Genomic DNA, 122,403 nt, shown 5'->3' on the forward strand with positions numbered 1-122,403 from the left:
TTAATATTTATTACTCATATAATAAAGAGAAATAGACTTTTAATTTAGGGACAGAGGAAGTACAAGCATTATAAACTACAGTATGAAGTAAGCAAATGTACATCGTAAAGGAGAGATTCACTCCGTATTTGAGCATACAAATGTACAATAATGCAAATGATAAGCCAAAACATCTTCTTTTTTTAAAAAAAAAAAAAAAAAAAGCCACAAAATATCTTCTTAATAGGTTTCGTACACAAAATTATTTTAGTTTTGTTATTATCACAACTTATTGGAATAATACAAAACATTAAAACTATACCGGAATTTTTTAAAAAAATCTAACATATATCAAGCTAAACTTTTAGTCAGGCCACGAGATAGCGACACTTGACCTTCCAACTTTCGCCAAGTGTCGCGCCACGTTGAATATAATTAGATAGACTTCATAGGATAAAAAAAAATTAGTTTAGAATTTTATTTTCAATCAAATTTGGATAGAATTTTAGGATAAAATTGTTAGTTGAAAGTTTTATTTTCGATAAAATACCAATATTTCATATGTATAAACTGAATTATAATTTTATTCAAAAAAAATTAGATTATACTCCCTCCTTTTCAGAATGATGTTCTTGTTTCGTAAATCGATGCAAATTTTTACTTATCTTTGACCGCAAATATCTTTAATCTCACACTAGCAAAAATTATAAAAGTTAGATATTAATAATCTACTCACCAAGACGAATCAAAATAGATCCCATATGACTATATTTGTTCTTATAAATTAAGAGAAATTTAGAAGATTCTCCTTTTTTTTTTTAAAAGTCAAATATTCCAAACAAGAACATCATTGTGGAACGGAGGGAATAACTCTAAAAAAATTATTAATATTATTATTAGTCATTTACATGCCTACCACATAGTTTAAGTTGTCACAAAATCACACAAAACTTTAGAGAGCCACGTAGGATTTAATTTTTTCAGTGCGCCATGTACGATAATAAACTTTAGTGGTAACCAATTAAATAAGAGATTGTTAATTTCTTTTAGAATTAAATAATTTAAATGACACGTGAGCAAAATTGGCGAATGAGATTTCACAATTTAAATTAATTAAATATAAAATATTATCTTTTTATACCAGGAATTTTATCTAAATATATAACAAATTTTAGCGCATATATATATATATAATTATTTTTAAAAATTCAAACAAACCGTGCATCGCACGGATTTCATCTAGTGTGTAAATATATATATATATATATATATATATATATATATATATATAGAGAGAGAGAGAGAGAGAGAGAGAGAGAGAGAGAGAGAGAGAGAGAGAGAGAGAGAGAGAGCCACAAAGGACAATGATGTATGCAAAACTCGATCCCTAAAAAAAGACATAGTTTTGTTTTTCTGTCCAAAATTAGTTATCACTTAGTTTCAGCATCTCATAACTAAGAATAAGACATCTTTTTTTTCACCTGTATAAATAAATACAATTCATATTCCGTAATTCATCCACAGTTGTAGTACAGGATAACTTAGAGCTTGTTCGCTATCATCTTTTCATTCTTCATATTTCAGATTTTTAAAAATATAATACAACATTTTAAAAGCAAGAACGAGTAGTTATCAATCTTATCACTAGTTTATTGTTATCAAAATTAACATGAATAGTTTATGCATGATTCATTTCAAGTTCATTTTACAAATAATAGCATAACTCGAACAATCTACAAACCAAACACTGAAAGTTGACTGCGTTACCGAACGAGCAATTCACTTGCTATTTTCATTAGGCTCTGTCAATCTTTGCATTTTCACAAAAATATAAGACTAATTGGCGAACATCATGCAAAATTATAAGCCTCACGCTCGAGTTGTGAGTATGAGCTGCCTATATTTTCGCAGTGTAAATTCACACACTGTAATGCAGGAAACAAGAAAATACATAACAGAAATAACAGATTTCCTGCATTTTCAGCAATATAGATTGAAAAAGCAGATAATATGCTAATTAAAATCAAGAGAAAATCTTATTAATTCAGAAAAGCTTATCATAAGCCTGAAATAAAAAGAAGTGATGCACAAATTTAAGTTATAGTGGCGGAACCACTTAGCAAGTTAACAAGCATACACAAATCCATTGCGTTTATCTTATTTAGATGAAATGATAGTAAATTCCCGAAATTAATGGTGTCTTAATCTGGAATAAGCTGAAAATTCTACAAAGCAAGTTAGAATATGACAGTTCCAAAGCTTGTATATATATATATATGAGCAACAGAATGTCACGGCAATATGCACACCCAAATCCTTATACATATGGAGAACGAATGAAGTAAAGAAAAACATAGTACCTAGTTATGGCACTGTGATTTCAGGTTAACTTGACACTAGCTATTTTTGGTAGAACCTTGAATAGCTTAAGTATTGTGACTTCTGGGTGGCAGACCCACGGAGTAATTATGACAAGCTAAAGCCAGAGCTCGTAAAAGTTATCTCTTTAGCAGCCTCAAAACATCTCCTACTAGATGCAATGATCCTGTCACAAGGACCTGCCAAAGCATATTGAGAGGCAAATAAGATCATCTTTAAAAAAGATAATCAACTATGGGCATGCATTTATGCAAACAAAAAGGAGGAATTTCTAACGCGTGACTTAAGAAAGCTTAGAATTAGAAGATCCTGGCTAGTTTTTAAGCTAGAGCCAATGGCCTTCCAGATCCCAGGTTTTGGCAGGTTTTGGGATCGGATCTTCTTTGCTGGAGTAGTCAGTGCTAACTGCTAAGGGTTCTACTTAAAAAAAAATAGGGTAACATCCCAGCATTATATTCTCTCTAAGGACAGCACTCTTTGTTTATACCTCCAGTGACCAGCCACATTTATGGTCTCACAGCATATTCGACTATTCCTGTCTATGACAGATTCCAATTATTCGATTAAACTATCTCTATCTTCATTGAAGCAAAATTCAGGCTCTCTACTAGTGAGTAACATCCCAGCATCCTCTCTAAAGAAAGCTATCATGTTCACATTGTCTATATAGCCTTCATAAACTAAATTACTGCAAGATTTAACTAGTAAAACTAATCTTTTCATATTTCAAAACCAATTAGATGACTTGTCACTCAATTATGACCACAAGCGAGGAGTAACAGGGAAAAAGACTACTAGCCAACTTAGTTTGAGTTGCAAAGGCGTATGCCTTCAACCACCAATTGCAGATTTTAGATACTAGCATGTAAAATAGACTGTATACAGAATTGGGATCAGGGCCTGAACCAAAAAAGTATTTTTGGGGGACCAAAAGTTTCATTTAAGTTTATTTACAGCGACCAAATAAAAGCTATAACCTATTTTTTTAAAATGGGAAGGAAAAAAAAAATTAGCCTTCATTTTTGTAAGAAATTTGGAAATGTGGGGTGCTGACTGTCGAGGCTCCTGGCAATCCCCCTATGTTCCACCTATGACTGGAGTAATGTTAAGCCGCCTCATAGCTTCAATGGGTCCACCCACCCAATGAACCCATATGAAAAAACTATGTAAAATTACAATTTCTTATTATAAAGTCAGAGACTAATTTACTCTGACTTGATTACTCAGTTAACCCAGAAGCACATACAAGGTTAAACTTGAGTAATTCACGAGAATTCCCATAAATTTGGTTGGAAATGAAGAGCAACTGTCCAAACCCATGTACAAGTGTCGGAGCTATGACATAGGTACTTGAGGTGAAATGAAGATTCTGAGTTACATAGTCAAGAAAACAAAAAAACACCCAGCTAAATGAGTAGGTTGGAATAGATACATAGGCCATGATGAGGCTATCAAGTAACAATAAGAAAAAGATGACACCACAAGAGTGAGATGCAATTTGAGTGAGTTCTCCAGTAATACCATTGATAAAATCAATTCCTCTCAAGCAACATGAAAGAATGGTCACGTATAAGTGCAGCATACAGCCAGACACAAGTTTATTAGCACTAATATTAACCTGCACTCCATTCTTATGTTAGATTCAGTATGGTCCTTAATTCTCAGGGGTTTTAGACTCATCAAAGCAAAGCAAACGTGTATACAATACCACTCATTCCAGGTGTTCTAAAATCCTCATAAGTAGATCTTACCTGCAATCTGACAGAAGGGTTTTCCCTTGCACAATCCCTCAACAATTTAATTGCTGATGACAATGAAGGAACAACCGCACTGGTACGAGGAGAATCACCAGGAAAGGCTCGATGATAATCACCATGAAGAAATTCAGGTGGTGACAAGGCATCACTACTCTCATTCTTTAAGCACTCTGTGAAATTATTTCTATCCGGATCAAAATCTGTTTGCATACAAAAAAGCCACAGTTAGGGAAAAGAAGAAACTAATATTGTAATAGCATCAAAGATTGTCCAGCTCCTCACAAAATGTAAAACTGTGTGAGGCTGTAGTAGTTTATATTAAGTACAGAACAAAAGCAATAACAAATCTAACAAAACATATGTGAATAGTTATATCGAATACTGATGAAATTGAAAGGAATGCATGGCAAAGAACCTCTTTTGTAATAACAAAGAATACCTTTCCCGTTAATTGTCTTCTCCCATATTCTCTGCAGATTAAATTGCCAAGACAAGTTTCTAGGTGTATTTGAAGAAGTAGTTGAAGAACCAGAAACAACTTTGTTGTATGTGGATATGGCAGGAACAAATAAGGCTCCAGAGAAATGAACACCTGAATGATTGGAGGATTCCTCAGTAAAGCCAGAATTAACTGCATCTAGTTAGACAGAATATACAGAACAGAATCATTCATTCACCAAGCAACTTGAGAGACATAACCATGAAGGTGCAACATGGCTAAAAGCTACCCCAGAAGCATCTTTGCAATCGTATGCCATGTAGTTTGAAGTGTGTGCAAGGTAATTTTGGAGATGCTGACTGAAAGTTTTCCATAAATGAAAGTTTATAAAATAATTTTATATGACCTACCCTTTGGATCTGATTTGAGAAGCCATGCACAATAGTATTATAGAAGATAGAAACAATAGTCACTCAGGGAGCTATGGGAGACAAATAACAGAATACATGTGACCCATTTGTATCCAAAACTTTAAAAGTTACAACAAGATAAATATAGAGTCCAAGAGGATGAAAAATTACAACAAGTAGATTATGAGTTCAAAACAAAACAAAACAAAACAAAATAAATAAATAAATAAATAAAATAAAAATAAAAAAAACTGCGCCTTTTTTTAAAAACACCAACAATAGCAGTACCTGAGGAAGCACAGGTCCTAACAAGGTTTGGGAGCAGGATTTGTGGATTTCTCACCTCCATGCAATTGAACAAAAGAATCTACAGAGCCATGAATGAACAGCAGAGCCAACAAGTTAAAACAATGCCCAGTAATAAAAAAACAGAGAGAATTCCCTTCACAGGAGTCCCGAAAAATAGATAAAAACTTTAAAGCATTTTCACACCTGCTTGGAATTTTTGTCACTATTTCCCTTTTCACAATTGGTGAAACCATATTTGCTAAATGCCTCTCCAAAATGATTCTCGGAAGATGACTTTAAGGAGGGTAATGATGTTGACTTATGGTCGCCAATCACAACCTTTGAGAACCATTTAGCACAGGCATCCATGCTTTCAGGACTGTGTGCTCCATCCAAATAATACACCAGGTCTCCTGTAGGTGTATTAGAGGACCTAGATATGTCATCATGAACTATCTGAGCCCTCCCAGGAAGACGTGCTGATGAAAGACCTCTCAAGAAAGCATCTGGCAGATCAGCTTCACAACTATCCTGGTTACATCTTACATATATAAGAAACCAAAAATATAATAGGTGAAAGATCAAACACTAAAAACTAAACAAAAATATAAACTTTGCACTTTTGCAGTATAAAAACCATTTATTAAAGTTTCACAAAGATATTAACAAACATAGGCCTTCTTTAGTAAGTGGCTTCTGCTAGTTTTTTAGAAGGTTTTGGCTTTTTCATGTGTTCAAACAGCCAAATAAATATATTTAATAAATGACTTTCCAGTCAATACAAAAAAAAAAAAAAAAAAAAAACTACCCAGAGTAGCTTTTTCTCATAGGAATTTGGCTCTTTTGCACAAGTGTTGCACAAAAACAGCTACAGCTAAAATCTGCTTTACCAATCATCTTTGCAAATTGCTAATGCTAAATTGCTAACATCTGACCGATAAGAACAGCTAATACTATCGGCAAATCAAACAAGCCCATTGAACCAGCCAACAAAAGATTGCCAAACAAGGTCATAACCAATAGTAATCACTCAAAAAGTCAAAAGGTTCATCTTTAATGTAACAAAGAAAATTACCTTGGAGATAGAAAAGATTACAGAGATTTGCAGGCAGTTTATGTAGTATACTTAAGTCAGCAACAAATACAGAGTACAAGGTCAATTACTCATATCACAGCCAAGGTTACATAATATATTTCTCTGTTAAAGTGAGAAACTGAGGACAGAAGTCAAAAATATATTGACACTATAGTTTATTCAAGTGAAGCAGTAGTACAGTACAAGAAAAAAAGAGGAAAAAGTTGCCAACCTACATTGGTAAACACCTTTTTTAAGTTCCCTTTTTGTTGAAGCCAAGATTTACAGAGGGAAACAGCCAGGCTTGCATTAACATATTGATGATCACCAGCCAAACTGAGTTGTAATCCATTTAACTGTCCACAGCTAAGAGGTTGCACAACTTCCAAGGGAGTCTGCCATTATAAAGAACAGAAAAGACAGATCAAATGGCAATCAAATATGGCATTTCACTGAAAACCTTTCATATAATCCACTCGATACTGAAACTTGAGGTTTCAAGGTCAAAATATGACAAGCTAATAATAAGATCAAGCCAGATTTGGTGTAGTGCTTGTGGCTAATTTAAGGTAATGGAAAACAACCTTACCCTCAATTGGTGAGCTCTTTCAGTGATAACATCCATCGCTTCAGGAAGCTGGGGTACCGTAAATGCTGGTACACTGGGCTTTAAGAGCAGGGATGACATAAGGCCAATTCAGGTAACAATCGAAAAAAACAAAACAACAGGCAATCAAATGCATCAAAATTTGAATAGATACTTTATTAATATGAAAAGGTATTACAATGATAAAGTCCCCCTTAGCAAGGTTCTATACCTTTAAGATACCAGCCTTGTGGAAGGCAATCTTTCCCAAAGTATCACCTGAAAATTAAATTATTCAACACTTTTAAGGTCATGCATTATCTAAGATATATGCCATATTCAATAACTACATCTAAATATTATCAAATAATGAAAAGGAGGCACAAAAAATCCACAGATGCCACAAAGAAGATATCTTTGCTAATACAGGGGAAGAAGTAGTTAAGACTTAGTATTACATGGGTACCCGTGTCCATTTAACATAAATTGTAGGTTACTGGAAAAGGTTCATGCCACTGTAACTTGTCATATAATACTTTTAGAGATTGTAAATTATACTTGATTGAATATTATAAGCCCAAGAATTTGGAAGATAAGGTTAGATCTCTCATGAGAATTAATGTCACTGCCAGATCATTCATAGACAAGGGGTATATGCAATATAGACAAAAAACACTAGCATATGATGTATGAAGGTAAATCTGGCATGTCCAGGAAAATCAGTTTCTAGTTAATTAGTAATTTAACACAGTATTGCATTCTTTACAACAATATCTCTTTGACAAATCAATAACAAAGAATACTCTGTGAGTGAGTGAATCTCACAAAAGCCACTAGAAATAACTAAACCTATGCTTAACAGGTTTATCAAAGCAAAAGGCACCTGCAAAGCCTGGAATCTCGATGCAGCCTTGTTAGAAATGCAACAGATTTTTTTTTTTTAAAAATCCTCATTTTGGGACCAAGGCTTGTTGTTGTTGTTGTTATAATCCTCATAAGGGATTGCAACAGAAAATAAGGAGTGATTGTGTCCAATACATGACGGTGGCATATGAATGAATTGGGTAATTATACAATAGTGACAACGAGCAGATATAGACTTATACAACAACAAAGACTTAGTCCCAAAATAATTTGGGGTTAGCTAACATGAATTATCATAAGGAAATAGATGGAAAAGGAACAGAGAACTAAACCAAGCCACAAATCCATATCCCAACCACATAGTATAGGGTTTTGAGCTTACCGCGACCACGATATTAGACCATGACAGCTGCAAACCATTCACATTACCATGCAAACTGGTTTTGCAATTGTGACTACAACCGATATTTGACACCCTAGTCATTGAATGAAAAGAAGTACCTAAGGTTTCCATGTGGTCCATCCCCAATGAAGAGATTCCGCAAACAACAGGTTCTTTAATCTGCATAACCATGTTACATAAGATTAGCAAATAAAGACATCAATATCCACTTTAAATTATCAACTATAAGGAACATCCATTAAAAAACTTTGATGCTGAGTAGGTTTACTTCATATTCTCAACTATTTATACACACACACACACACACACAGAGAGAGAGAGAGGTGGTAGTTTAAAAATGCTTATAGGGTTAGATGACTTAGATCACTACCAAAGATACATACCACATTTGTGGAATCCTTTTCCCCTCCAAGACCAACTTCAATAATTCCAACATCAACCTGTCAACAAAAATCATTAAATATCTCAATTTATGATATATTAAGGAGGCTCTCTTTTAGAAGTCTCGTATAATACGGAGCAAATGAATATAAGACAATATGAGCTATAATGAGCAGTAAACAACAGTCAGCCATCTTTAAGAGAACTATTGTATTCAATTAAGCCATGAGTAGTTGCAGTTACATTTTTTAGAAAGGAGATCTTATGAAGAACTCCATCTACTAATCTTTATCCAGTATTAATAGAGCAAGAGCACGGTCTACCAAGAGGTCCCCATCCTCTAATTTGTATTCTAGATTCCTCTTGCTGAAACCTTTCAAGTGTTGTTTCTCAGAGTCACAAAGGTTTGCTTTGATGCTGTGAGTCTCCTCACACCTATAGCTGGTAGACTTCAAGTGCTGTTTCTAAGTCGCAGGTTTTTTTTTTTGGTCCTGTGAATTTCCTCACGTAGTCATGCTTACATCTAATGATGCAGGACAAAGCTATACCTTTACATATGGTTCTAGTATGCTGTGAATTGTAAAAAAGAAAGTGTCGAGGTTCATGGAACTTGCTAAGACACAGTAATACACTACACTAAAAGAATATGAAATGCTAAAGGTAGCTAAACTTTTACAATAAGAATGAGTTTCACCCATTAGACTAAATCATAGTGTAAAGACTAGATCCCATACAAATTTCATAGCACAGGGGTAGTTAACAAGGCAACAGATGTCAGGAACTTACTTTTTCACCAATGAATATCTTGAAAGCCAGAAGAGTGAGAAACTGAAATAGTGGAGGCATAGGCAAATCATCGGTTACTTTAATCTGCAGCACAAATTTCACAGACAAGTTACGAAAACTGGCTCAAAATGGAAGAGAATCACCATCTACAATTTAGATGTGAACTTTGACAAAATAAGATCAAGAAACCCAGGAAAGCATAATATGTACAGGATCCAGACTCGCTACAATCTCCGCACAATTGCTACACGTTACTCATAGTCTATAGTACCTCTGTAAAATCCTCACATTCCAACACGGGTAGAACCCTTGACACTTCATCTTGGATCCTAAAATTAAAGGAGAATTTTCCATAAAACAGCCTAGGCCAACGCTTGGACACATATCAGTGACAGACAGGAGTAACCAAGTTCCGTCATAGACAAGTGCGTATGCTGCCAAGTGCAAACAGCCAAACTCGGAGTATACTAATGTTAGTCAATGAAACACTTCACATACACACTAAATCACTAATAGAATTAGCAATAACAATTAGGAAGAAACAGCTACAGGAAGCATTCTAGAGCAGTACAGGCTAATGATATCAGGCGCCAGTATAAAAATAGGATGTATAGCCTCTTAATTAGACAGAAAACTTGAACATAACCAATGGTTCAAACTCTGAGCATTTGATGGAATGTAGATTTCATGTCCACCATCCCACAAATGTCTACACATCAGAAATTCATGAGGCCAAAGCTTTATAACTTTGATCATAATTATATTTACGGATATGCTGATGATTACCATGTAAATATATTCTTGTTAGGTCAACTTTATAAAATGTTTAATAAATAATGACATATAAATCAAAATAATAGCGAAATACGGCATTGGTTACCAATCGTAACTTACAAACAATTTCAAACATAGGTAGATACTATTTTACTTTTATCTGGGGATCTTAAATCAGAAACAATGCTTTATTAAAGATGCAAAAGTAAATAAAACGTTTCTACCGGTAGGATTACACCTGAAAACAGTGTCCAAAATTATCTATACAGAACTTAACAAATTGGGCCTACAATCATTAAGCATATACTAAAATTTGACCCATCTTACTACAGTAATAAAATTTAAAAAATAAAAAAAAATACAGCCTAAAAGTAGTGTGAAAAGCAAAGTGGAGTTGGGGTTAAAAATTCATGGTTAAGAGAAGAGAACAGGATGAATCATTCTACAATTAGAAAGTAGAGATCTTGTACCCTTAATTGATCCCAACAGTCCCAAAAGTATTGCAGAAACTTCTCTTCAGCAATGTCAACCCTACACATGCAAACCCATAGTAAACATTTCAGCAGTTTATGAAGTAACCAACACTAATTAAGCTAAGAAACATGAAATTGCATCAAGGTGAATTGATTGAAGACAAAGCAAAAAATATCTTTAAAAACCACTTCCAAACATACAAAGACTATATGCAACATTCAAAAAATAAGAGCAGTAGATATTGCAGTTGTGATACATCACTCCTTTGGATCCTTTACTTAGGGCTTGTTTACTTCACCCTATTTTTGCTTATCTAAATCTATCTGATCTGGTTTGATCTGAATTAATCTGATGTGATCTGATTGTCTGATTTGACCAAATTTTGACCTTAAGTGTACGATAATCTAGAAGGAAAAAATATATATCAAGTGGGGTCTTATTAAATTCGTAATAATGTGCATTTTATTAATATGTAATTTTCATAATTTTTTTCATTACGAAATTAAAGATATTTAGCGATCAAAAACTACACAGAAAACGATGTCTTGATTTGAACTTATTTTTTCAGATGTGATCTAAGTGAACTTATTTTTTCTGAAATAAGTGAAAATAAGTTGAACTAAATAGGGTCTTAGTAGAGAAATAAAGATAACACTCAGTTTGAGCAACACTACTTAAGTTGATAGCCGAGGCTTGGAAAACTTTGTTACTTTACTTGTTAAAAGGCCATACTGCACATCATTTGTCAAATAGTTGATATGCAGTAAGCTATTGAACAACACAACTTGTAAAGTCACACCCCAACTCCATGAAAGGCTGTTATCCGCCATTAAAATTCTTTACTAAAACAATTCCACATATAAGAGAACCTGCCAACTAATATCATATTCACAAAAACAGACAAAAGTACAGAACCTCTCATTTCTTCTATCTTCAAGTATAAAATAGAAAGTACTTCTGAAGTGTTAAACTAACTTTTTCCTACTTGTCAATTCTAAGCATGACGAGTGGATAGCTAATGACAACTGTAACTATCAACATTCTAGAGTTCGAGCTAGTTGTAGAATGTTTCATTTAAAATGCCAAGCTTTCTACGGCTTTTTTTTTTCCAGGAGAGATATTGCCTCCTGGAATACAATAAGCAGGAAAAAATAAATAAAAGATAAAAATCATGTACAGCAATGAGATATATGGAAGAGCATGCTGACCCATCAAGTCGAAACCTCTCTCTCACGTCAATTAAATGAGGTGATGTAAAAAGGCCAGTCCGGAAACCACATTCGCGTAAAATTGCCTCGGAGAAAGCACATGTCGACCCCTGGACAAAGAACATCATGTACATGTTAAGGGCAAAGGGAAAGAAAAGAAAGATACTCATTTAAAAAATAAAAAAAAAAAACAAAAAAAAACAAAACAAAACAAAACAAAACAAAACACATTGTCTAAATAGACCTAGGGTCTGCAATGAGCACATAGTTGATAACTTGTTATTTGTTATGATTTTAGGGTGATTTTGAACCTTGTTTACTCGATAAATTGGTGTTTTGGTTCACTTTTACTCTATTATTATGCAATTTTTGTGTATCCCATGCTTCACGGGTTATTAGTGTTTTTGTTGAGATTTTAGGTCCAAAGACGACCAATTGAAGCCTATGGATGATAAACCGAGGTTAGAAGCAAGAAGATGATGGAAAGAAGCCGAGACAAAGGAGAAAAACCGAAGAAACGGTGAAGAAAAGAGCTTAGGAGACCTTGCACGGCCGTGGAGGAGTGCTCCAGCAAAACCAGAACCGTCTGCCTAAGAGTTTCAAAGCATGCACGGCCGTGCAGAATTAAATTTGCTAAGCCCAAATCAGTAGCAAACTGATCCCGCAATGCCACGCCTGCACGGCCGTGCTTAAATTCCAACCCAAATCAGAGGCAAACTCATTCCACTTCTTAGGCTGACCGTGCATAAGGTGGCACATCCGTGCAGGCTGCACGTCTATACCAAACCTGGCATGTCCGTGCAGACCTTCAGTCGAGCCCGATTCTTGCTTTTTCCGTCCTTTTTATTTGGGGGTCTTATAAATACCCCCCTTCAGCTCATTTGTACGGCATACAAGTTTTTAGAGCTTTTCTCTTAGTGTGTAATCTTAGAACATCAAAACTCTCAAATCATTAGTTAGATTTTAATTATTAGCTTGGAAATTTCAATTAAATCATTGTAGAAGACGAGTTCCACCATTCTTGTTCAAAGTTTGAAGCTTCTAGTAATTACTTCTCACTCTTTTCTTCTATCCTCTTTACTTTAATTGCTAATTACTTGCTTAATTCTTGTATGTTTAGATTATTAATTCTGTATGTTTAGATTGTTAATTAGCTTAATCCTTAGTTTGAATCTATTCATGAACTGCTTGAAATCTTTAATTGCTTTAACTTCCATGGATTGTGAGTAGTCTAATTTTCTAGGGTTTGGGTATCACCCTCGATGTAGTCACTAATAACTTGTTGCATGTAATAATTTGGTGTTTGTTGGGCATTAATTAGTTGAGCTTAAGTGGTTTCATTGCTTATTCCTTGTATATGGCCATTGCTAGAACTATTTATTTAACCTTTCTCGACGAAGGATCGAGAGATGAACTTGAGTTAGCTCCCATATGCTTGATTGACCTGAAATGTCATGAGAATAGGAATTTACAGTGAAGAGAATATTTATGTCATCGTGATTATACTTTAACACTTGGTTTATGCTTGTAACCACGAGAGTAGGTTGTATTCATGATTCATAATCCCTATTTTACATCTTAATTGACCTTTGTGATGAAGTTGAGCGGTATAACCCGAGCCCTAGATTCCTCTTAATTTTGCTAAGCTCCCTATAGCTTTAGTTGAATTGAACTAGTAGAAGTTACTTAAGACCAACCTAATTTCGAGTTCATTTAGCTTATTTAAACGGCAGTAACTCGGTGGTTGATTCAACGCCTCTCTTGGGTTCGACCCTTTCTTACCCTTGCTATTAGTTAGTGAGACCAAGATAGGATTTATCTTTGTTAGGCTCGACGACGACCTACCAATAGCCCACACAACTTATTTAATTAACTGCTTGACTAGTTGAGACTTGAAAATTCCAATCCTCCAAGGGCAAGTCATAAATTCTTTTACCTCCATCATCATACTTCATACCTGACCACCACTACCCCACCCCCAAGGCCCCCACCCCCACCCCCTCCCCTCCCCCTTTCTTCCCATAAACTAAAATTAAGAGCAACTCCTCTGCTGGGTAGCCAGGGTTCAATCTACTAATTTTAATTGACTCCCCTGTGGTATGAGTCATATGACCTTGGGTTAAACTCCAATCAACCTTCAGTGTTTCCTACAGATGCTTCCTACAGATGCTGGTTTGACTTACCCTTCACAGGCAAATCAAAAGGAGAGAAAAGGAAGCTTTCCGAATGGCTGACATGGCAGTAATATATTTACCCACATTAACATGAAAGAACAAAAAGCACTTTCACATTTCATATGCATGACTGCAAGCTACCTTTAGAATAGGGAGAACAAGATGTAAGATGCAAAGAAACTCTGACCCAAAGTATTGATTTGTATAAACACCAATGACATGCCAAGCCTTGTTCTCAAGATAGAAAGGAAAAAAATAAAAAGTGTAAAAGGAAGACCAAAAATGATCCTACACATAGCCACCAGTTTTTTCTCCCTCTTCTCTTTCAAACCCTAGCCTCCAGTAGTGAATTCTAGTTCCATAGGTTTTTCCAGTAGAAAGCCTCTATCTTTATTACTTTTTTCACGTTTTAATAATTCCTCCTTTTGCGAGGATATTTTCTCCTCAAAAGACAGGTTCATCTCTCCTTGTGAGAGACCTTTCTTTTTATTTGTTTTTCTGGGATTTTAGATCCTTTTTTTATGTAGTTATTCATGGGGAAGAAGATTTGGATTCAAAAGAGTTTAGGGTGTTTCATCAATTTTCCAATCCGAACAATTATGCACAAAATCATAATGTGAAGACCTCCACTTGGAAAGATGCAAAAACATCGAAGTATAGTGCTCGCATTAAGCTTGAAGCGGTGAGGTCGGAGTTGTGCTCGAGTATGAAAATTTTGCTAATTCTCTAAACTTGTGCTTGATAATCATTATAGATGTTGTATGACTTATTATTATGATATTACTAATTTCATCAAAAAAAAATATGGAGAAAAAAAATTACCTTCCCCTTTGTTCCAGCAACATGGATGATGTTAAGTTCAGCTATATTATCCTCCAATCCTAATATCTGGTTGAGAGAAAACAGAATATACAGGAATATGCTCATGTTCAGATGATTCCTGAGAAAACTGTCAAGTGCATAGGAAATAAAATTTGTGCATCAAAACATTATTAAAACAGTGGCATACATGCTAAGGTCGTTGTATAGTTTAAGTACTAAACTCCAATAAATCTAGAAGAATTATTAGCTCAGCATACTAGAGAATCTATATGTCACCTCTTTAAGCACTATAAACATAAAGTTAACTGTGACAAACTACCTTTTGTATACTTTTAATATTTTTAAGCAAGTCAAAACTCTTAACACAGAAGATTCATGAGAACTTGATATTCATCCTGATATTTCCTCTAATAGTAGACAAAGGTTAGAACAAGAACCCAACACGGTATCCACTTATAGGATTCAGATTTCATATAAACCCATGGACAAAAGCAAAAGAGTTTGCAATTCGCTGGGGGATACCACCTATGACATTATCATGCTAATATAAGATCACTAAAGACAAAGAAAAAGATGGGTAAAAGCATAGGGAAATCTCTTTCAATAGAAAGCAGCAGTTTAGCAAGGAGATCACACTGCTCTCATCTCAATACTAGCTTTAGTATGCTTATAGGAATTTTCAAAACTTTAACCTCTTTTAACCTATGACATCACAAATAGTTTTTTCCCCGGACAAGAACAAACCACTCTTACCTCCTTGTAAAATACAGACTAGAGTCTTTTCTGGCTTTAGAACACTCCTCGAGATGGCTAAGCAAAATACCAAAGAAATTTAAAACACCATGCATTCTTAAATACTCCACACAATTAAAATACTTTGTCAGAGTAATCACTCAAACCATGCCTGTATGGTAATATGGACATAAACCGGAGATTTTTCTAATTAGGTCAAGAGGGAAGTGATGGCATTATAAATTCATAATCAATCACAAGAATACATAACTCATATTACCTGCAAATACATAGTCATGCGTTCCAGCTTACTGTATTTTCCACTGATAGAAAGCCTTTCCCCACGTTTTCGACCTGTAATGAGTGAAGAAAGTGCTTCCATGGCAGTCTCATAAGAACGTGAATGGGAAAATTCCCAAGAGCATTCCTCAATTACTTCATTCTTTGTTAGGTCTTCTACAACATCCGTTGATATTGTTCCAGATATGAGACCTGAGACAGAAGCTACATTAAGTTAGAAACCAGAGAGAATCACAAGTCACAACACACATATGGACCTAACAAAGCGCCCCTCCTCCCCCACCCCGCCCCCGCCCCAATGTATATATGAACTCATGGCAATAGAAAACAGCATTTCTCATGCCAAATCAAGAAGCAAAACTACCTAGCATGTAGGTCAAACTGTAGTACAAGCACCAAGGTGTATAACTATGATATATTGGAAATGCTTCAGTCTATTAAACCACTGGCATCAGATAGTTTAAGCCAAATGTATGTCTATTGGTTGAGAAAAATGTTGAAAGGAGAAACATCAATATAGTAAGGTGTGTGTAATCCTGTGCATGATCAGCAAAATAAAAATGATCCAGCCAATAAGCAATGGGGTTACATCATTCAATTAACCATGCTTCAGATTGTAGTTCCTTCATGGATGGGTAGGTTAGTAAATTAGGTAACACTACGAGTCTAAGGGTCAACTAAAATTTCCCATGTTTTTGGTCCAAATTTCCAACTTGAAGTCAAGAATACATACCCATATCAGAGTATAACTTGAGGTTAAATGAAGTGTCCGATAATACATGGCTTTTACTACACTCAAACTACGAAAACACTTTCTCATAATTTTCAATCAGAAATAGAGGGGGAAAAGCAATAAGTAAATAAATAAGCACTTCATTCATGAAATCTCCCTCACTTAAGTATCCTTGTTAGATATCAGACTTTCAGCCATGACTATGATGAGTGGACACAAACATGTTCTATACAATTGCAATTGATAGAAACACCCCTTTGATCTATACTATTTGCAACCACGCAATAAACAAAAAGGTAAGTATAGGCAACCAATGATATTAGCACTACAAGTTAACCCTATAACTCACTTGAAGCAAGAGGATCATGTCTGTTCAAACAAGGAGGTAAACATGAAACCCCACGAGCCGTAACACCACTTAACCACCATCGCCTCCGGCAGAAGCATGAAATGCAGAACCATTGATGCCTTAGGAAATTATTTGATTGAATGTGCAACATAAGTTATAAATCCTGCAACATCATCAACCATTAACCGATTATTCAATACTCACCCTAATTGTCAGCAGGAAATTAAACCTAAATCGATTTCTCACATAAACTATCACTCTACTGAACCAATTACAACTCCATAATCAATTCTAATTACAACCCAATTCAAATTCTCTCAATAACCATCATAAATTCAATTTTTGAATAAAACCCATTTTAATTTCTGCCCAAAATCATCCTAATTCAGAGGCAATATAACTCTATAAACACATTTAACATAACCCTTTTCGATAAACAACACCAATATTAAGCAATTAACCATTTGCAACACTATAATCTCAATTATTCTCCAAGCTATCAACATTACAGAAGCAAAAGATCACACCTTTTTCTACAAAAGTAAATGAGTAGTGAGATTACCAGTTCAGAGGAGAAGATGCAAGAATTTATTCTTCAAGCTCAGTAGTTCACCACGGAAGACGCAAAGTGATAAAAACGGCTAGTTCGGTGCCACTGCTTTTTAGCCGGGTTAGAATATCACTGGTTCACTACATTTTTTTTTTTTTTTTTTTTTTACGTAAAAGTACGTTCTTTTCACCAAGTCTTCTGTCTTTAAATACTCCGTTTTTTTTTTTCTCCTCTATTATACTCCGTTTTTAAATATTTGTTCCATTTTTTCATTGGCGGAGTTTTATGGAAAATAGTATAATAAAATATAGAGATGATGGGGTAAGTGAAAGGTAAATTATTGAAGGAGATAAATCTAAAAGTAATAAAGTTGAGTTTCACTAGTTGAAAAAAAATGAATTAAATATTAGAAAAGTTTTCCAAATAAGGAAATGGAGAAGTATTTTAAAACAGCTGTAAAAGGAAAGTGGAGCAAGTATTTAAAAATGGAAGAAGTACGTATTAGAGTGTATCCGTACTAACCCACGGTATATACGTAACATGTATATTGAACATAATTATCAAATTAAAGAAGTACAAACTAGCAATTTAGGGCATCGCCCGGGACACACACTAGTGTATATCTAGAAAGAAGAACAATAGAAGATGTGGATGTAAAAAAGCAAAATGAGAAATAGAAGTTATTTTATTGGAGTTTATAGAAAGAAAAAAAAAATGCATGAGATTTGAAAATTGAGCTTTTAAAGGACCATGGTTAAATGACTTTACAATTATATACGAAGTACAAGGTTACAAAATGTTTTACAGTATTATTTTGTTTTTCTTACTTTTTGTTTTACAAGATTATTGTAAAACAATAAGTCTTTACATTAAGAATTCATGAACTTTAAGTATTTATTGTTTGCCATTTATAAGAATTCGTAGCTAGGTGAAAGTGTGAAACGTTAAGCAAATTATTTTTTTTTTTATTTTTTTATCTTCATACAATCTCACCAAATTAGTTCAACAATTTTTTTTTTTTTTTAATGGGATAGCTCAACATTTAAACATTAATGGGATGACTTGTAAAAATAAATACTTCCTCCATTTTTTTATTTGACCCGCTTTGAATTTTACATTATTCACCACTCCATTTTTAAAGGTTTTTTGTGAATAACATGCAAGGAAAACATATTCATGCGGAATCTTTTTGAATTCGTTTCAATAAGTACTATCATACTACCTCCGTTTTTTATTAGTTGACACGTTTTGACTTTAGCATTATTCACACACTCCCTTTGACCATATTTTGTGATTTTTATACGTAATGAAAAATATAATCATGTGGGGTCTTATTAGATTCGTCACGGTATATATTTTCAAAATATCAACTTTTTATAATTTTTACTTATCGATAATTAAAGATATTAACGGGGCCATTGGCAAACGTAACTAAAGAAACGTGTCAACTAAAAAGAAACGGAGGAAGTAATATATAACTTGTATAATTTTTAATTATAACAAATTAAAGTTATTGATCGTTAAAGTTTTGCATTAGCAAGCTTGATAAAAGAAACAGGTCAAGTAAAGTAAAGTAAAAAAAAAAAAAAAAAACAGAGGTAGTATATCTATAGTGTATAGCTAACTCCATTAATAAAGTCAATCATATTGGTAGAAAAATACTTGTATATAGTGCATCCAGTTGCTTGTTAAATTTTCCAATTGCATACCGCCAGACCCAAGTCTACTACGGAGTACCAGTTACCGGTCTACAACATGTGTTTACAACTTATTGATTTGTCCAATTACCCACTTTCATTCAATATCCTAATCCAATCTTACAAAGATTACTTTATGTTTCATATTCGACCATCAAAATACCAAATTATTTTCATAGTATAACTTTAAAAATATCAACACCAAGTGGAACGCATCAGCTGTTCGCTCCCAGATTGGGCAAGGCGATAATACATAATAGGCTGAGCAATACATGATCTATACACTCGGGTGTACCATGCACATGGTACACCCAGTCACAAAAGATTATCAAGATATGTTGGAATGAACATGTATACATAGTACATCAAGATATGTTGCAATGAATGAAAATTACATAGTACATCAGAGTGTACCATAAACGTTGCATGATGTCAGCTTTTCAAATATTTTTAAAAAAAATGTCAAAAAAAGAAAAGAAAAAAAAATCAATCCTTTCCACAATTTATGGGACTCATGCGTGATATTCTCCGTATTACATAACTTCCAAAATTAAATTTAACTATTTTTTCATTTTTGAATTTAGAGAAAAGTTTATGGAGAATTTTATAGAAAAAGAAATACAGAGCAAAATAATGTCAAACTTTTCAAAATTTCGCCATGATATACGAGATTTATTAATGATGCTAAAGATAGTGATGATATCCACAATAGTGATGAATTTGAGGACATTATTGTAACCTAAAAGGTAATTTAATTTTTTTTATATGATTTTCATTTTAGAATTTTGCTTATTAAGTTAACTTAATTTCGTTATTGTTATTTTAAGATCTGAATTGAATCAGACTATGTTTATGTTTATTGTATGTATGTATTAATTCCTTATATTTAAGTATTTATGTTGTAGATTTTTATTTACATTGGATTGAAGGTTGACGATGAAGTTCTTTTTATGTGACCCTTATGTTCGTTGCTTTTTTTTTGTTGGCTTTGAAATGAATGTTGTGTTTTTTATATAGTATGTTCTTGATTGTATTAGTCATGTTCTTTTTAATGTAATTTTGAGGTAATCACCTTTTTGTGGTGAAACACTGATGTAGTCACTTTATAAGAAACATTTTGTAATTTATTGAAATTTTAATTGTTTGTTGATTTATTTATTCATTAACGGACATAAAAATATAAATTTTTTTATTTGAAGGGAAATATATTTTTTGAATATGACAATATGTTCTTTGAATATGAACTATATGTTCTTTACGTTACAACTCATGTTCTTTGAATTTTGCTAATTAAAATTGTTCTTTGGATCTCAATAATAATACGAATTATGTTCTTTTTACTAGAATATTATGTTCTTTTATGTTCATTTTTGTTTATTTTAACTCGTATGTTATTTGATTTCTTGTTCTTTTTGTTAATTTTGTATGTTTTTTAGGATTGATCATTATGTTCTTCGATTTTGATCCTTATGTTTTTCGAGGTATTGAGTGATGCAGATTTTTGTTATAAACATGTCATATTAAAATTAGTTATAAACTTCATTTTTAAATATTATGATATTCATATTAAATATTATTTATTATTCATGTATTTTTTTATATTAATTATCATCTAATAATTGTTTTTTTTTTTTTTTAAATCAGGATCATGAAGGTTGATGACCATATTCTTTTGGGAGCTCCCTATTGATGTTTGATTTTTAGATCCAACAAAAATCCATGATATTAATAAGGAACAAGATAATATTATGTAATGAACATCACTTAAATTTAACGGAATTTCACCATATACCACTGAGTTTTAACTTAATTCACCATATACCACTAAAAACTTTCTAATTCACTATGTACCACTGAGTTCCTGTGCAAATACCACAAAATACATTTTTTGATAACTGTCGTTAGTCTGCCGTTTGGGTATTTTAATAATTCACCATATACCCATGTTTATAAAGTTATTTCACCAGATACCATTAAATTAAAAGATATTTCACCATATACCTAGAATTTGCATCTACTATTTTTTGCTGCTTCACTACTCTTCTCTTGAGTTCCTTCAACATGCTCTCATCTCCATGACATTGTGTGTTTATGCTTCCCCTACTTTGAAATTCATAACTCGAAAGGACATTTTGCTCGGCGTTACCCTTGCACAATAGAAATTCCTCTCATATATCACACTTATAGTACAACTTTTATGGATATTTTGCCGAATCACAACTCCTTATTGCAAATTTCTTCCCACATGTAAAAGCTTTGTTTAACATTCTTATGTATGCATATTCGTAAGATGACGATGATGATTTTGAGTGTGTTAACATCTTTGCAAATGCTTTTAGAAGGGTGAAGTGCTGCTTCAATCCCTCAAGTATTATGTTTATATACATAAACTATCCGTTATAACAGTCAACGACTATTTTTTTTTTTTTTTTAAAATAACCGTTTTAATTTCTAGGTATATAGTGAAATATCTTTGAATTTAATGGTATATGGTGAAATAACTTTATAAACATGGGTATATGGTGAATTAGTAAAATACCCCAAACAGCAAGCTAACGGCAGATTAACGGTAGTTACCAAAAAAGGTATTTTGTGGTATTGCACGGGAACTCAATGGTATATGGTGAATTAGAAAGTTTTTGGTGGTATAAGGTGAATTAAGTTAAAATTCAGTGGTATATGGTGAAAAAAACCGTAAATTTAACTAGCATGGTTCAAAGATAAAATTCAAAGGACATTACACAATAAGCAATGAACATTATATGACAACAAAAGTACATTATTATTACGATTAAAAAACATGATGGCATTTAAAATATAGTTTATCAAAAGATATACTCCATAATAATTATCATTGTATTATATAATACTGAACATATAGAATAAAAATAGTACTAATAATTAATTATACATTATAAACAAATACGGAGTATAAAGTATATTATGTATTCAAATAAAGAACATTGTTAATCATATAAAGAACATCACAAGAAATACATATGACTATCTTTAAAATGAATATTATACGTAAATATAAAGATATTTTTTTGTTAAAAGAATATGCAATACATGATCTGTACAATTTTGAATCAAATTCAACCTAACATGATACCTTAATAGCTCACCACCAATGTTTTTTTTTTTTTTTTTTTTTTAACTAAAATCCAAATTCAACTCAACTCGACAACTCAGATTAATACATTCCCATTTGAGTCTAGTGAGTTAGAGATTACACATTCAAACCCCCAATACTAAAGACTAAAGAGCAATATCCCCAAAATCAGATCAGTCCCACATGGACCAGAAGTAAGAACGAAGCTACGAAACTGATATAAATAAGTTCACCTCATTTCTAGAATCTTCACGCAGCCATGCAGTGAGCACAGAGCGAACTATTCTTTCGCCTTTTACTAAAGAATACCGTGTGCTCGCTGCTTTTAGTGGCATACGTTTATTTTTGAAGGGAGTTCTTCTGTAGATCTCCCAGCAAACCTAGTACTAATCTTTTGAAAGAATACTTAACTGATTAATCTAGGTGTGTTCTCTAAATTATACACCATTAAAATCAACAATCGTGTGTTATTGTAGATTGTTTAGAGAGGCTATCCCCTAGCTACTGTAGTACGCACGTGTTAATAATTTGATTTCGGGGAATATTGATACTATATTAGTACACTAGGTTAGAACCTGTGGATGCACGGTTTATATAAAACCTATTTTTAATTTGTACATTTAAAAAATAAATCGTTATTATACATGAATATAAATAAGAATTACATACATTTTGTAATTTTAAAATTTTTCATTTTCATTAAAATTATAATATAATATATGTTCAACAATGTCTAATTTATAGTTTAATGTAGGAAGTCACTTATTAGTGTGCTATTTAAAATTGTTTCAATTTCCTAGGATAAATTGATAGGTTTTAGTTATAATATAGAACCTTCTAATATTTTAAATTTCAAAAATGTTAAATACAAGTATGATAGCCCTACAAAAAAAAAAAAATGACATCATCATTGCATTTATGCGGGAATTTTTTTTATTAAAAGAGCGACACGTGGGTAGTAGTGAAGTCAGCATCTTCTGTTTTAGTAATAGTACGTTAATAGATGTAAAATAATTTGTTGGAGTTTTGGATGTAACAAGATTACAAGATAGACAACTATTCTAGCCACGGTCACGGGGCGCCCAAGGTGATACAAAACATTATGTTAGTACGTCTAGCATTTTCTACCTGGGGAGAGTGAGGGGATAGCTCAAGTAGTTAAAGCTTCCCTTCCGGTTTCAGGAGATCCTGAGATCGATTCTCACCCTGCCCTTGTGGCTCTCTAAACACTTAAAAAAAAGAAAATCATTTTCTACTTGGGGCAGTACATTCCATGGGTTAAATTAGACCACCATGATCATCGCTTACACCTGATGCTCCTCATAAAAAGATGTTACGACTCGTGTGGATGTGCCATGCGACCGAGTATGACCATCATGATTCATGAGCATGGAGCATGCTATCATAAAAATGTTAATATAATGCATGCATGCTATCATAAAATTGATGTCCTTGTTGAAGGCATTACAAGGTCAAGCGTGAAGAGAGCAACTATATATACAGTACTGTTTAGTGAAGAGATATATAATATCCCAGTTCTAGTATCACTAATGGGAGAAATATAAAATATCTTGTAGATTAAGATATAGTAGTAATTCTTCAAAGCCATATCAAAGAGTTTCTAGTGTAGTGGGTAGTATTGAGGCTCTTATTCTTGTCCCATATCATATAATTTAAGACAAACAACAAATGACACTAGTATATAAGAGAAAACTCTGGAATACATTACTTATCTTTGCGCTTGGGGCAATGACGCAGCTAGTGAGGTAATAACCGAGGCGCGTCAATTGCTGGTTGAAAACTATTTCCAAACCCCCTCTTCGGCCTCGGCTTTGACCGTGGCCGTTGAGAATTTCTGAAAGGGCTCCCTTTTCCTAGGGAAAAGCCCTACAATTCATAGTAACAATTTTTTTTGGAGAATAGTTCTAGAAGTTAATCTAGCCGTTAACGATATATTTGTTTATCCAAGTAATTTTCTCACAAATATTATTTATATTAATACATCATGCATTGGCACAAGGCACGCACACTCTAGTGGATTACAAAAATTTGGACAAGAGAGATAGTTATAAATTGATACAAAAATTATGTATCAATCAAATTATATTAACACTTGTAAATAAAATGAAGGGATTGGTTATTTAATGAGTTAATACTACTTGAGAGTATTAAAGTTTGTAAAAAGTTTCACTGAAGGTACAAAAATACGCTGACACACCTCTTGTCTTTCTATATTTTTTGACACGTGCACCTCTTCTCTTTCTCTTCTCCCTCTTCTTTTGTCCAAATACCTACCCATTTTCCTTCACAAAATTCAACACCCATTTCCAATGTCAATGCCTAGATTAACCATGAATTGACCATGAATCCCAAGCTTGAACCTGCAACTCTACGACGTCATCTTCTTCCCCAAACGAGAATAAGAAGGAGCGGAAACGTGATTAATATATCAATATGGGTCATGCCGTCGTACAATTCGTGTCTAAGAGAGGAATTTCCTGAATTGTATTGAAGGGAGCCCAATACCCATTAGTACCCTTGAATGTGATTGCTAATTTGATGGAAATTTGGTTTAACTGCAATTTTGGTGATATTTATTTTTCACTACTTGTTTTGAATTGGTTGTCTTCTATTGATATGATTTTTGTTAAAGACGTGAACTCGATTGTGTATAGTGATTAGTGATTGGATTACATTTATATGGATTGAATTGGATGTGAAATATGGTGATCAATTTTGCTTGGGAAATTTCATCTACTTGCTGAATTTTAATATTTTTTTACTTTTGGTGAGTAATCGAAGCTCACAAAGAGCTGCGATTCGGGTTTGATCTGATACTAAACTTAGCTTTGAAATTAGGGATTTTGTTGTTCTTCGTTTTACTTCTAGTTCCATCTTTGTTCTCCCCTTCAAAAGGGTTGATACTGGAAAATTTGTTGGTGTAGATTGATACAGCCAACATCATTGAAAAACACCAAACATTATTAGTACCTTCTGTCATTACGTCAGCATTTTTATTTTCCTTTATTTTTTTTTCCACATGTTTAACTACTGTAGTAGGTTACTTAAGGTTGAGTACTCTATTTGAAACTTATATAACTTGAGTACCTTCAGTGAAACTTTTTACAAAGTTTAGTACTCTCAAGAAGTATTAACTAGAATTTAATTGTTGATCAATGCATATTAAATTATGATTGATACAAAATTCATTTAACTTGCCAAAAACAAAGTGATATAAATAATTAAATAGCAATTAGAAAATGAGGTTAGGTATACCTGAAAAATATAGCAAATACAGGTCTAAATTAAAATGTCCTGTAAAAAAAAAAAAAAAAAATTAAAATTAAAATGTCATCATGTATTCATGATTATAAACGAATAAGATTATATAATTATATCACTAAATTTTATCAATGCAGTGGACTTGCCGGAGTGGTTATCGGGCATGACTAGAAATCATGTGGGCTTTGCCCGCGCCGGTTCGAATCCTGCCGTCCACGCTTTTTATTACTTTTATCTAGTTTTCCTATGGGCAAAATCATTAGTTCATTACTATCTAAACTTTCATTTTTTTCTTATACTTTTCCCATAGGCAAAATCATTACGATATAAACTTTTCAACAATATATATGACACAAAGTACGGCTTAGCAAAAATAACAATGTTTAGTGAGTTCGTGACACATATCGTTCTCCATTTCTAAAATATGTGTCATATAACTCATATTATACTTGACCATCATTTTTTTGCTACTTACAATTTTATACTCTAACTCGTAAGTATTTCAAGATTAGTCCCACGTAAAAGAAAGAACCAAGCTAAGAAACTGGTATACATAAGTTTGCCTCATTTCTGTAGTAGTCACGCAGCCATGTAGTGAGCACAGAGCGAACTATTCTTTCGCCTCTTACTAAAGAATACCGTGTGTTTGCAGAGCTCCCAACAAATCTAGTTTAAAGATCTGGCAACAGTGTAATGTATGTGAGTGAAATTTGTAAGCTTACTCACCACACACCTTAATCTCAAAAAAAAATTCCAATCAATCCAATGCAATAGATTTGCGATATTACATCAAAGATTGGTCTCTCATTCCAGATGTCCACCTTGCGGGGTATGTAAAGTATATCACTATTAATGACTGTTTATAGTGTGTAATTTCTTGATTTATTCATTTAGATTGATAGTCAAAGTATATCCCTTACTCTTAGCTATTAATTTATTCATTTAGATTGATAGTCAAAGTATATCCCTCACTCATAGAATCACGTTAATATAATTAAGCTTTCTCATAATTCTCATAAACGGAGTGAAATGTTTGTGTCATATTTTACTGGTCAGATTGCCTCAAATGAAATAGATGATAACTATACTTGTTCTTGACCGCAATTTAGAGATCTTTGGTACAGGGTAACTAGGTAAAATCATAACCTCTCCATTCAAATCTGGTATGATTCATGGAAATGCCGAATTAGGTATCAAGCATAACTAAAAGTAATGAAGTTGTTCAAATAATTCTCACATAGATGTTTTTAGGAAATTTTGACTTTTGCTACCTCTAAAACACATGCATTTCACTTTTGCTACTTGGGAAAATTTTTATTTTATTTTACTACCATACAAATGCCACTTTGTTAAAAATTGCTACCAGTACTTAACTTCTGTTACTGTTGACGTTAGGGGGCCCCACTGCAACGGCTCTTTCCCATTCCCCTTCTATTTAAATGAATTGTTTGGACCTAATTACTCCAAACCTTCAATTTTTTGCACAAAGATTTTTCAATCGATTAAAAATCGAAATCTGAAGCAAATTTTTCACACAAACAGTAAATTGGGAAGGGTTGTTGGTCATTAGGGGTAGATTTCGTCTGAAATTGAAGGTGAGCAGCTTTAATGTTGCCAATTAATTTGTTTATGCGAAACCTAGGGGAAGTTCGAATTGCACATTATATTAAAATTTGTGCTTATTAATTGTATTTGTTAGTGTTTGGGAATAATATATACTGAATCTAAATTTGATTTGGAATTGGTTTGATTGGTTGTTAATTACAGTCAAACGAATTAGGGTTTATGGTTGTTGAAATTAGGGGTTTTTAATTGGGATATGTATGGTTAAAATTGATGCTTAATTCTGGATAATAACTTATGTATGAATGTAGTTATTGATAAATTTGGTGTAATTGCAGGGTATAATGTCAATGATTAGGTTTTCTCCCTCAAAACAGAGGAGGTATGACTATGGGATTCCTATGGGCAAGCTGACATCATGGACAAGAAAGAACCCTGGCAGGAAGTTCAAAGCTTGCAAATTTTATGATCCTAAGACACAAACTAGGGGATGCAAGTATTTTGAGTGGGTGGATGAAGAAGAAGGCACTGAGTGGCAACGCGATGTAATCAATCAACTTCTTTTGAACAAAAAATTGATGAAGGGAGAGATCAACACACCACAATCAGAACTTGAAGATTTAATTTAAAATGCCAAAGAAGGTGTTTGCTAACTGAGAATGACAACCTCCTAGTCAAGTGCAAAGCTCTAAGTTGTGACAGAAGGAAGTACAACAAGGAAGGGCAACATATCTGTCTTAGTGGATGCACAGTTGTAGTAGCAAGTGTCATGTGTTGTGTTTTACTGATTGTTGTTGTTTTAGTTGTATGCAAATGAGATTAGGGTAGTCAAGTGTTTTAGTGATTAGGAATTGGTATGTACAACTTATGAACATAATATTATGAATTTTAATGAATGAAAGTTGCAATGTTGTTCCTTAGCAATAAAATAGTGCTCATTTATCATAGCAATTTCAACAGCAAAGAGTATGCAAAAGATCATAGTTTATCATAGCATAATAAGCACAACAGTGCATGCAAAAGACCAAGTTTAAGTACTGGTTATAAACATGGCACATATGTCACATCAAAGTTTACCTAACTACTTGTTCCTTAGTTACAAATTACATTATACATCAAAGAGATAGAAGTCTTGGTACTTAAAAAAAAACTGCATCCTAAGTCTTCTTTTTCTTCCCCTTTCCTTGCTTATTTGTTGAATGCTGTGGTGCTGCTGCTGTTGTTGATGCCTGGAATGTTTAGGTGCAGGCTGCAGGGTCTTGAGAGGGTGTCTGCAGGGTCTTGGGTGCAAGATGCTTGGGATTCTTGGTTGCAATGCTGTTTGGACCAGGAGTTCCATCAGCCTGTATTACACCCAAAAAAAACAAAAATTAGAAAGAAAACTCAATGCAATCTAACACTTTATGCAATTTAACTGTCTATGCTTCATGTACACACCTTACTAGCAGCCCTTTGCTCCTTTCTCCTTCTTTGTTCCTTGTTCCAATCATCTTGCAAAATAGGCTTGCCTAGTGGTGCTTTAAGTGTTTGCACTGGTGCATTGCCACAAGTCTTGGCATAATGACCAGGCTGTCCACAATTCTGGCACCTCTTCTGGTTTTTCTAGGTCTTAGCAGGTCTCAGGTGCTCCCTCACCTCTTTCCAGCTTTCTTTTTTTGGACTTTGGCCTACCAGACATGACTCTTATTGCTGGAGGCAGTGACTCTCTGAATTGATGCTTCTCCCAATGTTTAGGCCCTGGCATAGGCTTCACAGGTTCCTAATATGCATACACATAAGTCTGCCTAGTGTCAATACAACAAAATAAAGCATAGGTAACAGTGAAAAACTATTGCCTAATATAAAAAAAGTGTTGCCTTATAGCTAAGGCAACACATATGAGGTGTAGTTTATGCCCCCGTTAACACATTTTTATTCAAAGGCAACAATTTTAAAATCCAAGGTAAAATGATACCTAAGGCAACACTTTTACAAAGGTAACAAGTGATAATTGTTGCCTCCTTAAACAATAATTCAAAATCGTCACATTATGTTATAATATGCAACAACCTTTTCACTTGTTATATTTGCTAATAATAATATTAGAGTGTTGCCAAATTTCATAAAGGCAACAGCTTAACATTGTTACTTATAAATTGAATAAGCTAACTATGAATCGACTACTTTTTATTATTTACTGTAAGTAATAATAAATATATTGCTTACAAATAAAATATTGAAATTGAAATACATACACACTAATACAAATAAAATATTGAAATTGAATTTAAATTTATTAAATGATTAATGTTTACATCACAACCATAACAAAATTAGTAGCATCTGTTTTTTTTTTTAAAAAAAAAATAAAAATTCACATTGCAACAACGACAAGGTAATGAGCAGTGAGCATAGAAGGAACTGAAACAACGAGCAGTAGCACCAGTAACGAGCAGCAATTATACGATTGTGTATTTGTGCAACCAAATATTTGTCACAATGAGCCCAAATAAGATATTCTTGAGGATCTCAGTTTATGCTCCCCAAAAGCAATTCAAAAAACGGTAATCTATTGACAATGACAAACAGGTTAACGCAACTCATGGAGTCATGGGACATCAACAGTGCTTCTTGCTCATAATACAACGCTTAGGTAGCAGCAAGAGCTTTAGGTTTTCAGGTAGTTTGATCTATTTTGCTAATTGCACCAACTGTTCTTATTCCTACAACTTAAAAAAAAAAATAAGAACCATATAACAAAGCAAATACCAACACAAAAGGTAAGTGTCTAATGCAACATGTCTTAATTTTCTCATCATTATGTAAAAATACTTTTTTTCCCATAAGCAAACTTTAACCAAGAGGAGCTAAATTAGACAGCCGAACATTATTAAGAGAAGTATACCCTCAGACGGACGAACATTATTTAATTAATTAGCAACAAAAAAAAATTTCTCGATCAACAACTTATAATTAAACCACAACATAAAAAATGAACCAAATTATCACCAGCAAATCAACTCCCATGTACACGCTGCTTTCCCTCGATCATATAATCAAAGAAAAGGAGACAAGGTGATCAAGGGACTTCACTTTCCCTCTAGTTAGAATTATAACATCAACTTTCAAAACTTGAGTTGCACCTCCAATTATAATCATACCTGAAAAAATTAAAAGAAGGGAAATTCTCAATGGCGACCCTCAATTTATGTAACACTGAAATGGTGACCCTTTTTTTTTTAAAATTCACAAAATGACCTCAATTATAAAATTAATCCTACTTATAACATTAATGATGGTTTTAGGGTTAATATGATTAACTATGGTTAAGTATCAAAAGAAAAAGGGTCAGACCCCCCCTCTTATAAAACATCGAGTCCTCTGTTCTTCCCTTTTCTCCCAAATTCTCCCCTGTTCATCACGATTTCACCATGGGAGCACCTCAAGCAATCAAGCTGCGCTTCTGTAGATGCTCTCCTCGCAGGTTTCTTGATGTCAGGTTCTCATATTCAAGGTCCAATCCAGATAGGGCGTATTACAAGTGCAGCATTTGTCATTATTTTTGTTGGGTTCCAGACGAAAACATCTTGATGAATGTCGAAGGGGTTGCAAATGGCGTCTGTGATGATTTTTGCAAGAAGATTCTTAAAATTGCGTTTGGTTTGGCGTTGTTTTGGCTGCTAATTGCCCTGGTTTACTGAATTTAGTTAAAGTAATTAGGAGGTGGAATTAATGTAATTTGGGAGGTCTGAAATTATGTAATCGTTAGGTTGATTGAGATGGTGTTCAGCTTGGGGTTTACCACTTTCTGTAGCCTTTTCCCAATACTCAATTACTAAGTCAACTAAGTTCACTTTGTCAATGTCCTCAACAACCAAATCAACATCAACCCCATTATATTGAAACCTTAAAACCACAGCATCACTCATTCTGTGTAAATCCCCCCAAAAAAAACAACAAAATCAATTTCAGGATCATTTCACATTATCAGCAACATCAACAAACACAATCATAAATAAAGCAACCAAAATCGCAATACCCCGAGCAAAAAAATCGCAAAAATCAGCGCATGCATAACAGGGTACGTAATACGCATACATAAAAAAAGGGGAATCAAGATTAAAGCTCAAAAACCATACCTGATTGTATTAAAGAATCACAATTGCAGAAAAATTGAATCTTTCGCCGATTTCGCAATCAATTCACCACCAACAGCACCGATTTCGCAATCAATTTCACCACCAACAACAACGCACAAAATTTTCTCTACCCTTTCTGAGTCCTCACACTCAATTACTCTCAATTTAGTGCCCTCCAACCGTCGAATATTGGGGAAAAATTTAACACTTCTGCGCTTTTGTGTGTCTCGATGTTTGAGGATGGGACTGGTAATGGTGATCAGAGGGAAGAAGATGAAAGGAAATAAAGAGGGAAGGGAAGGGAAGGAATTCAATGCTGGTGGTTGAATTAAAAAGGGGTATTATTGTCTTTTTCTTTTGATACTTAACCATAGTTAATCATATTAACCCTAAAACCATCATTAATGTTATAAGTAGGATTAATTTTATAATTGAGGTCATTTTGTGAATTTTTTTAAAAAAAGGGTCACCATTTCAGTGTTACATAAATTGAGGGTCGCCATTGAGAATTTCCCTTAAAAGAAAATAAGGAAAGGCACAAGGGATATCAACATCAGCTTGTCTAGAGTTCTAGACAGCGAAAACAGTATCAACAACCGTGTTTAGAACTAGGAGTTGATCTGCCACCTTCATCTCAAGAATAAAGTGGAGATTTGTCGTAGATTTACAACTTTTAACTAAACTTCAAGTTATGAAACTGACTACAACACTAACATGACTAAAACAACCCATATAACCTAGACAAAGACGCAGGAAGAACTATTTTAATATTAACACCAAGTGAATGAACTAATTAGTACCATTTAAATTAGGACATACATGGACGTTGTTACTTCACCCTAGGATGACTCAAGTATAATATCAATTGTGGCCTACTATTAGCTTATCTTTGAATCCAACATGTTAAATATCCTATATACACCACAAGGGAGATATACAAAACAACAAGAAACTCCAACAAAACATAGTTCTAATCAAAAGGGTACACATGATTCGACAAGTTTAGCAAAATGGCAAACCAAAGATCAGCAAACCTTCCGCAACCAAACTCACCCAAAACATACCTGTACATCGAATGACATCGAATGACAGGATGAAAAATATTTGTGCATCAAAAGTGTCACCATAGCTATACATCAAAATATAGATATGTCAATTAAATAGATAATTATACATTAATCCTTCTCACTTTGGAAAATTATCAATGAGTCATTATTCAAACATTCATTATTCATATTTAACTACATATTTATGTAGGAACTAATTTGTAATTAATTTGAGGGAATGTATAATAAAATAACTTAGAAAATCCAAATCATTCGATTTAGCGACCCAAACCAACGTAATGCAAAAACACCACATATGGATCAAGTGAACAAAAACATCCCCGCTGCGATAGAAACAAGACAGCAGAATACAGAAATTTCAAGAAGGCATAACTCCTAGCACACAATTCCAAATTCAGAAATTCTTGAGCCTAGATTGGATAATTTTTCGAGATCTACAGCTTTCATGAAAGGACTAGGGGCTAGAAACAACTACAGGTCTATGATTTTGGGACGAACAGAACTACAATTACGAGAAGCTGCAAAATAACAACAGTAGCAATACAACATGGCAGCATCAACATTATAACAAGCAACAACAATTTCAGCAGCAGGTAAACAGAATATAGCAGCATTTAGGGCCATATATATGATGCACCATTCCTTTTGTTATACAGTTTACTTTCTAAGTTGTTCACTATATATCCGTCTAAAACCAATGACATGAAATTGTGATTAGCATTTCACAAGTCCTTTAGATTCCCTTATTAGGCTCTCTTATTTTCTAATATTGCTGTTCATTTTAATTAAATGTCTTACATTACATTACCTATTGCTCTTAGGATTTAAAGGATTCAATATCTCTACACAAAGAGAGAAGCTTTATAAGGATTACTATAACAATATAGGAATTGATGAATATAAATAGGAAAACTTTTGCATGCTGCAATTGCACAGGTAATTTAAAAAGCTCAAGGCACACTAAGGTAATCAGGGGCCCGAAGCCTAGGTGTACAATGCATGAGTGAGACGCATTTCCCAGTATCAAAGATGATCAGCGTCAAAATTTTTTGCAGAGAAGAGATAAGAGCAGCCAGTTTACTTCATCGAAAGTGCCTTGTCCAATGTGCAAGCCTAGTTAAACACTTGGGCAGTAACGCCTAGAAGACAATGTGGCCTCAAGCACAGTTTATAAACACTATTTTGCACCAAGCTTATAATGTGAGTTTGATATAAAAATAAAAAATATATATATAAAAAGAAACCGACTTTATTAAGGAACTTGTCTTCCTTTGTAAGGTATGTTAAGTGCCCAAAATATCCTGATACTCAACACTTCACTTCAAGTTTTAGACTACCATAGTTTCTCTAGATTTCATTTATTTATTACTTTTCGACTTAGCAGCACCAATGTAAAGAAAAGACAAAGGATGAAAACAAAAGGCAAAGGCGATAAGATTATGTGACTTTCTTTCTAATTTTTTATACTTCAACTCTACTTCCTACTCTCTTTGTGCGGTGTTTGGTATATAAGAATGGGAAATTTATAGATAATGTAGCTCCAATCAGAACCCATTAGTATTTCACATGTAACATAAAGCTTGAATCTTTAACCCCCATATTAACAATTTTCTAGGTTTCTTGCTGGAGCAACATCAAATTCACCCAACCGTAAACCATAAAAAACCAAATATAGAAAAACAGTTCAATTTAATAGGCAATTACAGTACATACATTTGAAACAATGTAAACAATTCAATCACCATCAGCAAACTTTTGCCGCCACAAACTAACAACAATCAGACCATACAATTCAAAATCGATTAACAAAAAATAAATACAACAAAATTCAGTAAATGATCGAGATGGGTTGACAAAATCGATTGAAATTAGCAATCAGAATTGAGACATTGAAAAATAAAGCAATTTAACTGGGTAGATATCAAAATACAAATTAAATTGAGAAAAATTTGCCCGAGGATGTGAAATTTCGCGAATTCAGAAACAAATTCAATGTTTAGGGTTTGTAAATTCAGCAACAGATTCAACAAATACTTTAGCAACAGTTTTAGGGATTGATACATCGGAGGTTTGAGTGATAGGACGCACAATTTGGGGAAATTTGATGAGTGAGAGGTTAGGGTTCGCATTAGTAGAGTAGACAGTAGTGCGCGAATAATTTTGGGAGTTTGAAACAATTTGTTAAATAAAAATTTCTAAGTGGCGCCTTCAATTATTTTTTTCCAACTTTATTTGACCTGGCATTTGTGTTTGGCAATCTTGGCATTGCAATATTGAATAGGCTAATCAATAACTTAATACTAAAAGCAAAATCAAAAATGACACATGTCATTTACTGGTTAAAAATTTTCCCTCCATTTTTCCTTTTTTTTTTTTTTTTTTTTTTTTTCCTTTCTCCAAAAACTTCAAGAAAACTATTTATAACCCATAATATATTGTTTCCTGATTGACAACAATATTCTTTCCATTATCAAAATAATACCACTATCGAAGATTCATATAATATTATCATTTTTTTTTTTCACTTTACTATTTTTGAACTTTATTTCAATTTAAAAGAGAAAATTTATTTTAGAACCTTATATATGCATATACTATATATATTCGTATTAATATATATAATAGCACAAATATTAATCAAAATTTTCATTTTTTTTAATAAAAAATATTTACAGACCTTAAACTTTATTTAAAAAAAAAAAAAATTGTATACCTTTATTTACGTAAAGTATCAATCAATAACTTTATACTAAAAGCAAAATCAGAAATGACACATGTCATTTACTGGTTAAAAATTTTCCCTCCATTTTTCCTTTCTCCAAAAACTTCAAGAAAACTATTTATAACCCATGACATATTCTTTCCTGATTGACAACATTATTCTTTCCATTATTTAAATAATACCACTATCGAAGATTCATATAATATTATCTTTTTTTATTTTTTTTTGTTTCACTTTACTATTTTGTGAACTTTATTTCAATTTAAAAGAGAAAATTCATTTGAGAACCTTATATATGCATATACTATATATATTCGTATTAATATATAATAGCACAAATATTAATCAAAATTTTCATTTTTTTTAATAAAAAAAATTTATAGACCTTAAACTTTATTTAAAAAAAAAAATTGTATACCTTTATTTACGTAAAGTATTATTAAATTAGCATTGCAATTTGTTACAATATGAAGTTAGTAACAACCGTGCGTTGCACGGGACTTAAGCTAGTTGCTAATAAAATCCGAATTGTATTTTTTTTTCCATGGTTTATTTAAAAATTGATAAAATTCTTTGTCAATTATGTTGAATTTTTTAATTTTGTTATCTTTTCAAGCAAGAATATTTATGAATGTTGCCATTGATTATAGAAAGGCAACACTTTAAACAATTGTTGTCTTATATAGTCTACAACAACACTTTATTAAATGTTGCATTGCAATCTAGTATTAATTTTTTATTTTAAAGTAACATATATGAATTATTGTTGCCTTACATTATCGAGGGTAACAATTTTAATAGTGTTGTAAATTTAAGTGTTGTCTATTCTCAATTTTTTTGTAGTGTGTAATACAAATCTACATAGTCTTCAGGGTTCACTCTCTTGTACAATATGCATGCAAAGCCATATACACATGGAAGCCCAGTCAATTGCCAATGGTAACATGTGCAAGTCCTCTTACCTAAGTCAACTAGCACTGTATCACCATTCAACTCAACCTCATATGAGTCTCCTCTTGAGACTTGCACTATACAGTGCCTTGTAGCCCTCTCAATCCTCTCAAAAATCTTTGTCACATAGGGCATTAGTTTCCCATCCATTTTCTGTACAGCCTCCCATTTATCATTGTGTCTCTTCATCATATACCTTCTCAACCACACCATCTGAGTGAGTATTGGCTTGTCCCTTGCATCTTTTATGACAGCATTGAATGTCTCACATACATGTTTAGCAGCATAGTTGATTTGCAGTCAATGAGAAATGCATGTCTAGACCAATGCTTAGCAGGAATGTTATCTAAGTACACATAGGCATTTTAAGACAAGAACCTAGTTGATTCCATTGCTACTTCAAAGTCAATCTACCAAAACAAACACAAAAACAAGTAGGCTTAAATGATTAACCTAACCACCCCATAACAAGAACATTAAAGTATAACCAAAATAGCAACATGAAACTGACTCACAACAATCACTGTACCAAAACAAACCACAATAACAAGCAGGCCAAAATTGATTCAACTAACTACTTTTCAACAAGAACATCAACCTGTAATAAAAAAGTAAACATGAAAGTGACTCACAACTGTTGTAGCCCTTGCAGCACTCCAGAATAGCTCTTTGAAGGTGGATCCTGTGAATTAAAGCCTGAAGTTGGCCTAGATATTCCTAACACAGTACCTCTTCTCAGCCAATGGTACTGCCAATTCAAAGGCTTCCAGGAGATCATGTTGCACAATAAAAATAAGTACACAAATTAGATCAAACATAGTCAAACTGCATTAGTTAAAAACTTAAAACAAAATGAAGTATACATGAGTTAGAAAAGCACCTTTTGTCTGTCAGACATGAATGTCCAACCACCACCTTCACACACATCACCAAGCTCCTTTTTAAGACATTCCAAGAACCAACACCAAGTCTCTTTATTCTCCACTTCTACTGTAGCCCAAGCTAATGGATAGATGTTATTATTTCCATCTTTGCCCACTGCCATAAAAATTTGTCCTGGATAGGCTCCCTTCAGATGACAGCCATCAACACCTATCAGAGGTCTGCAACCTTTAATAAAATCACTTCTTAATGGCTGAAGACAAATCTATATCCTCATAAATAATGGTGGTTCAGGACTGCTGTCATCACCTTTCACCACTATGCACACCCCAAACCCAGGACTGTACTTGATTACAGCTTTGCCATAATCCCATGCTCTGGGATATTACTCTGCAGCTGACCTATAAATCTTCAGCTTAGCCCTAGCTCTAGCAAGCCACCCTTTTGAATAAGTTATGCTAATGCCTAAGTCACTCAAAACCCTAGCCTATAAAGTTTTTTATTTTCCAGCTAGGATTGTGCCTCTATTCCTCGAGATACTTCTCAGCAATATACTCATCATTCACCTTGGAGTTCATCTTACTCCTCATACACCTATGCTTAAGGGTCAAATCTTTGATTTGCCAAGCACTACTGTTGTGCAGTCTTCTAGCAAGCACCTTAAAGTTGCACTTTTTTACCTTGTCACTACACTTGCAGCTCCCTGGCAGACTGCTTCTCTTGGAATTCCACTGACATTAACACCTTTTTTTTTACAGTATGTTATTATCCTATCACCCCCATTGTGCTGATAGTAATACTCATATATGTTCTCTATTACATGTGTCCTCAAGGCTTTCCTTAGAATGGTGCTGTTACTAAATTGCAGCTTGTTCACAAGCACAACTGGTTTCTTGAAATCAGTGTCTTCATGAAACCAGGGACTATGATCTTCATCCTTATCTGATCCATGTAAACTTCTAAGCTCATCTGATTTCAGAGCCCTCATCTTTCAAATCAGGTTCCTTATAACCAACGTCCTTAACCAATTGCTTTAATTTCTCCTCGCTCTGCGCAACTAACTCCTTTGAAGCTTCATCCCCATGTTTCACAATCTCCAAACTCCTATCTACTTCACCTAAAAGCCTTGTGAAGTTTCCCTATCACCCTCATCACTGTATGCCTCTTCTTCTCCAGGCTCCCAGTCAATCTCTAGATCAGACTCATCTAAGCTGGATGACCCAGACCCTGATTCATCCTTTTCATCCAACTGTAGAGCCCTCTTTGCTTTAAATTTCTTACTTCCCTTCCCAATTTCTTTCCCTTTACCCCTAACAAGCCTCACACTAGCAAGACTGTCTTCTTTAATCACCTTATCCTTCCCCTTATCAAAAGATCTAGAAACCTAGGGCTTCTCTCACCTTGTTCTCATTACAGATCTATTTTGTTTCAGGTATTTTAGATAGTCTTGGGCTCCTTCTCACTATAAGTTCTGTATTTGTTTGTGATTTTTTCTGGGTTTGAGGTGGGCTGGTAGTCACATTTGACTTTTGTTGTCTTTGTAGAGGTTTTGTTTGGGTTGGGTTGGATATAGATTCAGTATGGCCAGAAACATGTGGAGTTGAGTGGGAAGTATTTCATTCAAGTTGGATTGCAACTGGTTTGAGGTTGGGTTATTATCTACACAGTGTTGTGGGGGTCCTCACTAGGGGCAGGGTCATCAGAAACTGTGCAAAATACCTCTACATATCAATCCCTATGCTTAGCTTCTATTAACCCTTGTACAGCCTCAACAATTTCTATCTTCCTTTTACCAGTCATCCAAGTCTTACCCTTCTCTTTGTACCACAGTACATATATGTTAGGTACAGCTCGTCCCCTGTCCCTAAACCATTCAGCACATAAATACCTCAAATACCCTACTGTTAACCAATTCAAAGGGACATCCCTTCTCCAATGAATGAACCCATCTTCATACACTTGGTATCAGACTCCCCTACAACTCTTATACACAAAACCCCCAAATATTCTAAGCTTAATATCAATAACATCAACATTACCATCATCATCAACCATGTCTTTAATCTACAATACAGTAGCAATAAACAAATCAAACACTATTTAATTCCTAAAACAGTACCTAAATCAATTCAATTAATTAAAAAATGTCAATTGCAAACACCCATACCCTACCACATGACTGTGATTGTATCAATTTTTAGTTAGTCAAACAACATTGCATAAAATAATCAAAGCTCACTAATCTAGGGTTTACTGCAGATTATCCCAAAAATACCCCAAATTACATATAAAATTGCAAAATTACCACCATTTTTGGACCACTATAAGTAGATAGGGTTTCGTACCTTGTAATCAAGTGTTGTCAATCGAATCTAAATCTTCCAACAATGGAGATGACGATTCCTTCCACCTGGTCGTCCTCCCCTGCTTCGTTGTACCAGTCAAAAGCTTCCACACAAGCTCGTTCAACCTCCAAATTGCATAAAAGATGTGAAAAAGAAAGATGGGGATGCTGACAGATGAAAAAGAAAGATTCGTGGTTTAAAAAAAAAAGCTTCAATGGAGTTAATTTTGAGCGTTGAGGGAATTCAATGGAGTGAGAAAGAAAGTAATTAGGTTGGCAGGGGGTAGATTCGTGGAGAGAGAAGAAGATAAGGGAGAGTAGTTAACTAACTGGGGCCCCCTAACGTCAATAGTAACAGAAAACGTTAACTGGTAGCAATTTTTAACAAAGTGGTATTTGTATGGTGGTAAAATAAAATAAAATTTTTTCCAGGTAGCAAAAGTGAAACTCATGTTTTTCACATGTAGCAACAAAGGATCCTTTGTTGCAAGTAAAGAACCAGAGGTAGTAATTACAATTCTAACTGAAGAACTTTGCGAAGTGGGGGATATACGTAAATAGCAAATTACCCACCTATGTTCTCAAATCTCTTCCATATTACTTCCATATTTTGATAGTTAGGCTCCAGTATCTCTCTCCCTCAATAGTTGCAAAACATTCCTGATAGATGCATTTAAGAAAAGTTTATATCTAACTAATATAATCCACTAAAGAAAAGTTTTTATGGTCAAAGACATTTCTAATAAATTTTTCAGCAAAATCTTATTTTTGTTTGAAAAAAAAGAAAAACTAAGAGCCCTAATTTTAAGAATAGAAATAGATAGAGGCCACGCGAACGCAGGCCTCCACTGTCACAAATTATGACGTAGACTCTCCCACTCGGGGAGATCTTAAGCTGATGCGCTTCCGAAGTGCAATGAAAGCCATCACCCTAGGCCATGAGCCTTCTTGATCGCCCATTGACCCCGTCCAGGTAAGTAAGTTTTCCAATGTCATTCAATTCCTTCTTATACTGGATTCTTCTCATTACTTTTGTACCTTCTCAATGTGGGACGAATCATGAAATTCTTTCTATATATTGATATAATCATTGCGAATCAAAGTAATAATGATTCGTTTATTATGCTTTTCATTTTATAAATAATGGAAATGTTAGTGTGGAGTTTAGACCGCTTGTTTTCATAATAATGGATTTCGGGTTTTCCAGAATAAGGGGGAATGATGAGTATATGTAAGGAGTTAATTAAGTGTACGAGTCAATGACTGATTCACAACTATTGATTCTAATTAGTCGGTTTATCGAATAAAATGATGCTATACTACATGATAAGATTGAATACTATGCGATTATGAGATCCGCAAAATTCAACTCTAAAGCACAATTCTCATTTATAAAGGACGTTCCTGAAAAAAGCTTCTAAGTGAACTCGGCTTGATTGATAAAAAAAAAGGTCGTTAATGCTGAACCATACGCGTCTAAATCAACACGACATTTGGTTTCAATTTGGTGGGCTGCGCCAGGCCTTTGCTATAGTGCAACGCAAAGGCGACGCTTAAGGAACCCAATAGCAAGCTACCGTGATGGATCCTCCCGCTTAAAAAATAAATTTAATATCGTTGTGTCATTGACTCACGTATCAGATATTAAACTGATAAGAACAGATACTACACTTGATCTTAGCCAAAAGGCCGAGAAAGGTATGCTTTGATCCATTGCTCAACCCTAGTTTTATACTTTAACTTGAGTGACATCTCCATCGTTTCTTATTACTGGTCAATGTGGGAGAAATGCTTTGTATTTGTAATTCATGCATAATTGGATATCTAGTGCTCTTAAGTGACAATTAGACTAGCTACTTTAATTTTATTGGATTAAAATAATTTTTATAAAACTGAAATTATATATATATATATATTTTTTATTGAAATTACATCATTACTATCTAGCTCGAAAAAGGCTTTAATTTTAAATTAAGCTTAGGCCCTGTTCTTTAGAGATGTTTTGCCCTGCTCTGCTCTGCTGAAATCTGCTCAGCTCTGCCCTGCTTTGCTCTGCTCTGTTGTGCCCTGCTTTGCTCTGCTATGCAAAAATTTGCTCTACTCTGTTCTGTAGTGTGTGAAAGCCCTGCTCTACTCTGCACTGCTTTGTTGAAATCTGATATGTTTTGTTCTGTCCTGCTCTGCTCTGCCCATTAGCTCAAAAGAAGAGGACCTTAGTTAATTTCACCCTTTCGGTTCATGTCGTCTTGGCTTGTGGACTTTATGGTGATTGGTGAGCCAAAATAAACGTGGTACAAAATTTAGTAGTGATTGTTTGGTCCATACAAAAATTTGGACTTGTGGTGAGCCAAAATTCACGTAGTACACAATTAGTTGTTATAGTTTGGTCCATACAAAAATTTATGTGAACAATATTCAACACGTTGTGTAGACATGATCCACAAAAAAAACTTCTCAATTTCTTTGATTATTTTAGCTAATAATCTCACCTACCTTTATAGTACATTCTCTTCTACCGGTCTTGTGTAGCCAGTAACCTATACACTTGGCACCTTTTTTTTTTTACTAGGGCAGCCGACGCGCGCGATGCACGCGGAGTGGCTTGTCCTTTTTTGATGTTTATATTGGGTTGTGTTTAAACTCTTCACGACATTGAGTTTTTAGAGAAAATAGTTTGATAAATTAATGGAATGTGTATATTGAGTTGTGTTTAAACTTTTCGTTTTTCCTTTTCCACTTGTTTACAACTTTTCCTTAGGAAACATCTATGCAATTATTTAACAGTGCAATATAGCAATAACATCTACAAACTTAATAGTAATAGATTAAATATAATTAAAAAAAATCATAGAGCACATATTATATACTAATATAAGTAATTTAACATTGATTATGCATAAAATAAGGGAAAAGTTTTCCAGAACATTTACTATTTGTAAGTGTATACTCTCACCCAATCTAGTAATTACTCTTATAAATTATCTGGGATTAACTATATGAAACTAAAAAAAAGAAACAGTTACACCCAACTCGCATAAACATTAAAATTTAGGCAATCAGAGAAAATGTTAGAGGACCAACTCAACCAAAAGCTTAAGCTGATGGTTGAGGCCCAGGAATATGTTTTATACTCTATCACTCCCCCTCACATGAAAGGGCATTTGGGCTTGAAATGTGGATGCAACACAGGCCTATCCATACCTGGCGCAAATTAATTCCACTTTGAAGGAGGGGTGGATGAGATTCGAATCCGTGACCTCTATGTCACGTTGGCTCTGATACCATGTGAGGGGAAGTGGTAGAGTATAAAACATATTCCTGGGCCTCAACCATCAGCTTAAGCTTTTGGTTGAGGCCAAGGAATATGTTTTATACTCTATAAGAAAATACAATATCAGCTTGCATTTGCAACTTTCTTCCAAAAACATGGATTTGGTTATGCAGTAAATTAAAAAAGCTTTATGCAGTCCCAATTGTAGCCTTTAAACCCTTGATAATTCCCTTGACTTCCTTCTTGCTTGTTTTCCCTTTTCACCGTAGTCAGTTTGGTTTACTTTCTTCTTAGTACATCTACTTCGGCAAAATCATCAGATTCATTTCATTGGTCTCAATGTCATTTATACAAAATTATGTGTAAGTCATTAATTTTGACTTTTATAAAGAAGAAACAACTTTTTGCTTGTCCAGTTGATAAAGTTGTCATGCAATTAAACTATAACCTCCATTAAATATCAACTTTTTAAAGTTTAAATTATTATTTCATTTTCCATTTAATTTAATTAATTAAGTAGAAAGATCTTTCAAACTCATCCATCTAATAGAGTCATCTTATTAATTTCAATCATGAGAGGTGAACTTTAAATTTACCTATAATATAAATAAATAATATAAAAGTGCATAAATGTAAGGAGAGAGAAAACTCAACACTTATTACATTTTGAAGGGCATATAGGTCCATGCACTATTCATAAGCGCAATCTTCCACTTTTTATAAGGTATTTTTATAAGGTAGGGATATATTATTTAAGTGACACATGTCAATACGTGATTAGTAAAAAAAAATTAAAAAAAAACCCCAGCCCAACCCCACCGCCACCTCCCCTCTAGTAGCCCTGTCTCCCTATCTCCCACTACCGGATTGGAACCCCCCTCCCCACCCACCCACCCACCCAACGAAAATCGCCCCCACATGCCACAACCACCTCCATCGTCGGACCCCCTGTCGTGACCATCCACCTCCCTCTAAATCCTAACACTCGAAAAACCCACCCCCTCCCTTCCCCACCACGAAACAACCCCCTTTCTCTTCCCCAAACCCCGAAACAGTAAAGGGGGTTGTTTCGATTTTTTTAATGACTAAAAAATCAATATTATTAGTGATGAGTGAAAGGAAATATATTACTCTTATCTTTCAATTTACACTAAAAATTATATAATTTTTTTTTTAAACATATTAGATTTAAAGTTACTCAAACAAGGCTAAAAGTTTATCAAAGTTAGCTATAAGTTACGAGTATATGGTAATAGTTTAATTTGATCAAGTGATCAACACGAATATTATTATTGTTATACCAAGTTTGAGGCTCTAATTTCAAGTATGAGGCCTATTAATTAAAGGGTTGTATATATATGACTATTCAAAAAATAAATTAAAGGGTTATGATGAATAGAAATGACAAATGAGCGAGGTTATTTAGTTGAAATGAATATATCTATCTATACTATCTACTCCCTCTGTCCCTTTATTCGAACACCCAACTTCTTATAACAAGGATGATTATTTAACCGTCTAAGTCAATTACCAACCACGTTATTAATATGTACAAAAAATTATATAAATTAAAGCACAAGGTCCAATTAATAAAAAAATAATAAAAAAAAAAACTCAATAAGTATTCAATATAACTATTACCTCATATGTCATGGGGACGAAAGACCCGACAAATTCATCTATATAAGTATAATACATGTAAACTATAATACAATAATATATTACGTATGAAACGGGGCATCGCCCGGGCTAAACACTAGTTATAAATTAAAGAGAAAATTGTGAAAAAGGATCTTTTAAGTGGTCGACTTTTTGAAAAATGACCTTTTAAGTGAAAACTTGTGAAAAAGGACTTTTTAAATTGCATTTTGTTTGTATGGGATACTTGGGTGAACTTGCATAGTGGTCAACGCCGGAGCTCTGGCGTTGACTATCACGTGTTAGTCACATGACTTATTTGAAAAAAAAAAAAAAAAATTCCCAAATTTCCTCGGAAAATAAGGGAAATTTGGGGATTTTTTTTTTAAAGAAAAAGACAAGTCACGTGACTAACACGTGATAGTCAACGTCGGAGCTCCGGCGTTGACCACCACACAAGCTCACCCAAATACTCCATACAAACAAAATGCAACTTAAAAGGTCCTTTTTTACAAGTTTTTACTTAAAAAGTCATTTTTCAAAAACTCGACCGCTTAACATGTCCTTTTCACAATTTTCTCTAAATTAAATATCGCAAATTCGCAAGAGTTACAAAAAAACGTGACAATAAATTTGAAACACACAAGAAGTCCTACCAAAGATTTCTTTTATCCCCTTCAATTATTGTTATGTCAAACATGCACACCATCACTTCTATATAAAGGATCATCAAATCAAATATTAAACAGTAAACACACATATTTAAACACCGCACATAATACAAAAATTAGTGAAAAATATAATGGAGATGAAGAAAGCAGTAAGTTTGGTAATTCTGGTGGTAGCCATTTTGGTGGTTGCCACAGAAGCTGCCGCCTCCGAGGAACCCATCATCTTGAGTGTCCGCAATGAACAGCTCCCGGATTCCGTCCTCTCGGCTATCATACGCCGAGAGGTAGAGAATAAATATAAAAACAATGATAATGGCCTTACTTTTTGCCACACAGTTGGGGAACGTTGCACACCATATACTGATGGGTGTTGCTCTGGATATCACTGTATTGGTATTTGCATATAGAGTCTCTTTAGATAGAGTCTCTAGCAATTAAATAAAGGAAGGTACAACATATTATATGGCATCTTCCCCAACCACGTATGGTGTTATGTATATGCATGGCGGACACTGCTGCATCTATCTATAAGGTGCTAGCAAACTCTACCTAAGCTAAGTTGTACTTTTGTTGTTGCCTTCAATCTGTGTATGTATGTTGTCGTTCTATAATTATATTATCACTACTTATTATCATATGTCGGATCAGATTTATTTTCAGTATTGCATGCATGCCATCACTATCTTCAAACCGTGAATATTGCGCGTTTTGAATATGCGCGTTTACTAATATAATACTTTGACCATAGATATATATAGTTAGTTTCACATTAGTTTAAAAATATACCATTTAAAGATAAAAGTGATCATGATCGAGTTGTTGTGAACTATTGTATGTAAAGATGGGCACGGGCCGTGCCGGCACGATTCCGGCACGGCGGCCCACCGGTGGGCCGCCGTGCCGTGAACAAAAATTTGGGAATCGGCATGGGCACGGCACGAGGCACGGCGGGTGGCACGGTGGCCGGCCCGTGAGTCGACACGTCGGCACGACACATGGCATGAGGGCACGGCCGGGCACGGCACTCATATTTTTTTTTTATTATTATATGTATTATTGTTTTTTTGCTAAATTAATAGAATTATTTATATAAACTTAAACATAATTAGATAAATAATTTATATAACCTTAATTAAAATAAAGTTGTTCAAAACAAAATACATTAACATTAACATTAACATAAATTAATAACATTATTTATATAAAATTTAGTTGTACTAATATATATATATATATATATATATATATATCGTTTTTTATTTACATTATATATATATATATAAGTGGCACGGTCTGGCCTGTGGCCTGGCACGGCACGGCCGCCAGGCACGTGGGCTGTGCCGTGCCGTGGGCTGGGGTGTGCCAAATTTAGGCACAGCACGGCCCGCGGCGGCACGGCATGGTCCGTTGCCCATCTTTAATTGTATGTGACATTTTGATGAAAATTAACTTACTAATCACGTAAAAAGTGTAAAGATGGATTGGATTATTGACATTGATGACATACATAGGTTAGGGTTAGGGGATATTAGTCTTGTGCTATTTTTAAGGCCATGCTTAATGGATGTGTTTAGATATTAATATTACTTGAACCTTATTTTTGAACTTAATTAGATGTAAATTAAGATAATTTGGGAAAATGGGAAGAATGGTTAAAAAAAATTCCCTCACCTAAATTGCCCTTAGTGAGGATTGAATCGTTGGAATGAGTTTCCTTTCAACTAGGCCAAGCTTAGCTTGGTGTGCATAAATAGAATAGTTGGTTTTAAAACTTTGATTCGCAACACTACAAACTCTCAATCTTCAAAATTTGTACACTTTTTTTTATAAATAATTTGGTACTAATGAGGTTCTTATTCTTGTCCCATATCATATAGTTTATGACATACACAACCAATGACACTAGTATATAAGAGAAAACTCTGGAATATAATACTCATCTTTGCGCTTGGGGCAATGACGCAGCTAGTGAGGTAATAACCGAGGCGCGTCAATTGCTGGTTGAAAACTATTTCCAGACCCCCTCTTCAGCCTCGGCTTTGACCGTGGCCGTTGAGAATTTCTGGAAGGGCTCCCTTTTACTAGGGAAAAGCCCTACAATTCATAGTAACAAATATTTTTGGAGAATAGTTTTAGAAGTTAATCAAGCCGTTAACAATTTTTATCTAAATATAAGCTCAAATGAATTTGCCAATGAGCCTTTAACTACATAGTAGATTGTTAATGATAGTCATTATAACGAGAACTATGTGAATATAGAAGAATTTTCGAATTTCGTACTTCACAATTGTCTACTGCTTATTATAGACAATTTTCGGTAATTGACTGAAAAGCAATAGAAAAAGGTAGTCAAATGTGTGTCCCTCTGCTATGGGGTTTTGTATGGTTGTTGATTAAGAGCTGAAAAACTACTACTACTCTTGTAGCTACAAAATAAATTAATAAATAAATAGAAAAAAAAAATTGATTAAAATAAAACTAAGTAGATTCCTTAAGAAAGAAAGAAAAAAAAAATACTAAGCAGATTAGTCCCACATGGACTAGATTGATGATTGAAGCTACAAAACTGGTATAAATAATTTCGCCTCATGAATGTAATCTTCACGCAGCTACGCAGTGAGCACAGAGCGAACTATTCTTTCGCCTTTTACTAAAGAATACCGTGTGCTCGCTGCATTTTGTGGCATACGTTTATTTTTGGAGGGAGTTCATCTATAGAGCTCCCAGCAAATCTAGTTTTGAAAATGCGGCAACAACGTAATCTCTGAGTGAAATTCATGTGTTAATTTCCTCGTGCTCAAGTGAATAATGATCAATACTTGTCCTTGGTTGTGATTTAGAGATTTTGGTAGTAAATCTGGTATGACTCGTATAAATGCCGAATTAGGTAGCTTTTCAAATCTATTAGAAGATTGATACATATTTGACATTGTCTAAAACTTTAAAAATAAAAATAATAAAAAAAAATAATAATAAAAAATAAAAAGTTTTTATGGTCAAAGACATCTAATAAAATTTTAAGCAAAATCTTATTTTTGTTCGACAATAAGAAAAACGTAGCTACAATTTTAAGAATAGAAATAGATAGAGGCCGCGCGAACGCAGGCCTCCACTGTCACAAATTATGACGTAGACTCTCCCACTCGGGGAGATCTTAAGCTGATGCGCTTCCGAAGTGCAATGAAAGCCATCACCCTAGGCCATGAGCCTTCTTGATCGCCCATTGACCCCGTCCAGGTAAGTAAGTTTTCCAATGTCATTCAATTCCTTCTTATACTGGATTCTTCTCATTACTTTTGTACCTTCTCAATGTGGGATGAATCATGAAATTCTTTCTACATTAATATACATATACTACGTATCAAAGTAATGATTCAATTCGTTCTTTACGATCATATCATAAGTGTACGAGGCAACGATGCTAAAAGACGTATCGAGAAAAAGATTTACCCATTTAAGCTTATAGCAAAGATTCTTTTGTAAAGGTTGATCGAGACAAGGTTCAAAGTGATCACCAAATTTTTATCAATTGTCGAACAAGTTCAAAAAGTTTAAAAAAAAAACTGCCTTTTCCCCCTAATTCTGCATAGGAGTATGTTTATAGAATTTTTTCTGGCAGTTTTCAAGAACATAATGGTGTAATTGAATCTTGTTTAATAAACATCATTGACTAATTCACAACAATTGATTTAAATTAGACGCTTTATCAAATAGAATGATGCTAGACTATATTAAGAGTGAATATGATGCTAGACTATATGATAAGAGTGAATATGATGATAAACTATATGATATTATGTACATGATATCTACAAATATGAAAACCGCAAATCTCATTTATGAAGGTCATTCATGAAACACACTAATTTATGAACTCAGCTAGCTTGATTGGAAAAAAAAAAAAAAAAAAGGTTGTTCATAAACTATATAGCCTCCTTAAGTCCTTAACGAATCAATTTTGAATTGATCTCACCTTGAAGAAAACTTCATTCTTATTATTGCCATATAAAATGAAGGATCAAACAATGTAAAAAGGGAAGAAATTGGTTTTCCCTGAAAACAACTTAGTCCCACCAAACAGGACAAATTTAAAGATATTAAGAACTTCAATCATATTCAGTTATTCACCATAAATACATGTTATCACTCTTTATAACAGACTAAATCAGCACGACATTTGGTTTCAATTTGGTGGGCTGCGCCAGGCCTTTGCTATAGTGCAACGCAAAGGCGACGCTTAAGGAACCCAATAGCAAGCTACCGTGATGGACCCTCCATCGTTTCTTATTACTGGTCAATGTGGGAGAAATGCTTTGTATTTGTAATTCATGCATAATTGGATATCTAGTGCTCTTAAGTGACAATTAGACTAGCTACTTTAATTTTATTGGATTAAAATAATTTTTATAAAACTGAAATTATATATATATATATATATATAGAAATGGGATCATATGAGACCACATCCCTTATGTGAGGACAATATTATATGTGAGGACTCATTATAACCGTTGGATCAATTACATCCAACGGCCACAATTAATCCCAATCAAACATAATTTCAAAATCAATTTTTCAGCGTTTTCTCTCTCCTCCTTCATTCGATGCGCCATTTTCTCTCTCCTCCTTCAATTTCTCTACTCCCTTTCTTACTGGTATTTGCTTTAATTCTTCATCAATTCTTCTTCAAACTTCATTGATTCTTTGTCAAGGTGATTTTCGTTGATTTTAGTTTGATTACTTAAGGTTTTCGTCAATTGAAATCTTCATTATATTGATTAAGGTTTTCGTCAATTTTTTTGCCGATTTTCGGTTCAATTTCTGTTCTATTTTTTTCCTGGTGATTTCTATTCGATTTATATTTGAGTAATTATTAGTTGCTTTTAGTTTTAATTTTGCTTCATTTGAATAATTATCTTACATTTTCTTTGTTTTTTTTTGGAAACCTAGAAGTAATTGCTATGGATTCTGCAAATGCAAATGTTCTTCAAGAAAATACAATGTATGTGTTTCTGCTCATTTTATTTTTATTTTTTCATTTTATATTTACTTGCTCATTTTCTGTTTGTTGCTTAGTAAAATACTTTGTGTTTAGCTTTATTTGAGTAATTTCACATACTTTTTGCTACTAGAAGTATGATATTCAGTTTTGTTGGCTGTGATAACTTGGCTAGACAGTAGGAATGAAATGAGTGTTTGGTTTTACTCACTGCTGTTATAAGGTTTGTATTTTTTAATATTCGGTTCCCATTAGTACATGATTCCGAGACCAAGCAATTAGATGAGGCTAATGAATTGCAGTTGATACTAATTAGATGAGGCTAAGATAATAAGCTAGAACCCGAGCATATCACTAAGTCTAGAGCAGGAGCAGTAATATGGATTCATGAGTAGCTTTGTGAGGGTAGGCAGTAAAAGAGTGTCTGCTAGCTTGTTACTGAAGCATGTTTTGTATCCCAAGATTTGAGCACCATGAGATGTTTTCATCCAATAAAGTTAAGTTTATTATCCACTTGGCTGTCAAAATTGATAAGAAAGCTTATTGGACCAATATAGCCCTTGTAACTGTTGTTATGCCCTTGGTAGTTTGTGCTTGGATATGAAGTTGTTTTGGTTGGAGTTGAAAAATGTTATGCGTAAGATTGTGAGGTCTAATGAACCACATTGAAAGTAAATTTGTACTCGTAACTTGTAGGGATGACATTGATGATAATAGAGAGAAATTGCTAGTCGATTGATAATCGATGAATATTTGTGATGTTTTATATTGGACTACAAACTTCGTCTTTATATATTGCTTTTCATTTTAGTATGGCAACTTATGTTCTTATGGATTTCAGAATGGAAGAAGGAAAATCCAATCTTGATGATGAAATTAGGGGGATCCTGGCAGAATTTATGGTGGGAGTTATCAAGTTTGAAGAGTTAGTGGAAGTTGGCCAGCCGTTTCTTGTTAGATTTCAGCAGCCAGTTGAGTTTCTTCGACGCCCTTCAATATTTGAATCATCAGAGCTGGTCAAGAGCATTGTTAAAGCAAATGAAACTAAGAGGGTTGGTGCATATGTAGAAGCTAGTTGCATTGATGCTTATGATAGCACAGTGAGTGTTAGTTAGCTGAACACAAGTTTGGGTAACCTTCGGGATTATTCACTTAAAGCCAAAGGCATAGTTGATGAACTTCAAAGTCTTATGGATAAGGCAGGCAATGCTTTGAATAAGAACCTAGATGACCAATTAGATATGGATTCCCTGGGTTCAGAACAAGAAGTAATTGCTTCTCGAAAGCTTGATGCTGCTGGTTGTGCCTCCTCTATGGCAGTAATATACAGCATGGTGAAACAAGATTATACAATGTAGGAAAAGATTGTTTCTTCATTGAATCTAAAATCATCCACCAATGAATTGGATAGCTACTGCAAAATGTGGATTCTAAGGCCGTTTATAATTGATGATATTATACATCAAGCTTTAAGACAGGTTAGATGATTTTACTAGCTATAGATATTCTTTTTTTTTCTTTTTTTTTCTTTTTTTTATTACCTATGATGTTTGCTGATCGAACACCTCATTAATTATATGTCATGCTTAAGAAAGCTTATTGGACCAATATAGCCCTTGTAACTGTTGTTATGCCCTTGTTCCGTTTTACTTCGTACATAATTAGAATATGGGTATAGAAGAGTGTATTGTTCATGTTCAGGTCATCTTCCATTTTAGGGTAGCTTGGAGTTGTTACAATGACTCTAGGAGGAATTGACAATCATCATTTTCTATCACCATTACTTAAGATTTGAAGTCATAGCCTTCTACGAGTTCTATCAATTTAATCGGATTAACGTTTTTGGATTTTTGTCTATGTCATCACTAACTTGTAACTCAGCTAAGCTTGGGCAAGATTGAATTGCACTTTGTGGCCAAACAGACTTATAGACAGCAAATGATTAAAGAATTACTTGATCATTTCATAAATGAACAAAGAAATGTTTGCTCATTTCACAAATGAGCAAGTAATTCTTTGCTCATTTAAGAAATGAGCAATTAACTTTTTGATTATTTGCTAAATGAGCAAGAAATTACTTGCTCATTTGATAAATGAGATAGAAATTACTTGCTATCATCATTTTCCAATCCCCAGCAATTACATACTACACCTTACCTACTATGCTTGCATGGTAACTGGTCAATTAGGACTAAATTTTGGGGATGCTTGCATATAGTGCTAACCTGTTCTCTAGCATGATTTGGTAATGCTGCTCTATGCATATTTGTGTTTCATTAGTGATAGAAGTGGCTGAAATCATAATTGATCTTTCATCTGTATGAGTGTTGCAGACACAGAACATGTAACATCTTCATAAATGAGTAAAGAAATATTTGCTCATTTATCAAGTGAGCAAATAATTGATTGCTCATTTCACATATGAGCAAAGAAATACTTGTTGATTTAATGAATGATTAAAGAAATGTTTGCTCATTTGACAAATGAGCAACTAACTATTTGCTCATTTGACAAATGAGCAACTAAGTTTTTGCTCATTTGTTAAATTAGCAACTAATTTGCTCATTTGACAAATGAGCAACTAATTATTTGCTCACTTGTTAAATGAGTAAAATATTGATTGCTCATTTCCCAAATGATCAAAAAATTGATTGCTCATTTCCCAAATGATCAAAGAAACGTTTGCTTATTTTACAAATGAGTAACTAATTATTTGCTTATTTGACAAATGAGCAAACTAATGGTTACTCATTTCACAAATGAGCAAAGAAATGCTTGTTGATTAAAGAAATGTTTGCTCATTTGACAAATGAGCAACTAATTATTTGCTCATTTTACAAATGAGCAACTAACTATTTGCTCATTTAACAAATGAGCAACTAAGTGCTTGCTCATTTGTTAAATTAGCAATTAAGTATTGGCTCATTTGACAAATGAGCAACTAACTATTTGCTCATTCTTATTTTAATTTGATGTGTTAATTTTCAGAAAAGCGCATTTTCATGTGTTTATGGTTGGTGAAGGAAGTATTCAAAGTGTCATTTTGTCGAAAGAGATAAAGTATATGGAGTATGTTGTGCTTAATATTCCCTGGAAGTCTTCAGATGATGATCATTTGCATCGTGGAGTTGCAATGATGAGGCATGGGTTTGCAAAAGTGGGATTTAGGTTTGAAGAAAATATAATGTAAGTCTTTAACATTTCATTTTTAAATAATTTTTGTTGTTGTTGGTGTTTTGAATACATTAGCCTACTAGCTCAACGGGTAGAGCATTGTGTAAATGCACAAAAGATGTGGGTTCGAATCCCACGTAGGTTCATTTATTTAATGTACTGTTGAGACACAAGTTTGTATGAGAGTTTAGTTGTAACAAAGTTTATATGATTATAAATCATTTCAAACCAATTTTTTGCTCGTATAATTTAGTGCGAATTTGATTTTTTTTTTATTTTTTATTTTTTAATTAATTTTTTTTTATAGAGATAACCTATGTAGGAATTGAACCTACATCCCCTATGCATTTGCATAGTGCTCTACCAATTGAGCTAATAGGTTTTATCACATGTTTTAAATTATTTTTCTATGTTATAAATTTTTAACCATATGTTGATCATTTGATAAATGAACAAGAATTGTTTGCTCATTTGAAAAAATGAACAAAGAATTGTTGCTCATTTGATAAATGAACAAAGATTTGTTTGCTCATCTCATAAATGAGCAAAGAATTGTTTGCTCATTTGATAAATGAACAAGGAATTTTCGCTCATTTGACAAAATGAACAAAGAATTATTGCTCATTTGATAAATGAGCAAAGTATTTCCCGCTCTTCTAATATTAATGCAATCGAAAGAAATAAAAGCATTTGACATCCTTACAATATCATCAAACAGCAAAAAAATAGGATCAGCACCAATGACCTTCTTCTTGACAGCACGCACTACATCAATAGCACCACATTCCAACACCACTCAATTGTAGCCCATCCGCATAGCCAACTCCACACCAAATCTAGCAGCAGCAGCTTCTGCCTGATTCGGCTGCCAGCAATTGGCGGTCTTCTTTACAGCAACAAGCAGTAAAGCCCCCTCTGCATACCTTATAACCACCCCCAAACTCACCCCTACACCACTCATCATATGAGCATCAACATTCACCTTGACTACATTACTAGGCGGAGGTACCCATCTAGCTGCTGACCGAACATCAAGCTGAGGTTTTGCTCCAGAAACTCTTGCATTGTAAATACCATATTCCTCACACAACTTGACAAAGCCTGAGGCAATCAACACACCATTCACATCACCATTGTGATCGCTGAATGTTCAAATTGCTCATTTTAATTATGTTTGCTCATTATTTTTTTTTCTATATTATAACACATATTTAGGTTTGCTCATTTTAAATTTATTTCCTCATTTTAAATGTGAGGCATAATTGTCTATCCCTAGTGGTGTTTTGCACTCAAGATATTTGTGCTTTGAATCATTATCATTCTGACCTTGAGTGTGTCTCTGGGCATCAATTGCAGCTTCATATCTCAAGTAAAACTCAACAAGTGACACATGAGGATTGATAAAGGAGCAGAAAAAGTTGTTTTCACTTTCGGATCTTGATGTTGTACGCATTATTCCTCCAAGGAACACATCTCTGAAATAGGCCGGAATCCACTTGTCTCTTATCTTGTACATATAACCTAACCACTCATGTTGTTCCAAGTGGTATTCAATTATCACCTTGAAGGATTGATAGGTTTGTGTAGGGAAGTAGAAGAAGGGAGTGTGGTTGGTGTGCAGGAAACAGACCAAGAAGAAGGGGGTGGAGCTTGTGCGTAGAAGCAAATAACTCAATGCTCATTTGTGAAATAAGCATACAATTCTTTGCTCATTTGTCAAATGAGCAAATAATTCAATGCTCATTTGTCAAATGAACATGCAATTCAATGCCCACATACATAAACTCTTACACTCATTCACACTCACACTCACACTCACACACAAACACACTGTTACACTCACTCACACTCACACACACACACACACACACACACACACACACACATACATACACAATAATTTTAGAATCTAAAATTAGAAGGGGGGATTGGTTTGTTCAGGGAAGTGGGAGAAAATTGTAGTGTGCAGGGGGGATAGGTTTGTTCAGGGAAGTGGAAGAAGGGTGTGTAGTGTGCAGGAAACAGACCAAGAAGAAAGGGGTGGGGCTTGTACGCAGGCAAGTAGACCAAGGAACTCATAATATGTTTGCTCATTTTGATTATATTTGCTCATTTTAATTATTTTTGCTCCTATATTTGGAAAAGAAAAATGTATTGTTGTGCATATTCTGTATACTGAGTACTTATAGATCCTTGAATTACTTGTGAATGTCATTAATATTTGCTCATTTTAATTGTAGTTACCTCATTTTAAATGTTCTATTATACATATTTAGGTTTGCTCATTTTAATTTATTTGCTCATTTTAAATTTGATTGAAAATAAGAACATAATAACAGCATTCAATTGAAAATAAAAACCTACTAACAACATAATAAGAGCATTCAATTGGAAATTTCAGAACATTTTTTATCATAAGTTTAATCTGACATCATTACAATCACTAAAATCTCTATCAAATTAATCAAACCTAAATAATTCATTCAATTCAATCAAAGAATTGATGCAATTAAACATTCAATTCGATTAATGCAATTCGAAAATTAACATGTAATTCAATTCGAAAATTAACATGCAATTCCAAAATTTTCAGAGATGTAAAATCAAAATATTTTGAACATTCAGATTAACATGCAATTCAAAGTTAAAAGTACGAATAAACCTCAATTATTGATAATTTGATAATGAAAATCCTAAATTAAGAACTCTCAACTCAAAAAATCTAGCAATAATCATAATGTCAAACTCAAATAACCAAAATAAGAGCATTCAAATTCGAAATTTTCCAGAACACTAAAATTTGATAATTAGAACATCAAATTCGAAAATTTTGATGAAAATACTAAATTGAGATAATTCTATTCGAAAATTATAATGAAAAACCAGAACTAAGGGCAAGATATTCAAAAATTACTTACCAAAATTATGTATAAGTGAACAAGAGGAGAGAGAAAGTATTGATCCTTAAAGCTTCAAGCCATTGATGTTCCACCTTCAACTTGGGAGAGAGAGAAATAAGCTGGGTAATTTTTTCTGGAGAGAGAAAGAGGTTATGGTTGATGTTGGGTTTGGGTTTGGGTGGGTTTTGTATTTTAATCTCAGCTGTTGAATTTCATATAATCTAATGGTTGGTATTGGTTCTCACATTGGTGGTGGTTCTCACATAAAGGGTGGTTCTCACCGGATCCCGACCCTATATATATATATATATATATATATATATATATATATATATATTATTGAAATTACATCATTACTATCTAGCTCGAAAAAGGCTTTAATTTTAAATTAAGCTTAGGCCCTGTTCTTTAGAGTTGTTCTTCTCTGCTTTGCCCTGTTCTTCTCTGCCTCTGCTAAATCTACTTTGCTCTACTCTGCAAAAATCTGCTTTGCTCTGCCCTACTCTGCTTTGTTCTGCTCTACAAAAATTTATTCTACTCTGCTCTGTAGTGTGTGGAAGCCTGCTCTGTTCTGCTGAAATCTACCCTACTCTGCTGTGTCCAAAAGTTCAAAAGAACAGGGTCTTAGTTAATTTCGCCCTTTCGGTTCATTTCGTCTTGGCTTGTGGACTTTATGCTGATTGATGAGCCAAAATAAACGTAGTAGTACAAAATTTAGTAGTAATTGTTTGGTCCATACAAAAATTTGGACTTGTGGTGAGCCAAAATTAACGTAGTACAAAATTAGTAGTTATAGTTTGGTCAGTATTCAACGCGTTGTGTAGACATGATCCACAAATAATTTGACGGTCGTCTCCTATGAATTTATTCATAGCTCTCACCAATCAATCATTTCACTTGTGAAATTTATCACATGTTGTACAAGTCATGTCATAGTGTTTTTTTTTTTTTTTTTTTTGGGGAGTGTGATTAAAAAAACAGGAGTGTTAGAGTGTGTATAATTGGGATTAATTTCTTCTACACTCCACTCAAAGTAAACGATTAAGGATCATAAAGATTAAGCAGTGTGTAAACAGTTTAAAATTTTGAATGGTGTAATTTTATTTTTATTTTTTCATTCAAAAGAGGCTAAAAGCCAAGGAACAAGATTAAGGGTTTGTTTGGCCAATCTTTTGGAAAACAGCTTCTGTTTCCTAGAAGTAGTTTTCCATAAACTATTTCTAGAGAAACACTTGCAAGAAACAAAATTGTTTAGCCCATCAAAAATCAGAAGTGATTCTTAGATTGAGAAACTATTTTACCCTGTTTGGCCTATATAAGTGTTTTTTTTTTGTTTTTTAATTTGTGAGAATGAATTAGTATTAATTTCTTATACATTGTTGTTCATACTAGCTGTTTTTTTTTTTTTTAGCAAATTGTTTATAATAGTTTGTAAGATAAAATTTTAATTTAAAATTTTTAACAATTTATAAGTGTAAATACTTAGATTATATTGTCAAAATATATAAAAAAAAAAATCATATCCAAAAGTTTCATATGCTCATAATAACTCATTATTGAAATAGAATGTCTAATATTATTATTCCTAATAAAAGATCCAATAATGTTAAGATCCACGACTCATTAGAGAAGTTGCAATATTGTAGCGAATAGACTCTATACTAAGAGTAAATCATCCATCGATCCATCATGTTCTTCAAGAGTAATTACCGAGTTGCCTATACAAATAAATAATGTAATTAGTTAAAACTAACTACTTGAAAAAGGCAGCATACAATTCAGATTATTGTAATGCTCACCTGTTCTTGGAGTGCCCACCATTGATCAGATGCAATAATTGTATTTTTCTCATGATCCCATCCTAAGTCTGTCTCCTTTTTTTATGAGATTCTTCTATGTAGTGTACTCCGTTTTTAACTTCTCCCACTTATTTTTTAATTGTTTCTGGTCATACTTTTTACCAGACCTTTGTTGGAACTTAATAACCACATTATTCCAACCAATTTTGCTAAAATGGGTGTGTGGTCTATTCCCTGCATGGACCTCTTCAGCACAAACCTCACAAAAAATCTTAGTTGTTTCATCAGACCAAGTTGCTTTTGACCTCTTTACTTGTTTGTCAATCAAAAGACAAACAAAGCCATGAAACATAGTGCATAACGTATAAGCTTCACAAATAATCACACAACTTAATTGATGTAAAGTGCCTCCCAAGGTCATGCTTAGTAAATGGTAACAGAAAATAATAACAACCTTACAAGACAGGAGTAGTCTAGTACAAATATAATTTGAACCTTCGAGTTCTTTATGGTGTCAAACTCTTTCAGTCTTAAATTAATAAATATCACTATTAATTTATCCTTCAGCTTCATGTTAAACATAAGAGTACTCATATGGTTTTAATTATAATATCTCGGTTTTATATATTTAGAAACATAACAATATAAGAGTACCTATAGGGGACAATAAACTTGACAGGGGAAGAGGACAAGTGAGATTATACTTCACTGAAGGAAGGGGAGAATTACTTGTAGAGATGATGTAACACCCCAATAATTCTCCCTTTTCCAAACCACTTAATTTAAATAAAATAGTGGAGAACCATTGGCATGTTACCGCCACGTGTTAAAACGTTAAGGCTTTATCAAAATATCGCAGCGGAAAACCAACCATAAGTCTTTTAAATAACATAGTTTAGAAAACTAATAAGTCAAAGCTTACAAATTGGAACCATATAAGGCCATTATTTAAAACCAAACCAATAAATCAAATCCAAAACATAAACGAATAACAAAGCATAAATAAGTTCAACACAAAGAACGAATACTCTCAATCACACCATCCCTTGACAATGCGTTTGTCAAATCCCAGAACTTCATATCATCAAGCTAACCTGTGCAATACTGCTCCCCAATAATACAAGTGTAATAATTGGATCATCACATGGTCATTAATTATATCATTATCTCAACTTATCAAACTCTAGCTAAGCTAAGTCACTATCTTCAAATAGGGAAAATTGCTCGGTTAAAGTTAAATTAGATCCTTAAACGACCAAAATGACCTTCAAAATGTTAATTGAGCAATTTTTTTCTGTTTGAAAATAGCAGCATGCAAAATGAGATATTTTTTGGCATGTAAAACGAGGTATTTCGATAATTATTTGTTAGTTTAGTCGGACCCTTAAGGGCCAAAAGACTCAAAATGACATCAAAACAAGCAAAGTTTCAATATAAAATGAAGGAAACTTTTTTTTTAAGCCTGGAATATGGCACTTAATGATTTCCTTACGAAGTATGTAATGGGTGGTGAAATCAATTTTTCTTTTGTCTTTTTTAGATAGATTTTCATAATTAAAATTTAAAGGGGTGTTAAATAAAAAAAATTAAAAATTTAACCTTGACTTTTTAGGGTGGTAAAATATTTTATTTATTTAATAAGTGGATAAATACCGGCCATTTAGACTTCGATAATCATTTACCGACCGTTTATCATGGCTTTTTGTGACCAATTTTGTTGGTCCATAAAAAGACTAATTCTTGTTGTGCGCAGTGTTGCTAACATTAGAATGTTTTTGTTAAAAAAAAAAAAAAAAAAAAAAAAAAATCCGTTTAGATTAGGTTATCATAATGTGTGTCTTGACTCTTGAACGATGCCTCATGCTATTACTTTGAACACTTATAAAGAAAGCCATATAATTAGATTAGCGGGTTCTTCATTGTTAATTTTTTCTTATGCGTTGTTACTTAATTTTATCTGTTTATTTATTTTTAATAGTTTTCCAATAAAAAACCTCATAACACATTAGCTTGGCTTATGACTGGTATGGTTTTGAGTAATTTTTCTCCATATTCTTTTAGGGATTTTTTTTGCCTGTGTATTGGAGATAGGACCATATAAACCATGATCTTGTATATTTATAATACAACTATGATCATTGAATAATTATTTGTTAATAACTGAATATGATGACATAATTTTCAAAATAATTAAACAATCAACTTAGGCCCTGTTCTTCTGAGCTTTTGGGCAAAGCAGATCAGATTGAAGCAGAGCAGAGCAGATTGAAGCAGAACATATTTCATTATTATTATTATTATTATTATTATTATTATTATTATTATTATTATTATTATTATTATTATTATTATTATTATTATTATTATTATTATTATTATTATTACTATTACTATTATTACTATTATTATTATTATTGCATTATTATTATAATCATTAAATATTATTATAATCACTAGTAGAAAAAGGCTCATTTGTGTCGCTCATTTATAGTGTACTTGCGTCGCTTCTATGAGCGACGCAACTGCTCGCGACGCAAATGATTTAATTTTAAATCATTTGCGTCGCTCCTAGGCGCGACGCAAATAAGAGTCATTTGCGTCACTCCTTTATAAACAAGTGACGCAAATAAGAGTTATTTGCGTCGCTCCTTTATAAACAAATGACGCAAATGACTCTTCTGAGCAACTTCTTGTTTGTTATTTGCGTCACTTGTTTATATAGGAGTGACGCAAATGACTTACTAGACAATACAAAATTGCTTTATTTGCGTCACTTGTTTGTTTAATGAGTGACGCAAATGATGTGAAATTTTTTTTTTTAAATTATAATAATTGTTTGTATATGTTTGTAGTACCTGTTTTCCTTGGTAGTGGTATAAAGTAATATACTAACGCCAATAATTGAAATTAAAATGCAATATTAATGAATGCAAATGTAAATTTCGGCAGAGTCTCCTTTGTATTTTGGCCTACCCATAAAATTGGGAATGACGGCATTATATTAACAACCTGTCCAATAATTTACATCTCAATATCATTGACATTATACTCATCATCCCAACACCAATTAACTAAAATCATTCATGTCAAGCCTATAATCCAAAACAAGAGTCCAACATCCGCTAAGTGTAAATCTAAAGTTCAACATTACATATAAAATACTCTGCCCAAATATCTCGAATCTCATTTATCTCCTCCTCGGTATACGGTGTAGTTCTTGAAAAATCCTATCAACACAACAAATATACAAGAGGAAAGTTTTAATTCAAGATTGTAGCTAACATCAAATTGTATTTATCAAACAAAAATGAAATATTTGACAACTCATACCTTAATAAGATCCTCACTGCTACGGTGATGTTCAAGTATTTCGTACATATAACGCATGACGTAGTAGCCACACTCACGTCCACCCAATTGTTGAGGACACTACATGTAATATATTTATAAGTTGAATTAAATTGCTATACTTAAATTATTAAGAAACTTAAAGTTTGAGCAAGAAATTAAGGTAACCTGTCCCAAATGCCATGTCAATTTACTTCCCCTAGATTGTCCACTTAATGCCTTGTAACTTCGAAAAGCACTACACATTTGAAACAAATAACATATTTATACATAATATGTAAACCCATCTATTATCCTTACACACACATAAAATCATGACATTAATAACAAACTAGACTTACTTTGTCATTGCAAACTTAATTGCTAAATTTCGCTTCTGCCTCAAAGAATCAAAGATGATGACTTCACGCTCAGCCATGCATAAGACCAAAAGAACCCAATGATTCCTACATAATAAATTAGACACACATTTGTAAATGAGTAAATAATATCAACAATTTGCAAAGTTCAAATAAATACAAGTTCAAAGTTTATACTTTTCATGGTATGGGCATAAGTTGAACTGCTTAGATTTTTGTTTTTCCATCACATGTGTCATGTATAGTAGGATACGATCTGCATCACTATGCAAATAGGTTTCTGAAATCATTTCGGGACACATGAATCCAATGGAATATTTTCTAATTAATTCTATCTACAAATAAAATTACATATATTAAACCAACAATAATCAATCATACTATAAAATATTTTCTAATTAATTCTATCTACAAATAAAATTACATATATTAAACCAACAATATTCAATCATACTATAAAATATTTTCTAATTAATTCTATCTACAAATAAAATTACATATATTAAACCAACAATATTCAATCATACTATAAAATATTTTCTAATTAATTCTATCTACAAATAAAATTACATATATTAAACCAACAATATTCAATCATACTATAAAATATTTTCTAATTAATTCTATCTACAAATAAAATTACATATATTAACCCAATTTTCTGTGAACATTTTTTTTTTTTTTTTTTGAGAAAATGAAAATATTGAACATAAATAGAAGCAATCTTACCTTAGGTGAAATTGACTTCACAAATTCAACAATGTCAAGCCTAAATGCAGTTGATTTGGGCGAACAATGGTCGAACTGCTACACTAATCAAACTTCAATTATAAGACTGTAATTTGCTCGTCCATCCTCGGATTTTTGGGGGGCGAAATTAATCAAGTAATTCACTCAAAAATTCAATTATAAAGGCAGTAATTCACTCAACGAATACCTGGGGTTTTAATTTGATTTTTATGCTCGAAATTACTCAAATTAATGCTCGAATTTGCTCAATTTTTTTGCTCGCATTTGCCCATAATTGAATTTCTGGGTTTTTTTTTGTTGTTTTGCTCGAATTCTTGGGGTTTCTTGGGGTTTTTTTTTGTTGTTTTGTCGAAATTGGGGGTTTCTAAACCTGAATTTTTCCAGATTATGGGTGTTGTCAACATTGCGGTTTGGTTGTTGAATTTGTGGGGGTTTTTTTGGTCGAATGTATGGGGGTTTTTGGATCGAATTTCTGGGGTTTTTGGGTCGATTTTCTGGGGGTTTTTGGGTCGAAATTCCTTGAATTTCAGGGTGATTTTTGCTCGAATTTCTTGGGGTGTATGGGTCGAATTTCTGGGGTTTTTTTTCTCGAATTTCTGGGGTTTTTTTGCTCGAAATTCTGGGTGTTTAGCTGTAGGAAATCGCTGTTCTTGGAAGATAGGAGTAGCAACTATGTTTTTTGTTTTAGTAAAAGGAAGGCAGCTAGCAACTGGAATCCGAAATAAACGTAAATGCAACAGAGTCATTTGCGTCACTCAACTAATAAAATGTGACGCAAATAATTCAAAGTTTAATGCTGCCATTACTTATTTGCGTCGCTTATTAATTAAAGGAGTGACACATTAAATTCTATTACTCATTTGCGTCACTTGTGATAGGCGTGTCGCGTACCTAACAAGACCGCTACTATGTAGACGGGCAAGTAAGGGTCGGATCCCAAGAGACTGTAGTTCAACTAATTAATTAGACTCAAGTAACTACTAAGCAAGTAACCAAACAAAATTGAGGAATCTATACTAGAGCAATATTAACTAATAAGCAATGAATAATAATACTATGGAATTAATCAATAACTAAAAACATCTAAGATTAAGTATCCCCACTATTGTGAATCAATGTAATAGAACAATCCCTTTTCCTCAATTAAATCAATAAACATTCCATAGGACAGATGCTCCCTAAAACAATACTAAGAGTTTCTTTCGATCAACTAATAGCTTCCCTAACATGCAATCATACCTATTTTCATGGAATCATACATATTAAAGACATTGAGAACGACATCCTATAAAACCTAGCAAGAACAATTAGCTATTTTCATGCATAAAAGCTCTTACTTTTAATTAGGGTTCTAAAATCAATTAAGAATCAACTTTCGTTGTAAACCTAATCACATTCAATAATACTATTTCTAGTTAATCATTGATAATAAAACCAACCCTAACAAAGAGGAAATATAAGTTAATTAAATTGGGAATTGGGAATCAAATAACACATCAATCCATAATAGGGTTCAACCTAACCCTAGATTATGAAACTACTCACACATGATAATAGAAATAAAAAGACAAATAATTAAAGAAAACATAATAACAATAATAAATTAAAGAGATTAAGGTTGAAAGAGAAATACTTGAAATTGAATTAAGATGAATGCTTCAATGGAGTTCTATGTGTTCTCTCCAAAACAACGTAGAATGAAAAAAGCTACTACCTCCGTTACATATTAGTTGCAACTTTGGAATATTTTATCTCTCACAAATATTACCCAAAGTTGCAACTAATATGTAACGGAGGTAGTATATTAAAAAAATTAGATGTTTTAAAATAGGGTTAAAACCCCTATTTATACTTTCCTAAAAATAAACATAAAATAATAAAGAAAATAAATCTCCTGCACACACGTACACTACCGTGTGCTGATGGGTACACGACCGTGTAGCTGACCTATACTTGATCTTTAAATTTCATCATATACGTACACGGTCGTGTAGCTGAGAGGTACATGAGCGTGTAGGCGGACTTCATACGGAGATGGAATCACACGACCGTGTAGCTCGTGGTACACGACCGTGTAGCAAACACTCGAACTTGGAACCTTCGCATGACCGTGTAGTTAAAGGTACACGGCCATGTAGCATGTAAGCGTGGATGGAAGAATCACACGACCATGTAGCTTATGGTACACAGCCATGTAGCATTATCATCAATCATCATCTAACACTCCAATACACTTCTCATGACTTGCAAATCTCTTTATGAAGCTCGCTCTCCAATCCACCTCAAAATGTCGTGGCATGCTCATCATCACTCCAAATGCTCCATTTCATCCTGAAATCACAACATAGCAACCAAACAACCAGAATAGAAGAAATCGAGTCCAATTTGGATAAAACATACAGAAACACGAACTATATGTTGAATTTCTAGAGTAAAAACGTCCCAAATAACCCAAGAATTACGGTATAATATCCACTTATCAAATTCTCCCAAGCTAGAATATTGCTTGTCCTCAAGCAATACAATATAAGATACAAGGGAAGAATAAGATAAGACCCCTCAGGAGATACACATGCTTGATTTTAGAAAATACATTTGTAAAAGTCGTTCAAACATAGAATTCAAACTATGATAAGTCAATGAAAAACCACCATAGACCTCTTGGAGATGACAACCAATCTTCCACACATCTCCCCTAACCAACTCAGTCATATATGAATAGCTTCTCACTTTAGTTGTGCAAAATAAAACAAACAAGCTACTCATGTGTTTACAAGGGTTAGAATAAGAAATCACTCATCCTAATCGCAATTATGCACGTCGACTTCATGCAATTGTCCTCTTTAGATTTGCTAATAGATTTTCTCCACTTGTAAAGCGATGATGCAAGTATGGAAGTCATGAGATCCTAAATAAAGGTAGGCTTGGTTATATGGGGTTAGACGATGTCATTTGGGAATGTGGTGCTCAAAAATAACAAAAATCCTAATCCCACTACATAGTCAAATGTCGGGTCCAAACCAATCTTATATCCTCCGCACAACACACAAGCATGCCCTTATTCTCACTTTTCTTCACAAGACAACATAGAATTCCATGACAAATATTGTCTTTCTTTCTTCTTCATGGATTTCAATCTCGAATTCTAATTTTCTCATTTTTTTTTCTTTTTTCTTTTCTTTTTTTTTTTTTTTCTTTCTTCTTTTTTTTCAACTCTTTTTTTTTCTTTGAAACTTAGAGCATACACAAACCTTTTTTCTTTCTCTTTTATTTTCCAAACACAACTCAATAGGGCATAAATAATACATTGATTCTCCATCAAATGAACCTACAAAAAGGCTCTAAGGCATAAAATGTAAGGCGTCAAAGAAGGGAAATCATGGCTCAAATTGTTTCATCCTAAGAGTTAATGTAAAATAAAAAGAAAATAGAATAAGCATCAAACACCTAAGAAGTTTTGGCTCTACTTATCTAAGAGGAACTTCAATCACTCTTCCACATTGCATCATAAGTCTCAAATAATCGCAAAGCAAATCCAAGAATCAAATTACAGGAAGGAAAATCTAACACACATGAAAAGAATGACTGAAATAAGATGTACCAGTCAATAATGGCTCAAAAGTCTCACATAGGTACTTAAGCTATCCATATTGGTCGAGCGGGGAGACCATTCTAACCACAAACAAGTTCAAATCCAAACCAATTAGTGCTATGGGTTTTAAAACGATTTTTTCAAAGTTCTATTTCAAAAACACATGCATATTTAGTTATCATCATCGGGGGTGTCTAGTATTATACCATAAGAGATGTTTATATCCCCCCCAAGCTAAAATACACATTGTCCTCAAGGTGTACAATAATGCATAAAATAAGAGAGGGAAAAATACAACTCACTGAGGTGGAGGAATGTCGGGAGCAATTTTAGGATATTCACCAGTGGCAACTCCTCGATGGTACATGGCATGAATCATTCGTCTCATCTCCTCTTGAGATCGATGAAAGGCATCAAGAGACTCTGCAACATGCATCTGGAATGTAGCAAAAGAGGTCTCTAGAGTACGAAGTCTGCTTGATAAATCACCGCCATTATGCTCACTTGAATCAACTCTAGGGCCCATAGCATTCTCAATTGCATTGTCAGGGGGAGGCATATTATCATTGAGTTGAGGTGGTGGAGATGCTGGAACAGGAAATTCTGAGGGAAACATCCAGCAATCTTCATCTTCTATAGAGGTGAGAGCAGCATTAGGGAGGGTGGCATAGTCTTTCTCACGCACCCGCCAAATGTATTTGCCTTTCGCTTCTCGAATATGGTCCATGTTTTTAAGGGATTGGAGATCAATAGTAACATTTGGAGAAACAGCCACGAGATTAGTACAATCATGCCCTAAGTGCTCAGCTAAGAGAGTGACAATTCCCCCAATACAAATATTTCCAGCAATCCCATCCCCATCACGAATTTGAATCAATCTTTTCAATAACCATTCACCACAATTGAGCATCCCAACCTCATCTGCATCTTGAGTCAGCATCCACAACATTCTCAGCTCAGTACTATTAACTATTCCTGCATCCTTTCTTGAGAAAAAGATAGACGATAACATTCGGTGTGCATATCGTAAAACAGGGCTAACAATGGAGGTGGCTCGCGCACAACTTGACACATATTTCTTTTCACCAGTTATATTGAAGTTGAAGTTATCAAAATTGAAGTTGTCAGGGGTGATTGTGCCATAGGGGTCCCAATTAAAGGCTTGATTAAGCTCTTCCAGTGTGAGAGTATGGGAAGTATTAAAAATTTGGAAAGAAAGCTTAATATTCTCTTCTCCATCATCATCAGTGGTGACATACTTCTCAAGAGAGGATAAAAACTCCAAGGTAAGACTCTCATATGTCAAGGGGTGCTTGTCAAGAAACTCAATCCGACTTATGGTTTCAAATAAGGTTTTCACATCCTCAGTAATTCCTAGGGCATCAGTAGCTTCCTTGCAGAAAAATTTTATAGGTTGAACACGCCTAGTATGCAATTTCTCATAGCGGTCCATGTGAGATGGTTCAGAAAATTCAATGCCCATGGTTGGAATGGTCGGTGGTTTCACAGGGACACGAGTGCGAGAAGCGGAGGGTGCATCTCGTCTCTTACGTTTCTTGGTGGCCATGGCAATGGAGTAGTAAAAGAGAAGCAGAACAAATTCACAAATTGCAATTGTACTAGAAACTAGCAATTAACAAGCAATCACCAACAAATTACCAATTTCCAGTATTATTATCGCAATTCAGACCACAAGATAAGAAATTTCATATCAATAATAATGGGGGTTCATGAATTCCAGTGAAATCTACCAAAACCGATCAACCAAAATTGATAATATCAAGTCTAAGGCGATTAAGAGGTGGAAAGACAGAGTATACCCAGATTACCGGACTTGAAATTCCGCGTTTGAAATTATCACGACCCTTAAAATTGGCGAAACTTGTTTTGATTTCACACCAAAATTGCTTCGAATCAATCTAGCAACAAAAATCAAATAATATAAGTTAGGATAATGGTTAAAAAAGTGTAGAATTATGGTGGATGATGATAGTGGAATTAGCAGGAGGAATAAAGGGGAAGAAACGAATAAGGGGTTTTATTAAAAAAAAAAAAAGGGTTCTGACTTTTTTTTTTTTTTTTTTATTCAATATAAATCAGCTAGAGAAGAAGCATACACTACACATGGTCGTGTATCAAAACTTCAAAAGACACACGATCGTGTACATTGTTGAGTAGAATTAAGGCACATGGTCGTGTAGTATTATGTACACGGTCGTGTATGATATCAAAGTATTATAATACACGATCGTGTAGCTTCTGCCTGCTAAGTGATTTATACCACCTACACTAACACACAAGAAGACGAAAGGGAAAAATAAAATAAAATAAAATAAATAAAAAGTAAAAAATTTGGGTTGCCTCCCAAAAGGCGCTAGTTTAAGGTCATCTAGCTTGACCACCTTTTGTTCAGTTTGAGTGAGGAGCGGAAAGGGTAAAGACCGCCTTCCCTTCAATGGGTTCGCCTTCTCGATAGTGCTTAAGACGTTGTCCATTCACCTTAAAAGAACCAGTAGCCTCACTCCAAATTTCGACTGATCCATAAGGAGAAACCTTTCGTACTTGAAATGGACCAGACCACCTTGATCGTAGTTTCCCAGGGAATAATTTCAACCGAGAATTATACAACAAGACTAACTCTCCTTCGTGAAACTCTCGCCTCAAAATATGCTTATCATGCCATTTCTTAGTTCTCTCCTTGTACAACCTTGAGTTTTCATAAGCTTCCATCCGAAGTTCATCTAACTCGTTAAGTTGTAGCAACCTCTTCTCGCCTGCTGCTTTAGCATCAAAATTTAGGCTCTTGATAGCCCAATATGCTCGGTGCTCTAGCTCAACAGGAAGATGGCAAGCCTTACCGTACACCAATCGATATGGGGTTGTACCAATTGGCGTTTTGAATGCCGTTCGGTACGCCCATAATGCATCATCAATTTTCATCGACCAATCTTTTCTTGTCCTTGCAACAGTTTTTTCTAAGATAGATTTTATTTCACGGTTTGACACCTCGACTTGTCCACTAGTCTGTGGGTGATAACCAATACCGATCCTATGTTGCACTCCATACTTTTTCAACATTGCTTCAAATCGATGCTCCAAGAAGTGTGTTCCCCTGCCACTAATCAACACACGTGGTAAACCAAAACGAGGGAAAATAACTTTTCTGAAAAACTTGCTTACCACACGAGCATCATTGGTTGGAGTAGCAATTGCTTCAACCCACTTTGAGACATAGTCAACGGCCACTAAAATGTATCGATTTCCATTAGAAGAAGGGAATGGTCCCATGAAATCTATCCCCCACACATCAAATAACTCGACCTCGAGTATGTTGTTGAGTGGCATCTCGTTCTTCCTTGAAATGTTGCCGGTCCGTTGACAACGATCACAAGCCTTGACATATGAGTACACGTCCTTGAACAAAGTTGGCCAATAGAATCCACATTGTAAAATCTTCGCGGCCGTTTTTGTAGGACCTGCATGTCCACCACAAGGTAAGTCATGGCAATGTGAAATAATGTTGCTTACCTCAACTTCTGGGACACATCGTCTAATCATAGCATCTGCACATAGCCTATAAAGGAATGGATCGTCCCAAAAATGTCGCTTGGCCTCATAAAAGAATTTCTTCTTTTGTTGAGACGAGTAGCCGTGAGGCAATACACCTGTAGACAAGAAATTAGCTAAATCAGCGTACCAAGGTGATTCAATTTTAGAAAGGGCTAATAAATGTTCATCAGGGAAATAATCATCAAAAGGGAGGTCGTCTCCATCCCTCTTGTCAAGGAGGAGACGAGAAAGATGATCAGCAACGACATTATCTGTCCCTTTTGTGTCCTTTATCTCGACGTCATAGTCTTGCAACTGAAGGATCCAACGAATCAACCGCGGCTTGGCGTGACTTTTACTCATTAAATATCTCAATGCCGCATGATCTGTATGAATTATTACCTTTGAACCAACAAGGTAAGAATGAAACTTGTCTATTGCATAAATTACTGCTAACATCTCTTTTTCAATTGTGGCATAATTCATTTGATCAGAGCTAAGAGTTTTACTAGAGTAATAAATAGCATGAAGTATGCCATCCTTTCGTTGCCCCAAAACGGCCCCTACTGCATAGTCACTAGCATCGCACATAATCTCAAATGGTAGGGTCCAATCTGGGGGTTGCATAACAAGAGCGGAGATCAAAGCTTCCTTCAACCTGTTAAAAGCCTCAAGACAAGCATCAGTAAATACAAATGGGGCATCCTTGGCCAAAAGCTCAGTTAGAGGTCGAGCGATTTTCGAAAAATCTTTAATAAATCATTTATAAAATCTTGCATGACCAAGAAAGCTCCGAACTCCTTTTACAGAATTAGGAGGGGGTAATCGCTGAATGACCTCTATCTTTGCTTTATCAACCTCAATACCCTTATGAGATACCACATGGCCTAGAACGACTCCTTGTTGTACCATAAAATGGCATTTTTCCCATTTCAAAATTAAATTGACTTCTTTACATCTATGGAGCACCTTTTCCAAATTTTCAAGACATACATCAAAAGATGTTCCATAGACGGAGAAGTCATCCATAAAAACTTCCATTGAATTTTCAATAAGACTTGAGAAAATTGCCATCATACAACGTTGAAACGTGGCTGGAGCATTACATAATCCAAATGGCATTCTTCGATAGGCGAAGGTGCCATAGGGACATGTGAAAGTAGTCTTATCCTGATCGCGTGGACGGATGGGAATTGAAAGAAACCAGAATATCCGTCCAAGTAGCAGAAAAAGGAATGCTTAGCCAAACGTTCAAGCATCTGATCAATAAAAGGAAGGGGAAAATGATCTTTCTGGGTGGCCTTATTCAATCTCCTGTAATCAATACACATTCGCCAACCTGTAACAGTTCTAGTGGCGATTGGCTCACCTTTGTCATTCTTGACAACGGTCATACCTCCTTTCTTCGGAACAACATGTACATGGCTAACCCACTTACTATCTGAGATAGGGTAAATTATTCCTACAGCAAGCAATTTAAGAACCTCTTTTTTAGCTACCTCCATCATATTTGGATTAAGTCGTCTTTGAGGTTCTACGGAAGAGGCATGATCGTCCTCAAGAATTATCTTATGCTCACAAAAAGATGGGTTAATACCCTTAATATCATCAATGGTGTACCCAATAACACTTTTATATTTTCTCAAAACAGTGAGCAATTGCTCCAACTTTGTGTCGTTAAGCGCAGCATTAACAATAACAGGATATGTATGATTAGAACCAAGGTATGCATATTTAAGAGTAGAGGGAAGGGGTTTCAAATCTACCTCGGGAGGCGTAGTACTCTCCCCAACACTCGATACACTTAGGATTTCCTTCACCGAAGCTGTGATTGGTTTAGCTTTTGCTTCCTCAAGTAGCCTCGTGTACTCCCTTGTTTCCCAATCTTCATCATTGACACTCCCCACCAACACTGTTTCAAGTGCATCATCCGTTTTAATCAAGGGAAGTTGCTCACATTCTAAATCATCAAGGACATCCACTTGACAAATAGTCTCTCCCATGGAAGGATTTCCCATAGCATTCAAAAGTGAATACTCCATTTTTTCGTCGCCCACCTCAAAAGTGATTTTACCATTCTTCATATCAATGATTGCACCTGCAATGGCTAAGAATGGTCTACCAAGAATAATGGGGACATGTGCATCCTCTTCCATTTCCATCACAACAAAGTCACATGGGATAAAGAATTTTCCCACGCGAAGAGGAACATCTTCAAGTATACCCAAAGGAAACTTCACCGACCTATCCGCAAGTTGTAGAGACATGCGCGTAGGCTTTAATTCACCCATTTGAAGTTTCTTGCAAATAGAAAGTGGCATGAGACTCACACTTGCACCAAGATCACATAATGTCTTGTTGATCTCTATATCCTCGAGCTTCACTGGAATTGAATAGCTACCCGGATCACCTAATTTCTTAGGAAGTGTATTTTGCAAAATAGCACTACACTCTGCATTCAATGCAACAGTAGCATTCTCCTCTAGCTTCTTCTTGTTAGAGAGCATATCCTTCAAAAATTTTGCATAAGATGGCATCTCGGATATTGCATCTAAGAATGGAATGTTGATGTGAAGCTTCTTCAAAATATCAAGAAATTTTCCATACTTCTTCTCTAACTTAGCTTGAGCCAACCTTTGTGGGAAAGGAACTTGTGGCACATATGGAGCAAGTGGTGGTGGATTCGATGTCCTTGGTTCCTCCTCAACCGCACTACAATCAATCACCTTCTCATTTGTGACTACCTCTTCGACAACCTTCTTTGATGGCTCCCTTACGGGAGGATCTTCCAACTGCTTTCCACTCCTCAAAGTTATGGCATGCATGTGCCCTTTTTGTGGTTGCTCTGTTTGACCTGGAAAGGTGTTTGGAGTCTTCATAGTTTGGCCAACTTGGTGAGCAAGTTGACTTACTTGATTTTCCATGAGCTTACCTGGAGCTTGCAACTGTTGGATGGAACTTTTGGTGGTAGAGATAAACTCCTCCATCATAAGCTCAAAGTTGGATTTTTGTGGGGGTGGTTGCATAGGTTGTATAGGTTGTTGGACTAGAGGTGGCCTTGCTTGGAAACCAAGTGGTGGTGCATTATAGTTGTTATTTCGAGGTGGTGGTGGAGGTGGATTTTGTTGAGCTTGGGTATTCTTGTAAGAAAAGTTTGGATGATGTTTCCAACCTTCATTATATGTGTTTGAATGTGGGTCATATGGCCTTTTGGGATTCGAAGTGTAAAATGCATTGGCTTCCTCGATCGACATCTCAATAGTGTTTTGCGGACACTCAGGTGCAATGTGACCTTGTACATTACACATTTGACAAGTTTCAGATGAGCCAGAAGAAGATCCTGCTTGAAGCTTGTCGACCTTAATTGTCAACGCCTGCACAGAACTAGTTAAAAGGGTTAGAGCATCAACATCATGCATACCTCCCTTTTTAGCATTGCGTCGTCCTCCTGGATGGTAGTTGTCATTTGCCGCCATCTTCTCAATCAACTCCTTCGCCTCAGTAGGATTCTTTGTCATGATAGAACCTCCAGACGCAGCATCAATATATATGCAAAATTTATGGGTCAAACCATTATAGAATGTCTGGATTAGCATCCACTCAGGAATACCATGGTGAGGACACTGTCTCTGTAGTCGCTTAAATCTTCTCCAAGCTTCATATAGAGACTCATCATCAGATTGATGAAAGGTAGCAAGCTCGTTCCTTAGTCTCGCAGTTTTCTCTTGCCCCAAGAATTTAACTAGAAAGGCTTTGGCAAGCTTATCCCATGTATCGAAGGAACCAATACCTTCATCTCGTAACCATTCCTTCGCCCTATCCCGTAGTGAGAAAGGAAAAAGGCGAAGTCTAATAGCATCATCAGTAACACCGTTGAGCTTCATAGTATCACATTTCTCCAAGAAACTATCAATGTGACTCACAGGGCAATCATTAGGTAAGCCCGCAAAAGAATCATTGGAGATGAACTGTATGAATTGGGGCTTCAACTCGAAACTCTGAGCAGTGACATGTGGTCTAACAACACTGGAGAGGAATCTGGTTGTTGTATCAGGAATTCCATACTATAAAAGAGATTTATTTCCTGGATCGCCCATGTCTCTTTTGTTTTGATTCTTCTTTCTTCTTCTACCTCCTCGTCCCCTAGCAGTTGCTTCGATTTCGGAATAAAGTGGTATTAGATCGTCTGACCCTGAACGTCGAGTTTGCATGCAACAAAGAACTAAAAGCAAAGAAATCAAAAACACAAGAGAAAATAGCCGAAGCAACAGATAGAGCTCAGTAAAAACGAATCACAATTAACTAAAATGAAACCGTTAGTCCCCGGCAACGGCGCCAAAATTTGATAGGCGTGTGGCGTACCTAACAAAAATAACCTAACAAGACCACTACTATGTAGACGGGCAAGTAAGGGTCGGATCCCAAGAGACTATAGTTCAACTAATTAATTAGACTCAAGTAACTACTAAGCAAGTAACCAAACAAAATTGAGGAATCTATACTAGAGCAATATTAACTAATAAGCAATGAATAATAATACTATGGAATTAATCAAGAACTAAAAACATCTAAGATTAAGTATCCCCACTATTGTGAATCAATGTAATAGAACAATCCCTTTTCCTCAATTAAATCAATAAACATTCCATAGGACAGATGCTCCCTAAAACAATACTAAGAGTTTCTTTCGATCAACTAATAGCTTCCCTAACATGCAATCATACCTATTTTCATGGAATCATACATATTAAAGACATTGAGAACGACATCCTATAAAACCTAGCAAGAACAATTAGCTATTTTCATGCATAAAAGCTCTTACTTTTAATTAGGGTTCTAAAATCAATTAAGAATCAACTTTCGTTGTAAACCTAATCACATTCAATAATACTATTTCTAGTTAATCATTGATAATAAAACCAACCCTAACAAAGAGGAAATATAAGTTAATTAAATTGGGAATTGGGAATCAAATAACACATCAATCCATAATAGGGTTCAACCTAACCCTAGATTATGAAACTACTCACACATGATAATAGAAATAAAAAGACAAATAATTAAAGAAAACATAATAACAATAATAAATTAAAGAGATTAAGGTTGAAAAAGAAATACTTGAAATTGAATTAAGATGAATGCTTCAATGGAGTTCTATGTGTTCTCTCCAAAACAACGTAGAATGAAAAAAGCTACTACCTCCGTTACATATTAGTTGCAACTTTGGAATATTTTATCTCTCACAAATATTACCCAAAGTTGCAACTAATATGTAACGGAGGTAGTATATTAAAAAAATTAGATGTTTTAAAATAGGGTTAAAACCCCTATTTATACTTTCCTAAAAATAAACATAAAATAATAAAGAAAATAAATCTCCTGCACACACGTACACGGCCGTGTGCTGATGGGTACACGACCGTGTAGCTGACCTATACTTGATCTTTAAATTTCATCATATACGTACACGGTCGTGTAGCTGAGAGGTACATGAGCGTGTAGGCGGACTTCATACGGAGATGGAATCACACGACCGTGTAGCTCGTGGTACACGACCGTGTAGCAAACACTCGAACTTGGAACCTTCGCATGACCGTGTAGTTAAAGGTACACGGCCATGTAGCATGTAAGCGTGGATGGAAGAATCACACGACCATGTAGCTCATGGTACACGGCCATGTAGCATTATCATCAATCATCATCTAACACTCCAATACACTTCTCATGACTTGCAAATCTCTTTATGAAGCTCTCCAATCCACCTCAAAATGTCGTGGCATGCTCATCATCACTCCAAATGCTCCATTTCATCCTGAAATCACAACATAGCAACCAAACAACCAGAATAGAAGAAATCGAGTCCAATTTGGATAAAACGTACAGAAACACGAACTATATGTTGAATTTCTAGAGTAAAAACGTCCTAAATAACCCAAGAATAACGGTATAATATCCACTTATCAACTTGTCACTAAATGAGCGACGCAAATAACATTATTATATGCGTCGTTTCACTAATTAAGAGCGACGCAAATAACAGAAAGCTAAAATGTATCTGACTTTTGCATCGCTTCTTGGTTAATGTGCGACGCAAATCACTTTTAAGGATGCTAAAAAAAAACATTTGCTTCGTTCTTTTGTATGAGTGACGCAAATAAGGCGACGCAAATGTACGTTTTTCTACTAGTGAATATTCATTATTTTTTTTAAGGAAGACCTCAAGGAACTCAATTTTCATTCATAGGGGAATCAAAATCCAAAATAGGAACAATACAAGTAGGAAAGTTACTAAACCAAAAATGACTACTAGTTTCACATGGAAGACAATGAGCCAACTCATGTGCAACCTTATTACCATCCCTATGAGCAAAGCTCCAGGCTACAACCTCTAGCAAAGAACAAACATGATCAATATCATCTAGTATAAGGTGAAAACTGCTCCACCCCCTCTCTTTCGAACGAATTGCGTTTACAAGACTAAGACAATCAGTCTCCACCTCCAATTTGCGAAAACCATGGTCGATAGCAGCCCTCAAACCCAGCAGAATCGCCTTTACTTCTGCCACTAAAGGCTCCCACCTGTCCTCAAATCTCCACGCTGCTGCTAGCTTGGCATTCCCCGTAGCATCCCTCACAACAGCCCCAACTAAAGAGCCCACTCCCACCTCTACCCCTACATCGACATTAAGCTTGAACATCCCCTCACGCGGAGTTTTCCACTTATGCCGCACTGATCTCCCCCTCACCACGCTGCACTCCTCTTTGTGCAACTCCTTCATGAGCTTCGACACGTACTCAATTGCTTTATTTGGGTCACACGACTCCCCTTCAAACACCCACCTATTCCTCGCATTCCATATGGCCCAGCAAGTACTAAGAAAAAGGCCATGATTCTTACCTGGCATACGATCCAAACACGCAAACGCCCAGTCTCCAAATTCGCAAAAGTGACCCCCTATCTCATCCCAAAGTACACATAAATCCCAGATCAGTCTAGCAAAGACGCAGTCCCTAATACAATGCAGCTCAGACTCATTCTCCACTCCACAAATTCCACAAACAGCATCCCTTCCTGGGAGTCTTTTACTCAGCCCCAGCGATGTAGGAAGCGCCCCACGACACGCTCTCCAGAAGAATACTTTTACCCTTGGCAAGGTGTTAGTATTCCACACCTTATGCCACATTTTCGAATGACTTGAACCCGATGCTACATTGTCGTTCTCATCCTCTCCAAAAATCGCTCTATAGGCTGAACGAACCGAATACTCCCCATCTTTTTCAAGGTCCCAACACACCTCATCTTCCGAAAGGAGAAAGCTTAAGGGAATGCTTAATATCCCCTCCCATTCAAAAGGCAAAATAATCTCTTATATGAGGGAGGTGTTCCACGTAGCTGTGGGTAAGTGAATGAGATCACATACCCGCATATTTTCACGGTTTACAGCACAAGGTGATAGAATTTTTCGTGTTTGCGTACCTGGTACCCACGAACATCCCCACATCGGGATGTTGAGACCATCACCAACTCTCCACCGCATTCCCCTCTGTATAACCCACTGCACCCCCCACACTCCCCGCCAAGTGTAGCTGGGATTACTACCAAGCTCCGAGCCCAAGAAGTCACTATTGGCAAAGTATCTAGCCTTCCATATTTTTGCAATTAGAGTATCCGGATTCTTCACAAGCCTCCAAGCTTGTTTGCCTAATAGAGTCGCATTGAAGCTTTTAAAATCTCTAAAGCCTAACCCCCCAGCTGCTTTTGCTTCACACAGTTTTCGCCATGCTATCCAGTGAATTTTCCTCTCTCCATTCTTTTGCCCCCACCAAAAATTAGACACCAACGAACGCAACTCATAACAAAAAGAGGATGGGAATTTAAACACACTCATCGCATAGGTCGGAATAGATTGGGCAACCGCCTTAATCAAGACCTCCCGACCCGCCTTTGATAATATTCCCCCCTTCCACCCTTGCAACCTCTTCCATAGCTTCTCTCTAACACCCTTCGTAATTACCCTCTTTAACCTCCCCACAACTGTAGGAAGGCCAAGATACTTATCATGGATGTCCACCATATTTACACCCATTAAGTTAGCCAGGTCCTCCCTCCTAGCCACCGGAACACCTATACTGAACGTCACCGAAGTTTTGTCAAGGTTAACCTTTTGACATGATGCTACCTCATAGATACGAAGTAACTCTTTAATAACCTCAACTTCCTCAACATTTGCTCCTGAAAAAATAATACTATCATCCACAAAAAATAAATGTGAGATAATCGGAGCCGTCGGAGCTACCATAATGCCGTGTAAACAAGCATCCCTCACAGCTTTATTCAACAAACCTGACAATGCCTCAGCACATAAAATGATCAAATACGGGGAAAGAGGATCACCTTGCCGAATACCCCTAGTAGGTGTAAACTCCCCCAAAGGCGCTCCATTTATCAAAACCGCAAAAGAGACAAATGACACACAATGCATTACTCTGTCCACCCAACTCTCTGTAAACCCCATTTTATTCATCATTGCTCTCAGAAAATTCCACTCCACCCTATCATATGCTTTTGCCATGTCAAGTTTTAAAGCCATCGAACCCCCCGTACTATTAGAATTTTTCATGTGGTGAAACATCTCAAACGCCACAAAAATATTATCTGTAATTAATCTCCCCGGAGTGAATGCACTCTGATTTATAGAATATCGGAAAGAAATAATATCAGTCTATTAGCAAGCACCTTAGTGATTAATTTGTACACCACATTACACAAACTAATAGGATGATATTCTGCCATTTTATCCGGTTCTTTCTTTTTCGGGATCAACACAATAAATGTTTTATCTATATCCCTCAGGATCACATCACCCTTAAGCATCCCCAAAACAAGAGAACTAACAGAAGGACCAACAATATGCCAGTAAGTTTGAAAAAACAAAGGGCACATACCATCCGGACCTGGAACCTTTAAAGGATGCATTTGCTTCAAGGCTACTAAAACCTCGTCTGCCGTATAATCTGCACAAAGCCTAGCATTCATCTCCCTGGTAACCCGCTCCTCCACCCCCTCAAGGGCAGCCTCAAAATTTGTTGGTGAAGAGGTCTCGAAAATGTCACGAAAATAATCCACCGCCACTTTGCACACCCCATTCGCACTTCTATGCTCAACGCCATCATCAGCTACAAGGTGAGTTATGGTATTTTTCTGCTTTTTGTGGGATGCTTTGCAATGGAAAAAATTGGAGTTACGGTCTCCCGATTCAAGCCATAAAGCCCTGGATCTTTGACGCCAATAAACCTCCTCGATATGGAGAAGGTTGCCTATCTCTTTCATCACATTTTGCCTCTCCTTCACACGATCAGTAGTCTGGGCTCCCCTATTTAGCACCCCAAGTCGTTTCCTCTTCTTTCTCAACTCCTTAAAAACCCGCCCAAACTCCTTGTCACTCCATGATTTAAGCTCGACTGCACACCAAGCAAGCTTTTCACCCACCGAAATTCCACCACCATGCCAAGCTTGATTAATCACACCTTCACATTTATCATGTTCGGTCCACACTTGTTCAAATCTAAACAATTTCTCCTTCTTATTATGTTCATCACCCGCATCTTCCAACACAAATTTGATGGGGGCATGGTCAGACCATTCCCTCTCCAAATTGTACAGCTTTGCCTTCGGGAAGAGGTCCCCCCAACTCTGATTAATAACTGCTCTGTCAAGCCGACATTGTACATTATCACCATCACTCTGACAATTGTCAAAAGTGAACCCATAGCCCACAACAGCAACATCACGCAAACAACAAACATCAAGAGCATCCCGAAAGTTTCCCATCTGCCAGTTCGCTCTATCCCTCCCACCAAGCTTCTCCAAGTCCCACAAAATCTCGTTAAAATCACCTATACACACCCAAGCACTATCCCTCTGACCAGCCAACTCCGATAAGAGCTTCCATGACAAATGTCTATTTTGAACTTCGGGCCACCCATAAAAACCAGTAAGTCTCCAACTCTCATCTCCAATCCCCTTCTTGATCATAACATCGATATGGTGAACTGACATTGTTAATAAATCCACTTCTAACCCCTTTAACCATAACAATGCCACGCCCCCTGACCTTCCGCGGCTATCCACTCCAATTCCCTCATAACCCACTAGCTTCACACGCACCTTATCCATCTCTTTCCAACTCAATTTCGTCTCCATAATAAAGATAAGAGACGGGGCCTCCCTCCGTACTAAGTTCCGGAGGTTATTAACTGCAGAGGTACTGCCCAGCCCTCTACATTTAATACTTAAAATACTCATTGAGCCGGGCGGGGTTGCTTGAGTGCAACCTCCACCATCCGCCATCCAAAAGAAGAAGAATTCTCACTAACTACTTTTTTATTTGAACTCCCCACTTCACACTGATCCCCTTCACTCTCCCTCCCCCTTTCCCCAGAGACACACCTTCCCCTTCACTCATATGAGTGTCAAAATTATCTTTCATTCTCACTATTTAAATTATTATTATTATTATTATTAATAAATATTGTTTAATTATTATTTTTATTATTATTATTAAAAATTAATAATTATTATTATCTTTAAATATTAATTTTTATTATAAAAAATATATTATTATTATTATTAATTATTATTATTATTACTATTATTATTATTAATACTATTATTATTATTATTAATACTATTATTATTATTAATTATTATTAATATTATAATTATTAAATATTAATTATTTATTATTATTATTATTAAATATTTATTATTTTTATAATAATTCAATATTAATTATTATTATCATTAAATATTAATTATTTATTATTATTATTAAATATTAATTATTATTATAATAATTCAATATTAAGTATTATTTTTAAGCAGAGCAGAGCGATTACAGCAAAGCAGAGTAGCTCTAAAGAATGGGGCCTTATTTAATAACATCATTTAATTTGTTATTCATTCACTACCTTGATAAGTATTACTCCATACTAATTAGTGGAATTGATTTAGAAAGTAGCTATAATTAAATGTTCTTTAGTCCGATCCATACACAAAAACATAAGCAATTGATAACTGGCCAGGATGGTAAGGCTTCTAATGGTATATATTGAGTTCAAAGCTTATACAAGCATTTTTATTATGGTTATTTGATACACATAATTGAGAGGACAACGTATGTTTTTAAGAACGATTTTTAATAACAGTAGATTAGTATAAATCCCCTTACATTGTGGTATCAAGTACATAATTACAGTCCCCTTACAAAAAAAGTACATAATTAGAGTTGGGCCTTGTTCTTTTGAGCTTCTGACAGAGTATATCAGAGTAGATTTTAGCAAAATAGAGCAGAACAAATTTCAATATAGCAGAGCAGGGCAGAGTAGATTGAAGCTGAACTGAACTGAACTGAAATTAAGGGCCCTTAGTATATGATTTGCTAACTTTACTTTTTTGATCCAGTCTATAAAACAGGATACACTAGCTCCATGCCTGCCACGTGTCCCTGTTTTAGGTTTTTTTTATTTTATTTATTTATTTATATATTTTTGAAATGTATAATTGTCAAAGATCATATTATTAAAGATACTCCGAGATAATATCTTGACTTTCTTACTATTGTTTCTCAATTAATATTATTCATGGATTTTCAGCATATATTTAGTCCATATCATTTGACTTTAGATTGCTTAATTCAAGGAGAGTATATTTTGTTATTTTGTACTCCGTACATTATATTTTAGGTTTTCTTATTAGCACACGTACAACTATATTAGAGCAGATTATTCCTTCAACCTAATTTTTTTTCCTCCCCGCATTATGGCTACTAACATCATTCCTAATGATATTGAAGCTAATTGTGCTTTATTGTCAACCTCACTAATATTATCAAACTCAATTCAACCAATTATTTATCCTGAAAAATTTAACTTGAGACTATACTTGTGGGATATGACCTTTTCAAGTTTCTTCATGGATCACCCTGACCTCCTCCATCCATATCTTTTATATTTAAGTCAAGTTTATATTACGGATTAGTAAAAGAAATATTTGATTATATATTAAATGTATATTATCACTCAAATATACTAATGTGTATAAATTATATATCTTATTTAAAAAAATAATACGGAGTACTACCTCCACTTTGTTAAGTGTTACATTTAAACGATCTCCAATTCACTATTTTGACCATTAATTTTTTTTTTTTTTATAATAATTGTGCATTAATTTAAATTATAAAAAGTTGATATATTGAAAAGTTATATTAATTTTAATCTAATAAGATCAAACTTGATAATAATATGCTTTCTAGCTTATATTTAAACAATTAGACATGTTGTGAATCGTAAATAGCTTATAAATATGCAGATTGTGTTTTCTCTAAAAAAAATAAATGTAAATTGTGATACAATTATAATGACTTTACTAATTTTCTACCATATGATTTTAGGTATATCATACTTAATTTTTTTTAAAAAAATTATACATGCTATATATAATTCATTTGCAATAATATTTTGTTACAGAACTTCTAAACACGAAATCTCTGAATTATTATAACAAGTTTTTAAACTTCTCCTAAACCTATAAACAAACCATTTATTCGACAACTAAAGTCACAACACGCTCATGCATAACATCCACAAATTGTAAAAAAGTTGATTGATATATAATTCTCTATAAACTATAATTCTCATTTTTAAATACAGAGTTCGACACTAATTTTAACTCTATTCTTTCTATTATAATTGACACGTTAGACTTTTTTTTCACTATCTATAATATCAACATTGATTGAAGTTTATTTGTTTTACTTTTTTTTATAAATTTAATAAATTCATATTTTATCATTTTAAGTTGTTAAAATAGATATTGATGTAAGGTTTTATAATTAAAAAGAATATATTTTTTGTTGATATTTAATTACATAAAAACTAAGTCAGACTATTGCATCGACATGAATGCAAAGTTTAATTATGTTAGTTATTCATCAATGTGGGTAGCCACCATAGGATTACTCAGTTAGTGTTATAGGGGTCACTCAATTAGTGATATAAGGCTTACTTTTTTTTTTTTTTTTTTTGAGGAAAATATAAGGCTTACTTATTAGTAAGTGTTATAATGATTACACTGTGAGTGTTGTAGGGGATACTTTATTTGTTAATTATTTAAGAGTTACTCAATAAGTATAATAAGGGGCTACTCTAATCTGTTAGTAAAATAGGGGTTAACTTGTCGGTGTCATAGACGTTACTATTTCTTTTTACAAGCGGCCACACGGAGTGCCAGTCGCATAGAAAATGCGATGTATATTTTGTATATGTCGTCACGAGTGATATGTAAGAGTAATATGCATTTTTTTTTACTTCTCTTATATCTGTGTACATATAATTTTTTTTCACTATTATATACTTGTATGTGCAATAAAAATATCAAATGATTACATATTTAATAATAATAATAATAATTTTTTTTTTAAAAGGACAATTAATCAAACAATTAAGGGCAAGCCTACGCATCCTTCTAAGGTCTTATATAGCTAAAGGTTACAATTTTTGAAAAAAAAAAAATTTTATACTAAGTAGTGGCTTTTCAGATTTTTAGACGTGCAAATTTTTGGATGTGGAAGATGCAATATGTGTGTGGTAATGAGGTTGATTCATCATGTGATAAAATTTAGTAGGTGATGAGACAAGATAATTTCATATTTTTTATTCTCCACGAAGGAAAGAAAATATGAGAACTAATATTTACATACATAATAAAAGTACAACAACTTTTTGGTGCAGCAAGCCACACCGTGTGGCAGGGGTTACCCAAGTTATTTTGTTAGATGTTAGTATGTTACCCGAGTTATTCAGTCAGGGTTACTCGAGTTACTCGGTCATGGGTTACTTGAGGGGTTCAGACAGGAGTTACTCGAGGGGTTCACCAGGTTCTAGGGTTACTTAAGGGGTTACTCTGTCAGAGGTTACTCGAGGGGTTACTCGGTCTTGAGTTACTCAAGTTACTCGATCAGGGGTTACTCGAGTTACTAGGTTAGGATTATTTAAGGAGTTCGGTCAGGGGTTACATATTCGAGTAATTTGGTTAAGGGTTATTTAAGGAGTTAGGGGTAACTTGAGTAGTTACTCATTCAAGGGTTACTTGAGAGGTTCGGTCATGGATTATTCGAGGGGGTTACTCGGTCAGGGGTTACTTGAGGAGTTACTCGGTCAGGAGTAACTCGAGTAACCCCTGACCCAGTAACTTGAGTAACCCCAACAACTCGAGTAACTCCTGACCGAGTAACTCAAGTAACCCCTGTCACACGGTATAGCAGGCCGCATACAAAAAATTGTGATAAACATATTAAATGTCTATAAAAAGATGTGACTATATTCATGCTATATGTGAATATAAAATTCCTATTTTTAGAAGTTACATGCATGTTAAATTTCAAGTGTTTTAGAGGCCACAGAGAAAAAAGATATGACATTATTTGTAATATATGAAATACAATATTAATACAATTGTAGGGAATATTTCAAGCACCCACACTTGAGCCCCACTGTGATCCTACACTTAAGCATGATGGCGTCCAAAGGGAAGGAACCTAGAGTAAAAGAGTCGCCAACAAGTTTTAGGAACTTGTAAACCGTTCACGGGGTGAAGGTTACACCCCTTAACGATCCAGGAGATCGTTAACTCCAATAGGTCTGGAACCATGACTGGAAGTTTGGGGATGAAGGTACAAATCCAACCTAAAAGAGATTGAACCTGCCCTAAATATAAGCCTCTACTTTATTCTTCTCGTATTCATGTGCGCTTTCTGACTAACATACAACCAATAGGTTAACCCTAAACCAGTTTAATCTATGTTGGTTGAATTTAATGCACAAACAAAACTATTATTGGCGATCATTTGAATTATAATCATATTAGCCTAAACAAGATTATTAATTATCTTATTAAGCATGATTACAAGTACAAATTCCCTTTAAACCTGTAAGAGAGGGTGTGATCAAGCAATAACAATAATATATAAACCAAGCAACATAACAATCACAATCATAATAATAATAATAATCTCAATCTCAAAGCAATAATAATATTAGCAAGATCCTAGGCATGATACTAACAAGATTAATAACAAACCTTAGCATGTCACTAAACAATAAAGATCAAAGCTTTATCCCTAACATGATACTAACATGATATAAAGAAATAATAGGAAGCATCATAGAAGCATACATGATATTAGAAATATTAGTTATTACCCTAAACATGATACTAGGAAACAATAAAACATCCTAACATGATACTAGGAATCAACAAAATAATTTAAGCATGATTTATATATCAAAAGATCAATAAAACAATTAAAGTACTTATTTGGATGTCTTGTATCTCTTTCTAATAACAAAATACACACGTTAGTAACTTTAAGGAAAATAATAAATCAAACAATTGAAATAAAGATTTGGGACCAAACCCTCAGAAATTATCAACCTTTCACGTCTAGGACGAAGGCAACTTCGAACTTGGCTAGCTGTGTCTAGAACTAATGTATGAGGAATTTTGTAAGAGGGAAGGTTTAGAAAAAGAATAGAGAGAGAGAAAGCTTCTAGCTTTAGAGAGAATAAAGAGAGATTGTGAATTGTTGATGATTGAAAACGGAGAGATACAACCCCTTATTTATAGAAAAATAGTCCGAAAACAAATCAAGTCCTATTCGGAATAAAATGGGTATCTGTCGCCAGACGACAGACATCAGCGCCAGGCGACAGACCTTTCGTTCGGCGCTAATTAAAGGATGAAACGCGCTTTTGTACGGAATCCTCTTCTTAATATGATTAAGCAGCAAATTCCGTGTTTATCAAATTAAAATCGGGTTTTGTGATAAAACACTTATTTTATTCTAAATAAAACTCTTTAAAATATAATTATCAATCCTAATACTATTAGAATTAAAAAGAACCTTCTAAATATTCTAGAAAGGTTAAAATCAATCCTAATAACATTAGGAATAATGATTAATAGGCCCTCCTCTAGATCATTGAACCGCATATAAAATTCATTTCAAGCCCAATTTAGTATTTTGGCCATAACTTCCTCATTATTCATCGGAATTGGACTTATAATATATTATTGGACCTTTATCATGGACCAAACTAAATTGGACTTGCTATTTTCATTAATAGAGTAAGAAAAGAAATGTTTTCAAAAAACAGAAAGAGAGATATTTTAATAAAAACATCCGCATCACTAGACTTTTCACACTTTCACCTCGTTCGATAATCAAATGACGTGAAAGACATTCATCACTGGGTTTGGTTTTGGGGAGACACATTTGGGTGTCTACAACAATGATCATGTTGTTTTATAATAGAAATTATTTTTCCAAGCCTATATTGAGTTCACAAAGTTTCATATCTGGTTGGTTACACCGTGTGGCCGAGATTACTTGGTCAGGGTTCCTTGGTCGGTCAGGGGTTACTTGGTCAAGAGTTATTCGATCGGCCAAGGGTCACTTAGTCAATTTAGGGTTACTCGGTCAGGGTTTACTCGTGTTTTGGCGTGTGTCAGCCGTGCCAGTCACACAGAAAAAGCGTTGTATATATTAAGTTAGTGGACAGAGTTTAATCATTTTTAAAATGAGGTGGCCAGTGACTCAAGTAAAAATGAGAAAAAAAAATGACTTAATGTAGGGATTGATTATCAGTAGTTCATTTTTTTTTTTTTTTTTTTTTTTTTTTTTTTTTTTTTTTTTTTTTTTTTTTTACGGGGTCAGTAGTTCATTGATTGAGTTGAATTATATTTAAAAACTTTACATTCAATTTAAGAATAAAAAAGTTGTCTATAAAGTAGATATCATTATTTTAAGAAGTTAAAAATGCATGATTAAGACATCTATGTAAGTAAATTCATTATTACTCATTAAATTGTTTTATCTTAAAATTTTGTGAAATGAATATAAGTAATAAGATTTATAAGCCGTGCACCGCACGGGTGCTATGATAGTTTAGAACTTAAATCAAAGAAGTTTCAATAAGGGACTGTGGCCTTTTTTTTTTTTTTCCTAATAAATTTATTTTGTTTACTTGCATAATAATTAAAAAGCTTCTCCAAACGGGGAGCTCAGGTGATTGAGAGTGATTTTCAACCTTTTAATATTTTAATTTATTTAGAACTTCTAGCTTGAGTTGAAATAAGCTCAACTATTCTTTCTTTCACATAAAAAAAAAATAAAATAAAATGTTCCACTATTAATTTAATATTCATGTATTTTCAAACACAAATTCTAATATGTGATTAGCCACATGGTGAGAACCCTTCATATATAAGGTAATTGATACGGAGTAAAATAATAAGAGTTGTGGTGATGAGCAAATGGGGTTACTTTGACTTATGTGGGTTATTTCAATGAGACAACATGGTTACTCACATAAATAAGTGGATTTAATCTTTCATTAGTTAAAACTAAAGAATATAATAGGTATTCAAATGAACAAATGAGGTTACTTATTTTTTAATCAACTAGCCTTCTAGCTCGTGCAATGCACGAAATGTTTTTAGGTATCCAATATAAAATTTTATTTTATAATATATTTTAAATGAAAGATGAATAGTTTATAATGGAGAAGAAGGGGTGGAAATTGAATGTAATTGTAGAAAATATTAAGTTGGGGGAGAGTGAATCAAATAACATTCATACATGTATTGAATAAAAGCTAGTGCTTTTTTTTTTAATATGAGAAAGAGGAATAATTAATGAAAATGTGAGGTAACATGTGACATTGGTGAAAAATAATAAAATAAAGTTTATATGTGACATGATGGGAAAGATGGTTTGTATTTTTAAATACTAAATATAGATAGATTGATATTACTAATATATCGAATTTGAGTTGCTTTTATAGACAAGATAAAGTTACGTATGATATTCTAATGAATAAATAAAGTTACTCATACAAATGAATAAAGATTAAAGGTATAAATCAATGTCGTGGTCAGACCACACACAAGTACAATGGTAAACGTTCCAACTTGTTGCAAACATCATTGTCAAATTAATTGGCTTGTACTACGTATCGACACGACATCGTACTACATCCCAAGGGCATGGCCGAAAGGCTCTATATAGAGGGGGTCTTACACTAGCATACCCACCACACAAGCACAACAATCATCCTTATACAAGTAATTAAGTTGAGCATTATTATATTTGTTAAGAGGTTAAAAAAAATGGAAATGAGCAAGAATGTAAGAATGAGTGTTCTCTTGGTGGCTGCCTTAGTAATGGTAGCAACCATGGCACCTCCGGCCACGGCTATACGGGGAAAAGTCCCGTTGTTGCTCGCCCTGCGACAACGAGGAATCCCGGTGACACAACCGGAAGAAGCAAAAAAGATTGAGCAAGAGCTTGCAAAAATCATGCTAGAAGCTGTTGCTGAATCTGAGTACAACAACAACAATAACAACGCTCTACGTTGTATTCCTCAGTATAACAGGTGTGGGCCTGCTGTGGATGGGGTTCAGTGCTGCCCTCCTTACACTTGTACCTCACAATACTATGGTAATTGCTCTTAAATGGATTTATGATTATAATTAGTCCATAAATCTTCAACATTATCCTATAAAATCTATATAACACAGGTTATATAATTATTGGACTATGTTACTTAAGGTGATGGTACAAATAAATAAATAAGATTTATGTGACATCGTTATTGTACTTTTACTCTTTTGTTCAAGGTGATTGAACTCTTGTATTCAGCAATCAGCCGACCATATGGTATGTTATGTTGTGGGTTGTAAGTCATGAATATATAATCTATTAATATTATTAATTTTATCTATATCGATCTTTTAAATTTATATTTTTGACATTCGGAAATTATCTATCACATTATTATAACCCTTTATATTATTAAATGTATGGCGATGGACGGGGGAGTGGAGGACTACAGAATATTTCATGACTTTATTAATTTGAATACTGATAAAATAATCATGATCGTCTCAATCTTTTCTCCCCTTTAGTGAATGTTACTCTCCCCATCTCATTTTTCTTTGCTACTCCATTGACTAATAAAACTCTCACTAAAAAATAATTTAGTAGGACAAGTAATATAAGCCTACTAATATGGGCCACCTGAATTTCATGACTTGCTAAGTGCTAACCCAATCAATTTGACTAAAAAGTTGACTAATTTTACTTTTATTTTTGTAGGAAAATAATATTAATAACTTATTACAGAGTATAATTTTCCCATCCCCTTCATAAAAAGAGTATATGATGGAAAATGATTGAATTCATTTAAAGACAATTATTATTTTCAATTTGTTTTGACTTAGGGCCTGTTCATATTTACTGAACTGAGCTGAACTGAACTGAACTGAACTGATTGGAGCTGAACTGAACTGATTGGAACTGAACTGAACTGAACTGAACTGATTGGAACTGAACTGAACTGAATTAAGCTGAAATGAATATTTTATGTGAGAGGGAAATTAAGAGCTGAACTGAACTGAACTGATTGGAACTGAACTGAACTGATTGGAACTGAACTGAACTGAACTGAACTGATAGGAGCTGAACTGAACTGAAATTAAGTAAATATGAACAGGCCCTTATTTAAGACAAATAAGCTTAGATAAGTACATACGAAGTATAAGTTAGAAATAAATTCATATATAACTATATGTTAAAAAAAAATGTGAGTTCAGATACAATGAAAAAAGTTTTTATATATATGCTCACATAAATGAAATCTGTTACAATAAAAATAATTTTTGATAAAGTAAGGGATTTTTTTTTTTTTTTTTTTTTTTGGCCAAAGATCAGTTAAGTTAAGGCATTCGAAAATAAAACTTGTTTTTGTCAAAAAATAAAAAATAAAAATAAAAAAATAAAACTTACAGTGAAAAATAAGTTCATTATAAGAAGTTAAATTCAATTTACATAATTTTAGACATAACAATCTAAATAGAGTGGAGAAAATGATTGAAGAAAAAGTGACAAACATACTCACAGAAAGAGACTAACAAACCTACAAATAGGTAGGTATAAATCAAAGTAATACGAAGTATAAAGTAAGGCATCACAAAAACGTAATTCCAACAAACCAATTCGGGAAGCTACAAATTACAACGGTTTTTTTTTTATTACTTTGTAATTTATATTCACCCCAAGCACCTCACTTAGCAAGATTCAAATTTACATCATGCGTAAAAATTTATTAAGTAAAACATTTGAATATTAATAAACTACTTTCTTTATTTCTCTAATATTGCAATATGGAGGTTGGACTCAAATTTTAAGAGAAAGAGAAGAATATAAATAGGAACTCATATAATAAGGAGACTAAAATAGTGAAAACATTTGCGAATAAGAAAATGTTGCAATATTTATGGAACTTTTTAATATGGTAATTGTTGCAATATAAAGGGATAAAAAAAAGTACTCCGTATTAATTAAGACGATTCTAAAAAATACCCACATAAATATATATTTTTGATTTTTTTTTTTAAGAAAATATAAAGTACTAATATTAGTTAAAGTGGATTAGGTAAATAAATCAAAAAACCAAATTGTTTCGCAACACAATATGGAGGGAGTATATGATTATCATTTCTGTCTATAAAAACATGCAACACGTCATTCAGTCTATTCGTTATCTAGGTATCATGCGACCCACTAAAATCACATTCGTAAATTGCCACCAGTTAATCTAACTTATTTTGCATCCATATACCAGTACCATATTATCCAATCAATCTCTAACTGAGGACACTATTTTTTTTTTTTTTTTTTTATTTATTTAGGTTTTTTTGAAAAAAAAAAAAAGGATTTTGATATTGACATGTAACATCAATTATTGTATTCCAATAAACATATTTATAGCATGAGAAAATGACATTAAACCACAGATTTGAAACTTGAAATTGGCTCTTGTAAAAACAATGAAAAATTAATATAAAAGAAATAAATGAAATTGGCATTTTTCTTTTTTCTTTTTTTATTTTTTAAAAATAATAACTATACAATTCGTTGATATTTTCATTAATGGTGTAGGATTTAGAGTCTCTTCTGTTCACCTTATTTTCACTTATTTCAGGTTTAATAAATTCAGACAAGTTAAGATAAGTTTTGTTCAGAAAAAATAAGTTCAGTTTAGGAAAAATAAGTTCTGATAAGGGTTGTCCAAGTTCAAATTACAACTAAAATAAGTTCTAATAATTTTAGATAAGTTCAGTTTAGTTCAGATAAGTTAAGTTAAGTTCAGATAAGTGAAAATCAGGTGAATATAAAACACACCCTTAGTGTAGTCCACATTCCATAAGCCTTATGTCTCAAGGTTTTCAGAAAATACTAACACTTCAAGGCCCTGTTCTTTTGAGTTTCTGGGCAAAGCAGAGCAAGAGTCAGTAGAGCAGAGCAGATTTCAGTAAAGTAGACTACAACGTCAATCAATTTACAAGAAATTGGTGGGGAGCCGAGATACAATATGGGCCCCCACCCCTCTAGCTATAGCGAACCCGATCCTGCTGAAGATGTGAGCAGCTGCACGAGCACCAATATCCTGAGTCTTAGCGAACGCCTGAACCCGCTTCAGCAACGCAATATCATCCTTCTCTAATTCCCCCGATGAAGAAAAGGAGAAAGAAAGAAAACCATGCCCAATAACCCTACAACGCACCCCATACTTGTCCCGCTTCCGCTGAGCCGCCGCCGACACAACACGACCACTACTACTACTAGTATTATTATCATTATTATTATTACTATTATTAACTAATGTTATTATTATTAAATATTAATTTTAATTATTATTATAATTATTAAATATTTATTATTATTATATATTCAATATTAATTATTATTATTATTATAATTATTAAATATTTATTATTTATTATTATTATTAAATATTAATTATTATTATTATTATAATTATTAAATATTAAATATTAATTATTTATTATTATTATTAAATATTAATTATTATTATTATAATAATTCAATATTATATATTATTTTTTAGAAGAGCAGAGCAAGGCAGGGCAGAACAGATTGAAGCAGAGCAGAGCATATATCAGACTAGTAGAGCATCTCTAAAGAACAGGGCCTAAGAAACCTATGAGTTTTCAGAAAATAATTATACATACAGGCTTGGAGAGACCTATGAGTTTTTTATTTTATTTATTTATTTATTTATTTATTTTAATATTGTAGTGAGAGTTTGTATTTGTAATATTCATCCCTACTACTTTGGGGTACTTTTATTCTCCTATTTTCATGCATGTATTTTTCTGATGCTCGTCATCCATGATTTTTTTTTACTAATTTTTTTCACATTAAATAATGTTGTGTGCTCCTTCTATTATATTAAAAATGGTGGTAGATAGGACCTTATTTCACCATGCTCTCTCTCCTCCTTCCCCTCCACCATGGCACCTCCTTCCCTTCCCCGTCATCCCTTCCGCCGCAACCACTGCAACAACCATCGAACCCTAAACACTACTACCCGCAAGCTAAACCACCAATCCCTGGCCATCCCTATCGGCCACCACCAACGAAAACCCACCCACCCTATAAAACACTCCCACCCACGACCTAAAAACTCAAAAACGAGATCATCCTAGCCATATGCGGACAGCGTTCGTTAGCCATGATTAAGAGTGGAATGGTTTCGTTTGGGGTTTTCAGGTGGTTGGGTCACCAGGGTGGGCCGGGGTTTTCCTTGGGAGTAAAATCTATACTTTCGTGGGAGGGGAGGAGGGGGTCTAACAAAGGGAGAGATTGACGACACTGGGAAGGGAGCTAACCGAAGAAATAGAGGGAAAAGGGAGAAGGGGCTTTGGAAGGGGAAACGGGTACGGGCGTGACACGTGATAGTTAACATCGGGAAATTTTGGTCAAATGCTAGATTATGCCAAAAGGTCCTATCTCACGGGAAAAAAAAAATGAAATAAGGTCTCATTTTGTCAACTTTTTTTTTTTTTTTTTTTTTTTTTTTAAGTATACTAGATGTAAGCCCGTGCGATACACGGTTCTAGTAATCATTTTATTTAATTTAAAATTGTGTATATTTATGAAGATTATTCATTAAATATATGGATAAAATTCATAAAATCATAAGATAATTTTTTAATTTTAACATGAAAGTTATCTTTTGTTGTTTTATTTATTTTATGTGATGCTTTAATTTAAAATCCCAAACCTTATTCACTAATTTTGCTTATGTGACAATTAAATTTTTAATTCAAGAAAGAAATGACAAACTCGTTTTTTTATTGATCAAAATAAGTCTTTTTCCTATGCGTTTATTTAATATACTCGTTCTGTTTAAAATGTTAGTCTCATTTATAATCGTTTAACTATAAAATATTATGGAAAATTAGACATATGAGATTTAGTTTTACTCATCTTGATGAGTACATTATTAAAATCAAACTTCTACAATATTTTCTAGGGAGAGATTAAAAATTTGCATCCATATATGTAAAAAAGATAATTATTACTTTTTTTTTTTAGAGAAAGATAATTATTGGTTTTTAAAAATAATTTAAATTTATTCTCTATACGTTGTTTTTACCTATATGTCAAAATTCTTAAATCTTATTCGTCACTTTTGCTTAGGTGGCGAGTAAATTTTTTAATTCTAAAATAAATTGTTAATCTAATTTTTCATTGGACAAAATAATACCTTTTCTTATGTGGCGCGCCAAATGCTTCCGAAAAATGCCTATTTTATTTATATATATTAGATTAGATTAGGTATTTTCTCATAAATAAGTCACTAAAAAAGTTCTTTCTCGCAAACTTTCCTTTTTATTAATTCATTTTCATCTCAAGCACCTCTCTTAGCAATATTCAAATTACATCTCTAAAATTTGAGATAAAAAAATTTACCAAGTGAGTCGATCTATCCTTAGTATGAGTATATGATTATCATTTTTATCTATACTTTTTTTTTTAGAGAACCACAAGAAAAAGGGGTGTGAATCGATTCCAATATCTCCCAACACCTAGCTAAAGAAAGCTATAATCATTTGAGCTATTTCTTACTTTCATTTTTCTCTATACTGGCCTACATGCAACATTTCGACCTTCCAAATCCAATGTGCCTTTTCTAGGTACCATGGGACCCACCAAATTTCATATTCGTAAATTGCCACCATTCAATCTAACCTTATTTTGCATCCATCTTATCCGATCAAATCTCTCAGTGAGGAATTGAGGACACTACTTTACTTTTAAGGAGTTTGGTATTGACATGTAACAACAATTATTGAATTCCAATAAACATATGTAAAGCACGAGAAAATGACATGAAACCACAGCTTTAAAATTGAAATTGACATTTTTCTTTTTAAAAAAAAATTAAAAATCAAAAAAAAAAAAAAAAAAAAAAAAACTAGACATGCAGTTGAAGTTGATATAAAAAAATATTCAATCAATCATTAATCAATCATCATACTATATACTAAAGTAATCACCAGCACTTTCCCCAAAATACACGTGTCACGCTCACATTAAAAATTTTCCAGTCAATATATATATATTTTTTTTTCAAAATAAGATAGCTAATAATAATCATTTAAAAAAAAAAAAAAGTGAATATACAACCTAAACAACCTGAAAGATAGAACAATAATAACAACTTAAATAAATAAATAAATAATTTAATCATTAATCTATAAAATATATTATATATATTCCCTTGAATCTATATATTGTTCATTTTTAACTTTAACAAAAGGATTTTCACTCAATTTCAAATTCATAACATGTCAGCAAATTAAAATTAGAGATAAGTATTCTACATTACCGTATTTAACCTATAATATTTAGATAATATAAATAGATACTTCGTACAAACTTATAGTAATTTATAAAAAAAAAAATTCTTTTGAATATCCGAGCATTGCTCAGGTAAAGAACTAGTTATATACTAAAAGACACACTATCAATGACACGTGTCATCTTCTCATATGTCCTTTTTAAAAATATATATATTTAAGAAACAAATCTTTACATATATATAATAATTACTTATGGAGTATAATAGAAGATTTGATGCATCCTTTCAAAATAAAAATCTTAACATAATTTCAGACATATGGAGTTTTTTTTTTTTTTTAAGACATATTATGTACTACGTTTATTACAACAAGATCATGTATTTTTTTTTCTTAAATTTATTCATTTTTTAAAATTATATAATGAAAGCTACAAATTTTAACAATGAAATGCAAATATCAAATGAACAAATAATACTTTTGTTATTTCCTTAAATAATTTATGATTAATAATCTATAATTAATTATGGACACTTCAATAATACACATACTTGCCAAGAACAACACATGTTGATTATTCTTAGTGTGATTTTTTCCTACAATTTTTTATTTTTATTTTTCAACATTCAATTGATATGAATATAACATATGAAATTCGAGTATTTAATATAATGTTACTCCGTAATTTGAAATAGTTATTAAAAATTATTGTGCATGCATGGCATGAGATCTAACCTAGTTAAAAATAAATTATACAGTTGAAGTTGAAATATTCACTAATGATATCGGGTTTAGTGTGCCCCAAATTCCATAAGCTCAACTAACTATGTCTCAAGCTTTCTAAATATTTTCATAAAATTCTAGCACTCTGAGAAATTGGCAAAAAATTGTGAAAAAACTTAGAATTGATGAATGCTCATCATGATATGAAGTTTCCATATAGCACGAACGTATGTAGATGTTTCTACACACTTCTTTGACTTCCGTATGCCAACCATAATTATGTGGTGTTGAGCGTCATTTGAGATCATGTAATAATCCACCTACATTCTCCAATGTCCTATACTCATATCCTCTTTTATACATTATACGAGTGTCCCTTCATACATTGTTTTAGTTTGAAATGATTTTATCTATACAAGTCAACTCTCTAATATACCAAGATCAGAGATTTCTACATGCACACAATAAGATATAGTGAGAGTTAGCATTTGTAATACTCACCCCTAGCATTTTAGGGTACTGCGAGTTAGCATTTGTAATACTCACCCCTAGCATTTTAGGGTACTGCTTTTACTCAACTATTTTTATTAGTGTGCTTTTCGATGCTATCATCGTTCATGGGTTTTTTTTACTAATATTTCCACGTTAAATATTGTAGGTTCCTTTTTGCTATTTGTCTTGCTTTATTTCTCCTTAAATAACAATTCTCAATATTTACATCTTTAATTTTTTTTTTTTTTTTTTTTTTTTTTTTAAATATCGTAATATGGTAGCGTAAGTTAATGTGTAATAATGCTTATTGTTGTATTTATCATTAAGAGAAACCGTTGTTATTGTTTTGTTAGATTATAATATGATATTTAATGGAAAATGTAAGAATAATAAAGCATTTTGTAATTAAGTATAGACATATTATTCATATAGTCTATAAGTATAATAATATTGTATACAATTACCTCACTTTTATAAAAATTACTCACCCCTAAAGTATTTACTTATCCTTATAGAATTTATAACCATAGAAATCATACAAAATTATCACCTTTAAATAGTTTTCTCACCCCCTAAATGTCATGTACAATTAACTCAGTTACAAATGAATTGCCTACCTCTAAAAATCATATACAAATTACCTCACTCCTAAATACATTGCTCACCTGTATATTACCCTAAAATAATTTGTTCACCCCCAAAGAATTTTCTCACTCCTAAATATCATATTCAAATTACATTACCCTAAAATTGTTTGCTCACCTCCGTATAGTTTGCCCATGCCTAAATAATTTGCTCACCCTTAAAAATTTGAATAAATCATCAAAGATTGCATCTTTTACAACATATTCTTTGTGGAAATAAAAGCTACCTTTGATTAGTTATAAAAAGCACTATCCTCTATAACACATCACAATTCATCTTGCTTAATTGGTTCTGATTTTACATTTGAGATCGAGCGACATTCGTATGTTCGGTATCCCATCAACCTGCAGCATCAAATAAAATAAGCAAATAAAAACCACCACTTTCCTGCCAAACATATTGAAAAATTTGAATTCAATGAAAACAAACTCATTACCACGTATGTATTTAGGGAGCTTGAGTATAAATTTGATGAAAATAAACTCTCACTTAATGACCTCTCTATCTATCTATCTTCCGGCCTCTCTATCTCTTTCCCACTTTCCTCTCTTAATGACCTGCCAAACATAGGACTTCTCTCTATCTTACTCAGCTTCCCCATTTATTTTCCGGCCTCTCGGAAGATAGAGAGTCCCACTCAGCTTTTCTCTCTATCTCTTTCCCTACTGGGACTTCTCTCTCTTTCCCCCAACCCATCTCTCACTCTCTCTCTCTTTATTGCTCTTTTTCTTTCTCTTTTGACCGCCTTTATTGCTCTCTCATGGCCCTCTTTCTCATTCTCTCTTTATTTCACTCGCTTTTTCTCCCAACTCCTCTTTCTTGCTATCTCTCTCTTTCTCTCTCTCTTCTTCCGGTTCCCCACTCCCGGGCCTTTTTCTCACTCTCTATCTCTCTCCCTTCCCTTCGTTCTTTCTCTTTTTCCTGACCTCTCTATATGAACTGACCTGCACTACACAAATTTACAGTTGTAGAAAGATCAACATCAAGTTAGGGCTCAGACAACAGCCCACATATTAATTATTATTTATTAGTACCAATCACTGCAAACAATCAAAAAAGGGAAAAATACACAAGAAAACACAAGAAGATAGTGTGTAGCAATATTTCATGAGGAAAAGTGTATCTAGCATTTGCTACTATATATATATATATATGACAATTGTTTAAAGGTTCATTTCAGATGATCATATGCACCCAGCTGAAGGATAAAAACACATAGCCTTGAATCCTAGCCAGGGTAATTGATTAGATTTGATGGATGCTCTTCAAATTAGTAGTGACCATTTAATATTTATACTATTAATGGTCAGAATCAATAGATTAAACAATACTCAATATGAAATTAAACTAAATCTCTTTGCCACGTCAAATCAGAATAATGTAGACAGATTTTTAGTAAGTTCTATTTTCAAGTCCACAAAAAGAATCAAAATCAAGACCACTTCAAAGATCTCAATTTGATTGTAATAAATTCCCAGTCCAAATTCTAGGGTATAGCTTGAACACTTTACTAACATCAATTAATTGAACATGTAAACAGGAGTAATGCACAAAGGAGGGGACTGTAGTTTGGGTGTTTTATAAACCAGGGGACTCAAGTTTCAATTGTCGTAGGGGACACAGCCCAGCAATCGGTTACCAATTTAATTATTTTTTTATTTTCTACTTTACCAACAAAGTATTCAAGTTCACACAGTACACGAATAATACTATGTAGCAAAACCAGCAATTAAGCAGAACAATCACAAAATGAAACAGAAAATCTGTACAAATCTTCAACTTCCCGAAAAATGCCATATAATTTTTAGAGGTAAATGTAAAACTTATGACTACTCACATGAATATATTTGTCAGAATACAAATTAGAGAGCAATCTAACCTGGGAAGAAAAGGGTTAAGGAGGTAACAAGAGTAAGTGGTTTTGCCACTTTTCATAGCGCCGCAGATGAATACAACAGGAGGCAGCGTTCTGGTAAAACTTTTTGCTATTGTGTCTGCAACAGCTGACCATTCTTCAGAAATTTCTATGCCTGATTATGGGGTCTTTCTTGTTGAAGCAAAAGCCGACACTCCTTCTCTACTTCTCACAAACTGTGTAGTGTATGTGTCTGCAGCGGAGAAAGCAGAAAAACAAGAGAAGAAAGGATGACTGGAAAAATAAAGGCCCACCAATTTCTTGAACTCAAGAGCTCTGGGTGATGAACACTGAAATGAAGATTAGAGAGTTGAATCCTAATTTAGGTTTCAGGAAACACAAAAAACCCAATAAAATTAAATTAAACTCAGAAGCAATATTTTTTTTCACACTAAAAAAGACCCAAAAAATCTAACTGCAAATACAAGTAAGACTGAAATGGATCATCAAATTGAAAAAATCGAAACAATATGTATCCCTCAATATATGGGTGGTTTCATCACTTTGATGTAGTTAACATCGCCCATTAATAGCAAAATCAATAAATCAGAAAGAAAAATACATTGAATCATGTTAATTATATCTAGTTTCAGGGGCGGATTTGAAGCTCACAAACTCCCAAACTTAATCTACTATGGCACTTCATGTCTTCTTTTGTCTCAAATAATTTATGAACACTATCTAATTTTGTCAATACTCAATAAATTCTGAACACTATTATCACTTACATTTTATCAATACTCAATACTACAAGATATTAAATAGATGATATATTGCTACCCTTCTATACAAATATTCAAAAGTGTTGCAACAAATTTATCCCAAAATGTGTCACTAAAGATAGTTCTTGTTCATTTGTTTTATTATGAGATGAGAGATGACTATAAGCACCCATTCTTCACTTGTCCGCCAATAACTATTATTATAGATTTATAGTTATCTCATCAACAAAGAAAAAAAAAAGGCAGAAGAAAAGTTACTCATATTACTGATAGGCGGTTGCTCACCTAATAAAAATAATAATCATTATTATAGTTACCATCATCCATTAATAGCAAAATCGAAAAATCAGAAAGTATATAATGACAACAGATAATAATTATTATTATAGGTATTATAAATTTTGGGGAGATGACTAACTATAAGCGCCCATTCTTCACTTGTCCGCCAATAATAATTATTATTATAGTTACATTGGACCATATCACTTCTTAAATTACAGCCAAAGAATATCAAATAATGACTACAGATAATAACAGCTACAATAAGCAAAATTTCATAAGCAAAATTTTTTTTGCTATAATAAGGTACTACTTAAAGGGTTTAATAAATACTCATACCTACCTCAGATACACGCACATCATTTCCCCATATCTTGTCAGCCTCGAACTCTCTGTGCTTCCCTTGCAATTCTTTTTATACTTCCTTTGCAAATTGTTTGATTTCTAGCCCCCTACAACCTGTTAGAAATTAGAGGTTGATTAACACAAAAAATCTAAATCAAAAATTAACATCAATAAAGCTATCAAAAGGTTAAGATCAAACATTAAATCAAAGTTTATAAAAAAAACGGATGAAAGAAACAGGAGAGAGAGTCAGATGATGAGATCTCAATTAGTCGCCGGTGACCAGCCCACCTCCCCTACCCAAATCCTACCTACTCGCCCACCCCCGAATCCCCAACCCTACTCTTCTCCACGACACTACCTACGTATGGCTACTGCTCAAGAGCACGCATATAAACATATGCTACATGCACAAAGGACTTTGAGTCATAAAAAACTCATCTGCATGACTCAGCAGATTTTAAGGGCAGGAAGTAGATAACTGATGGTGATATGATGATATGTAGTTTAAACACCTGTTTCACTCTAACAAAAGATGTTGATGATCAACTTTGTCATTCTGCAAGTGGCTTCAATGTTAAAGACAGGTCATATTTTAAATCCGTTGCAATATACAACTTTGAATTCTGGACAACTAAGTTGCCACGTTCAGAACTTCAGATAATCGGATTCCTTGCATATCACTAAATCTGCTATGAATAGATATATTTTAGCAGAGGAATTTTCTCTCACCCCTTAATCTTAATTCACGTTTATACACAACAAAGTCCATTATATGTCCTTTATCAAATTTAACACCCTGTCACAATTAATCAAATAACAACAACATAATTGAAAGTTACCCAACATAAAAGAAATTAAACAAAACGAAACTTGAAAAACTCACCATACCGCCTTCAGCATCCTGTTCCCTAGCAAGGTCTTGTAGGAACCAAACAGCACTACCTTCATCAACAACCTCTTGCTTCAACTCTAACAATTCTATAATGAGACTATCGTCTCGATTAGGGTCAGCAAACGCGTCCTATACACACCACATTGACCCTTCCAATAATTAGTAATTACCCACAAAACCCATCACTACAAATAATTTAGAACCTCTAGAAAAAAAAATTAAAATTCAACCTGATGACCAGGGACTTCCCATACATTGCTCAAATCCTATAAATATAATTTAAAATTGCACATAAAACAAAAATCCAAAATATTGTTGATTTCCCACAAATGCAACTTAAATAAAAAGCAAGAAATTGGAAAATTTGGCATGTTAAACCTGGAATCTATTAGGAAAGGTCATTGATATTGCCCCACCAAATAATGGGTGATCAGTACATGCATTATCCACCGTATTTTAAGGATTCATTTCAAGCAAAAAGAAAACACAAGAATCAACCAATTTAAAGGAAAGACGATGAATTAAACCATGAATATATGAATATAGTAATGAGAAATTGACAAAACCCAAAACATTCATACCTATCATACCAACATTAACAGAAATTTGATGGAAAATTAAGAAAACCCAGATTAATTATCAGGAAATGAGAGAGGAAAAAAAAGAAGAAAATTGACAATCATACCTGTAATTTTCCAATAGGAGAAGGGTCAAGCTGTGAGAGACAAAAGAAGACCATTTGTAAGTACAATAGATTTAACAGCTCCACAAACTACTCCCCAAATCGATAGAGGCCATGTAATAGGTTGTTAAATCTCCCATAAGTTATGTAGAAATAGAACTTGATAATAGAATTGTGATAAGCATACATTAGACTAATAACAATTTTAATATTAATGCACTAATTATCCATAACATACTTCTTATTGTCAATATAAACACTGATTGTTAATATATAATGAAATTTCACCATCCTCAATCATATGCAAATCACAATAAGCCTAACCTGAAGAGATGATAAGTTATACCATGTAATTTTGCTCAGAGTTGGTGACTGCAACTGGAAAGAGTCGGTGTATTGGCCTGTCCAAATTCTAATAGATAGTATATAACATTTTCCACAATGAGACAATGTAGGAAAAATCCAAAAGAACTTTATATTTCACAAGCCATACATACAAATAACCAAAATAATCATTCATACACACATCAAGTGGAAATATCATATACTCTGTAGGATCCTGCATCCTTCATAGCCTTGTAAATTCATAGCCTTGACCATCCAAAGAATCTGCATGGACCAGAACTCACAAAATAACAATGCTATACATCACAAAACAACATACACAACAACTCAAAGATAAATAAAAAAATAATAATAATAAAACCATATAACATCGAGGTAATTTAAAGCAGCGAAAATCAATCAAAAGCCTAAAACTAAAAGATTTTTTAAAAAAAAAAAAACTGAAACATATAGAAGCAGGGATCTATTAGCACTCATTATAGAAAGAAAAATACATTAAATCATTGACTCATATATTAAACAAGATAAATACATTATTAAACATGCAGTAAACATACCTAATTAATCTTCTTTTTCTCGGCCTTTTTCTTTTTGACAGGGAGTTCTTCAAATGCTGCTTACATACAGACAACATATAATGGAATTATACCTTCAATAATAAATCAAATAGAAAGCAAAAAAAGCAGATTAATTAGGCAAAACAGAATCGAAATTGACGAAATAATTTAACACATAGTAATGAGAAATTGACGAAATAATTTAACATATAGTAATGAGAAATTGACAAAACCCAAAACATTCGTACCTATCATACCAACACTAACAAAAAATTTGATGGAAATTAAGAGAACCCCGATAAATTAAGGAAATTAAGAAAAGCTCGAAAATTGATGGAAAACTAAGAAAACTCCGATGAATTATCGAAATGAGAGAAAAAGAGAAGAAATTTGACAATCGTACCGGTAAATTTCCAATAGGAGAAAGGTCAAGCTGTAATTCTTCCAATTCTTCTCATTCTTGAGCCATAGTTTTGCTGTTGTTACTCCATTCATGCTTGAAAAACCATCAAATTGAGTATTGATTTAGAGATAGTCAAATTGTGTAGTTTCCGTAATCTGACGTCCTATCTACCAACACTAATAGCAATAGAAAATAGTTTTAGAGCTTGATTTGCTTGTTATAAAAGAAACCAAGAAAAAATAAAAAAAGAACCCAAATTTAGGAGAGAGGAAATACCTGAAGAGATTGAATTGCTTTAGGGCTCGTTTATCCCATATCAATATCATTGTAATCGTCGTCCGCCATTGAAGATTGTTTGAGCTTTGCTTTCGTAAACGCAAAAGCCCTAAAATTAGTCGGGGAGAAGAGAGTATTATTGTGAGGAGAATCAAGTTGATAGTAATCAAAGAAGAAAACGAAAACATGTATGGTTGTGAGGAAATTCGGGAGACCTGCTGGCTCAGCATTCAAAAAAGACCAACAAAGCAGGATAAAAGGGGGAAAAAGAGATGAGGGACGGCCATAAGTGTGGGTTTTTTTTTTTTTTAAAAAAGCAAAGGGACATAAAAGTATTTTAATAAAGACACAAGGGTAAAAGCGTCATTACACTATTAATTTCAAATAGTAACATATGTTGTGGCTTTTGAAGGGTTGTAGATATATATATATATATATATATATATATATATATATATATATATATATATATATAAAGGGTTTAGTAAGATTTCTAGGATAGAATTACTTCATGCAAAAAAAAAAAAAAACAAAAAAAGTGAGATCTTTATCAATGGCTTTGCAGAAGAACTCTGAAGTTGTGATCGCTTGTGATCATCACTCGGATTGGCCGTCGGGAACACGTGAAGTAGAGGTACTTGTATGGTATGAAGAGTGGGAAAGGACGATCAAATGTTGTGACAAACAAGATGAAAGTTCGTACGTTAAAAGAGATAAAAGATCCTTCTCATTGGGAGTGTTTAATCCGGTAGATTGCGAAGAATGCAAGTCTTGGTTATTAAATTACCTTGAATCTTTCGTGTTTCACCCTAACCCGGATGATGTGTTACATGATCTACACAAGAAGGTTTCGAGTCTTCGATTTAGAGTAGCCATGATACATGATGTTGAAAGTTGTGGGACTACTTATGAGATTATTAACCACATTGAGCGACATTGTATGTCACACGATAAAGAGTGGTTGATCACTTGGGTAGACTTTCGGGAACAACCACATGAGCAACATCCAACATTGCGCGCAGTGGAGATGGCTAGTAAGGCCGGGAATTTGTCTAAGAAGCTTGATGAGTTTGCTTGTGCTATATGTCTTGAAGGGGTCGTTACAAATAAGGGAAAGAAGAGGAAGAGATCGAGGGATGGTGGTAAAGAAGTAGCGCGACAGGAAGAACAAGAGGAACACGAACAAGATTGTGTTGATGCCAAAGTATGTGACATGTCTACCAGAGTTATAAGATTGTTGTCATGTAATCATATGTTCCATAAAACTTGTATGGATAGATGGGTAAAGGATGGTCATCGTTATACTTGTCCTCTTTGCCGAGTACACTTGCTGAAAAGATCAAGATGTTGTTCTCAATGGGGTCTTGCTAAGAATAGGGCTTTGGATCATTCCAAGGCTATTAAGTTCGACATTGATCAATTACATATGTAGTGAGACGTTTAGAATTAATCCGAAATCTGGATCATGTAACTTTGGAGTTGTATAACCTTTGATCTTTTTTTCCTAATATTTTTTATTCAGTAATCAAAATTACAAGATTTAAATCTTGTTTATCAATTATCAGTCTTATTACTGCTAGCGCTGGCGGCCTTGGCCAGGCAGAGAGGTTGTCTCTAGACTCGCGATTTCCTTAAATTAGTATGTTTGAAATGTACCTTCGATTCCATGGCTATGCAGTAGAATGTTGTTTCTTTGCCACTTCCTCAAAGGAAGATTTACCCTGTAAAATTTGAAATTGGGAGGGGGAAAATTATATACAGTACCAAATTTTAAATAAATAGCTACCCTCCATAATCTACTAATTTAATTAGTTCACAAAAAAATCCAAGAGCCTATTTTTCAGCCCTTTTCGGTAGCATGTCTTAGACTCGCATAGGCAGCAATAAACGGGTTGATGTTCCCATCCAATACAGAGTTTAAGTCAGGAAGTTGTACACCAGTCTTCAGATCTTCTACTAGCTTGGAAGGCTGCAACATGTAACTTCGCGTATCTTGATCCCATAGATCTACAACTGCATCCTTCTCAATGCAACTCAAGTCAGAGACACCTTGCTCTGACATCACCACAAGAAGCTTTGCCTTCAAGCGATTCAGTGCTTTCATCTTGTTCGCAAATTTACTCCTCTCGCCTGCAAAGAGACTCGGTTTATAAGAAGAATGTACTTAATAGTTTTTCAATCTTCATAAAACATATTAATCTTCCTACACCTAACCGCTGTATCATCACTCTATAATGTATTACTCCTTATATTTTAAGTCCTTTCTAATCATTCTGTCATTATATGTAACTCACCAAAATGGCAACAAAACAACACTAGTTTCTTTTGTGCTACCCATTAACCATCATAATCATGAACACAGAAGTCAGCTTGTCATAATACCTGAGGATTGCACGCATATGCCTGTAGGAGCATGCTGAATATGAACAACGGGTACAATTGGTCCTGTATCATTTTCACTCGGAAAATAGGACATAATTAGATCATTATCATCTAATGGTAAGTCAGAGATCGTCTCAAGAAACAGAGGAATGACATCCACAGCTGCTAAGATGACCTGCACATAAAATCAGGGAACAGTGAGATATTAGATAATATCACGGAAAGCTCAACCGATTTCTACACTGTACAAAGCAAAGAATGCTGAGTGCTAAAAAATATAAGCTTTTTCAATACTAGTAAGCTATAAGGTGTATACCTCTTTGGAAGCTGTACAACTGCACAAACATTCTTATAGTATTGTTTTTTGTACCAATGCTTACAGAGTTACATATCGATATCATCAGTTGTGCTTTTCAAACTGACTTGAATTGAAGTGCGGATGATGCACCCGCCCTCCTCATATCTTATGCCGACATGTTTCACTGTTAGAATAAAGAGGCCACAGATTCAAGCTTTAAGACCTTTTGACTATCATTGGCCTGATAATGATACCATGTAAATGACCTTATGGTTTATCCTATAATAGTTACTACTTACTAGGCTTTCTATATACCTCTCAACCTCTGTCCTGAAATAATTGTTACTATACCAAATGTTGAATTTGCAATGTTATTACTGAATCCAAATGGAAGTACTATATCAGCTTTATGTAGAAATTAGATCATCTGATAATAATAAATGCACTTTTAGAAATCAGCACTAGTTAAGCAAAGTGTACCTCATGGCAACTTGTTTTTTCAAGTGAACTCATCATGCAGTGAACACCTCTTTCGCCAATCAAAAAACCATAAGCATACTTAAATTCAAACTCAATTGTGGCAGACTTGATGCCCCCACTGTTCGAGGAACACTTCTCCAATACTCTCCCTTTGTAACCTTGCTTTTCAGCCCATTTGACATACATGCTTAGAAGTCGTTCTGCCCATATCTGTATTTGGAAACTTGTAAGAGCATACCAAAGAGATGCAGAGAGGAAAATATATAGGCCTAAATCAAGAAGGCACTGGTTATAGACTATTGAGATCAGAATAGACATGCATGATGCATATATATAGTGAAGTTATTACATTGGCTTGGCTTTCCAAGAAGAAATTATTGCTTATATTAGGGACTAGTATATCCCTTATGGTTATCCAAAATGCACAAGATTTGTGAGAATATTCTACAAAGAATTAAAGAGGGCTTCAACAAGCAATGGTGCAAGTCCAGTATTTTTCTCCCGATTACTCAGCTCTACTTTTCTTCTATTTGATGGGGAAAGAAGACATAGCTTAGGTGGCCCAATCCAACTCAACTCAATCTAACGGAAAATGGAAGAAATATGCAAACAACTAGAATCAAACCAGATGAACATAATCAAACTACTCATCCTATAAGTCAGTATCTTGCTACATATGGCATGATAAAAGAGATTACAATTTAATGCCCATTTCTAGAGAAATTTTTAGTGTCATTGTGTAAGATAAATTGCACATTTGGTCCTATATTATTCACGCGGCACAAATGCCAAAAGATTTCAGCAAACATCTGGATCAAGCCTTCTTTTTCAAAATTCATTTATGTACAAAAAGTAGGCCTCTATACCTTCTTAAAATGAACTTTAGCAAGCATGCAAATATAAATCAGTAAAGTGTCTCCTACGTTGTAATGTTCATGCTTCAGTACTTCAATGAAGAAATATTTTACTAATAGAACAGAGTATAAACCTCTGAGTAGATGCCTTTGTCTCCAGCTTTAATAACAAGCGATGCTCCATGAATGTCAAAAGGCCCTTTCAAAAGCTTAGACATCTCATATTGATCTAAGAACTTGCCAATATCAACTGATGCATTATATGCTTGCTTTATGAGTCCATAATTCCCGGCATCAGTTTCTGCCAGCTCCTTAATAAGTTTTGCATCTTCAATCTGAATACATAAGACAAATCAAAGAGATGAGCTAAGCATAGTGTTCAAGTCAATCCAGCAAATATAATTGGATAGGCAATCACAAGATCATGTTCCAGGTATAAAATTATAAATGAGAAGGAGAACAAGAAGACAGTATCATACTACCTAAAATTATCAATCAGTCAGCTTACTAAAACAGGTAAATCTGCAATCATTTTTGCAGAGATAATGTTTCACCACTTGGTTCAGTACAGACAATTCAGAGAGAAAAGCAAAGTCATTATGCTGATGATTGCGAATGAAGTCACAGTGTCATATTAAAGGTTACCATTTTAGAAACTGCATAACTTTATAGTTCTGCAAATATGCCAACAAGCAGCGCCAGACCACTAAACCATTTTCTGCAATTTTTAACCAGTCCAACATAAACAAACCCAATATGTTGCCCAAATCATAGCAATGGCACATGTATACATGTTTAAGCTATGTCATGAAGAACTCTTTTACACAACTCGGAAATGCATAACAAGGAAACAATTCAATCAAAAAATTGATGCAGAAGAGAAGGCGGCCAAGGCCAAGATAAGGATCTCCAGTAAACAAAAACACAGATCATTTTCTCATCAAATATGAAGAAAGTACAAATTGAGCATCACCTTATATGCAAGGTCTTTGAGAGTATCAACAACTTTGGCACGATCAGCTAATTTGGCAAGCATTTCATTAGATTTTACAGGATCATCCCAGTAGTTGTAATCACGCATTTTCTCATCTCTCCAGACAGACATCTCTTCTTCAAGCTGAAGCACTGTTGGTGCCAGCATCTCACCACGAAGAACAGTATCTTCAATTTTCTTTCTCAAAGCAAATGTCCCTACACAAAACACAGTTGCTAACAATCAATTCTACAAAAAGCAACAAATTACAACCATCTTTAAGCACACAAAACTAAGATGACATATAAGAATCAAGACATAGTAGCACTACCACTTGATTTACTCCCTCACCTCCCAAATCCCACCCCAGGTAAATTTTAGTTGGACATTCAAGAAGCCAAACAATCATTCGCCCAACTATTACTCGGAACAAAGGATCTTACTTTTTGTTACACTATGTCAAGATCCTCTGAATACGAATCCAACCACCTAAAACCTAAAAGAAGAATCATATTAAAACTAATTAGCAACACCCATCATGTGAAGTGGCCTTACTGGTCTACCAAAATTCATCAAGTGATAAGTCTTACTTCCTCTCCTTAGCTAAATATGAACAACTCAATAACTCATTTGTAGATTTCATTAACACCGACCGCCTCCCCGCCCCCCTCCATCAACATAATTTTCAATTAGTTCTCTCAGTAGGATACAAAGGAGGATTAGAGCAATTTAGTCCCATTTGTTTTAATGAATTCGGTCGGTCCGCTACACTGCAATTCCTTCTACAAGACTACAATAGTACCCATGTTTAAACCACATATCCAAAACTCATACTATCTAGTTGAAAAACAACAAATTAACAGAAAGAATAATGATAGCCATCCATTTGAATTTCTACCACAAAAGCCCTACTAAACTACTCCATACATAACAAAATGCATCCCATAGTACAAATTGCTCTAAAAACAAGTAAACCAGCAACAACAACAACAACAACAAAGCCTTCTCAAAATGAAACAGCAAAAGGGAAAGAAAAAAAAAAAAACAAAACAAAACAAAACAAATAGAAATTGCTTTGAATTCACATATTCTATCTTTTATTAATGCAATAATGGCCAATTTCTGGCAATATTCAAATTAGAACTGAGAGAGAAAAAGGAGGATACCCAGTTGTTTAAACACCCTGTCTTTATCATCAATGGAGTGAGAAGAACGAATTGGGTATGAAAGAAGATGAGTTGGGGTTATCTTCCTGTTCTTGTTCTTCTTCTTCAATGAGGAGGACTTCCATTTGGAGCTCAAAGACAGAGGTTGTGGATTTGCCGCCATTTTATTTTGCAGTTGAAGACCTTCATATCAATTGGCTACCCTTATCCATTCAATATCTTCCTAAACAGTCTCTGTCTGTCAAACTTCTTTAATCTTTTTTTTTTTTTTTTTTTTAAAAAAAAAAAAATTATTTTTGCACCGTTTCAATGCAATCTTGTGTAATAATAATTATATTATAATATCTTTAGGCCATGTTCTTTTGAGCTTCTGGGAAGAGCAGAGCAGATTTCAGCAGAGCAGATTTCAGCAAAGCAGAGCAGAGCAGATTGAAGTAGAGCAAAGCAGAGCAGATTTCATTATTATTATTATTATTATTATTAGTATTATCATTATTATTATTATTATTACTAATATTGTTACTATTATTATTATTATTATTATTATTATTACTACTACTACTACTAATACTATAATAATAATTGTAATGCTTTATTATTGTTATTAAATATTAAATATTATTATTATTATTATTATTATTATTATTATTATTATTATTATTATTATTACTACTACAACTACTACTACTACTAATATTATTACTATTATTATAATCATTAAATTTTATTATTAAAAATTAATTATTATTAATAATATTAATATTATTAAATATTAATTATATTATTATTAATATATTATTATTAAATATTAATTATATTATTATTAATATTATTATTATTAAATATTAATTATATTATTATTAAATATTAATTATATTATTATTAAATATTAATTATATAATTATTATATATTAATTATTATTATTATTAAATATTAATTATATTATTATTATTAAATATTAATTATATACTTCCTCCGTTTTCTTTTACTTGCAACACACCTTTTAAGCACGCAGTTTTAGGAGATGATTAGTGAGGGTAAACGAGCGATTTTATCAATATAATTTTTACACGAAAATTAGAATAGAGTTAAGTATCATTTGTAAAAATCATAATGAAAAATTTGTCCATTTACATTACATAAACCAGAGCTCAAAACACGTGCCACAAAGCTGTGTTGCAAGTAAAAGAAAACGGAGGAAGTATTATTATTAATAAATATTAATTATTATTAATAAATATTATTTATTTATTTATTATTATTAAATATTAATTATTATTATCATTAAGTATTAATTATTTATTATTATTTTTATTAAATATATATTATTATTATAATAATTCAATATTAAGTATTAATTTTAAGCAGGGCAGAGCAGAGCAGATTGAAGCAGAGCAGAGCAAATTTCAGCAGAGCAGAGCAAAGCAGAGCAGATTTCAGCAGAGCAAAGCAGAGCAGAGCAGCTCTAAAGAACGGGGCCTTAGTTCTTTACCGTGTAGGCATCAGGCATGTATGTAAGCATTATAGAGCAATAAATATAAATACAAAAGGAAAAAAAAAAAAAAAAAGATAAGTCTTGATGTGGCTAGTCACATGGTATGTCCATATTTATTTACAAGGGTAATCTTTATTTATATGTATGAGTAACATTATTTTTTTCATAAGAGTAACCTCATTATTTTCATAAGAGTAACCCCATGTTGTCTACAAAAGTAATCCAAATTCATAATACGAGTGAAATCAAGTAATTTAGAAATAAGTAACCCCATTTCTTCATTTGAGTAACCCCTATCTTTTATTTTAAATTAAAAAATGAAAGAATAATTCTACTTATTTAAGAAAGTAACTCCTTTTTTTCTCATTTAAATAACTTACATACGTTAAGGTAATCCCATTTGCTCATCATCAGTGGCAGATGTAGAATATTTAGTGTGGAGGGGCACTAAATAGAAAAACAAAAAAAAAATGCTTGTGTGAAGGCTTGAACCTAAGATTATTTGCATGAACTCAATGCATTACCACTATGACAAAACTAAATTAATGTTATTTATTATATTAAAATTGTATTTAACCTATAATTTATACCTTTACCTAAATAAATAAAATAAAAAAATATTATTTTTGGGGGGGCCGGTGCCACCTAGGACCCTTAATAGGTCCACCCCTGCTCATCAACGTGTAACCCCCTATTACTTAATTAATTGTCTTATATGTGATTATGTAAAGTGGCCACACCATGTGGCTAGCCATGTGAAATAATACCCTCTGCCACGTCAGCTCGTATGCTAGCTCAGCGGGAGTTAGTTACAAGCATTAAATTCTGTTATTAGCTTTTGTATTAGCAGAGCATTTATAAGCTACTGCTTAGGCTTTTCTAATTCATTCACACAATAACAAACTTCTCTCTCTTAGTTTTCTCTCTCTATATTTCCTCTATACTTATTGTAAACCTCAAACTCCATTAATGGCAATCAGCTTGTTTCTTCTTCTCTGCTTGTTCAATATATCAGTTTAAGCTTCTTTTGCTCATTTGTAACATGGTATCAGAGCAGCGATCGATTTTGGGGGTTCTTGAAGAGTTTTTTCGAGCTATTTTAATGGCGGACGTCTGGTAATTCTTGATTCTTTCTCTCAATTTTTCAAGCTATTTTTCGAGCAAATTTTCTGGCGATACTTGTTTGATTGGTGTTGCGATTTGTTTGATTGCGTGATTTTCGAGCTATTTTGATTGTTCTGTTGAATATATTGGGGGAATTCGTTTGATTTTGTGCGAAATTTCTTGAAATTGTTTGCTGCAATTGTTGAATATGGGTGCTAGTACAGAGAGAATTTTATATCTTAATCAAGATCCTGCTTCCCCTTATTACTTACATCCTTCTGACTTTACTGGGATGAAACTTGTCTCCAATGTGTTTGATGGAAATGGTTATGGTAATTGGAAGAGGTCCATGATAATAGGGCTGACAGCGAAGAACAAAATGGGTTTTGTAGATGGTTCTTTACCTAAACCAAGTGATGCTATAGTTTTGAAGGCTTGGAATAGGTGTAATAGTATGATAATTGGTTGGATTATTGTTGTTCTTAATCCTCAAATTGCTGGTAGCATTTTACTTGTTGAAACTGCAAGAGAAATATGGTTGGATCTTGAAGAAAGGTTTGGTCATGCATCATCAGCACAATTGTATGCTTTACAATAAGAAATTTCAGGTACAACACAAGACACTATGTCAATTTCTGAGTATTACAATCATCTCAAGAAATTGTAGGATGAACTGGATAATCTTTGCCCATTGCCTACATGTTCTTGTAGCAATTGTACTTGTTCCTTAACTCAGAAGTGCATCAAGTTACAACAGGATCAAAGATTAATGGTCTTCTTGATGAAACTCACAAACAACTATGCTAATGTGAGGTCTAATATTCTTATGATGCCTAGTCTCCCTACTTTAGCTTAAGCATACAGAATGGTTCTTCAAGAAGAGAGACACAAAGCTTTGAGTGTTATACCTGATAAGGTTTCTGAACCCATAGCCTTTGCTGCAGATAGAAGGAGGTTTGATGATAGAGGTGGTCAGAATTTTAGAAATTCTAGTTATGGAAGAGGTTTCAATCAGAATGGTTCTAACAAGTTTTCTGGAGGCATGATAGCTATTAACTACTACTGTGATCATTGCAAGATGCCTGGTCATAGTATGGAGAGGTGTTTTAAATTGAAGGGGTATCCACCTGGTTATAATGTGAATCAGGTTGCTCCCAAGAATGTGAATCAAGTTGTTCCCAAGAGGTTTGCTAATTGTGCTGATGGTAGCTCAGGTCTTAATGATACTAGTTCAGAACAAGAAAATGTGATGAATTTGGCTACTAGATTCACTATGGATGAGTTGACTCAGATGAGGTCCTTTTTTGATAGACAGAAAACTTATCAGTTTCCAGATAATCAGGATGGCAATGCTATGTTTGCAGGTAATTATTGCCTTTTGTCTTCTGCTTATAGTAGTGGCTGGATAGTGGACAGTGGGGCTAATGATCATATGTGTCATAGATTGGAAATGTTTGATTCATATGAGTTAGTACATGGTCAGAATTGTTACATAACTATTCCTGATGGTACAAGAGTCAAAGTGACCCATATAGGAACAACAGTTTTAAGCAACAACATTACTTTGAAGAATGTCTTGTATGTTCCAAGTTTTCAGTTCAATCTCATCTCTGTGCACAAGTTATGCCAAGATGGAGGTTATACAGTTCAATTTACAACTAATCAATGCATTGTTCAGGATCAACAGTCTTTGACACAACCACTTGTTCTTGGTAAAGTGGGAAATGGTCTCTATTTCATAAAAGGTTCTAATAAGGTTGCTGCTTCTGCCTCACATTCAGGTTCTGCTTCTTCTCCTGTTGTATGTCAGTCTTCTTTAGAACGAGTTAAATTGTTGCATCTTAGGACAGGTCATGTTCCTTTCAGTCATATATGAACATGATTCAAAATAAGGTAGATTGTAGAAAGCTGGGTAATGAAGTGATTTGTAGTATCTGTCCTGCAGCAAAACAACATACGAAGTCATTTCCTAGTAGTTCTATCAAAACTACACATCCTTTTGAATTGATACATGTAGATGTGTGGGGTCCATATCAGAATAAAACACATAATAATTGTAATCTATTTCTTACTATTGTTGATGATTACACAAGAAGTGTTTGGGTACATTTGATGAAGTACAAGACTGACTCTGTTGATATTTTAGTCAATTTTGTCACTTTTGTTGAGAAGCAATTTGAAGTTTCAGTCAATGTTATTAGGACTGATAATGCAAAAGAGCTTTGTGAAGGAAAAGTGTTACATTTGTACAATGGTAAAGGGATTTTACATCAGACTAGTTGCAGTGATACTCCACAGCAAAATGGAGTTGTTGAAATAAAACATAAGCATCTCCTTGAAGTTGGAAGAGCTCTTTACTTCCAATCTAAGCTTCATGTGTCTTTTTGGGAAGAGTGTGTTCAGTGTTCAGTGTACAGCCTATTTGATCAACAGGATGCCTTCTCAAGTCTTGGGAAACCTGTCACCATATGAAAAGCTCTATAACAAGCCACCTAGTCCTGACCATCTTAGAGTTTTTGGGTGCTTATGCTATGTTAGCACAACAAGACAGCACAGAAGCAAATTTGAACCTAGAGCTGAACCTTGTGTATTTGTAGGCTATTCCCCTTCTCAGAAGGGTTGTAAGGTGCTTCATTTTTCCACCAGGAAGATTTCAGTTTCCAGAGATGTTGATTTCCATGAAAAACACTTTCCTTTCCATATTTCTGCTACTCCTCAGTCTAAACCTACACCTTTCTTTTTGCTTACCCACACACCAACTCCATCTCCTTTTCTTGATACTGAGATTCCAGATATATTTCAAACTCCTGCTAAACTTACCCCACCTTTTCATATTCCAAACTTTCCTGTTCCCAACAGTTCTGTTCCTATTTCCTTTTCTGATCATTATTCTGTTAATTCTGAATCTCAAGCTTCTTATTTTCCTTCTCCTTCTACTATTGTTGATTTATCTCATGATATTTCTGGTCCACCATCTCCTATACAACCAGTTAGGCAGAGAAAACCACCTAAATGGATGGGTGATTATTTTTGTGGGAATGCTATTGTGTTCACTGACCATTGGTGTAACATAGCTTCTTATTCTTCTTTCTCTTGTGATCACAAGGCTTTCATATCTCAGTCTATTTCTATTAAGGAGCCAACCTCTTACAAAGAGGCTGTAGGTGATCCAAATTGGGAGGCAGCCATGAAAAAGGAGATTAAAGCTCTTTTTGATAACAAAACCTGGGAATTGGTGGATTTACCTTCTGGAAAGAAACCCATTGGTTCTAAGTGGGTTTTCAAGATTAAACTGAAGAAAGATGGAACCATTGAAAGGTTCAAGGCAAGGCTGGTGGCTAAAGGATTCAACCAGAAGTATGGTATAGATTTTAAAGAGACTTTTTCCCCAGTTGGTTAAAATGGCAACTGTTCGGGGTTTGATTGCTTTGGCTGTTCATAGAGTCTGGACTATTTATCAACTAGATGTCAACAATGCTTTTTTGCATGGTGACCTAGTTGAAGAAGTGTACATGAAGATACCAGATGGTGTTCATAATCCTGGTAATAAGGTGTGCAAGCTCAGGAAGTCTTTATATGGGCTTAAACAAGCTAGTAGACAGTGGTTTGAAAAGCTGACAGCTGAGCTGGTTGTTCTAGGTTTTGTACAGTCAAAGAATGACTATTCTCTCTTTGTCAAGAGTTCTGGTCAGCATTCTACTCTTGTTGCAGTTTATGTGGATGATATAATCATCACAGGCATAGATATTCATCAGATAAGTGCTCTGAAGCAACATTTGCATGTTACTTTCAGTATAAAAGACTTGGGTGTTTTGAATTATTTTTTGGGGATGGAAATTGGTTACACTGGAAGTGCTGTCATTCTTTCTCAAGCAAAGTTCAATAGGGAGCTTTTGGCTGAGAGTGGTCTTAAACCTTTCAAGTCTGTAGCCACTCCTTTGCCAATTCATTTGAAACTCAATGCTGATGATGGTGATATTCTGCAGGATCCTTTATACTATAGGTGTCTAGTTGGGAAGTTAAACTTCTTAACCCACACTAGACCTGATTTGGCTTTCACAGTTCAGTGTTTAAGCTAGTTTATGCAGATGCTTAGATCTTCTCATCTACAGGCTTTAACACATACTCTCAATTATGTGGCTTCAACTGCTGGTCAGGGTATTATTTTCAAAGGTGGTATGGATTTGAAGTTGCAGGCCTTTTCTGACTCTGATTGGGGGGGCTTGTGTTGATACAAGGAAGTCAATCACAGGATATATCATGATGCTTGGTTCCTCTCCTATCAGCTGGAAGTCCAAGAAACAGCCCACTACTTCTAAATCATCTTCAGAAGCTAAGTACAGGGCCATGGCATCTGCTTCATCTGAAGTTGCATGGTTAGTCAGGTTGCTGGGTGATATTGGTGTTACCAATCTGAAGCCAATTACTTCGCACTGTGACAATCAATCTGCTTTGCACATTGCAAAGAACCCTGTCTTCCATAAGAGGACAAAGCACATCGATATTGATTGCCATTTCACTAGGGAAAAGGTGCTTGAGGGTCTTATTCAGTTGACATATCTTCCTACCTCCTCACAGTTGGCTGATATTATGACAAAGATTATGCCTTCTCCGCAGTTCAGTCTTCTGAAGTCCAAGCTTGGCATGTCTGATACACCCCAAGCTTGAGGGGGGATGTGATATAATACCCTCTGCCACGTCAGCTCGTATGCCAGCTCAGCAGGAGTTAGTTACAAGCATTAAATTTTGTTGTTAGCTTTTGTATTAGTAGAGCATTTATAAGCTACTGCTTAGGCTTTTCTAATTCATTCACTCAATAACAAACTTCTCTCTCTTAGTTTTCTCTCTCTATATTTCCTCTATACTTTAAACCTCAAACTCCATTAATGGCAATCAGCTTGTTTCTTCTTCTCTGCTTGTTCAATATATCAGTTTAAGCTTCTTTTGCTCATTTATAACAAGCCACATATAAGACTTTGTGAAAAAAAAAAAAAGGTTACTCAGTGGAGTACTTAAAATTAAGATAAAATTATACAAGATCTACATGACTATGTCTGCAGATTTTAGATACGTAAACTCCGTAGTTATTGTTGGGTTATAGGTCTCTTCCTATGTAAAGAAAACTCATTTGATATTGTGAGTGTTTTGGAGCAAGTAATATAGATAATGTCTAAATTTAAAGTCTTCTCAAAGAAGCTTCCTTTCTTGACTTTGAGGGTGCCTTAATGTGTAAGTCTTTGAGCAAGTAATTACTTGCTGCTAGTAATAGGAGTAAAAAGAGGGAAGTAGTTGAGAGAAAGAGAAAAAATACAGAGAGTTCAAGAACAACCACAATTCACGTTTTTCATTATGCCGCTTCAATCATCACCGATCGAGGCTTATCCGTGGTCCGATTTAGCTCAAATTTTGACAACTTGTTCGGGATATCTAGGGCTTCATTTTCAATGGTGGATTGTCATTTGCTCCTACTGTTCGTGAGATACGGCTGCTGGACAGAAGCTCACTTTTCTGGTTATATATATCTCTCAATTTTTTCCTCAATTGTTAGCTCTTATGATTGTTGTTGTTGTGTAAATTGAGTACCCACGTTTAGGATTTGGAATTGTGTTTGTGTAACATTCTTGATCATATAATAAGAGCAGTTTAGGTGGACTCCCTAATCATCCCGTGGAGTACTGTATCATTTATTTTCTCCTATCACAGGAAACCTAGTTGGCAATGCCCAAGAGGAGTATGGGGTATGATTTATTGCTAATGATGATCGAACCTCACACCTTGAGGATGCGAGGCGACCTCTTGTGCCACTGCACCAAGAGGTCTCCTTCATTTCTTACTTAAATATTGGTTGAAGAAAAGAACATATAAATATGTAGATTGTGGGATGTTGTCTTATTTAAATAGTAAAAGACTGTATAAATTGGACATTACAAATCTAAATTCATACTGTCTCCGTAGTCCGTACTCTATTTTACATCTTAATTCTCCTTCAATCAACTCCAACTATAATAATGAACTTTCCCCTAACCTAATTGCAAATTTGATCAAAAGATTTTATAGTGTTAACTAGAGAGTAGAGACTAACTTGAATATTAGTATTTATAAGATTTTAGTTTGTGTACAATTATATAGGTCGATTATTGAAAAACATATTCAACATATTTTTATCAAATTCAAACTTATGTGGGAATTTTTCGCCAAACCAAAAGGTATGAAATATCCTAAGATGACCACATCAATGCTTTATTTGAAAAAAAAATGTATATGGTCTTGTTCTGTGCACCTTAATCACCAAGTATTTACTGATTTTTTAAAATAAAAAATAAAAAAATAAAAAAATAAAAATAAATAATTGGAATAAAATAATAATGATTAAAAAAAACACACACACATAAATAAAAAGTCATAGACTCAGAATAATAAAACTCAAGCTGATTCCTTTATATCCCCCACAGTTTCAGCAAAATGATACAGATTTCAGCCTGCAGTAGCTAACTTAATCTCCTCCCACTCCATAAATACTAAATACTACGTATTACATACATTATTGTGTTAAAATTTTACATCTACTCACTAGTTCAGTCCTAAAAAAGTGTAGGAGAGTAGAACTAGATAGATCTCAAAGAGATTCTGCAAACTGAGGAGCATCCCAATCAAGTTCTTGTTTCATAATACAGGTCATAAACCACTCACTACTGAAAGTTCGAAGGCCATTCTTCACAGCTAACAGTGCTTCTTCCATGTCTTCTTCACTTGCGACAAAGATTGTACTTGACTTTTCGCTTCTGTTGCTAAAACCAACATGTACCTGGATTTTTGTATATCAAAGTAGTAGTTAGTTAACATTGGATATTATTCCTCCTAACCGTTTTCCTTATTGAAACAGACAAATCTTTCTGAAATACTAGAGCTAGGCAATCTGGGTCTGTTAATGCTTTTTTTTTTAAGCAAGCCGGGAGTTAAAACAGATTAAAAGAGTTCAGCAGAATACAAAGCATTTAAGGAGGTCTGTTAATGCTTTAAACCAGTAAAATGACAGTATTTGGGGGCTTACTCTCATGCTGAGAACAAGGTGCACAGACTGCACACCAGGACTATAAATAGGAGAAGAGTGCAAACGACGATTATATATAACTTGACACTTGAAACTTGAGAGCACAAACTTTCCTAGAACATTAAATTAGCAGGTAGCTGAATCAACCAAAACTTTCAACTAAGGAATTTTCTAAAGTTAAGGACTTATGAACAGATTATTAAGCTTTAATTGCCATTGCTTTGATCTCGTGTCTACTGTACTTACAAAAGATAATAGATAACTCAAGATAGGAGTCGTGGAACCAATACGAATGCTTAGGTACCATCTTCTCTCTGCAAATGAATGGTAGCACATGAAAAGAGAACTTGACAAGGAATTTGGAATCAAAACTCAGCTTAATGACTCCCTTTTCTCTACCATAGATGAAGTGCAGCAATAGGCTTACCATAGCTAAATAGCTAATGAATTAATTTAAAAGATTTGTGCTGGTCACATATTTTGTCATTAAAAAATTCCTATTAGTCCTTGATTGATTCCAATTGACTCAATTGAGGCATAACTTAATGTTTGAAAACCACCTAGTTACTGTCCACATCAATGATGTGTTCACCTTCATACTCAAATTCAACATATGAAAATAGATGCAACTACAAATCTGAATTCATGAGAGCTAAAACGATAACCACGCTACTTATTGGAGTAATACTTACATCGCCGCCAGCAGATTTGACAACAGCTGATAGCATGTTAATAGGGGGATGAACATGGGTTGTAAGACAGACAGTATATCCTTTGAGCAATCCTTGAGGATTTCTTCTGGCTCTAAGAACAGCTTCTTCTAGATCAACCCTGTACTTCATTAAGTAATCCTCATCCTTGAGAAGGAAGGGACATTCATCTGCAAAAGTTCAAATAGTGCTCAGTAATGATATATAAATATACGCCTGAGCAAGCTCTACGCAGAAGGAACAAATAAACATGTTTCTCAAGGATGACATAATCTTGAAGACTCACCAACAAATGTGCCTTTCCTGGAACTTTCTTTTAGCCAATTTGGTGAGAGTATCCAAGCCCTGCCAAATGATTAAATGCTTAGGACTCAAATTAATGATAGTGATATCTAGAAGAAAAAAGATAAATCCTCAAGACAATAAAATGGAACCACTGTCCCTCATTAATTAAACACAAAGATTAAAAAAGACAGTAGATGGTGTGTTAGAAAAACTGATCTCACAAATAAATCCTAGTATATGTTAGATGCTGAAGTAGTAAGGTAATATAGGGAAAATGATAGATATATTATACTAATACATATGATAAAGCTTAGGATCAGGAACATCAGTTGAGGCATTGCAAAATAATAAGTACAAACAAATTATAAGGGAAAAAGGGAGTGCCACAAGCAAAAGTAACTTGGTTATTAATGCTAACCCAGAACACAAAGCAGTGCAGAAGTTCAACGTTCTTCTGACTTTTCCTACAAGAACATGTGTACATGAGCTTCCATCTGCAGTGATAGCTCCACCAAGGTCTTCTACTATCTGTACCCATAATAACATCAATGTGTAACTAAACTCAACGTAATAGGAAACATAGCCAGAAGCAGGAAATAGAGAATTTACGTTTCAAAATAAAACTAGATTCAGACATAAATTTCAACAACCAATTCAAGTGTTACAGGAAAGTGCAAAACTGCCTCCAACACTTGCATTTTAAAGCATCCGCCAAAACCCATTTTTAGCTTTTTTTTTTTTTTTGGACACCCAACCCAAAAGGAGCTTCAAAAGTGAGACTTAGTAATCCTCCACAATCATATACGTAGTATTAACTTATACACACCTTTGTAAGATAAACTTTTTTAGGTCCAGCAGCAATATCCATTAACATGATATTAAAGTACATTCCCCTTGCCTCAAACCCGTCAGAAGCCATTGAAGAATTTGCAGTCTTGTCCTTCATCGATAACATATTTTCTTCTAATCCCAAGAAAGCCCCATCAGAAGGAAAATCATCTTTGCCTTGCTTGTTTGAAACCATAATAGAATCCGAACATGACTGATCTAAAACTTGAGCAGCCTTTACTCTTTTGGAGTTCAATGACGAAGAGGAAGTTTCCCAAACCCTCCTCTTTGTATTCCGTTTATAGGTTGAAGAAATTTGTTTGGCAACCACTTCGGCAGATAATGATTCATCTACTGCATCACCATCCACTTTCTCCTGGGTAACCAAATGCTGGTGGCTTTGTACTGATATGCTCTCTGAAGAAACAAAGAATAAAAAAACATTGCAATACATGTTATCACAAAGCAATCCTACCAAGTCAGGATAGTTAAACACCCAGCTGGGTACTTCCACAAAGTTGCATCACAAGAGAAATTCCTAACGCATCACACTACAGCTTATATAAAGTTTTTCCTAGCAAACATTCCATTTCACATAATCCAAAGTAATTACAAATTGGCCATGATATCAGGAAGAGAAAACAGGGAAATGTTTTAGTTGTTTTTTTTATTTCTCTGAAAAAAGAGAAGCATTGATTATTTGACACGGGATACATACAGCTACTGAAAACTGCATTCTGAAATGCCAAAATATAAATTTTCCCACACGTGGAGGGAGGTTGAGCAGGCATACTGATTTTCAAAGGCAGAACAGCATCCTGGGGCTTGTAAATTGGAAAAATAATGCTAAAATGGAGCATGAAATTTTTGTCTCTGAAACTCACCATTTGGCTCTAGCTGTAGGTTTTCTTGGCCATTCTCATTTCCTAATGCTGAAGCAAAAGCCTCCTCAGTACCCGCTAGGCTGTAAAACTCATCAGTTGCTGAGGTTGACTTCTTGGCTGAGTCCAAGCACAACTTTACCGAATAAACCTCAATATCATGGAGATTCTCACTTAGATGAGTAACCATGAGTGTTGAACCACCAGGAAAGCATAGTGCCCGGCGTATATCTGCTCTGAGAGGAAGCTTACGAACTCTACCTTTGGTATTCACCTCTGCTATTGATAAAAATCCCTGCACACAGATTACATTGTTCAAACAGGTGTGCAAATAGTTTGCCTTAGATCAATATAGAAGCAACTATGATATATATAGAGAGAGTATATACTACAGGATATCTTATGGCATGCTGAATAAATATCTCCTGTTTCTCAATCTTTTAAGGTGCAAAAATCTAACAGAAAGAACTACTATTTGCACTTTAAGGTGTACTGCATCAATACATAATCAATATCCAAAATCCATAACGAAAGATTCCTTTAGTATACAAACCAAGGTCACATAAGCAAACAAGAAATTGGATGTATCAGTAGCTTCAAGTCTTCAACCATCCACAAGTAATTCATAAGAGAAGGAAGTACTAAGAGTACCTGTTTATGCCAAAATCCTTCTGATTCTTTGTCTCCCCAGCACAAAATAGTGGATATGCCGACATCCTGAAGTCTCTTTCTTAATTCCATGTACAAGAGTCGGCCAACTCCCTACAGGTTCCATCAATTATAAGCAAAGTGATGGTAGAACAAGTCAAATTGATAGCAAAAGTTTTAAATTGCTAGCAGAAACAACGTATAGGAAAAAGATTGGTTCAAAAGTTTAAAATTGGAAAGAATCTATTGTTCTTTCTTATTCTCAAACTAAAGATTTTCCACATAGCTTTACATCCGTATAATCTTTATTATTACTCGTTTTAATCATTAATCAAAGTAGCAATGTCCAGAAGACCAACTAGATACACTCATACACCAGAAGGGGCAAGGGGAAGCAAAGTCTCAAATATGATAATATCAGCTTTGAAAGCAACAATATACTTTATTTTCAGGTACAATATCACTAAACTTCATGAAAGGATGAGCAGTCACATATCATAGAAAAGAAAATGACAACCTTGTGCTGGCATGATGAACTAACAGCAGCTAGTGGAATTTCAGCATACTGTGTATCGGTCGGGATAATTTGATAAGTAATTGCTGCAATAACCTGCAGAACAAAAGTGGAGAAAATGATTTATAACAAACTCTATCAAGCTACCCTTTTCATTTCCAAATAAATTTATAGCCTCATGAAGGCAAGGAGTTGGTAAGTGCAATACTTTTCTGGCATTATTCAAGCATACATTATATAATCATCTGATAAAGAGTTTGGTCAAAGAGATTCGTAATTTAAAAGTTGCCTCTATGGTACAAAACTGTAATTTTTCCTATGGTAAGAAAATTTCACTACCAACAAAATCATGGAGAAAGAATGGCAATAAATTCATAAGGTTCTGTTTGGAGTAATTTACCTTGTCC

At 34.0% G+C, this 122,403-nt stretch overlaps 5 protein-coding genes and 10 non-coding genes across 26 annotated transcripts in view; 8 read left to right on the forward strand and 7 right to left on the reverse strand.

Annotated features, from left to right (window-relative positions):
• Positions 1 to 2,230: 2,230 nt before the first annotated feature.
• On the reverse strand, positions 2,231 to 17,618 carry LOC145582429 (folylpolyglutamate synthase-like). Of its 2 annotated transcripts, none has more exons than XM_081639426.1 (17): positions 17,476 to 17,618; positions 16,914 to 17,076; positions 15,812 to 16,023; positions 14,800 to 14,865; positions 11,804 to 11,913; positions 10,592 to 10,652; positions 9,348 to 9,431; positions 8,564 to 8,620; positions 8,279 to 8,339; positions 7,146 to 7,192; positions 6,917 to 6,994; positions 6,576 to 6,722; positions 5,457 to 5,783; positions 5,253 to 5,331; positions 4,555 to 4,707; positions 4,110 to 4,315; positions 2,231 to 2,537 (listed from the first exon to the last, which is right to left on the reverse strand). In XM_081639426.1, exons 2-17 carry the CDS (start codon positions 17,062 to 17,064, stop codon positions 2,478 to 2,480), a joined length of 1,899 nt encoding a protein of 632 aa, XP_081495552.1. In that variant the 5' UTR covers positions 17,065 to 17,076; positions 17,476 to 17,618; the 3' UTR covers positions 2,231 to 2,477. The 2 variants fall into 2 exon arrangements, with proteins under 2 accessions (XP_081495552.1, XP_081495551.1); XM_081639425.1 differs by having other exon boundaries at positions 6,564 to 6,722.
• Positions 17,619 to 22,527: 4,909 nt separating this feature from the next.
• Positions 22,528 to 22,643, forward strand: LOC145583679 (U5 spliceosomal RNA). The gene has a single exon (XR_014100278.1). It is a non-coding gene; the product is annotated as a U5 spliceosomal RNA (small nuclear RNA).
• Positions 22,644 to 24,003: 1,360 nt separating this feature from the next.
• Positions 24,004 to 24,159, forward strand: LOC145583629 (U4 spliceosomal RNA). The gene has a single exon (XR_014100248.1). It is a non-coding gene; the product is annotated as a U4 spliceosomal RNA (small nuclear RNA).
• A 1,531-nt stretch (positions 24,160 to 25,690) lies between these two features.
• Positions 25,691 to 25,772, forward strand: TRNAS-AGA (transfer RNA serine (anticodon AGA)). Its single transcript has one exon. It is a non-coding gene; the product is annotated as a tRNA-Ser (tRNA).
• Positions 25,773 to 26,143: 371 nt separating this feature from the next.
• Positions 26,144 to 26,256, forward strand: LOC145583681 (U5 spliceosomal RNA). The gene has a single exon (XR_014100280.1). It is a non-coding gene; the product is annotated as a U5 spliceosomal RNA (small nuclear RNA).
• A 13,765-nt stretch (positions 26,257 to 40,021) lies between these two features.
• LOC145583488 (U1 spliceosomal RNA) lies at positions 40,022 to 40,182 on the reverse strand. Its single transcript, XR_014100132.1, has one exon. It is a non-coding gene; the product is annotated as a U1 spliceosomal RNA (small nuclear RNA).
• Positions 40,183 to 40,708: 526 nt separating this feature from the next.
• LOC145583584 (U2 spliceosomal RNA) lies at positions 40,709 to 40,903 on the reverse strand. The gene has a single exon (XR_014100218.1). It is a non-coding gene; the product is annotated as a U2 spliceosomal RNA (small nuclear RNA).
• A 5,816-nt stretch (positions 40,904 to 46,719) lies between these two features.
• LOC145583641 (U4 spliceosomal RNA) lies at positions 46,720 to 46,875 on the forward strand. Its single transcript, XR_014100254.1, has one exon. It is a non-coding gene; the product is annotated as a U4 spliceosomal RNA (small nuclear RNA).
• Positions 46,876 to 47,388: 513 nt separating this feature from the next.
• LOC145583676 (U5 spliceosomal RNA) lies at positions 47,389 to 47,505 on the forward strand. The gene has a single exon (XR_014100277.1). It is a non-coding gene; the product is annotated as a U5 spliceosomal RNA (small nuclear RNA).
• Positions 47,506 to 47,865: 360 nt separating this feature from the next.
• Positions 47,866 to 48,026, reverse strand: LOC145583703 (U1 spliceosomal RNA). The gene has a single exon (XR_014100302.1). It is a non-coding gene; the product is annotated as a U1 spliceosomal RNA (small nuclear RNA).
• Positions 48,027 to 72,857: 24,831 nt separating this feature from the next.
• LOC145583550 (small nucleolar RNA R71) lies at positions 72,858 to 72,964 on the forward strand. The gene has a single exon (XR_014100189.1). It is a non-coding gene; the product is annotated as a small nucleolar RNA R71 (small nucleolar RNA).
• A 22,833-nt stretch (positions 72,965 to 95,797) lies between these two features.
• On the reverse strand, positions 95,798 to 102,595 carry LOC145583265 (uncharacterized). 11 transcript variants are annotated; one of them, XR_014100100.1, is made up of 10 exons: positions 102,327 to 102,593; positions 102,051 to 102,226; positions 101,648 to 101,703; positions 101,272 to 101,354; positions 101,070 to 101,157; positions 100,749 to 100,778; positions 100,055 to 100,192; positions 99,167 to 99,282; positions 97,787 to 98,112; positions 95,798 to 96,856 (listed from the first exon to the last, which is right to left on the reverse strand). XR_014100100.1 is itself a non-coding variant. In XM_081640477.1 (10 exons), exons 4-8 carry the CDS (start codon positions 101,315 to 101,317, stop codon positions 99,268 to 99,270), a joined length of 273 nt encoding a protein of 90 aa, XP_081496603.1. In that variant the 5' UTR covers positions 101,318 to 101,354; positions 101,648 to 101,703; positions 102,051 to 102,226; positions 102,327 to 102,591; the 3' UTR covers positions 95,798 to 96,856; positions 97,787 to 98,112; positions 99,167 to 99,267. The 11 variants fall into 11 exon arrangements, 7 of the variants coding, with proteins under 7 accessions (XP_081496603.1, XP_081496601.1, XP_081496600.1 ...); XM_081640477.1 differs by having other exon boundaries at positions 101,092 to 101,157; positions 101,294 to 101,354; positions 102,327 to 102,591; XM_081640475.1 differs by having other exon boundaries at positions 101,294 to 101,354; positions 102,327 to 102,591.
• Positions 102,596 to 103,952: 1,357 nt separating this feature from the next.
• Positions 103,953 to 108,708, reverse strand: LOC145582430 (peptide chain release factor PrfB3, chloroplastic-like). The gene is made up of 6 exons (XM_081639427.1): positions 108,480 to 108,708; positions 107,314 to 107,531; positions 106,475 to 106,675; positions 105,487 to 105,696; positions 104,709 to 104,883; positions 103,953 to 104,456 (listed from the first exon to the last, which is right to left on the reverse strand). Exons 1-6 carry the CDS (start codon positions 108,640 to 108,642, stop codon positions 104,167 to 104,169), a joined length of 1,257 nt encoding a protein of 418 aa, XP_081495553.1. The 5' UTR covers positions 108,643 to 108,708; the 3' UTR covers positions 103,953 to 104,166.
• Positions 108,709 to 111,287: 2,579 nt separating this feature from the next.
• LOC145581347 (uncharacterized) lies at positions 111,288 to 111,935 on the forward strand. The gene is made up of 2 exons (XM_081638367.1): positions 111,288 to 111,661; positions 111,791 to 111,935. The coding sequence occupies exons 1-2, from the start codon at positions 111,288 to 111,290 to the stop codon at positions 111,933 to 111,935; spliced, it is 519 nt and encodes a 172-aa protein (XP_081494493.1).
• A 5,533-nt stretch (positions 111,936 to 117,468) lies between these two features.
• The window catches only part of LOC145582431 (uncharacterized), a 7,573-nt gene continuing 2,638 nt past the window's right edge, over positions 117,469 to 122,403 (reverse strand). The window contains exons 7-15 of the mRNA XM_081639428.1: positions 122,397 to 122,403; positions 122,000 to 122,092; positions 121,486 to 121,596; positions 120,838 to 121,129; positions 119,952 to 120,370; positions 119,544 to 119,653; positions 119,127 to 119,185; positions 118,823 to 119,010; positions 117,469 to 117,884 (exon numbers count right to left, since the gene is read on the reverse strand). The exon at positions 122,397 to 122,403 is cut by the window's right edge and continues 45 nt beyond it. Coding sequence (XP_081495554.1) covers positions 117,696 to 117,884; positions 118,823 to 119,010; positions 119,127 to 119,185; positions 119,544 to 119,653; positions 119,952 to 120,370; positions 120,838 to 121,129; positions 121,486 to 121,596; positions 122,000 to 122,092; positions 122,397 to 122,403 — 1,468 coding nt within the window. The 3' untranslated portion in view covers positions 117,469 to 117,695. The remainder of the gene's footprint in view (positions 117,885 to 118,822; positions 119,011 to 119,126; positions 119,186 to 119,543; positions 119,654 to 119,951; positions 120,371 to 120,837; positions 121,130 to 121,485; positions 121,597 to 121,999; positions 122,093 to 122,396) is intronic.

Source organism: Chenopodium album, chromosome 15, assembly GCF_948465745.1.
Source record: "Chenopodium album chromosome 15, dcCheAlbu1.1, whole genome shotgun sequence".
NCBI classification, from domain to species: domain Eukaryota; kingdom Viridiplantae; phylum Streptophyta; class Magnoliopsida; order Caryophyllales; family Amaranthaceae; genus Chenopodium; species Chenopodium album.

Bases quoted from the DNA above. Each gene is read 5' to 3' on its own strand.
- LOC145583265 (XM_081640472.1), bottom strand. The intron at 100,779-101,069 runs GTTAGGCTTATT...TGTCTCTCACAG, and splicing joins ATAACTTATCATCTCTTCAG to CTTGACCCTTCTCCTATTGG. The intron at 98,113-100,748 runs GTATGATTGTCA...TCTTCATTTCAG, and splicing joins CTCCTATTGGAAAATTACAG to TGTTCATCACCCAGAGCTCT.
- LOC145582429 (XM_081639425.1), bottom strand. From the start codon at position 17,064: ATGTTGCACATTCAATCAAATAATTTCCTAAGGCATCAATGGTTCTGC. The intron at 14,866-15,811 runs GTAATATGAGTT...TCTCTCAACCAG, and splicing joins GCATGACTATGTATTTGCAG to ATATTAGGATTGGAGGATAA. The intron at 4,316-4,554 runs GTATTCTTTGTT...GTATGCAAACAG, and splicing joins GAAGACAATTAACGGGAAAG to ATTTTGATCCGGATAGAAAT.
- LOC145581347 (XM_081638367.1), top strand. From the start codon at position 111,288: ATGGGTGCTAGTACAGAGAGAATTTTATATCTTAATCAAGATCCTGCT. The intron at 111,662-111,790 runs GTATGCTTTACA...ATGTTCTTGTAG, and splicing joins CATGCATCATCAGCACAATT to CAATTGTACTTGTTCCTTAA.
- LOC145582430 (XM_081639427.1), bottom strand. From the start codon at position 108,642: ATGGCGGCAAATCCACAACCTCTGTCTTTGAGCTCCAAATGGAAGTCC. The intron at 106,676-107,313 runs GTGATGCTCAAT...TTATGTATTCAG, and splicing joins TCAAAGACCTTGCATATAAG to ATTGAAGATGCAAAACTTAT. The intron at 104,457-104,708 runs GTATTATGACAA...GTCTCTTTGCAG, and splicing joins CATATGCGTGCAATCCTCAG to GCGAGAGGAGTAAATTTGCG.